This window comes from Castor canadensis, chromosome 2, assembly GCF_047511655.1.
Source record: "Castor canadensis chromosome 2, mCasCan1.hap1v2, whole genome shotgun sequence".
In the NCBI taxonomy this organism is placed as follows: Eukaryota; Metazoa; Chordata; class Mammalia; order Rodentia; family Castoridae; genus Castor; species Castor canadensis.
The window spans coordinates 105128768-105268427 of NC_133387.1; the positions used below are offsets into that span (position 1 = coordinate 105128768).

At 50.4% G+C, this 139660-nt stretch overlaps 4 protein-coding genes, 6 non-coding genes and 1 pseudogene across 17 annotated transcripts; 10 read left to right on the plus strand and 1 right to left on the minus strand.

Moving 5' to 3' along the window:
• The first annotated feature begins 3986 nt into the window (after positions 1 to 3986).
• Positions 3987 to 14772, plus strand: Tbrg4 (transforming growth factor beta regulator 4). Its single transcript, XM_020163983.2, has 11 exons — positions 3987 to 4132; positions 6437 to 6901; positions 9020 to 9340; positions 10071 to 10242; positions 10498 to 10655; positions 11199 to 11309; positions 12005 to 12149; positions 12424 to 12666; positions 12830 to 12941; positions 13091 to 13205; positions 13701 to 14772. Exons 2-11 carry the CDS (start codon positions 6488 to 6490, stop codon positions 13800 to 13802), a joined length of 1893 nt encoding a protein of 630 aa, XP_020019572.1. The 5' UTR covers positions 3987 to 4132; positions 6437 to 6487; the 3' UTR covers positions 13803 to 14772.
• Positions 9752 to 9887, plus strand: LOC141421102 (small nucleolar RNA SNORA5). Its single transcript, XR_012445781.1, has one exon. It is a non-coding gene; the product is annotated as a small nucleolar RNA SNORA5 (small nucleolar RNA).
• On the plus strand, positions 10275 to 10408 carry LOC141421101 (small nucleolar RNA SNORA5). Its single transcript, XR_012445780.1, has one exon. It is a non-coding gene; the product is annotated as a small nucleolar RNA SNORA5 (small nucleolar RNA).
• Positions 14773 to 21383: 6611 nt separating the features above from the next.
• Nacad (NAC alpha domain containing) lies at positions 21384 to 30887 on the plus strand. 3 transcript variants are annotated; one of them, XM_074065420.1, is made up of 9 exons: positions 21384 to 21642; positions 21872 to 22037; positions 24280 to 29448; positions 29550 to 29662; positions 29758 to 29829; positions 30075 to 30221; positions 30310 to 30462; positions 30559 to 30681; positions 30799 to 30887. In XM_074065420.1, exons 2-9 carry the CDS (start codon positions 21971 to 21973, stop codon positions 30811 to 30813), a joined length of 5859 nt encoding a protein of 1952 aa, XP_073921521.1. In that variant the 5' UTR covers positions 21384 to 21642; positions 21872 to 21970; the 3' UTR covers positions 30814 to 30887. The 3 variants fall into 3 exon arrangements, with proteins under 3 accessions (XP_073921521.1, XP_073921522.1, XP_073921520.1); XM_074065421.1 differs by having other exon boundaries at positions 21384 to 21624; XM_074065419.1 differs by lacking the exons at positions 21384 to 21642; positions 21872 to 22037 and having other exon boundaries at positions 23578 to 29448.
• Positions 30888 to 32120: 1233 nt separating this feature from the next.
• Positions 32121 to 80507, minus strand: Ccm2 (CCM2 scaffold protein). 5 transcript variants are annotated; one of them, XM_074065425.1, is made up of 12 exons: positions 80372 to 80470; positions 55461 to 55573; positions 54816 to 54989; positions 51539 to 51740; positions 43189 to 43272; positions 42351 to 42534; positions 38626 to 38762; positions 37680 to 37815; positions 35502 to 35559; positions 34842 to 34980; positions 34171 to 34309; positions 32121 to 32749 (listed from the first exon to the last, which is right to left on the minus strand). In XM_074065425.1, exons 5-12 carry the CDS (start codon positions 43249 to 43251, stop codon positions 32469 to 32471), a joined length of 1137 nt encoding a protein of 378 aa, XP_073921526.1. In that variant the 5' UTR covers positions 43252 to 43272; positions 51539 to 51740; positions 54816 to 54989; positions 55461 to 55573; positions 80372 to 80470; the 3' UTR covers positions 32121 to 32468. The 5 variants fall into 5 exon arrangements, with proteins under 5 accessions (XP_073921526.1, XP_073921525.1, XP_073921523.1 ...); XM_074065424.1 differs by lacking the exon at positions 51539 to 51740 and having other exon boundaries at positions 80372 to 80469; XM_074065422.1 differs by lacking the exons at positions 51539 to 51740; positions 55461 to 55573 and having other exon boundaries at positions 80372 to 80507.
• Trnaa-agc (transfer RNA alanine (anticodon AGC)) lies at positions 40337 to 40408 on the plus strand. The gene has a single exon. It is a non-coding gene; the product is annotated as a tRNA-Ala (tRNA).
• LOC109686588 (EEF1A lysine methyltransferase 2-like) lies at positions 44701 to 51430 on the plus strand (annotated as a pseudogene).
• Trnav-aac (transfer RNA valine (anticodon AAC)) lies at positions 71267 to 71336 on the plus strand. Its single transcript has one exon. It is a non-coding gene; the product is annotated as a tRNA-Val (tRNA).
• On the plus strand, positions 76519 to 76622 carry LOC141421009 (U6 spliceosomal RNA). The gene has a single exon (XR_012445717.1). It is a non-coding gene; the product is annotated as a U6 spliceosomal RNA (small nuclear RNA).
• Positions 80508 to 92842: 12335 nt separating the features above from the next.
• LOC141421116 (small nucleolar RNA SNORA9) lies at positions 92843 to 92974 on the plus strand. Its single transcript, XR_012445791.1, has one exon. It is a non-coding gene; the product is annotated as a small nucleolar RNA SNORA9 (small nucleolar RNA).
• Positions 92975 to 99637: 6663 nt separating this feature from the next.
• Myo1g (myosin IG) lies at positions 99638 to 113759 on the plus strand. 2 transcript variants are annotated; one of them, XM_020163969.2, is made up of 22 exons: positions 99638 to 99844; positions 101321 to 101529; positions 101658 to 101751; positions 102752 to 102917; positions 103135 to 103188; positions 103662 to 103772; positions 104014 to 104130; positions 104585 to 104809; positions 104907 to 105052; positions 105607 to 105721; positions 105840 to 106010; positions 106236 to 106306; positions 107135 to 107209; positions 107380 to 107512; positions 108427 to 108593; positions 108677 to 108884; positions 109921 to 110144; positions 110660 to 110804; positions 111391 to 111495; positions 111726 to 111839; positions 113248 to 113402; positions 113498 to 113759. In XM_020163969.2, the coding sequence occupies exons 1-22, from the start codon at positions 99750 to 99752 to the stop codon at positions 113652 to 113654; spliced, it is 3057 nt and encodes a 1018-aa protein (XP_020019558.1). In that variant the 5' UTR covers positions 99638 to 99749; the 3' UTR covers positions 113655 to 113759. The 2 variants fall into 2 exon arrangements, with proteins under 2 accessions (XP_020019558.1, XP_020019559.1); XM_020163970.2 differs by lacking the exon at positions 103135 to 103188.
• The last annotated feature ends 25901 nt before the right edge of the window (positions 113760 to 139660 follow it).

Consider the following 139660-nt stretch of genomic DNA (forward strand, 5'->3'; position numbering starts at 1 on the left):
GGGAGGAGGGATAAAGGAGAATGATGGAGGGGGTGAATTCAACTAAGATATAGTGTAAGAACTTTTGTAAATGTCACAGTATACAACTATAATAATAAAGACACTACTGAGTCATACATCTGACAAAAGGCCTATTGAGTCTCCAAAAAGGCTGACTACATCTCAAAGAAAGGAAGCACACCAGACACACGCTCTGAGGGATGGGAGAACTCGAGTCCCTTTCACCAGGGACACTGCCTCTGATTTTTGGCTTGTTTTGTCCTTACAGACTCACACCCTACTCAAGTTCCACTTCCTGCCAACTGGGGGCCCAGGGGCCCTCTGGTTGGTGTTTTTCCTTTGGATCTGTATGCCTCTGCCCCACTAGGAAGGATGGATGAATGTCCCCAAGCAGGGGACGGATGCCAATAGGTAGAGACCAGGTCATGCCCATTCTTGGGCTCCTTCCATCAGAGCTGGGGGCCTCGGGATGGATATGCCCATCTTAAGGCACCAGGACTTAGGTGTCAGGAACAGCACGTTGTAGCTTTGATCTCTGTACTGGAATTTGCCAGAGGACCCATCGGGTTTTGCTGTGCCTGGCCAGCCCACCCACAGAGGGGGATGTGGCTCTGCCGGTCACTTAAGGCCACTGGCATGAGGATATTGGCTGTGTGGGAGTTGTCACCTGGCCAGTCCCGGTGATTCCAGGAACTGCAACTGGGAGTGGGCCTCGAAGCTCTGTGGAACCTCAGAGCTCAGGTGCTCTGTCTTCAAGGCTCCAACCCTCATGGGCTACATGGAGCCCCTCTGCCACCCACCCTCTACCTGGAAGAAACATGGCTGGAGCTGCTCTTTGATTTAAGCCTGTGCCTTCTGAGTTGAAGCCCCATCTGGCTCACCCGCTCAGCACAAATGGTATAGAGATGACTCCTACCAGCAGGCTGGATAGGATGAAGGTCACCCCAAGATATGGTCAACCTGCTTCCATCCTTGCTGTGGGGAAAAGGCCCTTTTCAGATCTTGCAAGGAAGGGAAATGGGCTATTCATACTGAACCCCAGGGGCCCACATACACAGGGAACTCTCAATCCCGGAGAGCATGTAACCCAAGCTCACAGGTTACATGACCTTGTGAAATCACCTTCTGAAGTGATGGAAACACCTGTCCATCCCTTACCCAGTCAGTGAACACAGACAGAAGGTGTTTTGTTTGTTTTGGTTTCAGACAGGATCCCACTATGTAGCTCAGGCTGGCCTTGAACTCATGTCTCCTGCCTCAGCTCACCAAGCGCTGGGGTCACAGGCCTGTACTACCATGCTTGCAGGAAGCCACTCTGTGAACTGATGCATGAGCAATACATAGGCCTTCTCTGGGCGTGGCACATAGAGAGATCAGGCTGTGTCAGGCTGCTGGCCTTGGGGCACACAGGTCTTCCAGAGAAATAGCACCCCAGAGCCATGTGCAGGATAAGAAGGGGTCCCCAAAGAGCTGTGTGAAGGCTCTCCCAAAACAGTGTTCCAAAGCTGTGTACAGAAAAAAATTCTCCCCCAAGTGAGAGCTCCCCAGAGCCACGAGCAGGAGGCTACAATTTGGGTGTGGTTGGTCCACCGTGGTTCTGTGTTAGAGGCCTGATCTCCAGGACTGAAGTACTTTAAGAAATAGGTGCAGGGGGTGTCTGGTGAGAGGTAATTAGAGTCTGAGGCACCACCCCTGGAAGGGATTAACTTTCTTTGCACCATTCCTCCATTCTCACACACACTTCCACTACTGTGACGCCATCTTCACCACCACTGAATGCCAGCACCAGGCTCTCCTTTTGAGACAGGGTCTCCCTATATAGCTCAGGCTGGCCTTGAACTCAAGATCCTCATGCCACAGTCTCCAAGTGCTGGGATCATAGGTGTGCACCAGCACACTCAGCAACTTTTCACTTTTTTTTTTTTTGTGGCAGTGGGGTTTGAACTCAGGGCCTCATGCTTGTTAAGCAGGTGCTCTACCAGTTGAGCCACTCCATCAAGCATCTTTGAAAGCACAAGTTTTTAATTTTGAAGAAGTCCAACTTATCTAATTTTTTTCTTTTGTCATTTTGCTTTTGGTATCCTAAGAAACCATTACCTAATCCAAGGTCATGAAACTTTACTCTTATGTTTCCTTTTAAGAGTTTGATAGCTTTGCACTGACAGCTCTGATCCAATTTGAGTTAATATACAGTGGGAGAATCTTAGTCAATGCAACAAGTTGAACCATGGTAAGCCAAGCATCATGGTGTAAACCTATAGTCTGAGCTACTTGGACTGCTAAGGCAGGAGGATCTCAAGTTGGAGGCCAGCTTGGGCAACACAGCCATACCTGTCTTTTTTTTTTTTTTTTTTTGTGGTACTGGGGTTTGAACCAAGGACCTATACCTTGAGCCACTCTACTAGCCCATTTTTGTGATTTTTTTTTTTTTTCAAAATAAAGTGTCTCACCAACTATTTGCCCCAGCTGGTTTCAAACCATGATCCTCCTGATTTCTGCCTCCTGGGTAGCTAGGATTACAACTGTAAGCCACCAACGCCTGGCTGACCCTGTCTCTTCTTAAACTACACTTGATTCTAGCCAAAAGGCCAGGAAGCGAGGCCCTGTCTCTTATAAATAAAAATTTAGCCAGGCTCCAGTGGCTCACACCTGTAACCCTCACTCAGGACACAGAGATCAGGAGGATCAACATTTGAGGTCAGTCCGGGGAAACAGTTTTCGAGACCCATCACAAAAAAGGGTTGGTGGAGTGGCTCAAGGTGTAGGCCCTGAGTTCAAGCATCAGTACTGAAAATAAATAAATAAACAAACAAAATTGTAAAAGAGGGCTGGAGGTGTGACTCAAGTGGTAGAGCACCTGCCTAGCAAGCACAAGGGCCTGAGTTCAAAACCTGGTACTACCAAAAAAAATTTTTTTAGGAAATAGTAAGAAGATCAAAGTACATTACACACATACAAAGACAACATAATAAAATCCACCAAACGCTGTTTTTTGGGATTTTGGGGTTTGAACTCAGTGCTTTGCATTTGCAAAGCAGGCAGTCTACCGCTTGAGCCTCACATCTAGTCCATTGTGGTCTGGTTATTTTTGGAGATAGGGCCTCTCAAACTATCTCCCCAGGGCTCAAACCTCAATCCTCCTGATCTCAGCCTCCCAAGAAGCTGGGATTACATCCCGGAGCTACCGGTACCCTGTGACCAAATGCTGTTTTAAGAAAAGAAATATAACAGTTGGGTTTGAACTTGTTCAAAGTACACAGCATAAATCTGTAGCATTATCACAATGAAATCCCCTTATACTACTAATGTGTTCTAATAAACAAGTTTTTTTTTAAGAAATTATTAATTCCTTGCAACATAAAGTGCAGTACAGGAAGATGAATCAAGTTCACACGTAGACTTCAGATATGTTTTGTTTTGCCTATTCCACAATTTGTTTGTCTGATATTTTCTCGAGACAGGGTCTCGCTATGTAGCCCAGGCTGGCCTCGAACTGGCGATCCTCCTACCGCAGCCTCCGCAGTGCTGGGATTACAGACGTGCACCACCACACCGGGTCTGGACTCCTGTTGCTGTTGTCAGGTGTGGACAAATTTCCTCGGAGGATCTCCAGCTGGGGCTGTCACCAGCTCTCTGGCATTCTCATCCCCTAGAGTCCCCAGCGTCGCCCATCCCCTAGAGTCCCCAGCGTCGCCCAACCCACCCCATAATCACACCGCCCTCGAGCTCTCCTACCGTTCCTACGATAGACCCACATGGACGGGCATCACCGACTGACAACAGAGGTCGTCTCCCGAACTCCGTACAAGTATGAGGACCAGACAGAGGGACCCCAAGCCTCCCAGCCGTCTTTATTTCCGCTAAATTTTCTTCTTCAGGGTCCCCTAATCCGTCGGTCACTGCAAGTCCCTGGGTTGCATCTGCCCTCAACAAATATGGCGCTGACCCAGAACCGGGTGGTGGGCGTGGCTTCCGGTCAGGCGGTGCGCGGCGCCCTCGCTTCCGATGGCGCTCTGATTACGTAGGTCAACGCGACGCGCCGCGTGGTTCCGCGGACAGTGCGGGCGGATGGAGGTCAGTGTGGCCGCTTGCGGTGTACATCCCGTGCCGCGGGGAAAACGGGCCACTTAGCGTGAGTATCAGGGCACGAAGGTGTGACTGGGAAGGGGAAGAGGGCGGTAGGGGATAGGGGAGGGCGTTGTACGCGGCGGGCCGGGGCGAGGGGTCAGAGGGGGGCCGCTGAACGCAACCGGCTCTGACTGCTGCCTCTTAAGCGCCAGCGCCCCGCTCCCGCCCCCCGCCTCAGCCAGTGTGCACGCGTCTCCACGTCCCGCCAGGTCCATGCGGCCCGGTCTGGAAAGCGCTGGCTCTTGCTGTCACAGCGAGTTCGGTTCTTGCTCTCTGCAAACTTCCGGGTCGACATTTGCCTAACTCCAAGGCCGGCCTCTGAACTTGACTTATTTGAACTTCTCTTAGAGCTGTCCTAAAATAGGAAAGATTGGGCTGGGGATGTGGTTCAGAGGTAGAGCGCCTGCCTGGTACGCACAAGGCCCTGGATTCAGTCCGCTCCGAAAAAAACTTTTTAAAAAGAAAAAAAAAGAGGAAAAGATTTCCAGCGCTTTGTCACTGTGCCTAGGTTCAGGAAATGAGAGATGATGCTGGGCTTGGGCATGTCCCTTCTCTCTGAGCCTGTTTTGTGTTTTGTTTGGTTTGGTTTGGTTTTTTCCCGTTATGTGGAGTTTAACTTTTTTCTTTGGGTGGGACTGAGGTTTGATCTTAGGGCTTCACACTTGAAAAGCAGGCGCTCTACCACTTGAGCCACACCTCCAGCCCATTTTGCTTAAGTTATTTTGGAGACGTGGGCTCAAACTGTTTGCCCAGGCTGGCCTTGAACCTAAATCTTCCTGATCTGAACCTCCTAAGTAGTTAGGATTACAGGTGTGAGCGTGACCTGCCAGGCGCTGAACTAAACTAACCTTTTTACAGCGGTAATCTGCTCACATGGCAGTAAGATATATGTGTCATATACTAAATTTACAGAAGTACAAGAAATTTAAAAGTGCTTTCTACTTTGGCCTAAGCCAGTCTCCATCACTTGTCTGGTGCGGGTCATTTAATCATTTTAGAGGGCAAGACTAGCAGATGAAATTGTTAAAAACAACAGCATAGAGGTCGGGTGCCAGTGGCTCACACCTGTAATCCTAGCTACTTGGGAGGATTGAGGTTCAAGACTAGCCCAGGAAAATAGTTCATGAGACCCCATCTCCAAAATAACCAGAGCAAAATGAACTGGAGTTGTGGCTCAAGTAGTAGAGCACCTGCTTTGCAAGCGCAAAGCCCTGAGTTCAAACCCTAGACCCACCTACAAAAAAAAAAAAAGAGCTACTGCATAGAAATACATGACATGTTTGTAAAGTAGGTGACATTTTGTGGGGCCCTATAATTCAGTGGTGGGGCAGCAAGCCTGCAAAGTGGGATGGAATGTAAAGCCTGATTAGAAGAGGACTGTGTCTTGGGAAGGGAGAGGAGATGAACTGGGAAGATGATTCTAGCCCCTATAACCTTATTTTGATTGATTCAGGAATTTGGGGGTGGTACTGGGTTTTTTTTTCAAGTAGTTTGCTGATGTAGTCTACCTTGGTTTGGGGAAACTCACTCCTATATTATATGTACTGTGTTAAAATATTTCCACAGAAACTTTAGAAGTATGAGTTGTGCATCCTGGGTTTCCCAGGATCATCTGATTTAGAATAACCTGTCATGTTGTCTCTAAGTCAGTAATTCTTAAACCTGGGTACCCTTGAAATTTAAAAAAAAAAAACCAATTAGGTGCCATAGTTCAAGCCTGGAATCCTAGCTCTGGGAGGTGGAGGGGGTGGAGATCGGGAGGATCACAGTTTGAGGGAAGGGTGAGGAGTTAGCAAGACTCCCATTTCAACTATTGACTGTGTTGGTGCATGCCTGTTATCTCAGCTGCACAAATAGGAGGATTGCTGTCCATGCAAGCTAGGCAAAAAGCAAGACCCCATATGAAAACCAGCATAAAGGGCTGGTGGAGTCACTCAAGTGGTACAGTGCCTGCCTAGCAACTACAAGGCCCTGAGTGCAACCTCCCAGTACTGCCAAAATAATAGCAAAAATAGTCATAAAAATCAAATGCTGTGCAAGCCTTCCATGCATAGATGCCTGCTGGGGCTGCAGACCTCCCACAGCAGGGCGCTTCGAGTTTTGATGTTTAGTGGCAGCATTGTGTACTGAAACAAAAGATCCCTGAGAAGTTTTGCTTCAGAAAATACTGCCTCAGGGACTTTCAAAAAGGGGAAAGGTTGAGGTTGGTTTAAAGGTTGGCTGTGACTTTGTGTCATTCCTCATGGTTTTTTTCCAGTTTGTGGATTAGGAGGTACCCTCTCATGTCCCTCTCTTTTTTTCTCCTCAGGGCTTTAGGGTTGCTTGCTAGGAGCATACCTCCCTGCTCCTGCGGGCCAACATGGCAGCCCGCCTGGTGAAGCGATGCATGTGCCTGTGGCAAGAAGCTACTCGCCTGGTCCCTGCTGTGGCTCCAGTTGGCCAACTGAGACTTGCTGGAGTGCCCCATAAGACTGTGACCTTTTCAGCCACTTCCCACAGTTCCCACTCCCCAGGTTCCTTGACAGAGCTAGTAGAGAGGGAGCAGGTCTTTACTCCTTACCCAGAGAAACAAGAGCTGGACGACCTCATCGAGAAGGCCGCTGGGCCAGAGGAGCTCCTGGAGCTACTGCATGGTGGTCACAGCCTGCATCACAACCACGCAGCCCTCATACTCATCAGGCTCTCTCGCCTGCTGTCTGATAAGCCAAGAGAAAAGGCCCTGCTCGTGCAGGATGCCCGCTTCCAGCAACTTCTCCATTTGGTCAACAGCCAGGTAGGTGAGAAGAGAATAGCCAAAGTCACCAGCTGTGAGCAGGGACCCCCACTGTCTTCTGCCTTTTCTAAGTCCTTTCATGTGCTTCTCCATTTGTCCTTATGGAAGCCCCTTTAGGTAAATACTGCTGCCCTCACCTTACAGGCAACCAAAACACTGACGTACAAGAGATGAGACTGGTTTTAGGGGGTGGTACTAGGGCAGGGTTGAACTCAGGGTCTTGTGCTTGCCAGGCATTCGCTGTACCACTTGAGCCACACCCAAGCCCAAGCCTGGTTCTCTCAGTTCCTTCAGTGCTTTCCCACCAAACCCCTCAGGACCTGGCTGCCATTTAGGCACCGCTCTTGAAGCTGGAGCCGATGCATTGTGACCAGTGGCGGGTCCCTGGAGCTTCAGTTGCGAGTGGGTGTAATCTCACTATGTTCTCGCACATTCAGCATCTCAAAGAATGTGTGGGAGAAGAGAAAAGGCCTGTTTGTGGCTCTGGAGGGCAGCACTCAGCTCAGAAGCAAGTTCCTTCCCAGTGTAAGGAAAGACCCTTTCACTCGGTGCTTCTCTGGGCTCTGGCAAAAGGAAATATAGCTCCTGCCCTGGCCAAACTAGCCTCGGTCCTAATCTGTGTTGGAAGAGAGGTGCCCAGGTATAGGAACATTGGTCCCAGTTGTCAGGTGTAATGAGAAAGGGGTTGTACTTAGTGAGTGTTTTTTAAGCTGCAGGTTTTACAGTCTCTAATGGGACATTTTTGTTTTTAATGAGGTACAGCAGTATTAAAAGTACACATATTAAGGGGAACTTTTGTTAAGTATGGACACTTCTGACACTGGAGGTACTGGAGTCAGGTGCACATTCATTTCTTGCTAAGCATATACTTCATACAGTGAGCTTAATAGGCTCTTCTTGTCCTCTGAGGCTGTAATTCTAGTTCCTATTGTTGAATGTTTTATGCACAATTGAATCAAGTCTTAGGATACAAGAGTAAACATGGGGATGTAAGGCAGTAGCAATGGCAGCAGCCTCTGCAGTGTAAATGGTGAAGGGCCTTTCTTCCCAAGGGTTTTCCTGCTGTCCAGGAAACGAAGCCTAAGCAGCTTCTCTGTTCCCAGCTCACCCCCTGTGGTGCAGAGGACATACTTAGTTCACCATCCACTGTCTTCAGCTCAGGGTGAGGTCTGAGCCAGGTTGACTTTGTGGCCACTCATGGAGACACTGCACAGACGAGTTGGCCTCTTCAGAAAAGAGGCAGCCTTGGCAGCAGGAGGACTGGGGTGCAGGTCCTGGAACATAGTTGCTTCAAAACTTGGACCTGTGTGTGCCATGAGCCTAGTGACAGAATCTTGCAAGTTGTTGGCTTTTCGTATTGGGAGTATGGAGAAGGTTCTATGGCACTGCAAGAGCCTGCTAGGGCTCTTGGGGTCTTCCCAAGAGACCTTGGCATTTGGGGGCAGGCAGGGTTCAGAGGTGCCAGGGATGTTTGTATTCAGGTGTCAAAAGGTTTCCTAGAGGCTCCTGGCTTGGGTCACATGCCACTGGGGGGTGGGGGAGCAGCATTGTACTTGGACCCTGTCTCTGGTCTGCAGGACACCATTTTTTTTTTTCTGTTTATTGTAATAGTCACGTTCCTAAGAAACCTCACATCACCAGAGACTTACAGTTGTTTTGTTGGAGAAAAGTTGAGGTTAGCAGGTGTTTTCCCAAAGAAAAGTCAGGATTTTAATAGCTAAAACTTTGCCATTGCAAGTTAAAGTAATGAGCTGGTGAGACAACAGGCCTTAGACAGCCTCAGTGCCTCCACCTGTGCTGGGGGTCACCCTAGAGTCCCTTCCCCCTGCGGTCTAGACTTGCTCTTGCTTTGCTGAGGCTCAGGTGTGTGTACTGCACAGCTGTGCTGGGGCCACATGACAGGGTGTGGTCTCTGTTAAATGAGCTAGATCAGTCTGTGTTAGAGGATTTTTCTTAGCGGTCAGAGTTCTTACTTGCAAGCGATAGCAGCTGTCCTGGCCATCTTGAGCAAAACACTGGATTCATGGGAGTGAAGTGGGGTTCATAGAGGCGGCGGCAGCTCAGGCACATGATTAACAGGGACCACATGTGACCCTGCCTTTGTCTTTTTCTATTCAGATAACCTCAGTCTGGCATGGGACCCTTGTGAAACTGCTGAGGAGCCTGTACACACTGGCGCTCCCCAAGACCTCCAAGGAACTGCAGTCAGTGGAGCAGGAGGTTCGCTGGCGCCTGCGGAGGCTCAGGTACAAGCACTTGGCCCTCCTGGCCGAGTCCTGTGCCTCCATGCAGGAGCAGCACTCCCAGGAACTGCTGGCTGAGCTGCTGGTGCACCTGGAGAGGCGCTGGACAGAGATTGAAGACGGCCGCACAGTGGTGGCTGTCATGATGAAGGCAGGGCACCTCTCAGAGCCACTGATGAACCGCCTGGAAGATAAGGTATGGGTTTGAGAACAGGCAGCACCAAGACAGGAGCCCTGGAAGTTTCTGTCCAGAATCTTAGGCATCACACACAGAGGGACCAGAAGGCTCCGAGGGGAAGCAAGTGATGACTCTGGCCACATTAGTCCAGTACCACCTGCCCACTTGCTCCTAACACAGCTATTTTCCTCAGTTACACCTGTTTTCCTCCTGAGTCTGCCACCTAGGAGCTGGGGGTATAGCTCAGTGGTTGAGCACTTGCCCAGTATGTACAAGGCCCTGCACTGCAAGAAAACTAATGCTGTCACTTACATGATCTTGAGAAGTAGGTGTGACAGGCAGCTTCTAGACTTGGACAGCCCCTGCTTCTAGCTAGAACCCTCCTGGAGGTGCTGTGTCCTGTCCCCCTCCATCCCTTAGTACTGTCCCTGCAGTCAAGTCAAATTCAGCCCCTGTCCTGTCGTGGTGGGGGCTGGCCTAGATGGCTGCCATAGCAAGCTCTGCTGCTCATGGGCCTTGGGTCCCCTGCTCTGGGACCTGGGGATAAGTTTGGCTGCAGACACCATATTCTAGGTCCAGGGTTCCTGGGGCAAGTGAGGAGGCAGGTCCTGCACAGAGGGGCCTGTGTGGAGTTAGCTCAGGCCCAGTTGCTGTCTCGCAGGGGCTGCACTGGATGGGACCCCTTCCCCCAGCTTGTCCCCACCACCTCAGGCCATCAAGCTGACCCCTGCACGGCTGTGGTTAACAGTGTCTGGAGCTGGTGGAACAGTTTGGCCCTGACGAGCTGCGGAAGGTGCTGGTGACACTGGCAGCTCAGAGCCGGCGGTCGGTGCCACTTTTGCGGGCCATCTCCTACCACCTGGTACAGAAGCCCTTCCTGCTGACGAAAGGCATGCTCCTGGACCTGGCCTACGCTTATGGTGAGAAGAGGGCACCCGGCTGGGCAGGTGCCTGCAGCTGTGTCAAATTCAGTGTCTGCCCTGTCCATGGCAGGCACTGGCCCAGAAGGCTGCCACAGAAACACTGTGACTCATGGGCCCTGTTCCCTTCACCTGGGCTCAGGGATAAATTTGATCACAGACACTAAGCCTCTAGAGTTCAAGGCAAGGTGGTTTGGGGCCGTGGGTGACTGCTGACCTCTCCAGCTAAGATCTGTGGTCTGCTTTGTCCCAAAGGCAAACTCAGCTTTCACCAAACCCAGGTGTCCCAGCGCCTGGCTGCTGACCTGCTGTCCCTCATACACAGCCTGACACCCAGCGAGGTGGCCCGCTGTGCCAAGTCCTTTGCCTTCCTCAAGTGGCTCAACTTACCCCTGTTTGAAGCCTTTGCCCAGGTGAGCCAGGGCCGGCTCTAGGGCTCTCTGTCCCCAACTCAGAAGGTGGCTGCATAGGTCTGTGGCGGGAACTGTTGCTTTAAACGGGGAAGTGAAGGCAGTCTGAAAAGATTTGCTGGAGGGTGATAAATATTGTTCCTTTCTTTTTCACTTATTTGGAAGGAGGTGTTATGGTTCAGTAGTGGGAAACATACCTGAGACTTGTTTCTTCTGTTCCCAAATGCTGTGTTTCCATTCATCTTGGAGCAGCCATGGGGGGAGGTGCAGTGAAGTCAAGGATCCCTTTGGAATTCTCCCAGCTGCTGGCTGCCCCAGTGGAGTTGCAGGAGGGACATAACTGTCTTCTGTGGCCTGCAGCTGGTCTAAACCAAGCGTGCTGCTTGGACGGAACTTCCACAGCTTCTGTCAGGGAAGCAGCTTCTGGGTTTCTCTCCAGGGGGTGCATCCTACAGCTGTCCCCTGCCACCCAGTCTCCCCTCAGGTTTGGGGCTGGGTGGGAGGACAGCTGCTTGCAGGACACTCATGCTTCCTTTGGTGGCCCAGCACCTCCTGAACAGAGCCCAAGATGCCACCCTGGCTCACGTGTGCAGCATGCTTCTGGCCTTTGCCCGTCTGAACTTCCGTCCAGAACATGAGGATCAGTTCTTCAGCTTGGTATGGGCGCTGGACTGGGTGGAAGAGGGGGAGGGGCCACAGCACCTGGCGTGAGGGAGTGGGGCATACAAAAACTCCATCATGCTGTCCTATGGTGATCCCTCCCTGGGAAGGCCCTGCTCTTAACTTCCCAGTGCTGCTTTTCATGCCTAGTGGGTGCTGAGAGGCCATGGTCCACTGCAGAGACTCCAGGGAGACTTCAGTGCCAAGTGAATGCCCACCAGTTACAGGGGTGGGCATTTAGGAAGAACTGGCACGTCAAGAAGCCACAAACCAGGCACCACTGGGGACTTCTGGTACAATCTTGAGAGTGCCAGTCAGGGATACCACCTCTCAGGTGGTGCTCTGATTCTGTCAGAGGACAGGAATGCCACCTTCCTTATCTCAGTGCCCATGGGTGGGGGAGGGGGAGCATTATTGGAGAAGGGATTTGGGGGCCTTAGGTCCCTGCAAGTGGAGGGGTGAGCGGGGCAAGCCAGCATTTGGTAGTGCTTTTCAGGCATGAGGAGGGAAGGTCCCTTGGACCCTTGGCCTCACCTGGCCAGGGTCCTGCTCATGCTCCCTGGCAACATCCTCTGGCTGCAATGTGACAGGTGTAGAATGGCTGATTAGCTGCAGGCTGTTCTTGGATATCACAATCCCCGGGCACAAGGACAGGGTGTGGGCTTTTTCCACCACACCCTGTCCTTGCCCAGGTGCACGAGCGGCTAGAGCCAGCACTGGAGAGCCTGGAGCCAGCCCTTCAGGTGGACCTGGTGTGGGCACTGTGTGTGCTGCAGCAGGTACGGGAGGCAGAGCTGCAAGCCGTCCTCCACCCTGGATTTCACATGCGATTTCTAGGTGAGACACTCCTTACACACACACACACACACACACACACACACACACACACACACACACACACACACACACACACACACACACACACACCACCCACCCACCCACCCACCACAAAACACACACACACAACACAACCCCAGGGCTGCCAGTTGACCCTTAACTCTGCCTCCCCTGACCCTGACTGACCCTGAGCATGTTCCCGTCCAGACCTCTTCCAACCACCATCTCTTCTCCTCCTGGCTCTCTTCCCACCTGTTCTCTTGCCGTCCTCCAGGACTGTCTCCAAAGGACCAGAGCACCTTCCAGAAGCTGCTCCATATCAACACCACCGCCCAGCTGGAGCACCCTGAATACAAGGGCCCCCTCTTGCCATCCCCAGCTGTGGCCCCCAGTCCCCTCGCCCCTGACAGGAAGGCAACCCCCCTGCAAAAGGACCTACAAGAGGCGCTGAAGGCACTGCTCGGGGGTTCTGACCGGGGCCGGCTCGAGGTGGCCACGCAGTACGGCTGGGTGCTGGGTGAGGGCTCCCTCAGTGGGGAGGTCCTGATTCTGCCTGAGCCTTGATAGTTAAGACCATTCTGATCCTGCCTGCTACACTCTTGCCCACTCCCCCACTCTGTCCATCCTGGGGGTCTCCAAGGGACCATCCTTACAAGTTCTCATCCCGCACCTCCCCCCAGATGCAGAGGTGCTGCTGGACGCTGATGGCCAGTTTCTGCCCCTGAGGAACTTTGTTGCACCTCACCTTGTCCAGCCAGTTGGGAGCCAGCCACTGCCTCCAGGGGCTAAGAGGTAAGTGGCAGGGACCCCCCTGGTTGTGGCCCTGGCAAAGGTCCTGAAGTGTCACTGCTCTTAGGCCATGCACACTGGGCTGTCTTTTCTGCCCTGTCTCTCGGGGCTGAGAGAGCAGACAGACTTTGTCAGCCCTTTTCTCCCACCAGGGTTGCCTTCCTGCGCTGGGAGTTCCCCAACTTCAACAGCCGAAGCAAGGACTTGTTGGGCCACTTTGTCCTTGCCCGGCGTCACATTCTGGCTGCTGGCTTCCTGGTGGTGGATGTGAGTACCTGTTGGGCAGGCAGTCATTCCCTCTCCCCTGTTCCTCTTCTAGCCCCACAGAGGAGCAGGGCATGACCCCTGTGAGTGCGTCTCCCCCGAGCCTCCCATCACAAACCCAGAGGCTGCAGGGCAGCTGCTCTACCTCCCTAGTAAGAAAAGAACTGGCTAGCACCCCGAGGGCTGGGAAACCTTGGCTGAGACCACAGGGCATTAACTGTCCTGAAAACCGTAGAGCTGCATAAGGGTTACATCACGTTTTCTTTTTCTTTTTAATACCCCTGCTGGGCCCTGTGTAGGGTGCAGGACTCCCCCAGCACTGGCAGAGTCAGGGCTTCTCCACTGACTGACTCCATGGGCTCTTCCCTGAGGACTTGGAGGCCAAGGCATGGGTGTGCAGAGCTGTCAGCTCATAAGAGGGTGAGAGGTCAGCGTGCAGGCAGTGGAAGGAGCAGGAAAGGTTCCCCCACCAGTGAGACCCATACCTACCACCTCCAGGTCCCGTACTACGAGTGGCTGGATCTCAAGTCTGAATGGCAGAAGGGGGCCTACCTCAAGGATAAGCTGCGCAAGGTGGTGGCCGAGGAGCTGGCCAAGTGACTGCAGCAGTGTAGGCTGCAGGCAAGTGGTGTTCCCCCCTGAGGAGCACCAGGCAGCTTCCAGGCTTGGTCACCCTCATACCTCCCCATCTGCTTTAGAAGGCAGAGCTCTTTGGGGCTCTGTCCTGTGAGTCCCAACCCCCACCAAAGGACAGTTGTGGCAAGAGCTGTCTTGTGCCTGTCTGTCCCAGCTTTTCCTAGGGACGCTTTCTGTCATGTGCACATCCCTACTCACTTCCCTATTGCCACAGGCTTGTGACAGCCTCTATAGACAAGTGGAGTCCTGCGATTTTAGTCTCCAGGGAAGCGGACCGCGCTCTGAGTACATGGCCAGGTTCTGATCCAGCTGTGGTTACTCAGTCCCATCTTGGAAGGCCCCTTCTTCCTTGTCTCACAACAAGTTAACTGTAGGGTCCCTGATGGCCTCTTGTGGCAGGTGGTGTAGGGCTGCCTAGGCACTTGGAAGGCCCTGGCTCTGGGAGAAGACTCACTCGGCTGACACCAGAGGGTCCAGAGCAGACTGCTACTGTCAAGACCACCATGACCAGAGCCTTGTGCTGCTGTCTCAAAAACTGCTCACATGGGGCTCTGGGCCTGCTCGGTGCACTGCCTCCCAGCCTGAGAGACCACCTCCCCACCCCACCTGCCTCAGAGTCCAGGAGGTGGGGGCAGAGGAAGCTGCTTCCCTCTTACCTGGGCTCAGGCCGAATCTACTCCTCTGCCTGAAGCCTGGCACCCTCCAGTCCCTGCCTAGCACTGGGCCAGGGGCGCAGGGGGCTGGTTACCACAGAGTGGTCCCTAGCCCTGTGGAGGGGACAACGGCTAGTGCCTTCCAGGGGAGGGCAGAGCATTCCAAACAGAAGCAGTTGCCAAGTGCCTGACGTGGTACATGGTGCGGGCAGCACAAAGGCTGAGCTGCTGGGGCCCGCTGGGCTGTTTGCCTCTAAGTGAATAAAGGTTTGTCCTGTTCACCTGGGACCGCTGACTTTTATTTTAAATAACGGGTCACCATGCGGTAAAATATGCAGCACTCTCAATGGTAAAACTGCCCTCAGTGCTAATGGGAGGGCAGGACATTCCCATCACCCACCAGCACCAGTCCCCATTGCTCTTGTCACCCTAGGAATGCATCTAAAGAAATGAGTTCTCAAGACCTTTAATCTAGTGGCATGGCTTTGGCCCCATGTGTACTCAGCCATCTAAACCATCTGCTGCTTCCCAACTTGGGGCCATTCCACATACAAAGTCTGTCCAGACTTGGAAGTTTCACTTACCTGGAATTAATGAGCAGGGTAGGATGATGTCAGGAATTGGAGTGTTCAGTGTCCGTAGCATAGGTGCATTCCTGCCACCAATCCAGTCAGTCCATCTTCACTGCTGCACTTCGTTGCTGCTGCTTTTTCTTCATTTCAGTAAATCTTAGGTGTGTAGGAATGTAGTGGGTTTGGTTTTTTTTTTTTTTTCCTTGTACTGCGGTTTGAACTCAGGGTCTACACCTTGAACCACTCCACTGGCCCTATTTTTGTGAATGGTTTTTTTTGTTTTGCTTTTTTGTGATAGGGTCTTGCAGAACTATTTTGCCAGGGCTGGCTTTGATCCTTGATCCTCGATCCTAATCTCTGCCCCCTGAGTAGGGGTGAGCCACTGATACTCAGAGGGGTGCAGTGGTTTTAAGTTTCATTTCCCTAGTGACTACTGATGCTGGACATCTTTTCACTTCCAATAAATTGATAAACATTTGCCATCCATTCCCTTTTGAAATGTCTTCTCAGTTCCTGAGTTCTAAGGAACTTTTATTAGTGGGTTTGAACTCAGGGCCTCACACTTGCTATGCAGGTACTCCACTTGAGCCACTCCACCAGCCCTTTGTGTGTGTTGGATATTTTTCAAGAACTGGCTTCAAACTGATCCTCCAAATCTGTTTCCCAAGTAACTAGGATTGCAAGTGTGAGCCTGTTTTGAGTGGGGTTTCTTTGTCAAGTTTTGCTTTTTTTTGTTTTCTCCTGTGCTGGGCCTATGTTACATCCCAGCCTAGAGAGTGTGTGGGGGTTTTTTTGTTTATTCTCTCTAGATCTTGATCCTGCGGTAGGTATAACTTGCAAATTTTACCATGTACAGATGAGGTAGAGAACTGTCATGTTTTTGTCCTAAAGTCTTCTGGAACACATCTGAGGTTTTCCTGAACTCTAGTTACTGGTTCTTTGTTTTGTGAGCCATGCTTTTGGGGCCCAGGCTAAGTCCTGAGATTTCTGGTCTTCTCCCAGGGCGGTTGGCAGTGTCACACGTAAGTCTCAGGTCTGTTTAGGGGCACTTGTTCACATGACGTTGGTGAGACTTAAAGACTCCAGGTTTGGTTTTTTGCCCACAGTTGTCCAGTCACTCCAGACTGTTGAAGCAGTCTGTTGCCGCTGACTTGCTTCTGCATTTCTGTAAAGCCAGTTGGGCAGATGTGTGGGAGCCGTTTCTGATCTGTTTTCTGTACATCTCATTCTTTATTACTGTAGCTACAAAATGAGACAAAAGCTGGGCATGGAAGTGTAATCCCAGCACTTGGGCTCAGGCAGGAGGATCACAGGTTGGAGGCTGTGCTGATTTGGGCTACACAGTGAGATGCCATTGGGCATTGAGCTCAGGGCTTCCCTCTTGCTAAGCAGGTGCTCTACCTCTTAAGGCACCCCACCAGCCTGTGAGGTGCCATCTTTAAAAAAATAAAAAGCCTTAATATTGAGCAGGATGAATGAGTCTTACTTCGTTTTAGAAGGTTGTTACAGCCATTGTGTAGTTCCTTTACCCATCCATCAAATTTTTGAGTAAGTTTGTCTACAAAAAGTCTTTGAGAACAGCAATTTGCAATTTTAATAGAAATTGCATTAAATGTATGGCTCATACTGGGGAGTGTCAACTTGAGCTCAGGACCCTGAGCATGCTAAGCAGGTGCCCTGCCACATGAGGCAGGCCTCCAGCCAGACTCAGCATTGTAACTGTTGAATCATCCCAACCTAGTCTGTCTTAAGGTCTTTGCCTGATTTCATCAGTGGTTTGTAGTTCTTTGGTGTTTTGTTTTGGTTTTATTTTGGGTGGGGGGGCATTCACTGGGGTTGATCTCAGGGCCTCATGCTTGCTAGGCAGGTTACTCTACCACTTGATCCAGTTCCCCAGCCCTTTTTTCCGGTGGGTTTTTTTCAAGATAGGGACTCCCAGCTATTTGCCCAGGGCTGGCTTTGAATTGTGATCCTCCTGATCTTTGCCTCCTGAGTAGCTAGGATTACAGGCATGAGGCACTGGCCCCTGGCTCCATTTCTTTCTTTATCATTTCTGAATCTTTATTGGTGTTCTGTGTTTGGTGCCTCACCATCCCATCGTAGACCCTAAGTTACATTTGAAATGTTTTTCTGTTACATCAGCATCTGGTTATTCACATGGACAGTTTCTGTTGCCTGCATTTCTGGTGTGTGCATCCTAGTTTCCTGTTTCTTTGTGTGTCTGGAACATTTATTTGTTGGGAAGTGGACATTTTAATAGCACTGTGGCAACTGTAGGTCTTCTGGACTTGTTACTGCAGTTTGATGACCTGTTCGGTGACTAGCGTATTATTGTGAAGTCTGTCCCCACCCCCAGTGCTGAGCCTCTAATCCTGCCCCTTAGGGAAGAGTCCTCCAGATACCATAGTCACCCTGAGATGACAGCTACTGTAGGGTAGGGCTCTCCCTCCCTGCTCAGACCCAGCTGCTAAACTGCACTGTTGCCTCTAATGTCCTAAGCAGTCCTCTGGACCCTACATCCATAACAATCCACAAGACAGTTTCTGAGGGCGGGGTTTGATATTCTCTCTAAACCTGGGAAGACCCCTCAGACCCAGTGGTGGCACTGGGATCTGAATTCAGGGCCTCATGCTTACTATGCAAGTACTCTTACCACTTGAGACATGCCTAGGCACCCATTTTGCTTTATATATTTTTCTAATAAGGTCTTGAGTTTATGCCCAGACCTGCCTGCACTGCGATCTTATTTGCCCTTCCCGTTCCCGTGTGGCTGGGATGACCACACACCACCACACCCAGCTGTTATTGATTGAAACGAGGTCTCTAGAGGTTTTTGCCCACGATGGCCTCCCGAGTAGCTAGATTACAAGTGTGAGTCACCACACCTGGCGCCAGCTGTCTCAGTCCGAGGTTTTCTCCTGTATAGTAGCCACCTGTGTTCTCATAAGATCACAATCACTAATGGCCTTTACTGCAGCCTGCCTTGCTCCTCACAATACTGCTGTCAACTCAGTTTGTTGAGAAGAGATCAAGGTGAAACTTCAGCTCAGTGGCCAGCTTCAGCACAACACCCATGCCAGTAGCTGAGTCCTCAGTGTGGAGAGACAGCAGCCTCTCCTGGCATGGACCCCCACACAGACACTAGATGAGAGAAGGGCTGCCAGTACACCATGCCCTAAGGGAGGTCCCCCACGAGCAGGGGTGAGTGCAGAAAGGAGCCCTTTTAACCACACTCACCCTGCATCTGGGAAGAAGGCCCTCCAGGTGGGAGCAGGGTGGGGCACATGCCCTGTGTTCTGGGCTGTACAGGTCTGGAATGGAGTCCTCCTCCCTTAGCTCGGAAGCAGTAGTCTTGGTTCAAGTGCCATGGATTCACCCTACTAAATGTTTTAGATTTTCTTGGGTAGATAGATGCCTCTTCATTTGCTGTTTGCCCTCTGGTCCGTTTCCAGACTGATTTTATTTTACTTGCTGATACTATTTTGCAGACCTGGCACTCAATCCCAGACCTTGTGCAAGCTCTGCCACTGAGCTCCACCCCAGACCCACTTTTTCTCATTTAACACATTAGCTGTGGGGCTGGTGGAGTGGCTGAAATGGTAGAGCGCCTGCTTAGCAACTGTGAGGCTCTGAGTTTAAACCCCAGTGCTGCCAAAAAAAAAAAAAAAAAAATTAGCTGTGGATTGCATTGATTGATTTTCAAGTGTTTAACTGGCCTTCCAACTTAGAATAAATTCCACTTGGTCATGCTATATATTCTTTTTAGACATGGTTAACCTTGCTTTGCTAATATTGAGAATTTCTGTCCTAAATTCATGAGAGAGATTGCTCTATAGTTTTGGGAGTTTTTCAGTACTATCTATGTTGGTTCCATTACTTGCCTTGTAAAATGAGTCAGAAAGTGCTCCCCGTCCTCTTCTGTTCCCTGGAGGAGATTACTGAAATTCATTTTACTTCCACTTTAAATTCTCAATAGAATGTTCCAGTGAAACAATTTGGGCCTGAAGATTTCTTTCTCTTTCTTCCTGCTATCTTTCTGTTGTTGATTCTTACTGAGTTCATTGTGGTGTGAGAGTGTATGCTGCAGGATTCCAGCTGTTTTAATTGTTACCATTTGTTCTACAGCCCAGGATTCCTTCTGTTCATTCTATTTTGAGGCGTGATACAATAGCATTTTTATGTGTTTATTTTGGCGGCCCTGGGGTTTGAACTGAGGACCTCACACTTGCTAGGCAGGCGTTCTACCACCTGAGCCACTCTGCCAGTCCCTGTGATTTTTTTTTTTTTTCCGAGAGGGTCTCCCAAACTATGCCCTGGGCTGGCTTTGAATCTCAATCCCCCTGATCTCAACCTCCCAAATAGCTAGGAGTATAGGTGTGAGCCACCAGTGAGTGCCCACCCCCAAGGTCAGAAATATGCTAGGTCTGGAGGTGTGGCCCTGAATTCAAACCTCAGAACTGCAAACATAAGTCAATAATGTATGTGTTCTGCTTTTGTTGAGTCGAATACATACAACAATTGGACATTGCTTGCCGATGGCATAGTGTAGACTTTCCATGCTGTGCTGAGTTTCTGTCTACTAGCTTCATCTACCAGGTGCTGGCAGGAGTGGACCAAGTCTTTAGCTGTCATGGCTGATTTCGTCTGTTTCTTTCAGTATCCTTTGTTTGGAGGCTGCCTGGGTAGGACTATTACACCTTCCTACTGGGCTAATTCCTACCATGTCATTGCATAACAACCCTCCTTGAATCTAGTACTTATTCTGTAAAGTCTGCTTTCTCAGCTATTAACAATTTCTACTATTTTTTTCTGCTTTTTGCTTATGTTTGCATGGTTTATCTCTTTCTTGTTTTTACTTCCAATGTTTCTATATTGTTAAATTTGAAGTCTCTTTTTTTTCTTTGGCGGCACTGGGGTTTGAACTCAGGGCCTCAAGCTTGCTAGGTAGGCACTTATCACTTGAGTCACTTCGTCAGGCCTTTTGTGTGGTGGATTTTTTTCAAGATAGGGTCTTTCGTACTATTTGCCTGAGGCTGGCTTTGAACCATGATCCTCCTGATCTCTGCCTCCTGAGTAGCTAGGATTACAGGTGTGAGCCACCAGTGTGGCTTGAGTGATGTTTCTTTTTGTTGTGGGACCCTCTTGCCAGCATGCCACTCCCAGGAGCCTCTGGGTGGGGAGGGGGGGTTGGGAAGGAAAGGGCATGCTTCCTGTCAGGCTGCCTTGCCAGTCCTGCCAGGGTCTACGGATGGTGTCCTCAGGCCTCCCTCCCACATGGTGATGAAGAAATCTCCTTGGTCTTCCTGCTGGTAGGTTGGGGTCAGGAAACACCAGGCCTTTCTGCTGAATGGGGTTTTCTAAGATGCCTGCTGCTAAGCTGTCACCTGGCCCCTCACCAGCCCGCTGCTTGCTTTTTCTTCCTCTCCCTCTGTCAGGCAGGGTCTTGCTATGTAGCCCAGGCAGGCATGCACCATCACGCCCAGTTTTGGTTTTCTCTCATTTCCTGGATTTACAGTTGTACGTTAGTAGGGAGAGACAAAGAGAAACCCCATGCTGTCTGCTCTGCATCAGAAGCCCCTCAGGCACCATAAAGAATATTTGGTTCTGAAAAATCCATGGTATTGCCAAGATGATATAGACAGCTGATGGCAGTGGGGTGAGAATTCAGTGAAGAGAATAGAAAGCTCCCAGGAGGAAGCAACTTAGATGCCTGGGAGGTGAGCTGAGTCAAGGGGCCTAGCAGAGAGTAGGAGAGGAGGAAGACAGTCCTGTGAAGGCTGGAACTGGGGTGACTGCCAGCGCCTAGGGGTGCAACTTGAGCTGCACTAGGTTTGGGTGTAGCACCATGATGCCTGGGACACAGCGGGAGGGGCCTTGAGGCAGGTCCGGGGAGGTGGGAGACAGCCTCTGGCTTCCTGAGCGCTTAGGCGGTCCCTTCCCTGCCTGCGTGCCACAATGGCTGCTCTGCTCTGACTTCCCGACCCCAGTTCAGAGATGACAATGCGCCATTCATCCCCCTCCTGGTGCGGTGCCTGGCACGGGCGGGGACGCCCTGTGAGTCTGGCGGCTCGGAGGCCAGCGTGGAAGCACTAGCTCATTTCAAGAGGGGCAGGGCGGGCATCTTCTCTGGGGATGAAGCCGGAGGCGCGTTTCCTCCCGCTTCCCTCTCTGCCTTGAGAATTGAGTGAAGGGGGTGGACCGAGACCCCAGCTCAACCCAGGCGCGCGCTCACTGGTCTGGTCTGGTCTGGGGCTGCCTTCCCCAGTGCTCGCTCCCTCCTTGCTTTCTCCCTATCTCTGGTTGCCACAGAGACAGGAGGCGGTTGCTATGGAGACCGACGACTGCCAAGGACCAGCCAATCACTCCAGAGCTGCAGCTCCAGCTCATCTTCTAATCAACCCATGGGGTGTGTGTGTGGTGATGGGGGGTGGCTCCCTATGTCCTCTGCTGTCACTGAGGGGTAGGCTGCGCCATCGTCCACACCCCCAGGATACCCGACTATCTCCCCAGACCTCTGCACCCCTGATTCTGGTGACACCTCTGCCTCTTTCCAGCTAAGAGGTGATGCCACCTAGGGAGGTACTCAGATTCCAAATGGTCCCCGTAAAGCGGGGGAGGGATGCTGCAGGGAAGGTGGGGCACATGGGAAGGAACGGATGGGGGTGGGGAGGGAGCCCTCCTCTCCCCTCCCCCCCTACGCTCCGCTCCGCAATGCTTGGCGCGCCGGCGCACGCTCGCTCGCTCGCTCGCTCGGGCCGAGGGGCGGGCGGGGCGGCGCTGACGTCACCCACGCTCCCCCCCACACCAGCTGAGGGGCGGTGGCCGCGCAGGCCACTCCGGGCGGCGGCACTGACAGACGGACTGACAGAGGGACAGACGGAGGGCCTGGCGGGCGCACGTCCAGGCCATGCCCGGGGAGGCCGCCCGCGCCGAGCTGCCGCTGCCCGAGGCCGGCGCGCCCGGGCCGCGAACAGGTGAGGCTCCCGCCCCGCGCTCACTGGCTTTCCTTTCCTCTTCCATCCTCGGCTCCTTGTCCCCTCGATCCCTCCAGGACATTCCGGGTAAGGGCGGGCGGGAGGGGCGCCTGGGGTCTCGGGGCTCCGCGCACTCTGGGCCGCGTCCTCCAGCTCCGGTCCTGCCGCCCCATTGTCCGCGGAGCTGCGGGCCACAGGGCCGAAGGAAGCAGGCTCAGGGCAGGAGCCCCGCGGGTCCTGCAGGCCTACCCCATCCCCTCCCACTCCACCCCATCCCCTCCCATCCCATGGGCTCCTCCTGGAGGGTCCTTCCTTGGCTGCACTTCGTCCGCTCTACCCAGGCCCAGGAAGGAGGAGTGGGACTGGCCACTCCCGGGAGTCCAGCTGGGTCCAGAGGTGGGAGGCACTGGAGGGGGTGTCCTTGGAGAGGCTGGTGGAGGCTTACTACCCCCTTGGCCCCAGGATATTTAGAGCCTGGATGGCCCCTGTTGGAAGTCAGCCATGTGTGGTTTGGGCAGGGCCAAGGGCACCTTGCTGTGGGTGAGAAGTCACCTGGGGATGGGACTACTTCAGGGCCAGGAACCTGGCAGAGAAGTGACATAGCTCCCACCTCCTGTCTTTGTGGGAGACAGGCAGACCAGGCTAGGTGGGACTCCCCAGACCCAGGGTCCTGTTCTGGCTCACTTGGTGTCCTGGGATGAACACAAAACCTTTGGCCTTTCAATTTCCTTCCATCTTAACCTTGTCCCAGTTTCACCCTTCCCCTGCCCTGGGGGCCATGCTAAGGGTCAGTACAGTGCCAAGATCCTGGCTGTGGGGCACCCAGAGATGCCCAGTAGCCACACCCACTCTCAGTGAGTATCTAGCATGCCTTAAGGGACCTGAAGGATCTCCCCTTTCTCTCAGGCCCTCCACTGGCTACCTCAGTTGATGCCCTGGTCCAGCTCATGACCAAGGGCCCTGACGCTGCCAAGGAAAGATGCCTTGGCAGCCCAGGCCTCACCGCTCATCCTGGCTTATCTTTATTTGCAGATAAGAAAGAGAAAGCTGAGGTGCCTTGGATATTGACCTGTCACCAAGTGAGCAGTCATCATTGGGCAGGGCCCCTAGGCATGGCCCCGCCCCCTTGGGCAGGACTTGGCCTGGGCTCTGGGGGCAGTAGGAGGGCCTTCAGCAGATGCTTCAAATAGATGTGTCTTTGGCTTTGGTCCAGTTGAAGGAGAGGATGTTTTAGAGCCATTAAAAACAAGGCTTGTAGCAGGGCGCCAATAGCTTATGCCTGTAATCCTAAACCATTTAAGAGGCTGAGATCAGGAGAAACTAAGTTTGAGGTCAGTCCAGGCAAATAGTTCTCAAGACCGCCATCTCCAAAATACCCACAGCAAAATGGACTGGAGGTGTGGCTCAAGCAGTAGAGCACCTGCTTTACAACAAGCACAGAGCCGAGTTCAAACCCCAGTCCCACAAAAAAAAAAAAAGGCTTTGTGGGCTGGAGCATAGCACCTGTCTAGGGAGCTCAAGGTCCTGAGTTCAAACCCCAGGACTAACAGAAAAAGTCCCACAAAAAAAAAAAAAGGCTTTGTGGGCTGGAGCATAGCACCTGTCTAGGGAGCTCAAGGTCCTGAGTTCAAACCCCAGGACTAACAGAAAAATAAAAATTTGTTAGCACTTAGCGCACACTGGGTGAAAAACCCAAGACTGAAACGTGTTATGTGCAGAATGACCTCAGTGGTGAGGAAACATGGGCTAGCCAGAAACGAGGCAGCAAAGCAGCCAGGTGTAGTGCCATCTTGGAGGGTTTTCTTCCACCTTCCTGAGTACCCTTAGAACCTGTATGTGCATGTGGAATGGCTTGTCAGCTGGAGATGTGTGGAGATTTCCTGAGTACCTGCACCCTCCTCACAAGGTCACCTTGCGACCAGAGAAGGTCCCCAGGGCAGGCCAGGAACTCCAGCTCAGCCTCCATGGGATGTGTCTGTCACCATTCTCCAGAAATGTGGCTGTAGCCTGGTCCCTGCTCCCATCTCCCCGGCACAACCTCCCTTTCCCCAAAGCCACTGTCAGCGGCTCTCTGCTCTGTGGACACCTGGGTATTCTCTTCAAATAAAGCCTCCACTGCCTTCCCCAACCAACCCTCCCATGGGCTCTTCCTGTGGAAATCTGTCATGCCACACATGCCAAGCTTCTGGCCTGGCCTGGAGGCACGTTCAGGGGTGCCTTATGTTCTTCCTTGTCTCTACAGATCTCTCCTATGATGCAGCTTCTGCTACCATCCTGAAAGTGGGCCAACAGGAGCCCTGTGTGCTGACCCCAGGGCCCAACCCCCTGGCCCTCACGTTCCTGTCCAGCAAGCCGGGTGCCCGGCCCCAGCCTGAGGGGGCCAGTTGGGATGCAGGACCCGGTGGGGCCCCCTCAGCATGGGCGGACCCTGCAGAAGGGAGCCCAAACCCAGCACTTCTCCCAGAGGGCCTGCCTCTCCAGGCTCTATCTGAGGAGGGTCGGCCCACCGAGGCCCTGCCCACGGAGGTCCCTCTGCCCGCCACCTTGGAGCCTCGGATTGTGATGGGCGAGGAGACGTGCAAGGCCCCCCCATCACCCAGGGTGGCCTGGCCAGTGCTCAGGGACTGGGATGGTGGGCACGCCAACCTGCACCCACCCCCCGAGCTGTGTTCTCAGGGTGATCCTCCTGTGCCTTCCCCTCCCCCAGACCCTGATTCCTACTTCACACCTCCCTCCACCCCTATCAGGACCACCTATGTCCTGCTCCCCTGCCATGGGCCCCATAGGGACACCTGGGACCCAGAGGCTGAGTTGCTGGATGAGCTACTGGACTCAGTGCCCACCTCACCCTCGGGCTCCTATGTCACAGCCGATGGAGACAGCTGGACCTCTTCACCGTCCTGTTCCCTCAGCCTGTTGGCCCCAACTGAAGGGCTGGACTTCCCCTCGGGCTTGGGCCTTTCCCCACCAGAGTCCTTGGCGGATGAGCAAGAGCTGCCGTCCTCTGAGTGCAGCCCCTCAGCAGGCAGTGGCTCTTCCTGGGGCCAGGAGGGCCACTTCTTTGACCTGGATTTCCTGGCAAATGACCCCATGATCCCCGCAGCCCTCCTACCCTTCCAGGGTAGCCTCATCTTCCAGGTGGAATCTGTGGAGGTGACACCACTGTCCCCAGAACAGGAGGAGGAGGAGGAGGAAGAGGTGGTGGCTGATGCTCCAACCCCAGGAGGGGACCTGGCCGGGGAGGGTGAGGAAGATAGCACATCTGCGTCCTTCCTGCAGTCACTGTCTGACCTGTCCATCATTGAGGGCATGGATGAGACTTTTGCCTTCCGGGATGACACCTCAGCCACCTCCTCTGATTCAGACTCGGCTTCCTATGCAGGGGCAGATGACGATAGGCTGTACAGTGGGGAGCTCCATGCCCAGCCCAGCACCCTGCTGCAGGACACTGCCCAGAAGGCAGAGCAAGAGCACAGAGGCAGGGCCACCTTCTGGGGCCCAGAAGACTTGGGGACAGTGACCACCCTGCAGGTCTCAGAGGGAGGGGCCCATCCCACCCACAGTAAGGAATCTGCTGCAGAAAAGACAGAAGGCAGATTTGCTTTAGGCCAGGAGTCCGAGGCTGCTGTGATCCCTTGCAATATGCAAGCAGCCCAAGGCCTCCAGGTGGAGGTGGCTACCAGACTGACTCCTGAGACTGAGGACAAAGAAGTTGGCTCCACCACAACAGGAGCACCTGCCACCAGTCTGCCTCAGCCCTCCCAGGAGGGGATGAGCGCTGCCTTCAGCCTGGAGTCCATTGCTACAGACTCACTCTCAGCTCTGGAGGGAAAAGAAGGTCCCACCTTGTGTGTAGACCTTCCTGAGAACTCGAAGGAAGGAGGCCTGGGGTTCCCCTCAGAAATGGAGCCTGTGACCATGGCTACACCTGGGCCCCAGCAGGCTGAAGGGGGTACTGTGTTACCTCCTGATGCAGCACCCCCACCCCTGCAAGACACAGATCCCACCTCAGGCCCAGAGTCCATGGCTGTGGCCACACCGGGACCCCAGCAGGCTGAAGCAGATGTCACATTGTCCGAAGACCCTCCCGTGGCAGCACTTCCACTCCTGGAAGACACAGATGGCACCTCAGGCCCAGAGACCATGGCTGTGGCCACACCGGGACCCCAGCAGGCTGAAGCAGATGTCACATTGTCCGACGACCCTCCTGTGGCAGCACATCCACCTCTGGAAGACACAGATGGTATCTCAGGCCCAGAGGCCATGGCTGTGGCCACACCAGGACTCCAGCAGGCTGAAGCAGATGTCACATTGTCTGAGGACCCTCCTGTGGAAGCACTTCCACTCCTGGAAGACACAGATGGCACCTCAGGCCCAGAGGCCACGGCTGTGGCCACACCGGGACCCCAGCAGGCTGAAGCAGATGTCACATTGTCCAAGGACCCTCCTGTGGCAGCACTTCCACTCCTGGAAGACACAGATGGCACTTCAGGCCCAGAGGCCATGGCTGTGGCCACAGCGGGACCCCAGCAGGCTGAAGCAGATGTCACATTGTCCGAGGACCCTCCTGTGGCAGCTCTTCCACTCCTGGAAGACACAGATAGCACCTCAGGCCCAGAGGCCACGGCTGTGGCCACACCGGGACCCCAGCAGGCTGAAGCAGATGTCACATTGTCTGAGGACCCTCCTGTGGAAGCACTTCCACTCCTGGAAGACACAGATGGCACTTCAGGCCCAGAGGCCATGGCTGTGGCCACACCGGGACCCCAGCAGGCTGAAGCAATTGTCACATTGTCCGAGGACCCTCCTGTGGAAGCACTTCCACTCCTGAAAGACACAGATGGCACCTCAGGCCCAGAGGCCATGGCTGTGGCCACACCGGGACCCCAGCAGGCTGAAGCAGATGTCACATTGTCCGAGGACCCTCCTGTGGCAGCACATCCACCTCTGGAAAACACAGATGGCACCTCAGGCCCAGAGGCCACGGCTGTGGCCACACCGGGACCCCAGCAGGCTGAAGCAGATGTTACATTGTCCGAGGACCCTCCTGTGGCAGCTCTTCCACTCCTGGAAGACACAGATGGCACCTCAGGCCCAGAGGCCATGGCTGTGGCCACAGCGGGACCCCAGCAGGCTGAAGCAGATGTCACATTGTCCGAGGACCCTCCTGTAGCAGCTCTTCTACTCCTGGAAGACACAGATGGCACCTCAGGCCCAGAGACCATGGCTGTGGCCACACCGGGACCCCAGCAGGCTGAAGCAGATGTCACATTGTCCGAGGACCCTCCTGTGGAAGCACTTCCACTCCTGGAAGACACAGATGGCACCTCAGGCCCAGAGGCCATGGCTGTGGCCACACTGGGACCCCAGCAGGCTGAAGCAGATGTCACATTGTCCGACGACCCTCCTGTGGCACCACATCCACTTCTGGAAGACACAGATGGCACCTCAGGCCCAGAGGCCATGGCTGTGGCCACACCGGGACCCCAGCAGGCTGAAGCAGATGTCACATTGTCCGACGACCCTCCTGTGGCACCACATCCACTTCTGGAAGACACAGATGGCACCTCAGGCCCAGAGGCCATGGCTGTGGCCACACTGGGACCCCAGCAGGCTGAAGCAGTTGTCACATTGTCCGAGGACCCTCCTGTGGCAGCACTTCCACTCCTGGAAGACACAGATGGCACCTCAGGCCCAGAGGCCATGGCTGTGGCCACACCGGGACCCCAGCAGGCTGAAGCAGATGTTACATTGTCCGAGGACCCTCCTGTGGCAGCTCTTCCACTCCTGGAAGACACAGATGGCACCTCAGGCCCAGAGGCCATGGCTGTGGCCACAGCGGGACCCCAGCAGGCTGAAGCAGATGTCACATTGTCCGAGGACCCTCCTGTAGCAGCTCTTCCACTCCTGGAAGACACAGATGGCACCTCAGGCCCAGAGGCCATGGCTGTGGCCACAGCGGGACCCCAGCAGGCTGAAGCAGATGTTACATTGTCCAAGGACCCTCCTGTGGCAGCACATCCACCCCTGGAAGACACAGATGGCACCTCAGGCCCAGAGCCCATGGCTGTGGCCGCAACAGGACCCCAGCAGGCTGAAGCAATTGTCACATTGTCCGAGGACCCTCCCGTGGCAGTACCCCCACCCTTGCAAGACACAGATGGCACCTCAGGCCCAGAGCCCATGACTCCGGATACTACGCATGACCTGCAGGCGGAAGTAGGCTGCACCCCAGGCACTAATCCCAGGGCTTCTGTGGCCCAGCAGGAGTTAGGTGTGGTCTTAGGACCAAGACCAGTCTCTGAGAAGCAGAATGCAGCACCCTCTGAAGATACACAGCCTTTAGTCTTGAACCAGGCACAACCAAATGGCCCAGAGCTGGCTACAGAAGCTGGGACTCTTTGGGTGTCAGGAGAAGAGGCAGGTCCCACCTTGGGCAGGAAGACCCCCAAGGCCCCTGAGCCTGCCTCTGGCACTGGGGAGGAAGTACCTGAAGGCCTGTCTGCACCTGAGCAGAAAGCAAGTCTTGAAGCCCACAATGGGGCTGAGACCCACTTGCCTCCAAAGGAAGCTCTGGGCGTTAAGAACCAGGGAGTTAGAGGCCGAAAGCCACCAGTGCAGGGACATGGACCCAAGTCAGAGCTCCAAGGTACAGAGAAGGCTCCCAAGGCACCTTCTGCTGCCTCCCTGGAGGTTGACCAGGCACGGAGCCTGAACAGTAAGGTTACCCAGGGATCCAGGCTTCCCATAGCTGGAGCCACAGAGGCCAGACTGGACTCCTGCCCAAGGGCTCCAGCACAGGTGGCATGCCAGCTGGACACGGACTGCCCTGAAGAGCCTGCCCTGCCTGTACCACCCTCCCAGCAGCGGGAGCCTGTGCTGGGCCTGGGCAGTGGACAACAGCCTCAGACGACCCCCAGTGTGCTCAGCCCCACCTCACCACGGCCCCCAGAAAACCCTACCAGGGGCCTGCCCAGTGCACCCCAGAATAGGCTTCTGGACCCTGACCAGTCTGTTCCTGGGGTCCTTGCCAGGGCAGCCCCACCACCCCTGACACCTCCTGCCCCTTGCCTGTGCCTGAGCTCCCAGGAAAACTCCATGGAGAACAAGGAGTCCCCAGCCTCTGGGGTCCACCTGCCGCCTCGGGCAGGAGCCCAGCAGGCTGCTGGTTCCACCGCTGCCTCAGGAACCACAAAGCCCCTAGGAGCCCGGCAGCGGGTCAGCCTCTCGCCCCACTCCCCCCTCAGCCCTAAGGTGGTCCCTAAGGATGCCAAAGACCTGGTCAAAGATCTGGCCTCCCGGATCTCGAGCTCCTCTCAAGTGCCTCCTCCCTCAGGGACCCGGAGCCCATCTGGCTCAAGGAGGCTCCCAACCTCCGAGCAGCAAGAGGACGAAGACAGCCTAGAGGAAGGTGAGGAGGGACTCTCTGGGGAGGGCACTGATGTCCTGAGGCTGGAGGCCTTCTGTGGTGGTGGCCAGAGAGGCCATCCTCACACAGCTCCCCTTCCTCAGACTCACTGCGAGCCACAGGCTCAGGCCAGCACTCGGACAGCCATGGGGAGTCATCGGCAGAACTTGATGAGCAGGACATCTCAGCACCTCAGAAAGAGCAGAGCCCAGCCCAGGTGCTTGGTCTGGGGGAGGGGGCAGGCCTCTGGGTGGGCACCAACCCCCTACCAACCCCTACCAACATAAACACTCAGCTCCTGCCTTTCCACAGGCCCCCACAGGTAGCAGCGAGGAGGCCATGGCCAAAGCCAAGCAGAGTCGCAGTGAGAAGAAGGCACGAAAGGTAGGTGGGAGTCTCCCTGGGGACCCTAGGACTGAGACTGACTACACAGGGAAGACATCCTTTCCAAACTCCTGACACCCCATGGCCAGTGAAATCCCATCCACAGGGGCACCCTGTGTGGGTCAAATCCAGTGACAGCACACCTCCCCCTGAACAGCTAAAGCTGCAGTGTACTGGGTGGCCACGGTGCCAGCCCATGACACACACAGGGAAGGCGGTGTGAGCCCCTCTGCCCTCTCCCCCAGGCAATGTCAAAGCTGGGCCTGCGGCAGATCCAGGGAGTCACCAGGATCACCATTCAGAAATCCAAGAACATACTGTTTGTCATCGCCAAGCCAGATGTCTTCAAGAGCCCTGCCTCCGACACCTATGTGGTCTTTGGCGAGGCTAAGGTCTGTCCCGGCTGTGGCTGCAGCTGCGGGGGTGGGCAGTGGACAGGGAGTGGACAGGCTCTGCTGACACAGCTGTCTCGTGCTGCAGATAGAGGACCTATCGCAGCAAGTTCACAAGGCTGCTGCAGAAAAGTTCAAGGTGCCCTCAGAGTCCTCGGCCCTGGTCCCCGAGTCAGCACCCAGGCCCCGGGTGAGGCCAGAGTGCGAGGAGGAGGAGGAGGAGGAGGAAGACGAGGAGGAGGTGAGGCTAGGAGGCTCCAGACCTTGCTTAGGGGGTTGCAGGGTTCCACCCCAGGGGCCTCAAACAGCTCCAGACACCTCCCTGCTCCCCAACCAGGTGGATGAGGCTGGACTGGAGCTGCGTGACATTGAGCTGGTGATGGCCCAGGCCAACGTGTCCAGGGCCAAGGCTGTGCGGGCCTTAAGGGACAACCACAGTGACATTGTCAACGCCATTATGGTGAGCAAATGCTGGCCCTTCCCTACCTTCCAGAGGTCCCCAGAGAGGTCCTGTGGTCAGCTGTGCCCGGGACAGGCCCTCCCTCAGTGTGACCTCACTGTCCACATTTTCCTGCAGGAACTGACAATGTAGCTGCTGACCGGAAGCTGGCCCATCTTGTCCTTTGCCCCAGCTGTGCTGCCCAATAAACCGGTGTCCCACCATCACCCTCTGGCATCCCCTCATCTCTCTCCAGTGTTACTCTCTGGCGTCCCCTCACTAGTCCCTGGCGTCCCCTCAGGCCCAGCTAAGGCTGAGAGTGGCCGTCTATTCCATGTCCTTGCTCTGTTGGCAGAGACCAGCGACCCTCAGTGCCGGCCATGTCTAGGATGGGCACCCCAGATCCCTTAACTCCACTAGCGTGCCCTACAAGGTTGTGCTCAGTGGGTGCATGGGAGCACTGAGACCCACTTAGGCACAGCATGAGCTGAGGTAAGGGGACAGGAGCTGAGGGGACGGTGTGTGGCTTGTCTTCAGCCCTTCATCAGGACACAGTCATTTACATATAAATCTAGAGACAGTGTCTCGGCTTTACCTGGCCTGAGGTTCCATGACCAGCTCCCGGACAGTCCACGATGGAAAAATTCTCCCCGTAAAGCACTGCCCAGGGCTGTCCTACAGCTATGACACCAGGTAGACCTGCTCAGGAAGGCACCTGTGAGACCCTCCATACCCTCTGGCTTGTCCTGGCCAGACACAACTGGGGTGCCCATAGAGTCCCAGCTGAACAGAGCACCCATGCCTGACATGCAAGTTTCCTTGTACAGGGGTAACAGGCCCTCAGCAAGGATAGGAGCGGGTGTGATTGGGCTCTTCAGCCCAGCTTTCTGAATGTGCCCTAGCAAGCCTGGGTCATCCTGACCCCAAGTCACCTCACTTCCCTGTGTCCTACAGAGGGTTGAAAGTGCCTAAAGGACAGAGGCAAAAATGAAGCCAGCAGTGCTTGGGGGAGGAGCTCACTGGGGCTGGGGGCGGGGCTGGGACAGGACATGGGGAGGGCTGTCTGGCCCTCGTGCCCCTCTTCTGAACCCAGGTTCTGGGCTCTGAGATGAAGAGGACTTTGCAGACCTCACTCCTGACCCAACAGGCCAAGCAAGGGGCCAGAACACATCATGGTCCCTGGGGCAGTCTGTGCACAGGATGTAGTGATCAAGGCCTTCTAGACACTGACATGCCACACACTGTCCCTACAACCTACGAGAGACCCTAGGGCACTTGCCCTGCCCTGTTATCTACAAAGCCAATGCCCCAGTCACTGATACCTCTGCCCCAAAGTGTCCAAGACCATCATGCCCAGCCCTGGATACCATGGGCAGACATGGCCTCAGGGACAGAGGGCAGAGTGGACACCCCTTGTGGCAACATGGCTCTCACCCAACTGGATCAGAAACAAGCTTGGCAACTGGAGATTAAATTATTCACATTGTAGTAAACAACTTTTTAAGGTCTCTGAGAGTTACAAGAGGAACGTCGTGTGCAAATTTAACAGCTGTCCAGGGCCAGGCAGACAGCACTGGCTCTCCCTGCGGCTTGGCATGGCCCTCCCCGAGCAGAGATGTGGTGTAGGGCAGGGCTGAGCCCCACAGACAAGGCAGAGCCTTCCGCCCTGCACTGGGACGCATATCCTCTGGTGGCTCCCTACTCCTTCACAGTAGAGGCCCAGCCTCCTGGGGCCATGTGCCTGCAGCCCTTCCCCCGCCCCAGCCAGCGGGACGGCGCGGCGGATGTAGATGTTCCATGGCAGTCCGTCACGCCGAGTCCTGGTCCATGCTGCAGCCCAGTGCCTCGATGTCACTGCTGATGTCTGAGATCATGCGGTCCCACTCGTCCCCCTCAGAGGGTGCTGACTGGTCATCGGGGCTGCCCGCGGCCCTGTTCCCGTTGGTGGTGGAGGTGGACGTGGTGCTCAGGGCCCGCCGGTGCCTGCCGAAGCTGTCAGTGATGATACCACGGCCATCCTTCACACCGATGGTCTCCAGGAAGTTCTCAAAGTGCTGGCTGTCCTTCTCAGGGATGAAGGGCCTCAGGCCTGCCAACACACACCCCAACAAGGCCCACCAGGGGCTCAGGCTCCACGCAGGACAATGGCTGCTCCTGGGGCACAGCCCCAAGACCCCAACAACACGAGCAGAAGGTTTGGCCAAGCCCCAACTCAGACTGCATGCTGTTGACTGATCTCACTCTCCTGGGCCTCAAGGCAGCACAGGCCAGGGGCCCGTAACCTCCTCTCCTTCCATTTTGCATACAGGAAAACCAAAGCTTTGAGCAGTCCTCAAAGCCACACACTGGCCTCAGCCGCTACTGTCCTCAGAGCCAGCGCCCAGCCCAGCAAGCTGCCCCCTCCAGAGGACATGAGGGCCCTATGCATGTATGCAAGGGGTGGGTGCCGCTGTATAGCCAACAGCCCTCACCCCCGACTGGCCCGTCTGGCCTCAATATGACATGCAAGGCCCTGCAGGGCTTTCGAATGAAGGGAGGTGGTGGAGAGTAGTGAGTTCCCTGGGGGCCGGGTGACTGCCCGTCTGCCAAAGCCATCAGGGCTCTGAGCAGTGGGTACCCCACCTCACACTCTCCACCCACTCTTGAAAAGAAGCTCCTGAGAGCAAGATGGAAGGACGGGGGCCACTAAAGGCCCACCCTGAGCTGGCACTAGGGCCTAAATCCAAGCCCTAAGCTCAGGCTGGTCTCTACCAGGCCTAGCCTCCAGTCCTCATGTCCCCACCAGCCAGACTCACCACCAGGTAGCCCTCAACTAGCTGCTGCCAACTCGCTGTGTCTGAGTGTTGGCAGAGAGAAAAACCACAGCCGCTAGTGCCACCATCCCCTCGAGGGGTGGGGCAGACCCGGCAGTCTGTGGCAGGCATGACCCCCCGCCTGCCAGGCACTTGGACCTAACATGCTCAACTCTTCAGGGGTCTTGGCAAAAGCTGGTCCTTCCCCCTAAGATGCTGGTCTTCACCTCCCCACCCTGCAAACTCCTACACACTAACCAAAACCCACTCAAGTGTCACCTTTTTTTTTTTTTTGTGGGACTGGGTTTGAACTTAGGACTTCGTACTTGCAAAGTAGGCACTCTACCTTTTGAGCCATCCCCCCACACCCTCAACTACCACCACCACCAAGTCCATTTTTCTCTGGTTATTTTGGAGATACATCTTGAGAACTATTTTCCCTGGCTGCTCTTGAACTTCAGTCCTCCGGATCTTACGCTCCCAAGTAGTAGGATGACAAGTGTGAGCCACCGGCGCTCTGTTGAGTGTCACCTCCTTGAAGAGCCCCCGAACTCCTCTCCAGCACTCTCTTCCTCAGTTGCAGGGTTCTGCTCAGGTCCAGTCCTAGGGCCCCTCTCCTGCTCCCTGGCAGGGTCCACCCAGCTCAGTTCAGGGGTCTCAGGAGAATGAGTACCTACTGGTGGGTCCCACAGCCCAGCCTCCCTCCGGCCCTGCTCACCGAGCAGCAGGAATTTGCGGCTGTCTCCATAGAGCTGTCGCAGACTGATGCAGAACTCGTGGACGGAGGCCCCGTTGCGGTACTCATGCAGCAGTGCCGCGAACTGCTGGATCTCCTGCGAGGACAGCTTGGTGCGCAGCTGTGGGAAAGAGCAGAGCAGGGCAGGGGGCTGGGCACAGTGTGGCTGGGTCCTCACCCCGCCATGGCCCGGGCAGCGCTTGTGCAGTGGGCTTGGATGAACACACATGTCAGCAAGTGCTGAGAGCACACCGCCATGTTTGGCTTTGCATCTGCACCCACTGCAGGGTCAGAATGCTACAGTGCATCCCTGTCCTCGGGCCCAGCCTGGAGCCACCCAGAGGAGGAAAATGAGAGACCAAAGCAGCTCATTCTCCCTGAACCTGAATGCTCTTCAAAGGGCAGGAGGGAGGGGAGAGCTGGCTCTGCACTGAGGCGGCCCCTGGAGGCCAAGGTCAACGCTCTCGGGGTGCACACGGGGATGAGGAAGGACAGGGCTAGGCACCAGATGAGGAAAGCATCAGCTCATGGGATGGCAGGAGGCACTGTTTCCCCCAGAACCTGGCACCACTCTGGTCCAGCCCCGATGGCCCAGCACTCCCAACGCAGCCTCGCATGTTTCTGAACCAGCAGAAAGGGCAGCCACCTCCTACCGTCAGCATGTAGTCCTGCAGCAGCTCCGTGGCACTGGTGCTGAGCTCGCTCTCGCTCACTGTCTTGCCATGGGGTGATGTCTGCATGCAGAAGGACAAGGATGGCAGGCCCCCGGCATCCACAGAGTCAGGGAAGCAGCTGCAAAGGAATGTGGTAGGTGGGCAGATCCCACATGCACTGCAGGTGCCCATCCATAAGCAGGGAGATGTCAGAAAGGACCACGCCAGGAGGGCCAGCCCTGCCATGTGTGGCCAGGTGGAGGGAGCCCAGGAGCGGGCAGCTCAGGCTGGTCCTGGGCTCCCCAAAGAAGTGGCCTCAGACAGGCTCTTAAGAAAGAGGGGCTCCTGGGACAGGGGCTGTGAGCAGTCTGCTAGCGCAGCCCAGAGCTGACAGGATGCAGGTGGGGACAGTGTGTGGGGAGCTGCCACAGTGGTCCAGGTGGTGGCAGGGAAGGTGCCAAATACCCCCATCCACTGTGCCTCTTACAAGGCCACTCTCCAGAGGCCGTGGTTGGTGGACAGGGGCAGGAGAGAATAGAGGGGTGGCAACAGCTCTAGAAGTGGACACAGGAGGCACAGTGTGGAACATGGGGACCTGGGCCCACCAGGGCTGAGGTGAGCCTGGAAGCCGACTAGCACCGTAGGGCCGGGCTCACTCACAAGGTGCTGGCCTCTGCGTCGTAGGGCTCCTTCATGTCCACTTTCGTGGAAGAATCATCTGCAAGAAAGATGCAGAAGGCAAAGATGACTTCAGATGGAGAGCAGCATCCTGGACGCAGCCGCCCAGCTGGAACTGAAGTGAGCGCTCGGAGGTCGGCCAACCCTAATGCTGTGTCAACAAGACACAGAGCCAGCCTGGCCTCTGCTTCATCCTAGGCAGCTGTCTGGATTGTGTTCTGTGCCCAACACACAGCTCCCTCCTGCTGCAGGGTGTGATAGAGTCCAGACAACCGGCACACAGGGCCTCGGTAACAACAGCTGTCTTTGGGGTGTCAGAGACGTCATACCACTTATCCTAGGTCACAAAGCAGAAGCCACAAAGCTAGTCAGCCTGATTCCAGCCTGGACCCAGCTGAGACCCTCAGTCCAACAAACGGTCCATCTGGCACCAGAGCAGCTGCCTGGGTAACATCCAATAGATGACCCTCTCTGTGACTGTAGCTCACTGTTCCAAATCCAAGGAAAGTGACAGTGCGACAGCAGGACAGGCAGCAGAGAGGCAGGGGCCCTCGGGAAAGAGCAGGAGAGATGATGGGAAAGAAAAGGCCCATCATGGCAATGGGAACCAGTAAATACTGTAGGCAGAAAACGGTTCCGATGTCCACACCCCAAGCCCTGAACTACGACTGTTCCACTACATGGCAAAGGGGAAGTGAGGCTGTTGGCCAGCTGGCCTCCGAGTAGGAAGATGCCTGGACTATGTGGATGAACTGCAGGAGTCAGTTATGGCTTGGATGTGAAGTATCCCTGCAAAAGCTTTGTGCACTGAAGGCTTGGTCCCCAGCTGGTAGCACTGTTTTGAGAGGCTCTGGAAATTTGAGGAGCCAGGGCCTAACGTAGGAAGTAGGCCACTGTGGGGGGTGTCCTTGGGACCGTATCTAGTATGTGGGGGGTCTCTCTCTCTCTCTCTCTCTCCTTCCTGGCTGTGATTAAGGCAAGCAACTTTGCTCCTCCACACCCTCACCTCCCCACCATAATGCTTCTGCCTCACCATGGTGGAGCCAGCTGACCTGGACTAAAACTTCTGAAACCATGAGCCAAGAGAAACTGCTGAGCCACTCTGTCAGCTGTTTTGTGATGAGTATTTTTCCAGATAGGGTCTTGCAAACTATTTGCCTGGGGCTAGCTTCAAACCATGACCCTCCAGATCTCTGCCTCCCAACTAGCTAGGATTACAGGAGTGAGTCACCAGTGCCTGACATTCTTCTTCCTTTTTAAGTGTTTCTCCCAGGGATTTGTCAGTGACAAGACTGACTAATGCAGGTTCTAAAGGTTGCAGGGGTGCTGAAGCAGAGTTGCATGGCTCCAGGGAAGACAGAGCCTTAGAAGCTGGAAAGGCAAAGAAACGGACTCTTTAGCGCTTGCACAATGACTCAGCTTTGCGGCCCAACTGCCACCCAGGACGTTCATGTCAGACTCTAGTGTAAGGAGTTCAGGACATATTTGTGCTGTTTAAGCTGCTAGCTCTGCTGATCTGTCCTGGCACAAAAGTATAAACTCAGCAAGCAAAGGCCCTGAGACAGAATGAGCAGGAAGCAGCAGCCACATGCACATGTGTATGCAACATGAGTGTGAGGTTCCCGTGTGCGCATATGCGTGAATGTGGAGCTCCCGTGTGCACCCATGAGTGTGAGGGTCCCGTGTTTGTTGCATGGGATTTCTACAAATCATTGATCCTCAATAAAGGACCTATTTGAACATAGATGCTGCTGGTGCTGAGACCCGGCTCCAGTGAGCCTGTCCACACAGGGAGTGTTTTGGGACTGGCAGGCACCGCATGCTCCCTCTGCAGCTCACCAGCCACAGTGCAGTGTGCAGAGGTGCTGGCTCCCATGCATCAGGACCATCACAGAAGCTCCTAGCCGCCTCTGCTTTTTCCAGCCACCACCCCGACCCCCAACCTTAGCCTCAGGGGCAGCCTGAGCAACCAAGCCTGGGTGTACTGAAGGGAGATTCCCAGACACTGCTCAGCCTCCTGGTCTCATAGTAGGCACCTCCTGGGAACCTGTGCATCCAGAAAGTGTTCACGGCCCCCGAATTGTCGCTGCCCTCCTCCACTCGATGTACAGAAAGGGTCCACGGCCTCTGAACTGTCAACACCCCCTCTACTGGACGTACCGCTGTGCAGGGACAGGTGGTGGGTGGGGGTGGAGGCCCCATCAAATATGGCCCGGTCCAGGAAGTCGATGGTGGACTCCGTGTACACAATCTGGAAGACCTGGCTGAGCAGGGAGCACAGTTCCTCGGCAGCAGCCTGTAGTGGGCAGAGAGCAGCAGTGCTGCTACGTGGCTGGCCACACACTGGGCTTTGCTGGGCACCTCCAGGGCACCAGGGCATCTCAGAGGCTCCGTAACATGAATGGGGAGCAAACAGCAGAGTCAAAGGCCCACTGCCTTTCATGACCCACAGGGGTGTCCAAAGGACTATCTTTTGGACAGATGTGGCCAGGTAGCATGCTCCTAGCTCCTCCCCAAGCCTCAGGAGAGGGCAGAGAGGACACCATTGGTGTTACACCCAGAGGCACTTCTAGCAGCAGTAAGACAGTTTCCTAACAGTGTACTATCCATAGCATTGAGGCTCAGAAATGCAAACTGGAGGGTGTTCAGGGTAGGCACCACTTTACGGAGGCAGAAACTAAACAGAAAGGTGTTAAATGACTTCCTGAGGCCCTGTGGCTATTGGGTGGCTGAGGGGAACCTAAATCCTAACCCACAATCCCCCCACTCAGACCTTCCTGCCTCCCCACAGAGAAATCCACAAGCACAGTCCATAGCACCAGGCAACCTGGAGTGTGGGTGGCCCAGGCCACTGCCTACCCACCAGTGAGCCAGAGGGAGGCATCCTGAAGGGAACAATGGGCAAAAGCTCAGGTGACTACTAGGGACAGGGCTGCAAGGATAAGAAGCTGAGCATGGGGTCTGGTCAGGGATGGGCCAGGATAGGGGGCAGTGCCTAGGGCAGGGCTGGATGAAGGGACCAGCATGGGGCAGGGCCAGGCTGAGGAATGGGCAGGGCTGGCTGGGCTGTCAATGGGTGGTGCTGGTGGTAGGGCGGGGGTCTCACCTTGCTCTCTGTGGCCAGAATGACCAGGCAGCAGGCCTCCACTGGCCCCACTGCACTCTCAGACAGGGAGCCCACACTGAGGCCTCTGGAACCGTCTGCACACAGACTCTGGCTTGGGGAGATCCCTGGGTCCTGGGCTAAGAAGGGAAACCAAGTCAGGTAAGCACAGCAGATGGAGCAGGCATGAGGACATGGGGTGCTGGCTGGGCCGCTCTCAAAGCACAGCTCAGGAGGTCTTCACTTGACTCAGTCTTCCACCAGATGACCGAGTAACTGGCCTGTGACAGGAGTATCTGTTTGACCCCAAACAAGGGCAGAAAGAGATAAGCCCTGAGCTCCAGGGTACCAGTAGAACCCCCATCTTCACACACCAGTGTGTCATCCCACTCAGAACTGAGTGCACAGAGGTGTCACCCACATGACCTCCTTGATAAAGATGGAGGAAACATGAGACAGATGTAACATGAGACAGATGTAATCAACTGCCTCTGACCTACTCACAGCAGAACGTCACACAGCTCAACACAAGAGACCCCAGGCGCCCCCTTCAGGAAGTTTGCTTGAGCTCTGGCCCAAGGTACTCTCTCTCACAGATGGGTAAACCAAGGCTCAGGGACCTCAGAGTGTGTGAATGGCAGAGTGCAGGTGCCAATCCAGACAGCCCCAGTGCCATGTTCCTAACACTCCACCACCACCTCCCCAGACAATGGTGGTGTGATTCCAGGGCTGCCTGGGACATGGGCACACTAGACATCAGGACTAAATATGCTGCAGGTGTCTCTGCTGCCAGGACATCAGGGGACAAGTGGCCTCAGGAGGGAGAAGGCAAGACTGCCTTGGAGATGAGCCCGGCACAGGCAAGTGCAGATGGTGAGCACCCAGGACCACACTGTCCCTACGGCAGCAACTAGCCATAGGGCTACTGTTCGCAGACCGTAAGGTCACCATGAGATGTGCACAAGGAGAAACCACTGTTCCAGGGTGGCAGCCAAGGTGGAGTAAAGAGGGGACACTAACTGGCTCTACAGGTTTTACGCTGATCACACGCCATCGTCATAATAGTCTGGATTCAAGGGCTAAATAAACAGTTGCCAGAAGTAGCTGCGCTCATTTCTCTTTTCTTGTGTTAACATTTTGAATTGTCCCTGGCTTGCAAGTGATGCGGCTCCTAAGGAAGCAGCAGGCAGATGTGAGGAGTGGATGTGTGTATCCGAGGACATCATGCCCACTGTCCATCACAGCCAGGCTGTGGCCACACAGGCTGCCACCACCTGCCTCTCCTGTCACATAAGCATTACTGTGGACTCACAGGTGCCCTCCTCCACCCGGACCCAATGCAAGTCACTCCCTTCAAGCACATCTGGCCCCTGGTCCCCATCCTACACTGTCCCAAAGGCACTGATGGGCGGGTTGGGAAAGGTACAGAGCTGCACATGGCAGGCACCGAGTGAACATTAACCACTCATCTGTCCAGCCCTCTGTGGGGCCTCTGTGTTCCCAGGCCTCAGCCCGGCAAGCCACATGTGCCACAGGAGCCTCCAAGTCAGCAGGAATGAAGAACACTCCTCCCAAAACAAGGACAGTCCTGGATGCAGGGACTCCCTTCCTTCCTGTATGCAAGTTCTCTAGAAGACCTGAGTTCAGCTCCTCATCTGTTTTTGGAAAAGTTTCTCCCATGGAGTGCTCACTCTCAAAAAACTGGATTTTGGCTAGGGGTGTAGCTCAGTGGGAGAGCACTTGCCTAGCATGCAAGAGGCCCTGGGTTCAATCCCTAGCACTGCAAAAACAAAAACAAACAACAACAAAAAAATCAGTTACGCATTTTTCTATAACAATTTATCCTAATGATTCAAGTTGAGAGATTGTCCTGCTAAGCCAGGCATGGTGGTACATGCCTGTTATCCTAGCACTCCAAAGCCTGAGTCAAGAGGACTGAAAGTTTGAGGCCAGCATGGGCTACACAGCACAAGAAACAAGGGGCTACCTCCTCTCCCTATCAATTTAAAACACACAGGAATCTGGTGTGAAGCAAGTCTCTTGTCCCTTAAGGACAAAACCTTCAGGGGCTCAAGGCAGAGACACAGAGGGGCACCAAGGTGCTGGACAGAACTGTCTGTGGCCACCAACATCATGGCCTCCTATTACTCCTCTTTGGTTTATAATTCATGTGCAATGATTTGTTCTAGCTTTAGCCACACTACATTGCTATTATTATAGAGTAAGATGGTTAGTGACAGCAAGAAACTGTTAACAATGTCCATTCAGCACTTGAAGGAGACAATGGCCACCCATCCTCCGAAGGCCCAGGTGGCAAAATTTTGGTCCTAGGTTGGTGCTGTGGGAGGACGTGGAGCCTTTAGGGGGTGGGGCCTGGTGAAGAGGTCCTCAGGTCCCAGAGGCACGCCCTCCCAGGGGACCGTTGGACCCTGGCCTTCTTCCGCTGTTTCCTGGCCATGAGACGGACAGTTGGGCTCTGTTGCACGTACCCTGCAACTGCCATCTGGGCAGTCCCGTCAGTGGCCCATAAGCAATGGATCTGCTGAACAAGGACAGGAACCATGAGCTAAATGAACCTTTTTCCTCTGTAAGTTGATTATCTTGGGAGTTCTGTAACAGCCACGAGAAGCTGACTAACTCATGAGACAAGAGGCCAGAGAGGACCTCACTTAGACATGACAGTGCAGAAGGTGAGCGCCTAAGGTGCTTGTGCATGCGAGTATGTGTGTTTGTGTGTGGGAGGGTGAGAGTACAGCAGGTGTATGCGTGTGAGTGTATGACTGAAAAGGAGTGTGTGGCGGGTCTGTATGTGTGTGTGTGTGAGCGTGACTGAGGAGTGTGTGGCGAGTGTGTGTGTGTGTGTGTGTGAGCATGACTGAGGATGAGTGTGTGGTGTGTGTGAGGTGTGAGGCGTCTGTTTGCTGGGGAGGCGTTGTGAGCTGTCGCACAGATGAGCTACAGCAGATCCGTCTCCTAGCAGCCACCTCATAATCCTCCAGGTGCCCAAGTAGGTTTTGACCTCAGCAATCCAGGTCAGCATCACAGGCCGACAACCTTCCTAGGCCATGACTTCACAACTCATGACGACAAGCTTTTCCCCAGATTCAGGACTGACTGACATCAGGTGAAGGCATAGCCTTCCCCCTGCACTACAAAATGGGCCAGACTGTCCTGACTCCTCGTGCCCTGACACCAGTTCTGCGAACTGAAGAGCTTTAGGATGAACTGGCTGCCCACAGTGACAGGGAGCACCGACCAGCATCCTGGGACAAGGCAAGCCTCAGGGCTCGCAATGAGGCTAGCACAGGCAGGGGGGCACTGGTGTCTGGGAAGGCAGGCACTGCGGGTGAATGGCAAACACCGCACTGAGCAGACACCTGCACGTGAATGCAGCACTGAGGGTCCCCGGGGCAGTGCTGTCCTGACTGTCCCAGCTCCAGGAATACTGCAGGGCTCAAAACGTGGGCTGGACTCGGGAGGTCCTGGCCCCAGGCTGCAGTACTGTCCCTCTCCCTGGGGCTCCACTATGCCTGGGCAGTGGGTGACACCAGTTATGGGAGACTGGAGACTGGAGAAGGGACAGGAGAACCAGTATACTGGTCTCAAATATCATAACCCTCAAATCCCCAGAGGCTATGAGCATGACAGGGACCCTGGGAGCACAGCAGCTGGGCACAAGGCCTCCTCTGTGGACCTCAGGGACAGGAAGGCTCCAACACAGTCCATACCTGTCTTGAGCACCACCAGGTGCGCAGCGTCATCACGGACGTAGGAGACAGCGGCGATGTCGTGAATGGGCACCCGGAGGATAATGTCCTCACCGTCCCTCCAGGCCAGCTTGACGTTGTAGGCAGACAGGCTGAGCACAGCATCATGCTCCGGGGTCAGGTGTCCCGGAAGCTGGTGGGCTCGCTGAAAAGAAGTACAGGCATCAGAAATGGCGAGCCCGCTGCATCGGGATCTCCTCGAGGCACTGGGCAGGCCAGGGCTGGACACGTGACAAGCTGAGTGACAGAGGAATGTGCAGCAGTGTTCACCCCAGGGGCGTGCTCAAACCACCTCGGGAACTCTTCTGGAGTCTCTTATTTATTTATTTGTTTTGGGGAGTGGTACTGGGGTTTGAACTCAGGGTCTTCACCTTGAACTCAGGGTCTTCACCTTAAGCCATTCCACCAGCCCTTTGTTGTGATGGATTTTTTTCAAGATAGGGTCTCACGAACTGTTTGCCTGGGCTGGCCCTCAATTACGATCCTTCTGATCGTTGCCTCCCAAGTAGCTAGGATGACAGGCATGAGCCACCAGCAACCCGGCTAGAACCTTTTAGATTGAGACTTAATAGAACTAGGTTTGGAATACCTTTAAACTCTTTAAATTGTGAATTTGGGAAACAGCCCAAAACCATGTAGAGCATCCAGAGGGTACCATTCAGACTGAGGGACAGGCTTCACGGCAGAGAGCCAGGTATATCCAGAATGTGACAGGACAGGACCTCCTCTTAACCTTGAGGTCCAAGTGAGGAGCAGGGGGCTGGGGGTCCATGGCAGAACACATGGGGAGAACAGTTACCTTTGCATTGTCTATGAAATGCAGGATCTCAGTCCTCCTGGAGGGGTCTAGGTGCCCTGGCATGGACGTCAGCCGACCTAAGTACTGAAAGGGAGAAAAGTGCCATAAGAAACAGGAGGGTGTAGGGACCACATCTGCCAACTTGCCTCAGAGCACAGGCCAAGTGCCTTGTCTTCAGGCCCCAGGGCCCACACAGCTCCAGCCCAGCTGAATGAGTTCTAAATTCTGACAGAAGTCTCCCAGGCTGAGGACAATCCTTGAAGGTCACCACCGGAAGTCCTGCAAGGGTATCTCAAAACTAGATTTGAAGAGTCTGGACAGGGTGGCAGGTGTGTCCCAGTCACTGTTGGGAGGGCTGAAAACCAGGACACCACACACAGCCCCACCAAAACTAAACTACGACTTGCTAGGGTCAACATGGCTGAGGAATGCACACAAAAGAGAAATGAGGAGCTGTGGTTTGAACATGTTCAGTTCCTGTGCAGGACAGGGAACTGAACCCCCAACGTAGCAGTGTCAGGAGGCAAGACGCTGCCCCTCAGGAATGGACTAACGCTAGGATGGCAGCAGTGGGTTCCTTATAAAGGGATGATGCTGACCGCCTTGTTGCTCTCTCTTTTTTTTTTTTTTTTTTGAGACAGCATCTTGCTGTGTAGTCCAGGCTAGCCTCCAAGTTGAGGTCCTCCTGCCTCAGTATCCCCAGTCCTGGGATGACAGGCCCATGTCAGCACACTGGACTTCTCTCAGCCCCTCTCGCTCTTCCTCCTTCCACCATGGATGACACAAGGCCCTCACTGGGTGCCAGCCACTCATCTTAGACCTCTCAGCCTCCAAACCACCGGGCATAGATTCCCGTTCCTTATAAATTATCCGGCTGTGGCATTCTTTCAGAGCAGCACAAAGTGGACTAAGACACAATGTCTGTAGGTTTTGTTTATAACACATGGTGGCCATGAGGCCCCGGCTCAGCAGAAGCCCTTCTGTCACAAAGGGCCTTGAACATGGAAGGCTGTGAGTGGCAGCTCCATCTCCATCTGCTGTGATCACGTCTAGGTCTTCAAACCAGTACAGTGTTTAGTGGTTGGGGCTGTTCTGTTTTTTGGGCATTACTGATTTCTTCCCAAGCACATTCTTGCTTGTTCTGGGGTGGGAAGAGGTTGAGACAGGCCCAGCCTCCAGAGTGCTGGGATAAGAATGGACATGTCCTCGTTTGTCAGTCATCCCTTAGCTAACATAACTAAGTTCTCTATTGCAAGGATAAAGTGGGACTCTGCTCTAGCACGTAAAGAGCTTGGCAGCTGTCACTCCATGCTCACCAGGAGAAAGGTGACAGCTGAAGGCCAGCAACTGCTTTTCTACCCATCAGATAATGGAAGATGAAGGGAAGACAGGGAGAGGCTGAGAATCACAGTTCATGGGCAGAATCCCTGGAGCCGCACTTAAGAACAGGTATCAGACGGACACTGACCGTGGATAAGCTGGTCCATGAGATAAGGACTCCTGGGGCCAGTCATGGGGCTCTGGCACTGCCATGAGCTTTCCCAGGTATCCCACTGGGTTGGCAGAATAAAGATGAGAAAAATGTACCTCTGGCAAGGAGAGGAGAAAAGAAACCAACAAAATACTGACGGATAAAAAGTATTAAAAAGAACTGGGCGCCAGTGGCTCACACCTGTCTAGCTACTTGGGAGGCCTGGATTGGGAGGATCATGGTTCAAGGCTAGCCTGGGAAAACAGTTCACAAGACCTCCCCCGCCCCCCAATCTCCAAAATAACCAGAGCGAAATGGACTAAAGTCCATTTTGGCTCAATTGATAGGAGAGCCTGCTTTGCAAGTGTGAAGCCCCGAGTTCAAATCCCAGTCCCACCAAAAAAAAAAAAGTAGTAAAATATTAAAATACTACCAGAGCATTCAGTTACCCCTAATCTAGGACTTTCCTCAAAGAAAACTTCTTAGCCAGAGCCTGAAACATCTAGAACCCAACTCATCCCCTCTACCTTTCTATCTCTCCTAAAAACAAACTCAAAATGAAAAGTCTCTGTGGAAGGTCACAGCAAGGGCACAGGCTCACTGAGACACTGAGGCCCAGTCACAGGACTGCAGATCATCCCCCCAACCCCACACCAACAAAGCTCAGATTTCAAAGAAAGGAACTGCAAGCCTCCACCCTGTTTAAAAGGACTCTCAAGGAAAGACAGCACAAGACAAAAACCAGGACACCAAAGCAACTTCTAGCCAGGCACGCAAACGTTAACGCCACACCATAGGCCTCAATTCCCTCAACCCAGCACCTCCCATCTAAATCTCCACAGCAGGTTACAAGGCAGACTGAAAGGCAGAGGACAGTTGAGAATGACAGCGCACACAGCAGCATGTCACGTATGTCAGGGATATAATTGTCACACAACAGCCTAAGAGAGCAAACGGTGAGAGGAGATGCAAGGCAAGCAGAGAGAAAGATCGGTACTGTAAGAGCAAGGAAGAAGGAAAAGTCTTGGGTGGTCTGACTAGCAGACTGGACATGGCCAGGGAAAAGTCAAAGCGCTGGAGGACTCGTGTTGGTGCCCCTACATTCACCAACTTCAAGAACACACCTTCCATGTGACAGAGTAAAACCACACGTCACCTGCTGCCAGGCCACAGGAGTGCCTTGAAAGACACCAACATCCCCACGAGGGAGACAGACAATCTGAAGCCCGACGGACAATGTGAAGCCCGACGACCCACGGGGGAGACTCCATCAGTAAGTACTAACACTGAACACACCAGGCCCAGGTGGGCTTGCCAGTGACGTCTACCAAACATCCAACAAAAGAAATCAGGGACTGGAGAGTGGCTCAAGTGGGAGAGTGCCTGCCCAGCAGGGGTGAGGCCCTGAGTTCAAACCCCAGTACTGACCACACAAAAAGAAAAAAAGAAGAAAAGGAAGAAATGATAGCAATTCTCTTTAATCATTTCTAGAAGGCAGGCAGGAAGAAGGAAAACCCCTGCTAACTTGTCCTACGAGGCCAGCGTTGCTATTTTATTCAAACTAACAAACATATTCAAAGAAAGGAAGACTACAGATCAGTATCCCTCATAAAAAAACATATTTTTGTAAATTTTTTTTAAAAATAAAATATTAGCACGTGCAACCCAACACCATGTGTGAAAAGAACTGAACACACGCTAAGGCCCTGGGTTCAATCCCCAGCACCACAAAAAAGAAAATGGAGAGGTATGGTGGTAACCCCATCACATGGAAGGAGAATGTCAAGTCTGAGGCCAGCCTGGGCTACACCAAAGCATTAGCCTATATGGAGCTGATGGCCCAGACACTCCATTTTTTGGGAACACACAGAAGAAGTGAGGAGGGAGGGGACAAGAAAGAGCAAAGGCAAATTCCATTGAAGTACATCATGTGCATGTATGGGACCGCACAAGGAAACCCTTTTGTATAGTTATTATACGCTAACAAAAAAAATGGAAGCAGGGCAGCACTATTCACAACTGACAAGGGCAGAAACAACCCAACCCACAGATGGAGAAAATGTGCCATATCCACACAGTGGAATAGTACTCAGCCTTGAAAAGGAAGGAAAGTTCTGACATGGATGGATGGGGAGTACACTGTCCTCCTAAATGAAAGTCAAAGAAACACGGTACAACTCCACCCACCAGATCTCTTGACCAGTCATACTCAGAGACTGAAAGCAAGATGGTGGCTAAGGGACCTGGGGGACGGGGATGGGAACGGAGACTGGTACTCATTGCCTAATGGACATAGAGTTTCAGTCTAGGCAATGAAAAGTTCTGGGGTAGAGGGTGGCCGAGGCTGTACAGCAGGATGAAGGGACTTCCTGCTAGTTAAGCACCCACTTGAAAATGGTTAAAATGACAAATTTTAAGTGAGGTACTTTTTTTTTCCTTCACTACTGGAGTATGATCTCAGAGCCTACACCTTGAGCCACTCTACCAGCCCTTTTTTTGTGAAGGGTTTTTTGAGATCAGGTCTCATGAACTATTTGCCCAGGCTGGTTTTGAACCACCATCCTCCTGATCTCTGCCTCCTGAGTAGCTGAGTTTACAGGTGTGAGCCATTGTTGTCTGGCTTGTGAGATACATTTCATCACAGTAAGAAATTTTCTCTTAAAGCAGGGCACAGCAGTGCACACATATGATCCCAGCACTCAGGAGGCAAAGGCAGGAGGACTGCAAGTTCTACGGTAGCCTAGGTTACATAGCGAGACCTTGTCTTAAAAAACAAAAACAAATGAACAAAAATTCACTTCATTAGCTTTATTCAATAATTTCATTTGCTAAAAACTTTTTCAATGACCAATATTCTGATATTATCAGCTATCCCTCCTTCCTTTGTACCACCTGTGCTTTCACTCAGATGAGTGATAACAAAGCATTAGCCAGGAGGCTGGGTATCCACGTGTGAAGACTGGAAGTAGGTGCCAGAACCAACACCAATCCAAAGTGTATTGAATACCTTACTGTAAGACCTTAAACTCTGAACCTAATGCAGGAAAAGAGCAGGGAATGCACAGGAACTAACAGACATCGGCAATGGCCTCCTAAATAGAACTCCAGTGGCTCAGCAACTTAGACATATCAGCCAGGTATGGTGGCTCACGCCTGTAATCCCAGCTACTTGGGAGGCTGAGATCAGGAAGATTGCAGTTTGAGACCAGTCTGGGCAAATAGTTCAGGAGACCCCGTCTCCAAAATAACCAGAGTGAAATGGACTGGAGGTGTGGCTCAAGTGGTAGAGCACCTGCTTTGCAAGTGCAATGCCCTGAGTTCAAACTCTACTCCAACAAAAAAAAAGAGAAAAAAGAGAGAAAGAATTGACCCATGGACCTATATCTAATTAAAAAGCAGTCACTAGACTGAAGAGAAATGGAATAAAATTCCATGTGCCCACAGAATGGGAGAAAATCTTTGCCAGCTATACATCTGACAAGGGATTAATACCAGAATATACAAGGGTCCTAGTACACTGGGACCCTTCAGCCCTGCAGCACGAGGCCCCATTCTTAGCAAGGACTGGCCTGAACCCCACATATGGCTTGGTGTCCTGCCTGCAGTGTCAGCCAGTCCCCAGGGGCTCATGGAATGTCTAGTTTCTGATGTCACCTGGGCCAGGGTCTCACTTTGTATCTGAGGTGCAAAAGCAAGCACATGCCTCTGGGGTCTAGGAGACACCTGGTCACCGGGAGCACAGCCTGACATACTTATGGGATGGCCTCTTGGGAGCACAACTGAGGGGATACCTGGTAGGGGGGAACACACTCCCAAAGACACTCTCTCCTTCAGGATGCAATGTGTCAGAGGGGAGAGTGAGGGGCTGGTGAATGGTTTGGATCACAGCAACCCCGGTGACGCTTAGCAGAACACATGCATGTGATACCCTCCCTTAGCTGTGCAAGTTCTGAGGGCCTTGTCCTAGGGCACAATGCTCCATCAGGAGACACACACAGTCAGGAACACAGCCAGAAGACATGGTCAGGAGGCAGAACATAGACACGGTCAGGGGACATGGCTAGGAGACACAGTCAGGGGCAGAAACGGTCAGGAGATGCAGTCAGGACACAGACACAGGGGACATGGCCAGGCAACAGGGCCAGGAGACAGTCAGGGAACATGGTCAGGAGCCACAGTTAGGGGACATAGACAGGAGACAGTCAGGGGACATGGCTGGGTGACAGGGACAGGAGACACAGTCAGGGAATGTGGTCAGGAAACACAGTCAGGAGCCATGATCAGGAGACACAATCAGGGGACAGACATGATATAGAGACACAGTTAGGACACAGAAATAATCAGGTGACAGGGCCAGGAGACACAGTCAGAGGACATGGTCAGGAGACCCTGTCAGGACACAGACATGGTTAGGGACTCGGCCAGGAGACACAGGGAACATAGTCAGGAAACACTGCCAGGAGCCACAGTCAGGGGACATGGTCAGGGTGGCAGCTAGCTGGTGACTCTGGGCTCCTTGGCTCACAGACAAGCACGCAAAGGAAGCAGCTACTGCTCTGCAGGGCGCTGGCCTACACCCCATAAGGATGACATTCCCATTTCGTCAGGGGCAAACTGGCAACATGACCTGTGAAGCAAGTGCTACTTAAATAGAAACGGCCACCTGCTAAGGGCAGGACGACCAGGCTCACACTATAGGGCCAACATCTGAGGCAGGTAGAATCATCTGGCAGGGCCACCTCTCAAACAGGCAGCAGCAGAGGGACAAGAAGAGGACCAGGGTGGCCTCAGACCGCTGACAGGCAGGCTGTACCTGGGAAGGTTCTGGCAATTCCTGACTCCAGAGAAGCCGGATGTGGATGGAGGGAAGCCAGGTGAGTACAACTTTGGAAGTGGGGGCAGAGGGTGGCACATGTGGCAGGTGTCCCACCAGGTGCCCACCACTCTGGGTGTGGGTAAAGTATCACAGAGGTGACAGCAGGGTCTAAGTCCATGATCCTCATCCCTTCTTCCTCTGCTCCTCTCCAGCTCCAGTCTCTGCATGGAGAACCAACTGCAAATGATCACCAACACAGACAAGTGACAAATGGGGAGAGACTTTGACACTAACGCAGCAGACAGTGAACCTACCGGACACACCAAGAGAAGCCAGTGACACCCAAGGAAGGAAGGATGGCAGATGTGCAGAGGCAGTCAAGAGAGATCTGACTCGACCACATGACAGGACCCTCAACCTGACTTCTAAAGAAAACTTCAATCCTTGGGAGGTGGAGACTGGGAGGATCACAGTTTGAGGCAACCCTGGCAAAAAATTAGCGAGACCCCCATCTCAATAAACCAGGCAGTGGTGGTGCTTACTCGTGACCCCTGATACACAGGAGGCATAGACAAGAGGATCCCAGTCTGAGGACGACCCCAGGCAAAAACATTGAGGCACTATCCAAAAAAATAAAGTAACTAGGTGCCCATGGCTCACGCCTGTAATCCCAGCTACTTGGGAGGCAGAGACCAGGAGGATCATGGTTCAAAGTCAGCCCGGGTACATAGTTCTCAAGACTCTTATCTCGGCGGGTGCCGACACCGGCAGTGGCACTGTGGCCATGGAGTGGTCCTGAGAAGGGAGTCCCGCTGAGGATGGCTTTGTCCCTTTGGTTCTGGGGACCCAAGAGCATTGGAATGCTGTCTGTGAGAGAGAGCTGCAGACTTTCCAAGAATGTGGAGATATGGGAGAGATCTGGCAAAATTTGGTTTCTCTAATATTATGGAATTGCTTATTCTCCTTCTGCAATTCAGCTTTCTGGAAGCATTACAGAGAAAGAAGAACTATCAAACACGAAGGTAAAGATAGAAGACTTTTTGAATCTCTCCACAAAGCTGTCTGGATTTCGTATTTGTATTGACAAAGGGACTTTTGATGCCATCAGCCCTAATCCTGACAATGCACTTGAGAAGAGGAGGCAATAGATGAAATCTCTCTCCAGGGTGTTGGTAGCAAAATCTTCTTCCTAATACACTCATGTAATTGGGCCAAGGAAGAGTTTCTAAATGAATTCAGTGAAGGATTTGAACTTTTCAAAGAGCTGTCAACACCCAAGTTCAGCTTTGGAGGTAGATCTGGAAACAGTGTAGCGCCATTGGTTTTCCAAAAAACTTGGGACTCCTTGGACAAATTCAAGTAGCTTTCTAAAAGAGGCTAATTAGAGAGTAAACCTAACAGAGAAAATACAAGTGCAAATAAATGCTTAGTAAGTGCACAGGTACATGTGCTGAATACTTACAATGAATTGGTAATGAAGTCGTGAGCATGTGAGGAGTGGCTTTTAGATATTGACCAAGAGTAATTTTAAATATTTTGTATTTGAAATGCACATATTTTTCTTTTTGGCCTAGTATTATTTCCTGTAACTGCTAAATAGTTAAAGCTTTAAAGTAGTAAATGAACTTACAAAAAGCAAAAAAAAAAAAGACCCTATCTTGAAAATACCCATTACCAAAAAGGGCTGGTGGAGTGGTTCAAGTGGTGGAGCACTTGCCTAGCCAGTGTGAGGCCCTGAGTTCAAATCCCAACGTTGCCAAAAAAAAATTCTAAAAAAATAAAAAAGCAAGGAGCACACAACCTACACCATGAAGTAACTGTGGAAGTCAACGCATGTGTGTGCTTGTGTAGTTTTTGGACACACCAAAAACTAGTGTCAAGGACTCCTTCCAGAGGGGCCATACTCAATTTTAAATTTTTAAATAAACCAGGGCGTGCTGGCCCAGTCCCTGCAATCCCAGCCTTCAGGAGGTGGAGGCAGGAAGATGGAGGATTGAGGACTCCAGGCCAGCCAGGGCTGCATTGGAGACCCTGTCTCAAAAAAGAAAAATTTTAACACTAACCAAAAGCTGCTTGAGTTTCACATCACAGACAGGAGTCTGAGTCCTCTCTCAGAATTAAAGCCACACAGCAGACTTGGTCATGGTGTCTGCTGACGGTCACCAGGCTCCAGTCGGCTACCGTTGGCTGGCCCCACCAAACCTCCTGAGCCAACTCTGGCTGGTGATGGAAAACGGGAGGGCCAGTGTCCACTTCACTCAGGCTCTGTGGGGATCAAACAGCATTCTAATTACCAATGTTCATCCCAAACACAAAACTTCCCAGGAAGAACCACTGGAGTGGGGGGAGTAGACACTGTCCCCTCACCGGGAGATTTCCTGTTGTCACTATTTTTATTTTACCAAAAGGCAAACAGGGGCGGGGCTCAAGTGGTAGAGCGCCTGCCTGGAAAGCACAGAGCCAAGTTCAAATCCCATACTGCCCAAAAAAAAAAAAAGGCAAATGGTCCAATCCTATGAACCCCTTCCCACAGATGGTCACATCAAGGCCTGTTCCTTCTGGCATCCAGGGCACTCTTTTAAATAATGTGTTTGTGTTACTGTTACCCAACATATCATTTTAAAACTTTACCTCCCAACTTTTAGTTACATCACTACTCCCACAGCCCCTTTTTCCTTACAATATAATTTTCCGTTACTCACTACTTACTACCTACTGTTTTGTCTCAGATATTCTACTTCACTGCATTGCCAAGTCATCATGAAACTGCAGTCTTGTCATGAACAGCTTTCTTTGTTTTTTGCAGTATTGGGCTTGTATTCAGGGCCTACACCTGGAGCCACTCCACCAGCCATTTTCTGTGATGGGTATTTTTGAGATAGGGTCTCCTGAACTATTTGCCTGGGCTGGCTTCGAACCGCAATCCTCCTGATCTCTGCCTCCTAAGTGGCTAGGATTACAGGCGTGAGCCACCAGTACCTGGCTATGAACAGCTCTTTCTTAAGACAGGATCTCCTTACATTGCTCAGACTGTCCTCACACTCCAGGGCTCAAGTGACTCTTCTGCCAGTCTCCTGAGTAGCTGAGACTACAGGCACGGGCCACTTTTCTGTCATCGCGGGTATTACCTGCCCTCATTTCTCTGTTAGAGCCCAGTGCTGTGAACCCATGTCTTCCTCCTTCTTTGCATGCCCTTTATTTTGAACTTAGAATAGCCTCCTGCACACTCGGGTTCAAAAAGGTGACTGATTTAGTCTCTGTGACAGGATCCTGTCAGCGTAGAACCGTGTCTGTCAGTCCCTCCTGCAGACTCATTTTTTTCTACTTTCACACATGCTAGACAAGTGCCTACCACTGAGCCACACCCCAGCCGTTTTTGCTTTACTGTTTTAACAGTTTCCTCCTGAGTGAGACGTGCAGTCATCTCAGTTGAGCCTCTCATTGTTTCTTCCTTTTTTTTTTAATGGTTCAGTCTGTCTTTTGGTTATTCTTTCTGGGAGATTTTTTGTTGTTGTTGATTTTTATGTTTTCAAGCCCTCTACTAAATTTTTTAAGAGAATGAGCAAGTCTGCTCTTCCCTTCGCCTTTTCTTTTCTCTATGTGGTACTGGGGATTGAACCCAAGGTCCTCATGCTCACCACATGCTTTACCACTGAGCTCCACCTCCAGCCACCCCCATTTTTTTATTTATTTAAAAGTAGAATCCTACTGGGTATTGGTGGCTCACATCTGTAATCTTCTTAGGAAGCTGAGATTGGAATGATCGAGGTTCAAGGTCAGTCCAGGAAAGTAGTTCTCGAGACCTCATCTCCAAAATAACCAGAGCAAAATAAGGACTGGAAGTGTGGCTCAAGTGGTAGAGCACCTACTTTGTAAGTGAGAAGCCCTGAGTTCAAATCCCAGTCCCCCCCAACCAAAAAAAGAAGGAATCCTCTGATTTCATTAATAACACCTTTATCTCTTTGAGATATCATATACACACTGCATAGAGGTGATTTGGTCAAAGACAGACCACACGTCCCACTGCAGCCCATGAGACTGGGATGGGGATGAAAACTCCCATTGCCTCGTGACTCTGCGGCCGACCTAACCTCACAGGGCACTGCCTGTGTGAAGAAGCCTCCAGCACTGCCAGCCGTATAAGCACAGCACACAACATCACATACACCGAGTTACAACACTCAGTAACCTTGGTAAATGACGGGTACTGACTGTGTACACTGTGCTACTCTGCCACATTTCCATCACTAAAACAACACAGCCTTGCCCACCTGTGTTACTGGTTGACACCACTAGGTTTGCGAGCTATGTGCTGTGGTTCACAGCCACAGAGTTGCCAGGCAACACATTCCTCAGAGCACAATTGCAGTGCTAAGGGAGCATGACTGTGTTGTCATACCTTCTCCCTGTGTTCTGCACTGTGGCTGTTGCACTCACATTTGTGGGGTTTCTGTTCGTTTTTCTTGAGCTGTGTCTTTGAGTTAAACATCTTTCTCAAACGTATTGTATCCTTAACTCTGACAAGCTGGCAAAGCTGTGTGGGCAGTGTCACTGACTGCTGGGCCTCAGTCACACTGGATGAGTGGGAGCCTCGGAGCCCCTTAGCTTCTGCACTGAGCAGCCCTCCACAGAACCCTTGGGGGAGAGGCCCAGCTGCAGGTCTCAGAAGCCTCATGGAGAAAATGGCCAGGCGTCCTCATGACGCATAATGACTTAGCTTCCTGATTTCACCCAGGGTCACTCACACACTTCCTGGGCCAGGCCCATGAGCCAGTGGGGACAAGGTGGGAGAGTCCCTGCCATAGGTACTTAGACAGCCCCCACTCCTCCTGATTCGTGGACTGTCTTCTGTGGTGTATACTAACTCAGTTCCCTTATCCTACTCAGCTTCCTTCTTCCTGCTTATGTCCCTCAAGACCTGTCTCCTGTCCCCTACGTTTTGACCACATGGCTTATACACAGTCTCTTGGGTACAGGCCTTTGAGACTCAAAGCCCTTGGTCCGAGAACCCAGGTCTGGGACAGTGACCATGGCACACATAATGGCCCCAGGACCTCAACCAAGCTGTCATCTGCAAGCTGCTGGAGGAGATGTGGATTTTCCTCCAGCTCTGTGACTCTCTTCTGGTGAGCAGGACACGCTACCCATGATTAGGCCTTTGAGGGAGAGACAGGAGGTGGCACGCTACTGCAGGAAGAACCAGAAGCTGGGATGAGGGACAAGAGCCTGGGTCTGGGGTCTCAGGTTATCACGAGATTTATGAGCAGAGGCAAGGTATTTCCATGCAGGTGCTTCACAAACCACGTTGGACAGGCAACCCTGCAGCCTGGGACCACTTACCTTCACCTCCTTTTCAATATAGTCGCTCAGCAGTCTGTCGGGCTCAACGCGCTCAGGCAGTGACAGCACCACAGTGTGCAGGGGGCGCCTCTCTGTCACCTTCTCCTGGGCTTTCTTATCTCTACCCTTTTCACCTTTTTGGAATACTCGTTTAAATGGTGACACGATTCCAGGCTGCAGGCAGAAAGGGCAATGATTGGAGTTCATTATACACACATAAAAAGCAGCCAAGGCCACCACCATGGTCCCCATGCAAACAGGCTTGGTGACACCAGACTGTGAGCAAGGACCAAGAACACACAAGCCTGACCGACGGGGCTCGACAGCCAAGGTGGGCTGGATGGCCAAAGTGATCTGTGCACAGAGAACAAGGGACCTGTTCACCTACTACTGCAACAGTTAGAAAACCTTAGCTGGCAGGAGTGAGGAGAAAGAGTCCCGCAGAGGACAGAACAGCATGACTCCAACCAGGAACTCCTCAGCAGCCAAGGTTGAGCATGCTCCATGGAAGCTGATGGCTTCGTGGGGCAATTCCTTCCCTGACAGGCCTCCAGGCTCCAGTGTACCCCACCACACACAGGCCTCTAACTCGCAGCCCCACGCCCGGCTCAGCACCTCACAAGGTTCTGCAGCTCCTCCTCTTACCAAAGTGAACTGAAGAGCGCCAGAGCAGGGACAGAAGCAAACCTCACTGTGAAACCCCAGGACAGGTCCGGTGCTGCCTGGTCACCGCCACTGTGAGGAAGCACTCCCAAGTCCTGCCGAGAGAGGGCGCTGTGGTCCCTGCTTTGTCACCAGGAGGAACCAAACCCACACTGAACAAGATGCTGAGGTGGGTTCAGCAGCGACACGTCACAAGCCTGAGGCTCACCTAACGGATGGGGTGGCCCAGCACCCAGACAGCAGCTGGGACCCCACACAAACAATGCAAATGAGAAGCCACCAGATGCTCGGTAAGGGCTGTCACTTCTGTCTCTCCCCACATTACCCCCAACACAAAATAGCATTGCAGGGCCATGGTTCCAGAGGATGCCTTGCCCACCCTGCCAATTTCATAGGTGGGCGGTCACAGCCAAGGGTCACAGCGTGCTCCTGACTTTGGGAGGGATTCAGTGGCCCAGTGGCTCCCAGCTCTGTGGGGCTGGGCTCGGCTCTGCGTGGGCTCCTCCTCCCCCTCCACCAACACACTCAGCACCAGGGGAGAAGTCCATGGGCAGATAAAACCCACACCTCCTTACAAAACCACCCCGATATCATCCCTGCAGCCTGCTGCCTCCTATCCACAGCTTCCCTGTGACTGTGACCCTTCAGACCTGTGACAGCTCACAGGATCCAGTAAAACAAGACACAGAATCGGAATGGAACAGCACAGTACAACAGAAGTCTTGGCTCTGGAGCTGTGCACACACACTGCCACCAAGCCAGTCCCTTTCCTCTACCATGGGACTCTGCTGGGCTCACAAGAGAAGCTGCCCAGGCTCAAGGCCTGACTTCAGTTCTGGCGTGCTCTGGCAGCAGCACTTCCTAAGCAAACTGGTCAGCTGAGCTCTCTTGGTCTCTAAAATGGGCCCGTGACCCTTGCAGGTTGGCAGCTCTGAGCACAGAGCAGTTGTTTGTTATGAGGAAGCAACAGACGTGCCCACGTTATTTCCAGGTCTGTTTTTATTCTTGGCAACATATTATAAACTCACTTCTTCTTCAACTGCAGGGAAACCCCAGGCCGTCTTCTACATACACCCCATGACCAGACTGGGAAATAAAGCCGGGCAGTACCAGCCTGACTTCTGCCTCCACACCACCACCGTGGCACCAGCCCATGGACAGGCTTAGGGTCCTGTCATCCGTCAAAATGCGTCCCCTTGTCTGGGCTGATGGGATCCTGTCTACCTGCCTCCTGACGTTGAGGTCCCCCCCAAAAGGCAGCCCCTCAGCATTTTTTTTTCATTTTTCTTTTATTATTCATATGTGCATACAAGGCTTGGTTCATTTCTCCCCCCTGCCCCCACCCCCTCCCTTACCACCCACTCCGCCCCCTCCCTTTCCCCTCCCCCAATACCCAGCAGAAACTATTTTGCCCTTATTTCTAATTTTGTTGTAGAGAGAGTATAAGCAATAATAGGAAGGAACAAGGGTTTTTGCTGGTTGAGATAAGGATAGCTATACAGGGCATTGACTCACATTGATTTCCTGTGCATGGGTGTTACCTTCTAGGTTAATTCTTTTTGATCTAACCTTTTCTCTAGTACCTGTTCCCCTTTTCCTATTTGGCCTCAGTTGCTTTAAGGTATCTGCTTTAGTTTCTCTGCGTTAAGGGCAACAAATGCTAGCTAGTTTTTTAGGTGTCTTACCTATCCTCACCCCTCCCTTGTGTGCTCTCGCTTTTATCATGTGCTCATAGTCCAATCCCCTTGTTGTGTTTGCCCTTGATCTAATGTCCACATATGAGGGAGAACATACGATTTTTGGTTTTTTGAGCCAGGCTAACCTCACTCAGAATGATGTTCTCCAATTCCATCCATTTACCAGCGAATGATAACATTTCATTCTTCTTCATGGCTGCATAAAATTCCATTGTGTATAGATACCACATTTTCTTAATCCATTCGTCAGCCCCTCAGCATTTCTTGCTGGTGTTGGGGGCCGGGATGAGAGGACTCAAGATCCTTAGCGCCAGTGACAGCTGGGCTGATGACGGCCACAAACAAGAAGCATCATTCAATTTCTTGTCTTTATTTGTTTTTTTTATTTTTTGCAGTACTGGGGTTTGAATTCAGGGCCTTCACCTTGAGCCATATTTTTATGCAGCGTTTTGTCAAGGTAGAGTCTCGCGGAACTATTTGCCTGGGCTGGCTTCAAACCTTGATCCTCCTGATCTCTGTCTCCTGAGCAGCTGGAATTACAGGCATGAGCCATCAGCCCCCAGCCCTGTCTACCTTTTTATATTTAAATATCTCCATACTTGAAGAAAAGGATGAATATGTAATTGCTGCCTCTCACTGCCTATACTTAAACTGGGACAAGATATAAGAACCTGAAAAGTTGGACTGGAGACATGGCTCAAGTGGCAGTGTCTGCCTAGCAGGCACAGGCCCCGAGTTCAAACCCCCGCACCACATGAAAAGCTAAGAGAATTGATGTCCTTACAAGATGACCCTCTAGAGGATGAGTAGCAGGAAGGACAAACACTTCCACTTCCGGGAGAACTGACGGGCAGTGGCCCTGGGCTGCCAGGCCCTGCTCCAAGACAGGCGAGGACCGACCATCATGGAGGCACCTTTCAGGATTCACCCTCTTCAATCCCCCAAGCTTTACAGGTTTTACCACAGGATGAGTGGCAAGAGAAGGAACAGATGGGGCCGGGGGCAACTGGACCAAGTGGACCAGGTCTTTGCACCAGGACTGGAGCAGAATGACGGGAAATGGTCACCTGGCATTTATGAGACACCCACTGAGAGTAAACTGTAAGCTGGAGAGGACTCCCACACTTGGTGACATAATTTTAGCAATAAAAAATGTTTCAGCTGGGTGCCAGTGGCTCACACCTATAATCCCAGCTACTCAGGACACAGAGATCAGGAGGATCACGGTTCAAAGCCAGCCCAGACAAACAGGTCGAGAGACCCTATCTTGAAAAACCCCATCACAAAAAATTGGGCTGGTGGAGTGCCTCAAGGTGAAGGCCCTGAGTTCAAGCCCACGTACCACAAAAAAATTTTTTTTAAAAATCATGTCTCATCAGCCCCACTGAAGACAACTGCAATTTCCTTGCACTACCACCACCCTCGGTGACGAGATGGTACATGAATTAGCTCTTCAAATGTGTTACACTTGATCACTTGATTCTCCTCCTACCTCTTAAGATATGGAAGGCCCAGCCCTGGGGGTTATGAGGTACAAAGTCCCACAGCCCTCAAGAAGTTTCTTCTCTATAGACATTAATGACCTCCCACTGTCCCCCACCACTCCTCCTGCAGCCCCAAAGGGCCCCTCCTCTCAGCAGGAACGTGATATGTGTGGACAGTGCCAGCACTGGCTCCAATGTGTGTCTGGCCTTCCAGAAGCCACCTGTTAGCCAAACTCGTTACTAATCTACACATGGAAGCAACGGGAAACCAATCCTGAGACCAGAGATTTGCCAAGATCAACCTCTAACCAAGAAGCCCTTGCCAAATTAACAGGCCCACAAAACGCAGGCAATTCACGCTGTTACTATAACAGTGACACACGGCTCGTAAAATGTCAGTCCACACACACAATTACAGTCTATGCTGGGAAGGACCCCGGGCCTTTCCTATGACCGACCCCTTTAGGGTCTGAACAGAGACCCTCTGCACTTAGGTAGTGAGGCACAGTTAGAAGACACCTGCTGGAACCCTTACAAGCCAAGGAATCAGGACAGCCCTGCACTCCCTTAGGGGTGCCTCTCACTGCCCGAGGGCCGGGTCCTCCCAGCTCCATCTCTGCCTTTGGCTCTGTGTGTGTGAGTGTGTATGTGTGCGTGTGAGGGTGTTTTGCTGGGGATTGAACCCAGGGTCTTGGGCATGCCAGGTAAGCATTCTACCACTGAGCTACACTGCGGGCCCTGGGTAACCCTAGCACTCAGGATGGACCCTGCATGGGGCCAGGGGCAATAAATGCTGGTACCAATCTTTCCTTTAGTGTACACACAGGCCTGGCATCCAGGATGGAGGAGAGGCAAGTGTCCCAGTCAAACAGGAGAAATAAGACCAAGCGCAGTAACAGGAATTAAATCCATGGTGAAAACAGGCAGCCAGTGCTGAAGACGTGCACCGTGATGCTAAGTTACCTGTCTGTGTGACACCTAAGAAAGAAGGGGGTGATGGATTCCTGTGACACTCACACCAGAACACCAAGCACAGGTCACGTGGAGGAACTTCAGGGAACTGGCCTTAAACTGGTATTTAAGAAGTGCAGGAGCCTGGCCTGTGCAACCTCCCTATCTGTCGAGGCTCCAGCCATCCACTGTCGACTTTACCAGAGAAAACTGCGGTAACTGCTCTGTTGTAATTACAGCATTACTGCCTTCTGGTGCCTCATCTGTACACTCCGTCACAGGTAAGTGTGCAGAGGAAGAACACCATCCTATTTCAGATGCCCGCTGAGGGACCTGGACTGGGAAGGGGACACTACTGGACTTGGAGGCAGGTGTCTCTCTGGCCCTAGTTTTTGGCCTTGAACACACTTTCAGTTGCCAATGAGTCTTTCCAGAAGCACATCCACATGCCACCCTGCAACTTCACTACCTTCAGCACAGAACAAGGCAAGACTGATGCTCTAGCCTAGGACGACTAACACTTTGGTGTCAGCTCAGCTCTCAGCCATGGGGGACAGGCGGGAGGGACATCAGGCACTGGGGGGTAGTGCTCAGCCACTCCAGAAACAAAATGGAACAAGAGGGCATCTCAGATCTGGAGTTGCTTTTCACATGAAAAATTTAAAGGAAACTCCAGTTAAAAAGTAAATTGGGCTGGGCATGGGTGGCTCCCACCTATAATCCTACCTAGCTACTCAGGAGGCAGAGATCGGGAAGATCACAGGTCAAAGCCAGCCCAGGAAAATAGTTCACAAGACCCCATTTCGAAAAAATCCATCACAAAAAAGGGCTGGTGGAGTGGTTCAAGGTGTAGGCACTGAGTTCAAGCCCCAGTACTGAAAATCAAAAGTGAATTGGCACAGCAGACACAGTGGCTGGAATCCCAGCTACATGGGAGGCAGAGATCAGAAGGATGGCCATTCAAGGCCAGCCTAGGCAAAAAGCTAGGAAGATCTCAAGTCAACCAATAAAAGTTGGGCATGGTGGTGTGTACCTGTCACCCCAGCTACAGGGGAGGTTGAACAGGAGGATCAAGGTCCAAGCCAGCCAGGGCAAAAATGGAGTTCCTATGTGAAAAATAACTAAGCAAAAAGGGCTAGGGGTACGGTTCAAGTGGTAGAGCGCCTGTCTGGCAAGCCAAACTTCAAACCCCAGTACTACCTAAAATAGTAAACTGACAAATAAGAGTACCTTGAAATGCAAAAGCAAGATTTTGGTAACTTATCTTAGGTTATTGAACTTGCTGGAATGTTCTACAGGTTGATGCCCAGAGATTTAAAGGTAGGTTAGCAGCCACTGTTGACTGCACAAGGGTTTTACTGAGTGTGCATCTTCCTCACCAACAAAATGATCTGTGACCTTGAGAGAACCAAGGACCAATCTGGCCCCGAGAAGGGCAGCAGTGGTGTCTCTTTCCTGAATGGAGTCTCAACACGGACCTTCCTGAAGAAACTGAAGCTTTATGGTTGACAGGGCCATCAGCCAGGGTCCAAGGCAAAGAACGAGCTGGGAGGAGCAGAGGCAGAACTCTGTGTAGAATTTCCAGGGCTCACTCTGAAAAGGCTCCAGGTCCCTACATTGTTCTCCCACTACTTGCCATCTGAAGCCCAAAATAGCTCTTGAAAGTTGGAAACAGCCAGGAGCCAGTGGCTCACACCTATAATCCTGGCTACTCAGGAGGCAGAGATCAAGAGGATCATGGTCTGAAGCCAGCCTCAGGCAAATAGTTCACGAGACCCTATCTCGAGAAAAACTCCTTGACAAAAAATGGACTGGCAGAGTGGCTCATGGTATAGGCACTGAGTTCAAGCTCCAGTACTCCCCCACTCCCCCTGCAAAAAAGTTAGAATTGTAGGGCTGAGGACATGGCTCAACTGGTACATCACCTGCTCAGCATGTGAAAGGAAGATGAACAGGTACCCCATACCTCAGCCTTTTCTCAGGTGCCCCTGGTTTAAACCTCCCAGTAAACTAATGGGAGGCTTTTCTTTTGCAGTACCAGGGCTTGAACTCAGGGCCTTCACCTTGAGCCACTCCACCAACCCTACTTTTGTGAAGGGTTTTTCAAGATAGGGTCTCGTGGAACTATGTGCCCAGGCTGGCTTCGAACTGCAATCCTTCTGATTTCTGCCTCCTGAGTATCTAGGATTACAGGCATGAGCCACAGGCACCCGACTCAGGGAGCTCTTACCTTGTTAATAAAGTAAGACTGTCTCTGAACAAAGATATACAGAGCAAAGCCCCGGATGTGCATGAGTTCAACTGCCAACAGATGTCTCTTGAGTACTCATCACCTGCCAGACACTGCAGCTGTGACAGCGGGGACACAACCCTGCCCCCAGTGTGCCCCAGTCTAAGGGGAAGACAAATGGCAACTGCACATCGTGGCGGGGTGAGGGAGAGCAACTGGAAAAGGTGCCAAGCACAGGGTGAGGATCTGGGAAGACAGCTCAGAGCAGCCTGGCTTCAGGGGAACCTGACAGTGAGAGGTTTCCCTTCTCCACTCCATGCCTGCCACCTCTCATCCATCAAACCCACAGGTTCTCCTGGGCAGCCTTGGCCACAAAGATACCTCCCTCTGTTCATCCTTCACTATCACACCACCAGCCACAGGGCACCAGTCTTCCTCCAAAACAAGACAGAACTGCTGTCTTGTTTTAAAGGAAAGTAGTCCAGGGTAGTGGAGTGGCTCAAGTGGTAGAGCACCTGCCCAGCAAGCATGAGGGCCTGAGTTAAAACCCCAACACCACTAAATAAAGAAACCTACTCCAGTGCCTACAAAGGAAAAAGGCCTTCTTCTGGGCACCATGGAGTCCCAGGTAAGAAGCAAAGCACAGCCATGTGCCCCATCTCAGGACCTGTCAAGAGAAGTGATCTCTGCCCACTGCTGACTGATGCTCTGGTGACAAACGCACAGGGGACTTTGGGCCCACAGTGGCCATGCCGAGGGTGGGACAGGCTCTGCTGTGGGTTCATGGACAAAACCCCAGATGAGAGGATCTCCAGCTTTGGGTGCCCTCCTCAATTTCTTGACCTTTTTTCTTCAACTTAGATTGACTACAAATCCACAGGGAAGTTATTTTTCCCTGGAAGACAAAACCTGGTTAGTCCTTGAGTTAAGATAGACAAGTACAGCCACCTCTCCACCAGCTGGATAGGAGGGCTCCTCTCTTCCCTTGTGCCTTGCCCACTCCTCCCTCCAGCACACTGGCCTCCATTCCCAGTGAATGAGCCCTCCTCCCCTCATCCAAAAGTGGGAGTCAGGGCGGGCCACCCCAGTGCACAGTGAGCCCTGGGAAGCGGGACAAATGCCACCACAAGGGCCCCACACAATCCATCGATTGTCCTCAGTGACTCTCTCCACACTGGATCTGAACCTACCTCGTTCTCCATGGAGCAGCCGGGTGGACACCCCAGTGGCGGAGGAATCTCTTTGGAGGAATGGCAGTTCCTCCCCCTCTGCCAACAGTTGCTGTGCAGCCTCTATTCTCTCCTGAATGTGTTGAGAAACATGGGCAGCTGCTGGCCCTCCCTCTAAAGACAACATGAGCGAACAGGAAGACCAGAAACCACAGCTTCCTTCTGCAAGGCTGCCTGACGTTGTTTACAGTGTTTAGAAAGCTTAAAATACCCAGAACCTACTGGCAAAATCCAAGCAGGCTGCACACACAGAAAGACACCAAGTAAACCTGTAAACATTTTCCCACTAACAGCACACGAACCCCACAGGCAGCCTCGCTGAATTTCTGTCCTATCCTGTGCAGACAACTGCAGGACAGTATTGTGGAAGTCTGACCATCTGCAAGTTCAAATGCCAAAGCTGAACAAGCAGAGAGCAAGCCCTGCTAGAGCCTACAGGTGAGACCCAGGGCCCTCAATTATGGAGGGCGCGGTGGAGGGGTGGGAAGTGGAGGGAACAAGGCTGTTTCAGAAACACTGTTTCTCCACTTGCTCTAAGGCAGTCAGGGACGGATGCATTTCCAGGTGGGGCTTGCACAAGGCACACCTGTCTCACGGGTCCTCAGCCTATAGCAGCCTCTGCCTAACAGCAGAACCCTTGAGTCTGAGTCACCAAGTTCACACAAGCGCCTTTGAATTCTTCCCAGTTAAATGTCCTAATCCAGCAAAGAGAAGCTAGATTTGTTACTGGTAAGGGCTCTCAGGACTCCAAATATTCCAGAATGCTTGCAAACAGGAACTAGAAAAGGCTACTTAATTAATGTTCTGACTAATTACAGTGATTACCTTTACCCACAAGTCAAAAAACAATTAAAATACAGACATTCCTCAACCTCTGATTGGGGTTGAATGCCAATAAACCCATCTCAGATTGAGGATACCTCTGGGCTGGTGGAGTGTCTCAAGAGGTGGAGTGCCTGCCTAGCAAGCATGAGGCCATGAATTCAAATCCCAGTGCCACCAAAACAAAAAAAATGCTCAAACTTAGGATACCTCAAAGGGAAAATGTATTTAATACTCCTAACCTACCCATACCTTGGCTTCACCTACCTTAAACATGCTCACAGCAAGGCCTAAATGGTCACACCACACTTGGGCGAAACTTATTTTATAATAAAGAGTGAACAGTCCATGTAATTTATTGAAAATGAAACAGAATGGTTGCATGGGAATACTTCCACCCCAAAACAAAGTCAAAACCGTCAAGTGAAACCATTGTGAGGAATTGAGGTTTGAACCAGGTCGAAGGACTGACTTTCAACAGTGCTATCCCTAGGAAAATGGCAGTTTCATGTGGTGGACGTCACTGACCTGTAACAATGTAGAATAGTTCTCGGTTCTGAAAAGACTGATTGCTTCAGAGTAATTTTGTGCTTCAATTACTCTCTTGGATGCCACAAACTTGGAAAGCAGAGCAAAGCAGGAAAAGCAGTCCTAAAGTAGATGGGCACCAGGGGTAAGTCAATACCTGGCCACGGGTACTAATCTTACCCTTTAAGCCCAGAGCAGAGTCATAGCCTTGGAGCCGTTGTTGGGCATTACTAGCTGGGCACATGTGAGTTTTCCTTTCTAAATGCTGCCCTACAAAATGGAAACAGGTCCCTGACCTCTAGGACAGGCTTGAAGGGAAAAAGGAAACCTGGCAAGAGACAGAGAAAGACACCAAGAGGCAGAGCAGTGCCACCCTACTTTGGCTACTACAGGGACCTCCTCCTCCCAGGGAAACAGACACAACTAAAAAGGAAATCCAAACCCTAATCCACTAATGGACACCGTCCTTCCTTTCCCATAACCCGCATGAAAGAGAAAGGTCAATGTGAAAACAGGGAGACAGGCCAGAAAGTAACCACTACATCCATAAAACAAGAACAGATAGCTATGAAAAGAGAGCAGAGAGCAAGTAAGGAATCTCAAAATGGTAAACTTGATGTGAGAACAGAAAGTTCAATACAATAATAAAATGATGTAGCTAAGAGCCAAGTGAGTGACCATGATCTGGACCTGAACCAACGCCTGCCTGACACCCACAGCTGCAGGTTCTCTTCGTGTCTACGTGTGTGTGCATATTGCTGGGGACAGAACCCGGGCCTTGCACATGCCAGGCAAGCATTCTACAACAGAGCTATAATCCTGGCCCCACTGTCAACATTTTTACAAACGGACATTTGCAATCCATTTGATAAGTTCTATTTGGAAACCTTAAACAAAATGTTAGTCCCCAAAAAGAATTGCATTCAAAGTAATGGAACTATATTACAAAAAAAAAATTTTTTAAATAAATACTGAACTTTTATTATACTTTGAACTTTGTCAATGACAACGTTGTGGAAACTTTTCTCTTATTACATAAGAGCCTGCATTCTGAATGACCTTGATTTTACCTCTTGGCCCAGAAAGCCTAAAATATTTTCTACCTGGTCCTTTACATGAAGTCTGACAACCCTGTCCTAGAACATAAAGCAAAAATATGAAAAGTAAGAAAAATTCCAGGCCACAGTGCCACACCCCTAAATCTAACAGTGGCCAGGGGAGTAATTCAAGTGGCACAGCACCTGCCTAAGGAGCACAATGTCCTGAGTACAACTCCCAGACCACCAAAAAAACAAAACAAAAAACGTATCTCCTTAAGTCTAACAGTCACCTACGAGAGGAGAGCAGGTAGAGTCAAAGCAGAGACAAGAGGCTAAGGCAGGATGATGGCAAGTTCAAGGCTAGCCTGGGGTAAAGAATGAGACCCTGTCTCAGTAACCAAAAAAAAAAAAAAATTACAAAATTTCAAGACACCTCTGAAACTTTCGTGTATGAAAAAACAGGGCTGGTGAAGTAGCTCAAGTGGTAAGTCTGCTTGCCTAGCACTCATTTGTGAGGCCCTGAGTTCAAACCCCAGTGCTGTCAAAAAAAAAAAAAAAGAAAAAAGAAAGAAAAATGGTTATCTATAAAGGAACAAGAGTAACCAGTTCTGTTTGGTTTTGGGGGGGGAACAGTACTGGGGTTTGAACTCAGGTCCTCATGCTTGCTAGGCAGGTACTCAACCACTTGAGCCACTCCCAGCCCTTTTTTGTGATGGGTTTTTTTTTGATTCAGGGTCTTGCAAACTATTTTCCAGGGCTGGCTTCGAACCTCAATCCTCCCGATCTCTGCCTCCTGAGTAGCTAGGATTACAGGCATGAGCCTTCCCTAGAGGGCAATGTAGTATCCCCTTGAAGTTTCTGAGGGAATCACAGCCATGTGTCACCTAATGACGTTTGTCAAGGACAGACCACAAACACAACAGTGGTTCCGTGAGATCATAGCACCTAGTGACATCGCAGTCATCTTAGCTGGTGGAAGTATACCACTTTTTTTTTTGTTTGTTTCAGTGTGTTCTTTATTAATTTTTAAAAGATATTAAATTAAATGAAAAGCACTATTGAAACTTCTATGGGTATTTTATGTAATGTAGAAATTAATTTGGGGAGAACTGGTATTTTTATGATAATTGGGTGTGCCTTCTGCATTGGGTGTGGCTTCTTTAAAGCATTTTTATTTATTTTTTTCATTGTTTTATTATTCATATGTGCATACAATGCTTGGGTCATTTCTCACCCCTGCCCCCACCCTCTCCCTTACCACCCACTCTGTCCCCTTCCTCTCCCCCCCACCCCCTCAATACCCAGCAGAAGCTATTTTGCCCTTATCTCTAATTTTGTTGTAGAGAGAGTATAAGCAGTAATAGGAAGGAACAAGGGTTTTTGCTAGTTGAGATAAGGATAGCTATACAGGGAGTTGACTCACATTGATTTCCTGTGCATGTGTGTTACCTTCTAGGTTAATTCTTTCTGATCTAACCTTTTCTCTAGTACCTGGTCCCCTTCTTCTATTGGCCTCAGTTGCTTTTAAGGTATCTGCTTTAGTTTCTCTGCATTGAGGGCAACAAATACTAGAGTATACCACTCTTAAGATGTAACACAACCCTGAAATAAACCCGGCCCTCGAGCACACTAGGCAAGTGCTCTACCATTGAGCTGCACCCCTAGCCTAAACCTGTAAATTAACCTAAAAGCAAATTGTCAATCAAGCTAAAAGCAAAGCCAGGTGCTGGTGGCTCACACTACTCAGGAGGCAGAGATCAGGAAGACTGTGGTTCAAGGCCAGCCGAGGTAAATAGTTCATAAGACCCTATCTCAAAAATACCCAAAACAAAAAGGGCTGGTGCAGTGGTTCAAGGTGTAGGCTCTGAGTTCAAAACCCCAGTATCCCAAAAAAGATAAAAGTAAAATAGTAATTTTCATACCTGCAGTGCCTGGGGGTCTTTATAGTAGAGAAACTCCTTTGAAAAACAGGACTGGGGACACAGTTCAGTGGTAGAGCACTAGGATGTGCAAGAGCCTGGGTTCAACCCTCAGCACCACAAAAAAAAAAAAAAAAAAACCCTCAGGCAATCTAACTTCCTCTAACATCTTGTATTACTGGGCGCGCTGGCACATACTTGTAATCTCGGCCCTCAGAAGGCTAAAGCAGGAAGATAGTGAGTTACGGACCAGCCAGGGCTACACAGCAAGGCTCTGCCTTAAACTAACAATGAAAAAATCACAATCCACCTGCCAGACACCAGTGTCTACACACCTGTAATCCTGGCTACTCAGGAGGCCGAGATCAGGATGACCTAGGTTCGAAGCCAGTCTGGGCAAATAGTTTGCAAGATCCTATCTCGAAAAAACCCATCACAAAAAAGGGCTGGTGGAGTGGCTCAAGGTGTAGACCCTAAGTTCAAGCCCCAGTACCTCAAAAAAAAAAAAAAAAAAAAACAACAGTCCCCATGTGAAATACACTACAGTGTGCTCCAATTCTGAACCCAAGGGGGAGTACAGACCAACAACTTCCATTTGATCTACTTCCCTGACACATTCTCCCTCCAAAGCACAAGTTTTGTGACAAAACTGTACTCTCAGTGTAACCATGCTACCTGAAACACAATTAAGACTACAGGAGCCAGATGGCAGAGTTGTTCAAGTGGTAGAGCGCCTGCCTAGCAAGCATGAGGCCAAGTTCAAATCCCAGTACTGCCAAAAAAAAAAAAAAAACCACCCCTACATGGTATAACAGTGGATTCAGTAAATCTATAAATTGTCTCCTCCATGAAAGACTATGGGAATCAGGCATAGTGTTGCAGTCCAGTAATCCCAACTGCTCAGGAGGCTGAGACAGGAGGCTCTCGAGTCTGAGGCCACCCTGAGCTATACAGTGAAGCAGAAACAACAACAACAAAAAAAAACAGACTAAGGAGGCTAAGTGTACAGCTTGCCTAGAATTTAGACTTTCATACAGTACAACGGGTCCTCATTGCTTCCGGGAGTTTTCAGTTACAGATAACCTAAAAATACAATGGTTTTCAAAAGAAAAGTCATGAGTTCAAATCAAAGCTCTAATTAAAAATCAGTCTTGGTGGAATGGCTCAAGTGGTAGTGCCTGCCTAGTAAGTGTGAGGCCCTGAGTTCAAACCCCAGTACCACCGAAAAAAAAAAAATCAGTCTATAGGATTTTTCCTTAAATTCTTTATCTGTGTGTGTATGTGTGTGTGTGTGGTGCTGGGGCCAAAAGGCAGGCCCCTGCACATGCTAAGCAAGTGCTCTTTCACTGGGCTCCAAGCTCAGCCCTTGGTTTTTTGAGACAGGGTCTGGCTATGTAGCTCTGGCTGGGCTGGAACTCGTTGTTGTAAGTCTACACTGGCCTTGAACTAAACATCCTGCCTTCACCTTCTGAGGGCTAAGATTACAGGTGTGTGCTTTTAATTGTTAGCCTAATAATGGTTATCTACACAGTTGACGTCATGGTCCTCTAATGAGCTTCAGCTGCTGTTCTTCAGTACCTTGCAAAGGCCACTGTTCGTAGGGACCACTGGAAAAGGCACCCACCATCTTCCTCAGGCCCCCTTCCCTATCTTCCTCTGCTCCTCCTCTGCCTCCTCCCTTCTTCTGCAGTCCAAGCTGGCAAAGGCCCAGGGCACAGGGCAGTTTAAACCTACCTGGCCCATGCCCTCTGCCCCAGTACTCAGTGCCCCCCAGCTTCATGGGCACTAGAGCCCTGTAGGTAGGGCTAGCAATTCAGGGGGGCAGCCACAGCGCCCCAGAAAGCACATTATACAGGCGTCACTAAACAAGTGTCTGAAGCAAATGCTACCAAGGTAAGAAGGTCACTTGTGATGAGAGCAATGACTACCTAGGAAAGCATTCTGAAAAACTTGTTTATAGTGGATAGGATTTGGTTCACTACTTCCCACTGAATAGATTTTGCTATTTTTCTGAGATATAGGGTTTTATTTATTTATTTATTTATTTAATTGTTTGGTAAGAAAATAACTTAAGCCAAGCACCAGTGGCTTACGCCTGTAATCCTAGCTATTCAGGAGGCAGAGATCAGGAGGATCATGGTTCAAAGCCAGCCTGGGCAAATGGTTCACAAGACCCTATCTTGAAAAACCCTTCACAAAAACAGGGCTGGTGGAGTGGCTCAAGGTGAAGGCCCTGAATACAAGCCCCAGTACCACTAAAAAAAGAGGGGGGGAATTAAAAAAAACTCAAAAGGAAAAGGCATTTCAATAGTTTAAATACAACAGAATGGCAGGTAACTTCTTAAGAGAAACTCTGGATGCCACCATGAATGGAGTCACATCTTTAAAGTCGTGGACTGGCCAGACAGGGTGGAACACACTTGCGATCCCACTCAGGTGGCTGGGGCAGGAGGATGCACTGGGCTATCTAACAAAACTATGTCTCAAAAAACAAAACAAGTTGGGGACATGGCTCAAGTGGCACAGCGCCTGCCTAGCAAGTAAAAGGCCCAGCCTGAGCATAAAACCCAGTACTGCCAAAAAGAAAGAAAAGTACATCAAATTGTGGCTTTCCCTTTGTCCACTGGTGAGGGCTAAGAAGGTGAGGGTCAATGTGGAAGGCTGGAGAGGGGCCAGCCCTTGGTGAGCATGCATGGCAGGCAGGAAGAAAACTCCAGAGCTGGGTTACCTGGCTGCTGCCCTGCTTCTTCCAATGCCCCCGCTATTCTCCAGAGCTGCAATTTTGATGACCAGGGTGCCAAGGGCCGGCTCTGGGCTGGCACACAGTGGTGGGAATGGGGAAGGCATGGGGAAGGGGCAGCATCAGGGCTCTTCTGGTCGAGCGAGCAAACGAGCAAGCTTGGCAGAGGTCAGGACAACATGCCTAGGACTGAGATTCGTGCTGCCCTTCCTGCTTCCCTTTCCTCTAGTGAGGAAGGAGGGGAAGGAGGATCTGTGTTCAGCCTCAGGAGCACATGCCCAGTTGCATGCTGGGGGAAGGAAGGGCAGTAGCTCTCCAGCCACAGGAGACAACAAGACCTGGGCTGCTTCTTTTTTTTTTTTTTCCTCTTTTTTGGCAGTACTGGGACTTGAACTCAGGGTCTACCCTGAGGGTCTACCTTGAGCCACTTGGGATGGATTTTTTTTTTTTCAAGATAGGGTCTCTAGAACTATTGCCCAGGCTGGCTTCAAACCTCGATCCTCATGATCCATCTGCTTCCTGAGCCACAGGCACCCAGTGGACCCGGGCTTCTCGCTGCTGGAAAAGCAGGTATAAAGGTGGAAAAAGGAAATTAATTTATCCCAATAAATCCTGTGGCGATGAGCTAGAGATAACAACATCAGCTCTAGTTTTAATATATGAGCAGGCAAAAAAACAAGGGGCTGTATGTGTATGTGCATGTGTGTGAAATTCCCTACTTGTTGTCTGAGAGGACATTCAAGTAATTCCACCCCAGTGGCAATGAGCATTCCTACTAACCAGCTCTTAAGTCTAAATCCATTTCCACTAAAAGCATGCAGAGTTCCTTGGACAAAAGTCTGGCTCCAGGGCTGGGAAGCCTAACTTTAGTTTGGAACATTTGATTTTTGCAAATGTAATCTTAGCACTCGGGAGGCTGACATAGGAACATCTCCAGATCGAGGCCAGCCTTAAGAAGAAACAGTGTAATCTGTGGTCCTGAAACTGAAATCCATGGAACCGGATCTATACTGTACAGGTACAGCACCAATTGGCAAGTCTGGATGGGGTCAGTGAAGGAGGTGTGAACACTGAATGGACGTCAATTTCCTGGTGATACTGGTGTCTGTGAGGTGACAAATGTTCACATTAAGTGGAAGGGGACTAGGGGCATGGCTCAAGTGGTAGAGCACTTGCCTAACAAGCAGGAGACCCTGAGTTCAAACCCCAGTATCACCAAAAAACCAACAAAAAAAGGGTCATGGGGCAGCATGTCTGCAACTTACTGTTTTGTTATTCTCTGTTTTCCATGGTTTTATAGCTTATTTATCCCCAAATGATTCAGAAATGTTAACTGGGGACTCTAGGTGGAAGGTGTATAGCTGTTCTGTATATGATGCAACTTTTATGTAATTTAAAATTATTTCAAAACCAGGCATATGGTGGTGCACACCAATAATCCCAGCACTTGGGAGGCTGAGACAGAAGAATTTAGAGTGAGTTCAAGGCCAGCCCAGGCTACATTAAAAAAAAAAATTTTTTTTTTTGGTGTCTCACACCTGTAATCCTAGCTACTCAGGAGGTAGAGATCAGCAGAATCATGGTTCAAAGCCAGCCTGGACAAATAGTTCTTGAGACATTATCTCGAAAAAAAAAAAAAAGAAAGAAAGAAAGAAAGAAAGCCAGACATGTAATCCCAGGTAATAGGAGGGTGGAAGTACAAGGATAGAGGTTCAAGAGCAGCCGAGACAAAGTTGGCTAGAGATCCTATCTGAAAAACAAACTAAATGCAAAAGGACAGGGGGCGTGGTGCAAGTGCCTATCAAGCACCAGGCCCTGATTTCAATCCCCAGCAACACACAGGCACAAAAGAAAAAATAAGTCATGTTTAACTTGTGACATGTGTAGAACAGCAAAGGTATAAGGGAATGACACTGCTGACAAGCTATTACCCTGTACAAGAAAGGAAGTCTGCAGCTTTCATTTATAATAGTCTATAACAAGCTATGGATGAGTACTGGAGACATTCCTAAAAGGCCGACAGCAATAGAACAGAACACTGACTAAAGACACTCAACCCCAAAAGAAGCCAGAAAACAAGGAATGAACCACAATGAGGACAAACAGAAAATCAGCAAGATCCCAACCTTAGGCAGAATTGTTACATTCAATTTAGATGATTAAATCATTAAAATTATTATATTAAATTTAAATGCCAGAGACTGGGGATGTAGCTCAGTGGGTTAGTGTTTGTCCTACATGCATGAGGCCATGGGTTTGATTCTTCATACCACAAAAAGAAAAACAAGAAAAAATTAAATTAAACGGCAGAAGCTGTCAGATTATAAAAAAGATAAACTAGATTTAAAAAGCAAGCTCTAGTAAAATGGCAGTTTAAATATGAAGCTCTATTTTCCTGTAATAATACCTTCCTTCTGGAAACCCATTACCACCTTTATCCACTTGTAATGAGATGAGGGCATGAACTTGCTACAGGGGAGACAGTATTTACAAAGAATGCATCTTAACTATAAAGATGTACAATTGTGGGCATAAACTCAAATTTTTTATTTGAAGGCTTTAAGTGGTTCCATCATTCCTTGTGGTCTGTTTTGAGAGTAATACATACAGAAATACAAGGTGTTAAAATTTCATAAATAAATAACTAAATAAGCTCTAGCATGTCAAAAGACACACAAAGTAACCATGAAGCATAAGAAAGTGTGGTTATGTTTACGTAAGACAAAAGAGGTTAAGACAAAGAAGATTATTAGAAATATGGGCCACGTCAGAAAGAAACAGATTCATTCTGACAAGACAGGATGCTAAATATAGACTGGGCGCCTGTAATCCTAGCTACTCAGGAGGCAGTCATCAGGAGGCTCACAGTTCAAGGCCAGTTCAGGAAAATAGTTGGTGAGACCCTATCTCAAAAATACTCAACACAAAAAAAAGGGCTGGTGGAGTGACTGAATTGGTAGAGCACCTGCTTAGCAAGTATGAGGTCCTGAGTTCAAACCCCAGTACTGCAAAAAAAAGAAAAAGAAAAAGGATCCTAAATATGGATGTACTTAACAGAGCTTCAAAAATACATTAAGTCAAAACTGACAGAAGGGGAAAAAAGCAAATTACTGGAGAATTTAACACCTCCTCTCTCATTAAGTAACAGAATCTGTAGACAAAAAAATCAGTTGGAGTCAGGTGTGGTGATGTACGCCTGTAAGCCCTGCACACGGGAGGCTTGGATAGGAAGACTGTTGAGTTAGAGGCTACATAGCAAGATCCTGTCTCAAAAGGAAAAAAAAATCAGTTTGACAATATCTGGCAATATTTTATAGAGATAAATATATAGTTGCCTTATAATTGGGTAATCCCATGATTAGGTATGTATCCAAGAGAAACAGAAGAATGTTCTCAAAATGACTTGTTCGCACATGTTCACAGCAGGGCTGGAGATGTAGCTCAATGACATAGTGCTTGCCTAGTGTGCACCCAAGGCCCTGGGTCCCATCCCCAGCACTGCACAGCTGTAATCCCAGCACCTGAGAGGCTGAGGCAGGAGGACTGAGAGTTAAGAGACCAGGCAGCCTGGGCTACATTGCAAGTTTTAGGCCAGCCAAAAAAAAAAAAAAAAAAAATACAGTAACAGCGTGGCTGAAAGCTGATCAGTTTGCTACCTTCTGGAATTTAACTATCCTTTCCACCTTCCTGGGTTACCACCTTAAGCTGCAAACAAAAGCCAAATCCCACCTTCCTACTGTGCTTATTAAAGAGGATTTATTCTCATGGTACACATTTAATGCCTGTGATCAAATGCCCTAATTTTTAACACAACTGCAGCAAAAAACTGTTATCACTCAGGCACACTTGGGAGGGAAAAAAAGTGTCACGTTTTTGGCACAGGCATAAAGCTAAGGAAAAAAATTTCCTATTTCTACTGTGGGAAGAAAAAGATCCTGGGCTGGGCAGAGCACTACCTGGCACTCATGAGGCCTGTGGTTCCATTCTCAGTACCAAAAAAGCCCACAAAAACAAACACCTGCTGGTTCCGTTGACAAATCCAATCATAAAATGTTCATGCCCGTAGTCATCTGCAGAACTGCAGTTTCTCTCAGATTGAGGGCCAAGACAGCCAGGCAGTAGCAGCATGCTGACACACAGCTACCTTCAGATAGTGACACCAGGACTGCAGAGGACAAAGCTTGGCCCACTTCTCCTACTGCACAGCCCTGAGGACAAAGCTCTACATCCCTCTCTTCCTCTCTCCCTCCCTTCCTCCCTCCTGGTGCCTGGACCTGAAATGCCCAGGGCATTTTCCTCATCACACAGCTGTAATTTATGGTCCCCACAGAGTACAGTGTGGCCTTGTCCAGTGCCACAGCACAGACCCAGTCCTCAGAACCTGCCCCAAGACCACAGCACCCTCATCTACAGACAGACAGACTGCTCATAGGCCTCAACCTGCTAGGGCCATCAGAGTGAACTAGCACAGAGCAATGATGAAAGCCCATGGTTTCAGCTATAGAACCTTATTCTCTCTCAGTCCTGGGGACCGGACATCCAAGATCAAGGTGTGGGCAGTGCTGGTTTTTCCTGAGACCCCTTCTTGGCTGTGCCCTCACGTGGCCATCCTCTGTGGGTCTGTGTCCTCATCTCCTCTTCTTATAAGGTGAGTCAGACTGGCTTAAGGTATACCCCAATGATGTCATTTAAATTTAAGCACCTCTTTAAAACTCCCATTTCCAAATACAGTCATCTCCTGAGGTCCTAGGGGTTGAAACTTCAGCACATGAACTTGGGGGCAGGGAGCAGGGATGAGGAGGAATTGCACACAAAACTGCTCACACATCAACACCGAAGTTGGGCCTAGGGCTGCTTTTGTACTTTTACTTTCCACACTGCAAGGGTTCTCACTTCTTCCACCTGTCCTTGGCTCTACTTTCTGCTCAAAGGCTGCAGGCTGGTCCCATGCATCTTGGTCCCCCCAGTATCTATACCTGGGACCATAGGTGCTGACCAGTACTTGGCTATTGGAGAAATGAGTAGACAGATACAGGGCACCTCTGGTGGATTCAAGTGCACCAGGCCCAAGCCAGGTTCACCATAGTGAGGCTGTCTCCATCTCTTCTCTGCTCTGCTTCTGAACTCCAGTAGGAAGTCCCTGGTCTTCCACCTAGAAGTGGCTGATGCCTATTCTATCTTTCCTGACACACTGGAACATCAGCTCTCTTACATTCTCTAACTTAACCAATAAGTGGATAACTTTCAAAAGAGCAATGTCATCCGGGCTCTGTAATCCCAGCTACTCAGGAGGCAGAAATCAGGAGGATCGCAGTTTGAGGGCAGCCTGGGAAAGTAGTTTATAAGACCCTATCTCGAGAATACCCAAAACAAAACATGGCTGGCAGAGTGGCTCAAGTGGTAGAGCCCCTGCCTAGCAACCATAAGACCCCAAGTTCAAACCCCAGAACTAGCAAAAAAAAAGAAAGTGTAATATCCCTAAACCCTCTTCTTACTGGGCTAAGTATGCCATAGGCACTACAGTAAATAGATTTTTTAAATGCTAAACAGGTAGATTTACAGGACTTACTCTTGGCTGTTTAATTATAGTGTGAAGTGAGGCAGTTACCAAACTTTACAAGGCATGGTCCAATTCAAGCTCCCAACTCTTCACAGACACTAGCCTAAGGGTGATGAGGCAGGAACACACACCGACAGTCCAGGGAACCTAGAGGATCTTTTTTCTTATGGGAACTCTCAAAAATATCCCAGCATAGACAGAAGAATGCACAACCCATTACCAAAGTGCATGTGTTAGAAACTGATGCAACAATGTTGGAAGGTGGGATCTTTTAAAAGGTGATTAGGGCTGGGCACTGGTGGCTCATGCCTGTAATCCTAGCTAGGAAGGATGAGATGGGGAGGATCTAGGCCAGTCCAACCAAACAGTTCAAGAGACCCTAGCTCAACCAAAAGCTGGGCATGGTAGTGCATGCCTGTTATCCCAAGTTATTCAGGAGGCTGAGATCAGGAGGATTACATTTCCAGGCCAGCCCAGGCAAAAAAGCTTGGAGACCTGGTCTTTACAGCAAAAAGATGGGTGTGGTGGCATGCATACCTGTCATCCCAGTGACAGTGAGAAACATGAAATAGGATAGTGGTACAGGCCAGCCTGGGCAACAAGTGAAACCTGTCCTCCAAAATCATCAGAGCAAAAAGGGCTGGGGGCGTGGCTCAAGTGCTAGAGCCCCTGCCTAGCAAGCATGAAGCCCTGAGTTCAAACCCCAGTACTGCCAAACTGTAAAAAAAAGAAAAAAAAAAAAAAAAAAAAGGGGGTGTGATTAGGTCATGAGAGCCAAGCACTGCAGATTAATGTCTTTCTCAGGAGTGGGTCCATTATGGTGAGAGTGGGTTGTTATAAAAGCAAGTTCAGTGCTTGTTTCAGCAGCTAGAATGATACAGAGAAGATTAGCATGGCTCCTGCGCAAGGATGACATGCAAATTCGTGAAGCGTTCCATATTATTAAAAAAAAAAAAAAAAAAAAAAGCAAGGGATGTAGTTCAGAGCTAGAGCTCATGCTTACCATGTTCAAGGTCCTGAGTTTGAGCCCCATGACCAAAACAAAAGTGAGATTCTCAGGCTGCTCTCACCCTCTCTTGCCCTTCCAGCTCCCTCTGGGGGATGATGCAGCCAAAAGCCCTTGATCTGGGACTTCCCGCCTCCAGAACCGTTAGGAAATAAATCTGCTTTTATCAATTACCCAGTCTCAGGTGTTCTCTTATAGCAGCTAAAACCCAAAACATGCAGCTATCCCCTCTCTGTTCTTTCTTCTAGTTTGAATAAAGCAATCCCAGAGATAAAACCTATAAAAACTTCAGAATACATCTGTTTATAAGATCAGAACTTAGCAAAACATAATACAAATATCATACCCACACAGTGGTGGGGAGGGCTGGCCTGAAAGGACTCTTTGTGACATGTGGAAAAGGACACCCAAAGGGCCTCAAGATACTCCACTCTAGTCTAGGTTCCTTCCAGCCAGGCGCGTAACAAGTGTGGACTTCACAGGACAGTCGCACTCTCCTGAAATTCCAGCTATGTGGGAGGCTGAAGTGGGAGGACCACATGAGCCTAAGGGTCTGAAGCCAGCCTGAGAAAACAGCAAGATCCTGTTTCAAAAAGTATTAAATAAAATAAAATAAAACTCAGGCGCCAGTGGCTCATGCCTGTAATCCTAGCCACTCAGGAGGCAGAGATCAGGAGGATCCGGCTTCAAAAGCCAGCTCTGGGCAAATAGTTCCTGAGACCCTATTTCGAAAAAAACCTTCACAAAACAGGGTTAGCCTAGTAGCTCAAGGTGTAGGCCCTGAGTTCAAACCCCAGTACCACAAAAATAAATAAACAAACAAATAAACAAAATATCCTGGGGGCTGAGGGTGTACCTCAGTGGAAGAGTGTTTGCTTAGCATGCGTAAGGACCTGGGGGTTCAATCCCCAGTACCAAAGATAATTTTTTAAAAATCATACCAACAAAATTAGTAATAATTCCTTACTATTACAATATCCAGCCCCACATACCATACCCTCTTGTAAAAAACCTCATGCCCTTTTGTAAAATTTAAGCAGTGCAAATAAATTAGGTCACGACAAATAAACTCTGTTCGGGTGGAATGATGGCCATTGGTTATTGCCACCTGAGACCTGGGGCAGAGGCAGAGAAAGCATAAGCAACAGAGCTAAGGCTGAATGGCGACTTCCTTGGGCTGTGATCCTTGCCAGCCAAATATAAAAACAGACACATCCCAATGCAACTGTACACCTGTTTTTACAAAAAGGAATTGCATCTTGATAGAACACCGCCATAGCGCACAGCCCGAATCCATTCTAGAAGAGAATTATTTTCCAAATTCCAAACTGGGACTTTCAGTCTAAAAAGTACCAGTCAGTCTGCAAACATCAGGGCAGAACAGCCCCCAAGTGGGGTGGCTTCTACCTCCCCCATCCCCTACCCCCATGGCAGAAAGTTAGCTGCCAGTCAACACACTCAGCAATCCAGCCATCTTCAGGATGGACCCATCATCTTCCAACCCGTGCCTTTGGGTCTGCAGCTCTTCCTGCATCCCCATCATCCTGGGGCTTTGTGGGACACAGGGGACCTAACAGATGTTTGTGGAAGGAACTATGGCCCTTCCACACTGGAGGTGTACAGCCACCATAACCACATGTGCTGGGGTAGCTCAAGAAAGGGCAGGGCTATACCTGGGGCCACTTACATGAAATCCACTTGCTCTATCAGCTCTCTGGCAGCTCACTGATTCCTGGGTCCCAAGAAGAACAGGCCATAGTAGAACAAGCCTCCATCACTGCTTGACAAAAATATAAGGCAAGGCAAGTATCGCGAGAAAGCCTGCCAAACTACATTTTTAAAGGTCTAAAACTGCTATTTTTTTTTTTTCTAGTACTTGGGTTTAAACTCAGGGCCTACACCTTAAGCCACTCCGCAAACCCTTTTTTGTGATTTTTTTTTCTTGAGATAGGTTCTCAAGAACTGCATGGAACCTTGATCCTTCTGATCTCTGCCTCCTGAGTAGCTAGGATTACAGGTGTGAGTCACCAGTGCCCGGCTTAAAACTGTATTTTTTGAAGTATCTAAATTTAAAAACAGAATTTAAATGCCCAACCTGGTATTTTGTAAAAGTTCCTAAGCTTTAATTTGTGAAAAAGTTTTAAACAGGTATCTGGCTAACTGAGCCAAGTTTGTAAGGTGGAGGTGACATCATGCTGAATGAAGGAACAGAAAGTTCTGCCTGCCTGAGGTGAACAGAGGATACCAGGTGTACTGGGTTAGGTCATGGCCAGGATAGGAATCCAAGCTCCAAAGCCCAGTGTCTCCCCTCCTTACAGGGAATGAGGTAAGGCAGTGGCAGAGTATAGAGAAAACATACAGCCCCTGGCTTAGGTTAGGACAGAACAACTGATTATCCCCTCTACCAGACACAAGGAAACTAATCACCAACCTCTTGTTTATCCTAATTTTTTTCTATTACCCCCAACTATACTAGCTTTTCACTTCTATTCAAAGAGCTCAGGAATGTCTCATTGCTTCTCTCCCCTCTCTCAATATTGGTGCTGTTGCTTTCCACCAAAATTGGGAGAACGCTCCAAAAGCAATCCAGCCAATTCCATCCCAGCCTGTCACAGACAGCTAAGTGGGGACTGGTCCCAGCACTGGAGGCTGCTGGCTGAAGAGCTCAGATCCACCTGGGCGCAGCATTATCCACTCTGGCCAGGTCGTTGCCCAGCAGTCTCTGGGTCAGCCCCTCTGCTTTGCAGCTACCTCCTTTTACACCGCTTTGCTCCCCCCTTTTCTGCAGTCTTAACACAGAGTAAAATCACTAACTTGGGCTTTTTTTCAGTCTTAAGCCATCTCTGTAAGTAACTGGCAATTGTTACCGCATCTAAATTAGACTTGTGTGCTTAACACAAAAAAATAAGAAAGTAGAAAAGTTGCACAGCAGGACTCCCTGAAGGTCACCTGGCTACATTCCCTTTCAAGTAAGCCTTTTTTAAAACTGGGGCCCCTCACAAATCAAGGTGATGAGCAGGAGTGGTGGATTACAGGTCGGCTCTGCAGAGTGCTGGCTGGTACCATAGTTAGGGCATCACGGGCTGTTTTAAACTTGTCCATCAGAGTGAACACACGTTTATCCCAGTTAAAATGATAGGCAAGACATCAAGATTACAAAGCATTTATTTGAGAAGGATACATTTTATTAAAACCCACTTTCAATGGAAGCTTGTCCTACATGGGTTTCCCAGCCTCCTTAAAACGTTATCAAACTACTGAAGTCTGTAATTAAAGCCACATTTTAAAACTACATAAACTAAAGAACCTCCTGAACTGTGTCCTCAATCCTACTGCCAAATATAACGTCACCGCACTCCCTCGATGGGCATTAGGTACGATCGCTCTCCATCTATGCCTTTACCGGACATCCCAGGACGGGACCAAGCAGGCTCGGGCTCGGTCCGGTCCGGTTTTAAGAAGGCCCACCCACTGGCCGTCAGACCCGGACCCCGGGAAGGCGCGGCGCTTCCTGCTAGCCCACCTGACCATTGTCCCGGAGCTCGCCCTGCGCGCCCCAGCCGCCGCGCGCGCGCGCGCCCGTCTGCCACCGCCGCCCAGCCCCGCGGGACCCTCGCCCGCTCCGGACCCCCCGAGACTCCGGCCGCCCCCCGATTCTCCCGACGGGACGCGCCCGCGAACGCTCACCTTCTTGCCCTTCCTGCCTTCCTCCTCCATATCGCCGCGTGCGGCCCCCGCGGCCCGCCCCGGGAGCCCCGCCGCCAACAGCCGCTACATGCTCGCCCCAGGCCCGCCACCCCCGCGCTCCCGGCACCGCCCGCTCCGCCCGCAGTCCCCGCCCCCGCCGCGCCCCGCACCCGCACTTCCGGGCCCGAGGGAGCCGCCCCGCCTCATTCAGGCCCCGCCCCTTCACGCAGGCCCCGCCCCCTAACTGCCGCGCACCCGCACTCCCGTGCGCGGGGCAGGCTGGCCAGCTCTGCGAACGGATCCCGAAGCTTCAAGGGGGCGGGGCGTGCAAGTCCCGCTCTCCGAGAAGGCCCCACCCACTATCCGCCGGCGGTGGAAATTCCTCGAGACGGTTCGGAACACTCTTGACCCTATTCCCCCCACCCCTCGCTTTCAGGGCCTCAGGAACGTGCCTTCAGTCCGCCCCGCCCCCTGGGGAGGGTGTCACCCTGCCTCCGGCTCGCCCCGCGCTCTTCAGGTCCGCGAGAGCGCGCCCGGGAGTGGCTCCCAACTTTTCAATTCTGCCGCCATCTTTAAGGCGGCCGATTTCCCAGCGTGCCTCGCGCTCAAGGAGACCGGGCTTGGGGAGGGGAGTGTCCCTGGGAAGGGGCGGGGCCAAGCGAAGGGGGCGTTAGCATGGGAGGAGCCACAAGGGGCTGGGCGTCCTGCAGAAGAGCTAACACTTTTTCTCCTTTCTTTTAGTACCGGGGTTTGAACTAAGGGCCTACACCTTGAGTCACTCCACCAGCCCTTTTTTTGTGATGGGTTTTTTTCAAGATGGTCTCGCGAACTATTTTTCTGGGCTGGATTTGAATCTCGATCCTCCTCTGCCTTCTGAGTAGCTAGGATTACAGATGTGAGCCACTGGCACCCAGCTCCGTTAATTTTTTTTTAATTAGGATATATTCGTTGTACAGAAGGGAGTGAACCTTTTTTTTTCTTTTATTGGTTTATTACCATGTTATAGTTGTACTGGGGTACACCGTGACATTTACAAAAGTGCTTATAATATGTCTTAGCTAGCTTCGCCCCCTGGGATGCATTTTTCTAATGCTTTCTCTCTGTTCTGCTTGCCTTATACAAACACATCGGGAAGAAGTTCAACACTGAGGATGCTAGGGCCCTACCCGGATAAAGCCGTAGAACCATAGCAGAAATCCTGTATAATTGCAACATTTCACAGTATAGGTCCACAGGGAATCAGGTGATTTGTCCGAAAGTACACTGCAAATTGGGGTCGCCAGCATTAAACCAAGCTCCAGTAAGGACTCTGCAGTACGACTGAAGATAAACTAACACCAAAGGAAACAAATATTAAAGTGTTTGACACTGCGCCAGTTGTCAGTATATTGTCTCTCAGTACAACACTCACTTCTCACTCCCTATTCTCATTCCCAAGAACAGGGAGCTGGTCCTTTAAGCATTTCTCCTTTGCCAGAGGCAACACTCAGCAAGTCACAGACAGGGGGCTTTACCTCCCGGTGGGCTCTCTTGGCAGGCACCTGCAGAACCAGTGACTCCCCAGCATGGTGGGCAGCTTCCCCAGCAACCCAGCCCCTGCAGTGCCAGACTGCCACAGCACCCAGCTGCCCACAGTTTCCGCCAGCATCCCTCCAGGAAAGTTTTATATCCATCCAAGAAAGTACTCTGCCAAGACACCTGCCCATGAGCAGCCTTCCCTAGCACCATAAAGGTGGATTTCCAAGGGGTTCTGCCAGCTCTTCTAAGCTATTCATTCAGTGAGTTGTGGCTGTGCCCTCTCCAACAAGGTCTAGGTCTTTGCCCTGAGAAGGAGATGGAGGTGGGAAGGGGGTCCCTCTTGAGAGCGTCATCTCAGCCCCCAGGAGAGTAGCTGCTCCTGGGTTACCCTAAATAATCTGTTAATTTTCTTTTTTGAGATAGCATCTCACTATTGTAGCCCAGGGTATGTAGCCCAGGATGGCCTCCAACTCTCCATTCTTCCCCTTCAGCCTTTAGATTATAGGCATGCACCACCATGCCTGGTCTTATAGTTAATAATTCCATAATACTTATAGTTAATAATCCAACCTGGCCTGATGAAGCACACCTGTAATCCAAGCTACTCAGGAGGCAGAAGCTAAAGGATCTTAAGTTTGAGATCCAGGCAAAATTAGGGAAATCCTATCTCAAGAACAAAAACAAAAAACCTATCAGTCTGGCACTTGTGACTCACACCTGTAATCCCAGCTACTCAGCCTGGGCAAATAGTGCTGCCAGACCCTATCTTGAGAAAAACTCATCACTAAAAAAGGGCTGGTGGATTGGCTCAAAGTATAGGCCTTGAGTTCAAACCTCAGTACTGCAAAATAATAATACAATCCTGTCTCAGAAACAAAATACAAAAAGAAGGGCTGGGGACATGATTCAAGTGGTAGAGCCCTTGCCTAGCATGTGTGAGTTCCTGGGTTCAAGACCCAGCACTGCAAAAACAAAACACCTTCTGTACTGTGTTTCTGTCTCCAATTAGATCTCTCCAATCAAAGAACCAAGAATGGGTAAAGAGGAGCAGAGTGGAGAGGGGCAGTGCTAAAGACACCACTGAGAATGAAACAGATGAAGGAAGATCTGTGAAGGACCAGGTAAGTTTCACCAACTGCAGGGGCCTTCTGTTCAAGGTGCAGACTTGTCCAATGCAGGCTGGGGTGGCAGGCCACTTTCAGGGGGCTGTATGTCATAGTCAGAGGAAACTAGCTGGAGCCCAGGAACAGAGGCAGAGGTCCTTCAGTTTGGCAACTTTCCTAGATCAGGCTTGTGACTGGTGATCAGGTGACAGATCAGTGTGCCTGCCATGTCTCAGTCTTGGTGTGCTCCTCCTTTTATAGTCCCCAGGTGAGGGGTTACATCTGGTGTTTCTGATGTAATTCAATATATTTACAGATGTAATTTTTTTGTGGTATTAGGGTTTGAACTCAGGACCTCACACTTGTTAGGCAGGTGTTCTACCACTTGAGCCACTCCATCAGCCCTTATTTTGTGATGGTTTTTGTATTGTTTTGTTTTATTTATTTATTTATTTATTTTTTGAGATAGGGTCTTTCAAACTATTTGCCTGGGCTAGCATCAAACTGCAATCCTCCTGATCTCTGCCTCCTGAGTAGCTAGGATTACGGGTGTGAGCCATGGACACCCAGCTTACAGATGTAATTTTTTTATTGGCACAAATAAATTATCAACTTGGGTGTCATGGTGTCTCAGATGTTAGTTGTTTGTGTATAAACTAGATGTAGAGTCATTCTGTTCTTGTGTGTGTGTGTGTGTGTGAGTAAAGCAGGAGAGCTTATTGAGATAGAAAAGTATGAACTGGGAGAATAGAGCCCCCAGAGTTGGGGGGGGTCCCAAGAGAGGGTGCCCCAAGTCATTCTATTTGGGCACTTACACTCAAAATGGAGTAGCTGAGGTCAAAACTGTTGCTTCATAAACTGAAGTCAAGGCTAGGCCCAGCCCTAAAGCTGCTGTTCTACACAATACAGAGTAACCTGGAGCAGGCCCAGCTTGCTCTCCTCATCCTCACAGCCAAACCCCAGACACTACAGCAACTACCTCCTCTTTACATGTAAACTTTCTGGACTACTGACTCAAAGGAACCCAGAACAGCTGGATTGCACCTTATGAACTGCCCTGCAATGCTAAAACTTTCACACTTTGTGTGATCCCTTCTTATCCATAGATGAGTCAATGTGAACAGTTTATGCTTTCCTTCCCTGACTTCTCATTTCAAAATGCTCTTGGAACTGGGGCTGGGCACATAGTTCAGTGGTAGAGCAGTTGCCTAGCATGTATGGGGCCCTGTGTTTGATCCCCAACATGGCCAAAAAAAAGATGCTCTTAGACATATTTCTAACTTCTGTCTAGCTCTGCTGCTGGGAGTTGTAGAAATTATCCCTGAGCCTGGTTCTTTTCTGTATCAACTGTAACAACTCAATAAACTGTTTTTGTTGTTGTTGCTAGGGGGCAGGGTAGAACTGGGGTTTGAACTCAGGACTTCATACTTGCAAAGCAGGCACTCTACTGATTAAGCTGCACCTCCAGTATATTTTGCTGTGGTTATTTTTGGAAATGGGGGGGTTCTCAAGAACTATTTGTAGCCTCAAACTACAATCCTCCCGATCTCAGCCTCCCAAGGAACTAGGATTACAGGCATGAGCCACCCGGCAGTGCCCAGCTTCAGTAAGCCCTCTTATTTAAAAGAAACCTCAGTGTTTCCCACACACAAACCTTTGGCAGTTCTGGGGTTTGAGTCACGGCCTCACATTTGTTAGGCAGGTGCTCTACCACTTAAGTCACTCAGCCAGACCCTTTTTGTGTTGGATATTTTCTTCTTCTTTTCTTGTGGTACTGGAGCTTGAACTCAGGGCCTACACCTTGAGCCACTCCACCAATCCTTTTATGTGATGGGGTATTTTTTGGGTTTTTTTGTTTTTTTTTTTTTAGATAGGGTCTCATGAACTATTCACCTGGGCTGGCTATGAACTGCAATCCTCCTGATCTCTGCCTCCTGAGTAGCTGGGATTACATGTGTGAGCCACTGGCACCCAGCACTATTTTCTAAAAAACAGTCATTATTTTATGTTGACACAACCACAAAAGCCACACGTTTGACATCTCCTTGGCTAGCACTGTTCTTCCAGGGCCAAATTGTTCATTTTCTTTCAGGCATACATCTGTAGGGCCAATTATTTTCAGAAATGGCAGAAGCTGTGAAAATGGTATAAGCTCCCCTTTTGGAAGGGAACTTGACATTTATAATTCTCCATCAGTTAGAGTGTCTTTACTCTGCACCAGGAAAAGGATGACTCAATCACTAGAGATTCTTATCCGCCAAGAAGGCAAGGATTTAAGTTGCATAACAAACCTACACTCCTAGGGTTGGTGAGTGGCTCAAGTGGTAGCACACCTGCCCTACAAGTGTGAGACCCTCAGTTCAAAGCCCAGTGCCACCAAAAAAACAAATCTCTCTTTACAGTGCTTTTTCCTTTTCCAAGTCACTTTTCCATAGCTAACTACACACACACACACACACACACACACACACACCCTTCTTTAAAAGGGTTTTTTTTTTTTTCATTTTTTTTTTTATTCATATGTGCATACAGTGATTGGGTCATTGCTCCTCCCTTCCCCCCACCTCCTCCCTTACCCCCCCCCACCCGCTTACCCCTCCATACCTGGCAGAAACTATTTTACCCTTATCTCTAATTTTGTTGAAGAGAGAGTATAAGCAATAATAGGAAGAAACAAGGGTTTTTGCTAGTTGAGATAAGGATAGCTATACAGGGAGTTGACTCGCATTGATTTCCTCTGCATGTGTGTTACCTTCTAAGTTTTTTCTTCTTGAACTAACCTTTTCTCTAGTTCCTGGTCCCCTTCTCCTATTGGCCTCAGTTGCTTTAGTTTCTCTGCTTTGAGGGCAACAAATAAATGCTATCTAGTTTTTAGGTATTTTACCTATCCTCATACCTCCCTTGTGTGCTCTCGCTTTATCATGTAATCAAAATCCAATCCCCTTGTTGTGTTTGCCCTTGATCTAATGTCCGCATATGAGGGAGAACATACAATTTTTAGTCTTTTGGGCCAGGCTAACCTCACTCAGAATGATGTTCTCCAATTCAATCTATTTAGCAGCGAATGATAACATTTCGTTCTTCTTCATGGCTGCATACAATTCCATTGTGTATAAATACCACAATCCATTCGTCAGTGGTGGGGCATCTTGGCTGTTTCCATAATTGGCTATTGTGAATAGTGCTGCAATAAACATGGGTGTGCAGTTGCCGCTGGAGTAACCTGTGTCACATTCTAACAAAAGGGTTTTTAAGCCTGAATTGTAAGTCACCTCTATTAAGACTTATTCATTTTCTTCAGTGTTTCTCATGTATATGAAGTATATACATGAAAGTCTGCTTTTTTCTCTTTAATGTCTTTTAAGAGCCTTTAATGTCTTTAAGGTAGAGAAAAGGCCAGGCACTGGTGGTTCACGCCTATAATCCTAGCTACTCAGGAGGCAGAGAGCAGGAAGATCTCAGTTCAAAGCCAGCCAAGGCAAATAGTCCAAGACCCTACCTGGAAAAAACCCATCACATAAAAAGGTCTGGTAGAGTGGCTCAAGGTGTAGGCCCTGAGTTCAAACCCCAGTACCACAAAAAAAAAAAAAAAGAGAAAACTTTTTCCTCCCCTGTGTATGGCCCTTGGCCTAGAAGAGCAATGCAGCTATTCATTTGAGATGTGGTTTTGGAAGTTCTTCTCAGTATATGGATAAGTGTTTAAAATACTGCTGACATAGACTGACATGTTAACAGCAAATGGTGTTTTCAGAAGACCTTAGTTCTTGCATTCCAGCATGGAAGAATCCAAGCAGAATGCGTGGGTGTAAATGGGGTTTATTAAAAGTTAGGGAAGGGAAGTACAAAGGGAGCATGGGAGTGCAGGTAGAATCTGCCTGCTTTTAAATCCTATAACGTATGAGAAGGGAGGAGCCAGGTGATTCCCATCCAATAATGAATGAGTGGGGAGGGCATGGATGGTTCCCAGCAAGGAACAAATGGTCTGGGCCATCCCTGGGCAACCTACATGAGCCCCAAACTTTTCCTACTTCTAGCCTGCCTCAGACCAGGGCTCAGGTGGCTTCCCAGTACCACTGCAGTGGAACCTTTACATTTTATTGTCATTTCTTACTACTTGGACAATAAGCAAGCATCTTCCCTTCTCTGCTGAATTTTTTGGTTCTCATTTTATTTGAAAGCTCAGTTCCTTAGGAGAGCCCACCTTAGGACTAGTGGAGTGGCTCAAGTGGTAGATCGCCTTCCTAGAAGAGCCCAACTTTTTTGGGTCACACACATACCCTAGTCTCCACAACTATTGATCTGCCTGTTTCTCTTCCCTCATCTAATAACAGAGAACCTTGCACTAGGAGAACCTGCCTCAGCAGTTAAGATCTAAGAGATCTTAAGCAAACCACTCCCCTTGGGTGAGTGTTAGTTCCCATACCAGTAATCTGGAATTACCTTTCTTTTCCCCACCAATACAGGGTCTCACTGCTCTGCCTAGGCTGATCTCAAACTCCTAGACTCAAAGGATTCATCCTCAGTCTCCAGAGTAGATGGGATCATAGGAATGTCACACAACAACCAGCTGGTAATCTGGAATTCATAGCCCTGTCCTATCTGTCTCTTGGCATTTATGCATTTAATGAAAAAAGGGATTTATATACTGTAATATGATCGAATGTATTAATTAGGCACTGTACATAAAACATGAGTTGCAGCCAGGCGCCAGTGCCTACACCTGTAATCCTAGCTACTCAGGAGGCAGAGATCAGGAGGATCGAGGTTCAAAACCAACTCAGGCAAATAGTTCATGAAACCCTATCTTGAAAAAACCCATCATAAAAAAAAAGGGCTGATGGAGTGGCTTAAGGTGTAAGCCCTCAGTTCAAACCCCAGTACTGCAAAAAAAAAAAGTTACACTGGTCCGCTTCTACTTACAGAACCAATGTGTCACCTTTTGAGCCTGATATCCAAGACCCTTGTTAAGTCAGTCATTGTCTACCTCTCCTAATCTAACCCCCTTCAGAACACTATGGTCCTGTAAAGCTTAGCAATGTCTCTAAGAGAGCACACCCTTCTCAGTCTCAGGAGATTCCACTACCCTGAATATAATTAAAATCAAAAATCTTTCCCAACCCCAAAAAACCTATCCACACAGGTAGAAGATGAAACTATTTTGTAACTGAGTAAACATTAAATTCTAATGGGGTGGGCATTAGAAATGCCGCTCCCAAACTATGATCAAAGGAAGCACTCAGAGTCACTCAGCAAGGCAAAAAGAAAAGTTTACTTCTGCAGAAGGGTGCAGCTACAGACCAGAGTCTGATAGGCAGAACACACCTGGGTGGGAAGTCCACCCAGATTATATCCTGACACAATTCCCTGTCCCTCACGAGGATTGGGCCACACTTGAACTCACAACACTTGCAGCTAGCTATTGTTTGGGGTAAGCATAAGGTTTTCCAATGAAGTGACATTTTTATAATGAAGGTCCCCTGAAAATAGGGGATGGGACTGGGGGGGGCGGGCTGACATTTTACTCACTAAGAAGTTTAATATTAGGGTTGGGGAGATTAGCTGGCATCTACACATTAACTCCTTTGACAGAAAAGACCTAACTTTACTCACAGATGGAATTGTGGGCAACCCACTAAAGGAGTTACAAGAGGGAAACCCATTTCTTCCCAAAGCCAGTAGACACCACCCATCACATTATGTAGTGTTCTGGTTTGACATGAAGTGTCCCCCAGGGCTCCGTGCTGAAGGCTTTGTACACAGCTGGTTGCATTACTGAAAGGTGACTGGAATACAAGGGTGATACTGGAGCTTGTTTCTGAGCTCGTGTTTTGGTGTAGTTGATGACTAAAGACGTCGGACCAGGAGTTAAGAGTTAAAGTAAGCACAAAGTTTACTGAGAGGCTAGCAAAGGTAAGGGAGAGTAATGGAATGGTTTGAATGGACCAAGGTAATGTGTGGACACACATTGAGAAACCCTTTTAAACATCAACTTAAATAGGCACAGTGTGTGGGGTACCTGCGGAAGGGGGAGGTGAATGAGCGAGACGAAGGTGAGGGAATATGGGACAGACTTCATACACTTACATGAAATAAAACAAAGAAACCTCTTGCAATTGCTTTAAGTGGGTGCGGAGGGAGTTGAGGGGGACAGACGATGAGGACGATATAACGAATGTATAATACAGAATTGTCATTATATCCTAATAAAAAATTTTTTAAAAAATAGCAAAGCACCCTCACAGGTGGGACTTAGTGAAAGAGCTAAACCAAAGGATGGCTGAAGCCCACGAGATCCCTAATTTAGCAGTCCAATTAACCCTATCCTTATCAAACTGAACATTCCTAGAAGGCCTTGTTAGTCCATCCGGTCCCTGAAACCTGCTTTAAGGGGTTTATATTTTATCTCTTTAGATTCTAGTTTTGTCTTTAAGAATGCTCCTCTATCTTTCCTTTTTTTTTTTTTTTTAAAGAAACTGAGCCTCTCTCTTTTTTATTTTTTTGGTGGTACTAGGGTTTGAACTCAGGGCCTCATGCCTGGTAGGGCAGGTGCTTTACCACTTGAGTCACACCACCAGCCCAAGAATGCTCCTTTATCTAAGACAAAGTTACTTGTGCCATTAGTTTCCTTTACATTCCCAAAGCCATTTATGCCATTTATCCTTCCTTGTTGTCTGTTCCCCTCACAAGGGTACTAGCTAGCTTCATTCATGGAACTCACTGGTGAGTTCATAGCTGACTGTATAACAGGTACTTAAAAACTACTCTTGCTGAAAAGCACTGACTGCATACTAGGGCCTGCTAATGTCCAAAGGGTAAAAAGCAGGATAAAAAGTTAACATCTCTGCTTCCATTTTGTATCTGTGCCATTCTCTCCTACAGTCACCTTGCAACCACCTTGGAAGGCAGGCCTATTTATGAACATCTTGTGATGGGGGGGTTGAAGCTCCTCCAGGCGACAGACTTTCTTATGTGGCCAGGCCCTGCCTGACCAGTCCTGACATTAATAATGAGCAAGCAGATCTCGCTTTTGACCAACAATCACACTTCGACCAGGACTGTTTAATTACACACACCTTTCGCCCTACTGCCCCAGTTCTTTCTCTATTTAAACCTAAAGCTCATGTCTGTATCCCCAAAATGGGCTGACATGCTTACTTTGTTGTGTGTGTGTGTGTGTGTTTTGGTGGTACTGGGGTTTGAACTCAGGGTTTCATGTTTACTAGGCAGATGCTCTACCACTTGAGTCATTCCACCAGCCATGTTTTGTATTGGGTATTTTCGAGACAGGGTCTCCGAACTATTTGCCCAGGCTGGCTTCAAACCAGGATCCTCCCTATCTCTGCCTCTAGTAGCTACGATTATAGGCTTGAGCCATGGCACCAAGCCTCCCACGACACACTCATACCTAATCATCTCTGCCCTTAACCACTATTTGCCTCCTTATTTTGCAAAGTGGGGAGAGTGGCCAGACCTGACACATAGGAAGCCCCAGAGTTGGGTCTCTTGCCTAGGACCCAGTTACAAATGAACTATTAGAGCCTCGTGCTGGTGGGCTCATCCCTGAAATCCCAGCTACTCAAGAGGCAGAGATCAAGAGGAGGGAGGCTTGAAGCCAGCCTGGGCAAACAGTTCCCAAGACCCTATCTCAGAAAAAACCCAAAACAAAAAAAGGGCTGGAGGAGTAGCTCAAGTGGTAGAGCACCTGCCTAGCAAGTATGAAGCAGTGAGTTCAAGCCACAATACTGACAAAAACAAACAAAAACAACAACAAATGAACAATTAGGAGATGAGACCTAATTGAGGGAAGTAGGTCATTGGGCCATGCCTTTGAAGGGTGTTATCACACACACACACAGCTGACATGAGGTGAGTAGCTTTAGTCCACCACACTCTCCACCTCTTCAGGCCCAGAAGCCACGTGTGCATAAGGGTAAGCTGACACAAGCTTTTCCTCCTTTAAATAGTTTTCTCAGGCATTTTGTCACAGCAAGGAAAAGTGACAAACACAGGTAGCTTTTGCAACCTGGGAGTCAATTGACAAGTTAGGCCTTTGTCCTCCCAGGAAACTGAAAGACTGGACTTTAAGTCTCTTGACAAATAACATTGGAAAGAGATGGCCTCCAGGCAACATTCCGGACTTGTGTGTGGCCATAAGCTTATTTAGCCATTAAAAGGCCTTGAATGAGCGCTAGAGGTGTAGCTCTAGCAGTAGAGCACCTGTTAGCAAGCATGAAGCCCAGGGTTCAAACCCCAGAACCACCAAAAAACAAACCTTGGTGCCAGTGCCTCACACTTGCAATCCTAGTTACTCAGGAGATAGAGATCAGGAGGATCGCGGTTCCTGCCAGCCCAGGTAAATAGTCCGGGAGATCCTATCTCGAAAAAACCCATTAAGAAAAAAAAGGGCTTGTGGTGTAGGCCCTGAGTTCAAACCCCAGTATTGCAAGAAAAAAAAAACCAAACCTTGAATGTATTTAAAAGGGGAGAAGAGAAATTCTCAAAGAAATGTTTGCCCAAGAAACACTCAAGCCCTACCTCTAACTTGTACTTTTTTTTCCATCTGAATCCCTTGTCCCTCAAGCTAGTCCCACAGGTAGACTGTCCATTCTTAAATCCATGACATCCGGGTCACCCCAAGTCTGTGCACCGGCCCCCCGCAAGCCCCACCCCTCGGGACGCAACCCGCCCCTTAGTCCTTTACGGGACTCCGGTCGGGCGGAAGAGATAACTCCAGCCTCCGGGTCAATAAGGAGACGCAAATGGCTGTGCACACTCCACTTAGGACAGGCAGAGGTCTGAGTCTCTAGCTCCCACCTCCAGTACCTATGGCGCTGGCCGGAGAGATCACGTGGCGCCGGCGCGCGGTTCGGGGGCGGAGTCTGCGCGGTGACGTCGCGATGCGCAGCGGCGTGAGCAACGTGCGTGCTTCGTATCTGTGGCTGGTGGGTTTCTCTTGGCTATTTTCATTATCCGCTGCCATCGAGGATTCCAGGGGTGCCGGTCCTGTCTTTAGATCGGGTGGAGATTGTAAGGTTCGGAGGTCGGTGGCGGATGGCACGAGAGGCCATGCTGTCGGGGGTTAGGGCGCCAGCGGCGCTAGAGCCCAGGCAGCCGCGCGTGTTCGGAATGTAGACTCATGGGCTACGTACGGGGAAACACGCCGTGCTTCTGAGGGTCTCCTTCCGGAGAGAAGTGGGGTGCATGGTGCGTCAGAGCACTGTGGGTGACCTGGAGGGATGGGACCTGTGACCTTGTGGGAGACCTGCAACAAGACATTCTTAGCACCGGTGCCTCACGCCTGTTAATCCAAGCTGCTCGGGAGGATCGAGGTTCAAGGCCAGCTTCAGGCAAATAGTTTAGGAGACACCCCCCCCACACACACACCCCCGCCCATCTCCAAAATAACTAGAGCAAAATAGACTGGATGTGTGACTCAAGTGTTAGAGCACCTGCTTTGCAAGCAGGAGGCCCTGTGGTCAAACCCCAACCAAAAAAAACCTAAGGAATTCAGGCTGGGTTTATTTTGGGGGGGCATGCTAGAACTGGTTGATAAATCAGAGGCCTAGGCTGGAGCTGATTACATTTGTTATCCTCTAGGTGGGAGTCATGGCCAGGTGGACTGACCCACAGCAGCTACTCTGGAAGAAGAATAGGTAAGTCACCTTGTGAAGGCATTTTTTTTTTTTTTTAAGTGAACCCATATTTCTCTGAACCATTCCTAATGAAAAGAGTCCTGTAGCCATGGGCTCCTGGAACCAGGCTCATTGTGTCTAGTTCAGCCCCCCAAGGTCCTGAGGTGGGTGCCAGGGGAGAACATGTGCTAGGGTGTGGGGGATTGGGTGAATGTGGGTAGCAAGCCTCCAGCGTGCTAGGGTCTGCCGTGACCTGTGCATTCCTACAGTGCTTGCCAGAACAGTTTTGAGATGGTTTGAGGCCTTGCCCTGCTTCCTCCAGAGCAAGGTTATAGAAATTTCAGACAGTTCATTGCCTGCTCCTTTATTGTAAAGATCTTTGATGTGGCAGCCATTTGACACATAAAGTAAAATTAAAAGTAAATTTGAAATTCACTTTCTTCACAGTAGCCTCATTTCATGAGCACAATAGCCACAAGTGGCAAGAAGAGTTTATTTATTTATTTTTGCAGTACTGCAGTTAGAACTCAGGGCCTCCACCTTGAGCCACTCCACAAGCTCTTTTTTTTGTGTGTGTGTCTGTGTGTGTGATGGGTTTTTTCGAGAGAGGGTCTCTTGAACTATTTTCCCAGGCTGGCTTTGAACCTCAGTCCTTCTGATGTCTGCCTCCTGAGTAGCTGGGATTACAGGCATGAGCCACGGGCGCCCAATGTGGCAAGAAGTTTTGAACAGAGCTAGTATAAGGCAAAGGAAGCTACTGAATGCTTGCTATGCTGCAGGCTCAGTACTAATTTTATTATGCCCTTAAAATCATTACAACCAGGCCCCAGTGGCTCATGCCTGTAATCCTAGCTACTCTGGGGCAGAGATCAGGAGGATCACCATTTGAACCCAGTGCAGGCAAATAGTTCACAAGACCCTATCTCAAAAAAAAAAACCCATCACAAAAAAGGGCTTGCAAAGTGGCTCAAGTGGTAGTGTGTGGGGTCCTGAGTTCAAATCCCAGTACTGGAAAAAAAAATGCTTTACAAAAGTTGGAAATGAAGCCCAGAGGAGTGATGGTGGTAGGAGTGCCAGAGCAGAAAGAGTAACAAGGAAGAGCCCTGCACTGAGAGACTGGCCGGAAAGAGTATTTGCAGTTAGAAGGCAAACCCAAGAAAGTCAAGGGTTCAGCTCCGCAGAGGGTCCAAGTGCCTGGAGCTGATAGAGGGCAAGGTGAGTGTGTCCTAATCCTACAGGACTGCCTCAAGACAGTAAAGGTGCTGTTGCTGGTGAGAGACCTGACTTGTACCAGAATCCCCCTGCCATACACACTGGGGGTTAAACCCAGGGCCTCATGCAGGGAAAGCAAGTGCTCTACCACCGGTACCATACCCCTAGCCTTTTTGTTTGTGTTTTAGGTTTGAGATAAGTCTTGGTAACTTTTTGACAAAGTTGGCCTCTAACTTGTGCTCCTCCCACTTCCGGAGTACCTGGGGTTAGAGGCGATTACCCACCGCCCCTGGCCATGCCAGATCTTAGTTTTTCACCTGCATTAAACGTTGAGCATCATGATGGGTGGTTTTAGGTCAAGTGCGGATGGGGCCATGAGTTATGTGCCTGCACTTGCCCAACTAGAAACTGGCAGGTTGAGATGTGATGCCTGACTTCTCTAGCACTACCCTATACTCTGCGGCAGATATGGGAGGCTGAATGGAATCCAAAAGAGGGTAGGAAGTTCGGGTGGAGGAAAATGCCCCCATTTCTTGTGGTGTCAGGTTCACTGGGAACAGAAGGTGGCATGGGAAGTTGCCATTGTACTGAGGGCACCAACAGCACAGCTCTGTGTTCCTCTGGGCTGAGCGGCACCTTTTCTCTTGGAGGTCAAGAGTTGCAGCTGAGTGACTTTTGAGCGCAGGAACAGTTGGTGAGCACCCCGGCCTTGGCATCAGGAAGCCTCTGGTCTTGTGCTTCTGCAGTCTGGTGAGTGGACATTGGCTGCCCTTTCTCCCAGATGTTTTTTCAGAAATGTTTGCAGCAGTCCTAGAATGTAAGAGCTGGTGTCTTTCTCCCAAGAAAAGAGCAGGTGTGCTTCCTTGTCCACTTGGGATTGGCACCCCCTGCGTGTGCCTGTGACTTCAGACTGCCCTGTGTTACCCTGCAGGGACTGGGGATTGAGAGTAGTGGGAAAGGCTGATCCTCTGGCTACTGCTTTTCCTGTGAATCACTGTCCTTTGTTTCTAATGGAGTTTTTTGGGTTCTTTGTTTGAGACAGGGTCTTGAGACGGATGGCCTTGAACTTGCAGTCCCACCTAAGCATCCCAAGTGCAGGGAGTATGGGCATGCACCACCACACCTGGCACGTTTTGTATTTTCTGCTGGCATCTGAGGACTTGGCAGGTTACCTACCTTATTATGTACAAGGGGCATTTCAGGCCTTCTAGTTCTGACATCCGCCTCCCCAGTGGGTGCACCCAGTGTTCCTGTCTGAGCACAGGGCAAGGTGAACCCTTCGTGGCTGGCTGGCTGCCCTGAGAAGCCAGTGCAGGAGTAAGTGAGTGTGCGGGGAGCTCTACCAGTAGCTCACTTCTGGCTTAATGTTTATTTGGTTTTTTGGTTTGGGTGGTATTAGGGTTTGAACTCAGGGCTGCAAGCCTCCTAGGGGTGCACTCTACCACTTGAGCCACTCTGCCAGCCCTGGCTTATGTTCATTTTCCCTACTCTGACCTTGCTGTGTCAGAAGTTAGGTGATGAGCCCTGGGAAGTTTGTCTTTAGGCTCACAGACTCTTTGGAGGTGGTTGTCTCATATCTGGGCTCATGGGACCCTAGTTCTTGGGGATATTTGACTGCCTTTGTGGTCTGGATTGAACCTACAGGAGGTCAGTGTGTCTGCTGGGGTGGGCATGGATGCTGGGCAAAATGCAAGCCCAGGCCTTGGGTCACTGAGGGTGGGGTCAGGAGGGATCTTGGTTTGTGGTGGTTGTGTTGTGTCAGTTTTTAACAGCGTACCTGGTGTTTCTAATTTCGTTTTTACAGATGATGGATACTGAAAAAGCAGGCTTGACCACACTGACACCTGTTAAGTGGAATAAGGGAGTTTGAAGCCTCCCTCAGCCTTCTAGATGTCAGCAGCTCTGGTTGTGGCCCAGGCTGATGTGTTTCAGACAGACTTCTGTGATCAGGTTTGGGTCCCAAACCTGAGGTTCTCTGCTTTTGGAATAAAGAGTCTGGCTGCCTTCGGCCCTGGTATCCTCTGAGTGAAAAATGAGATATTTAATAAACACGGCTTTAAATACAATTCATCCCGGATTCTTTTTGTGCCAGGTGTAGAGGTTATGAAACCTCTTGAGGGCATGATGAGTCCCCAGGGAGCCCACCTGTTGCCATTCTCTCCTGCCTCGAAAATGGCCACTTGGGATTTATAGACCACCTTATGTGTGCTCCACCTGACTGAGCTTGACTAGGCACATTGGGGTGGTGGACACCACAGAGCAGTGACTACCAGCCAATCTTGTGGTGGGAGTGATGGGGTACACAGAGGAACTGGGGTGGGGAATCACTTAGGCTGATGGGATCTGTCTTTTCAGATACACTGGTATTCAACTGAGGTCAGAAAGTACAAGAAACCCCAGGTAGCTTGCTCTTAGTGGAAAGTAGGCATAGACCCTCACAGGTTGCACCCACAGGGCAATTCATCCAGCTTGATGACACTGCTTCCTGTCATCAGACAAGGCCACGGTCTCAGCTGCAGCTGTGGGGTTGTGACTCCCTACATTTCTTGGTCAGGTCTAGGTTGGGAGCAGCACCTTACTAGCTCTGTGGTCTGTAGGTACAATGCAGAGCTTCAGAGCACTTCGAAGCCATTCCTCTACAACTGATCCCACAGTATATCCTCAAATGAGGTCAGATCAGTTTTATAGTTTTTTTGTTCATTTGGGTTTTTTTTTTTTTTTTTTTTAATTAACGCCTTACAAAGCAGGTGTTTGAGCCACACACCTCTAGTCTGTTTTGCCCTGGTTATTCTGTAGGTGGGGTTTCTGAACTATTTGCCTAGTCTGGCCTTCAACATGGATCCTCTTGACCTCAGCCTCCTAAGTAGCTATGATTACAGGTGTGAGCCACCATGCCTGACTCAAATAAGTGTTTTGTTTTGGTGGTAATAGGGTTTGAACCCAGGGCCTCACACTAGGCAAGCACTCTACCACTTGAGCCACTCTGCCAGTCCTTTTTATGTTTGTTTTTGAGAGAAGGTCTCGATACTTTGGCTTCAAACCACAATCTTCCTGATCACTGCCTCTCAACTAGCCAGAATTACAGGCACGAGCCACTGGCACATCCTTCAAATAAACTTAATGCAGATCCGAAATTGAGATTCAGTTGTGTAGGATTGTTCCAAGGGAGTGCCCTACCTGGCACCAGGGAGTGCTACTGAGGGCAGCTGCAGAGCTAGCAGGCTGTGGCAAAAGGGGCAAGGGCACAGGGAGGTATCCTGTAAGTGATCTAGATGAGATAGTAAGAGTGCCTGGCCGCCAGGGTTCCCCAACACGCCTGAGTGGGTGGTGGCCCCCACCCTGTTGCCTTGCCCTCATTCCTGCCATGTTTGCTGAGCCCTGCTAGTCTGACCATATAAGGAACATGGCCAAGGAATGTCCCAAACAAGCCTACCACTTGTACTGCCTGCTGAGGACCAGGCTGAGAGTGACCATCTGGCCATTCCCTTGAATCAGAACAGGAGCCACTGAACTGCTGGAAAGACTCAGCAGTTGGTCCAGCCCAGTAAAGAGCTTCCCTCCTGTGACGTCATCTCTGGGCCCAGGCTTCAATAGATGAGGAATGAGAATGGCAGTAACTCTTGAGTGGGTCATGGGAATCCAGTGAGGCAACAGGAGGTGAACAATTGTGCAAAACCCTGGGGTGGAGGAGGTTCAGTCATGATTAGGGCTCCACCCAGGGTCGCCCAGCAACCAGTGTCTGTAGCTCCACCCACAGGCCAATCTCTGAACTAAAAAAGGAGCTTGACATTTTTTAAGTGGTTAGAGGAAGAAAACCCCAAAAGTACTATTTCATGACAGATGAAAAATTTTATGAAGCTCAAATTTCAGTGTTGCTAAGGTTTTCCTGGAACTCAGCCATGTCAGTTCTTTTAAAATCAGTAATATAAACCCCAGGTCTGGTTGACTCCCTCAGGGTTGGGGAAGTGAAACTGAAAAGGGAGCTGAAGGTGGGAACCCCCAGACTGCCGCTTAGGTTTGGAAAACCCTTCAAAAGCACCACCCAAGAGGCTGGGGGTGCAGAGGGGGCCTCCCTAGTCAGAGCTTCGAAGGATCAAACAACCCTGAACTTGTCTAAGAAGAGTGTCAGGCCGGACCCAGCCCTATTTTTTTTAGTTGGTGGGGGGTCAGTTCTGGAGTTTGAACTCAGGGCCTCATGCTTGCTAGGCAGGCACTGTTATCACTTGAGCCACTCCACCAGCCTTTTTTTGTGATTTTTTTTTTTTTTTTTTTTTTTTTGGATAGGGTCTTGAGAACTATTTGTCCAGGCTGGCTTCGAGCCAGAGATCATATCTCTGCCTCCTGAGTAGCTAGGATTACAGGTGTGAGCCACCTACACCTCAGAGTCCTGTTTTTGGATCTGGAGAATTTTCAGGGCCATGACTCCTTATTGCTCGTGGTACCTAGTTTGACCAGGTTGTTAGATAAGCGCTTGCAATTTTATTAGATATATTTCCTTTTAAGGCATTTTAGAGAAAAAAAATTGCTTTATCAATTTAAAGCCTAAAAAATGAAATAATTGCCAGGTACCAGTGGCAAATAATTGGTGGGAGACCCTATCTCAAAACAACCCATCACAGAAAAGGGATGGTGACGTGGGTCAAGGTGTAGGCCTTGAGTTCAAGCCCCAGTACTGCAAAAAAATAAAAAACAAGGAAATTAAATGATTGAAGCACGATTGTTAAACAAGTGTCTGTGAATACAAATCTCAAAGGTGCCACATGAGTGACTCAAGTTTGGGAACACGGAATTCTACCATCTAGCCTCCCTGCCATCTAGCCTTCCTGAAGGAGAGGAGAGATGATAGGCCCATCCAGGCCCACCCTGGCGGGGAGGACTGGCCTACTGCATAAGAGCAGACCCCTGCAGTCAGGAGTACTGCTTGGGAGACCAACCTGAACCTTGACAAGGTGGACTGCTTCCTAAATATGTTGCTATATCTACAAACTCCATGATGACAGGCTAAGATCCCTAGGAGGTGTGGCCTTGTCTTCATAAGGCTGGATGGAGAGAGAAAGCCAAGGATGGGCACAGGGATCCCATCACAGGCCAGGCCCACCAGAGGAATCCACAGAGTCCTCTGCCCCTGCCTGGTCACTGGGGTGGGGAATTGTGTGTGGCAAGTCCCCACTACTGGCCCCTCTGAGGGTTAGACAAGAAGCCTCTAGTTTACTCCTCACTGTGGCCCCCAGTCCCAAAGACCTGGGAATCAGTACCCTTTTCCATTTTTTGTTAAGGTATAATGTTCACTTGATAAAATTCAACTACTGTTGACTTCTAATATGACAGACACCTCCAGCTGGGTAACCAGACCAAGTCAAGAAATCTTTCTTTAGCCAGGCGCTGATGGCTCCTGCCTGTAATCCCAGCTACTCAGGAAGCAGAGATCAGGAATATTATAGTTTGAAGTCAGCCTCAACAAATAGTTTGCAAGACCCTAGGACAATAAAAGGTCTAGTGGAATAGCTCAAGGTGGAGGCCCTGAGTTCAAACTCCAGTTCCAAAAATAAACAAACAAACAAACAAACAAATAAATACTAAAAAAGTTCCACGGGTGACTCTGGTGTCTGCCCTGCATGAGGGTGGCCTAGCTCTTTTGAGAAGGCCAGCAAGGGTCCCTCCAGAGCAGGGAGGACCCTTCTGCACAGGCTCTCTTGGGTTCAGGCAGCAGGAAGCAGCAAGCGAGCACCCCTGGGGAGGGAGCAGCAAAGGCGCAGGGCTGCCCTCCCAGGGCCAGAACCCACTTCCTACTTCACCGCAGAGCTGCAGGAGGAGTCTGGCTGGGGCTGGGCCTCCCCTGGCCTCCCCTCCCCTCTGCTTCTTGTACAGAAAGAAAGGTCAGGGCTCCTGGCCTGGGTGTTTGCAGTGGGCAGGATGGAGGATGAGGAAGGCCCCGAGTATGGCAAGCCTGACTTTGTGCTCTTAGACCAAGTGACCATGGAGGAATTCATGAAGAACCTTCGGCTCAGGTAGGCTCGGGAATGGAAGGGGACACTGAGCGTCTTTCCTCCCGCACCTCCACCTCTCCTGCTCACTAACCTGAGGCACATTGGTCCCCATCATGAAGAGGACAGGGGCAAACACAAAGCATGCCCCAGGAGGTAGATAGTGGCCACCCAGAAAGTGATCCCCCTTCAGGGCTGGAGCTGCCCTCTTCCACCTCCCAAACCACTCAAATGCTCATTGCCCTTTCCAGTGATAGAACTGGAGCATGAGTCTCCTGGGACAGACAAGCAAAGGCACTAGGGCCAGGAGCTGTGCTCTCCTGCCCCTGTCCTTGTCCCTGATCTCTCCCTTGCATCTCATGTGGGGACCATGAAGTGGGCAAGCCAAACAATTTTAACACAGTGAGATGATGCTCCTCGGGGATTCGTGAGGTGTCACAGGACTTGACTGGTAGAGTTGACATTGGAGCCCACGTTGCTGCTGAGGAGGGTAGACAAAAGGCAGGAAGGAGCACCAGAGCTGGGGGGCACAGCACACCAGGTGGCCTTGTATACAGCTGTCTCAATGCCTGCCTGCCAAGCAGGTTTGCTCTGTGCTGGGAAACTCCCTGGGGGAGTCTTGGGGACCAGGAGCCCCACTAAACACAGAGGCAAAGAGGCTATGATCCTGACTCCAGGAGAGGGCTAGGCAGGACATGAGTTCACTGCTTTGGGCTCCTTTTGTCTGCCTGTAACACTGAGTCTGGAGAGGACCGTAAGGCCCAGGCCACACGGCTTGCAGGCTTGCAGGAGGGTGAGAGTTGAGCCCCAGGGAGCGCCCATGTCAGAGGTGGCAGAGGAAGAGGAACCCCGACAGGGCTGCCTGGGGAAGGGCGGGTCCCACACACCAAGGGGAATTGAGCAAAGGAGCAGGTGGGCCACTTCTCCTCCCAAGGGTAGACAAGCCAAGAGAGGTTCAGGCTCCCACTGGTGACTTCATATATGAAGGGCAGGGTAGGGAAGTTGGGAGAGGGGCATGGCCATGGCTGGGGACAGAGAGACAGCAAACAGCAGGCGCAGGCACTGAGGCTCCAGCCCCTCCCTAAGGTCTGGGTGGGGTAGGGCGGATCCCCTTCCGTCTCTAGTTCCCGCCCTGGGCCCTGACACAGGAAACAGCTGAGGCACCACCCTCCCCTCCTATGGAGCCCCTTCCTCTCAACAGCATTAACCCAACTGCCCTGCAAGAGCCAGTTTTGACCCTGCTGTGCCTGGCACAAGTTGGTTCCCTTTGCAGGATGAATGGTCACTGGCTCCTGGGACCCCAGCACCCCTGTAGAGAGCAGTACAGGACCCTACACTCTACACCATGGCAGGGCACAGCTTTGCATGACTCAGCTCACCCGGGATGGCCCCAGAGGGACTCAAACCACAACCCCCCTCTCCCTTCCCTATGCTCAGCCCTTCCTGGTGGGGACACTGGCTATACATGGCCGTAAAGCTGAGACCTTGCCCTGTGTCCAGGTTTGAAAAGGACCGTATCTACACCTACATTGGCGAAGTGCTAGTGTCCGTGAACCCGTACCAGGAGCTCCCCTTATACGGTCCCGAGGCCATCGCCAGGTATCAAGGTCGTGAGCTCTATGAGCGGCCACCCCACCTCTATGCTGTGGCCAATGCCGCCTACAATGCCATGAAGCGTAGAGCCAGGGACACCTGCATTGTCATCTCAGGTAACTCCCTAAACCATGACTCATTTACAAGTGAGTTTCTCCCATGATCCGGGGTGCGGGTGGAGACGAGCGCTGGGCTAAGGGTACAGCCTGCAGATTCTGCTATCTCCTGTCCGTCTTCCCCGCAGGGGAGAGTGGCGCGGGGAAAACAGAAGCCAGCAAGCACATCATGCAGTACATCGCAGCGGTCACCAATCCTAGCCAGAGGGCAGAGGTGGAGAGGTGAGCACCTTTGGGTTCCATCAGGGCAGGTACCTTTATGCTGAGGGGAAGCAAGATATGGGAGCTGGAGCCAAGCTCGGGCCAAGTTCAGTCAGGAAGATCCCAGGTCACTTCTCACATCCTGAGGCATAGCTGGGACAAGGTCCTCTCAAATGTGGGTTGGAAGGTGGGGTCAGGCACCTGTGGCTCACACCTGTAATCCTAGCTATTTAGGAGGCAGCAGGTGGATCATGGTTCAAAGCCAGCCAGGGCAAACATTTTGTGAGACCCTATCTCAAAAAAAACCATCACCAAAAAAAGGGCTGGTGGAATGGCTAAGTACCACCAAAAAAAAAAAAAAAGGTGGGGGGGAAGGGGGGGCAAGACCCAACCAAGCTGTGTAAGCTGTTAGCTGCAAAGGTGGTGGGGTTAACAGTTGAGTGTGGAGAGTTATAGAAGATACCAGAAATGGCTCAGGACAAGGCAAGGATATCCCCAGAAGCCTGGAGAATTTGGCAGCCTTGTCAGTCTGGGTTACAGCCCACCTGCAGCTCTGCCTCCCCTCAGAGGTGTTCCACAAGCACCTTCCTGTATCTGAGGCCGACTCTTCCTATAGTGATGCTGAGGGATGGGGTCAGAGGGACCCCAGTAATGTTAGTTCCCCAGCAAATGTGGCCAGCACCACTGCCTACCTTGTAGGACCTGGGCAGACCAGCTCTGCCTCCACCTCCCCCAGACTGCACTGAGTGGATGGGGTAGGGGAGGGCACAAGAAACAAAGAATAGTGTTTGCTGAGCACCTGTCCTGAGCTCTGAGCTGCACAGACAGTGTGCAGCACCAGCAAGACTGGCCAGAAGCCAAGCGATTGTCAGCAGCACTGGCAAGGTGGTATCCTTGGTCCCCCTCAGCCAGCTCCCTGGCCCATCTTGAGATGCTATGACTCCTGTAGGGAAGACTCAGGCAGGGTGCTGTTCACAGATGGGAGGGTCTTTGCCTTCAGCCCCAACCTGTCTGTCCACAGGGTCAAGGATGTTCTACTCAAGTCCACCTGTGTACTGGAGGCCTTCGGCAATGCCCGCACCAACCGTAATCACAACTCGAGCCGCTTCGGCAAGTACATGGACATCAACTTTGACTTCAAGGGGGATCCTGTTGGAGGGCACATCCACAGCTACCTGCTGGAGAAGGTGGGCAAGTGGGCTGAGGGGATCCTTCTTTCCCAGGCCTGGGGGCCCAAGGGGCTGGGAACATACTGACCGTGACATTGCAAGTTAGGAAAGCCGGGTCCTCTCTGTGGCCCTTCTTAGTGTCCCCATGGGCCCGGGCACTCCAAACCCCAGCCTCCCCTGTACTTGGGAATACTCAGATGGCCAGGCTGGAGTCCAGCTGCCTCTCTTACCTCAGTCTAGGGTCCTCAAGCAGCATGTGGGTGAGAGGAACTTCCATGCCTTCTACCAGGTAAGCCTCTGTAGGTAGGAAGGTGACTGGAGGGAGAGAATGAACAGGGAAGGGGAGGGGAGGGGAGCAGGCTGAGCCCACCTTCCACCCCTCCCTTGTTATTGTATTCTACTCTAACTGTCCCTAGCCAGTGTCCTCACCCCCCACCCACCAACCCATCCCAACCATCAGGCAGGCCTAGCCCCACACACCATTCCTGGAGAATGGAGGCAGGGTGTCCCCAACATCTCATACCCCAAGAATGTCAGAGCACTGTGGGATATGTGCAGTGTCTCCATGGGCTCTGAGCTCCACCTCCCTCCTGGCACATGGGAACTGTTCATACACCCCTGAATTTCCTCTGTGTCTGTTGGTTCAAGGCTGGAAGGAACAATATGTCTGTGTGTCCTCTGTGCCTCTGTGAAGGGTAGGGAGGGATAAAGGAGGGTCCTTGGAGCTCAGTGGCCTAACTAAGGAACATTTGTGTCTTGCAGTTGCTTAGGGGCAGTGAGGACCAGGAGCTGCAAGGACTGCACCTGGAGAGAAACCCTGCTCTGTATAATTTCACACGCCAAGGAGCTGGGCTCAATATGGGTGTGCACAACGTGAGTGCAAGGAGCTCAGGGCTCAAGCGGGCTTAGCTCCAGGGTCCTGGGATTGGGGGCAGGGAATGGGCAGCAATTGGTTCAGGCCAGAGAGGTGTCAACAGCTCAGGTGAGTACAGAGAGTAGAGGGAAAATAGCTCAGGAAGGAGCAGGGTGAGCCTGGGATGGAGGACTCTGTGTCTAGGGAGGCCAGGTGTCCTGGGCCCACACTGGTGAGGATGGTGAACTCCCTCTCCTCCAGTCCATGGACAGTGATGAGAAGAGCCATCGGGCAGTGACCGAGGCCATGAAGGTCATCGGCTTCAGTCCTGAGGAGGTGGATTCTGTACATCGCATCCTGGCTGCTATATTGCACCTGGTGAGCCTGGTTGGGAGGGCCACCTCCCCACAAGGGTGTCCCGCTAGGAGCAGCCAGGGATGAGGACTGGACTTCTGAGCTATCCCAGCAAAGTCAAAGCTGTGGTTCCCCCATGACTGAGGCTGAGGGGCTGGCAATAAGTTCAGTGGGTACCTGGTCAAGAGCCAGGATCCCAATCTGCAGTGCCATGAGTGACAGCCGAGCATGGAACACACATGGAGTACACTTGGTGCCGTGGTGGTGGAGCTGTTCCTTGGCGCCTATCCTCCCTTGAGAGGCACGGGAAGTAAGTCCCAGGGTGAGAGTCCTTACAGAAGGCTTTAGAATGCTATGGCTGTGTCTGTGGTCTAGTGACATGCTTTCTAGGTCCCCGCATCCACATCCCCTGCCTCCCTTCCTTCTCCCTTCCTTGAGAAGATGGAGCCTGCACTGTTCATTATCCCCTTGTTGCCAGGGAAACATTGAGTTTGTAGAAACAGAGGAAGATGGGCCACAGAAGGGAGGCATAGCTGTGGCCGAGGAGACGCTGGTGGGCCACGTGGCAGAGCTGACAGCCACGCCTCAGGACCTCGTGCTCCGTTCCCTGCTGGCCCGCACTGTGGCCTCAGGTGGCCGAGAGCTCATAGAGAAAGGCCACACTGTGGCCGAGGCCAGCTATGCCAGGGATGCCTGTGCCAAGGTATTCCTGTTGTGGTTGGAGAGGGATCCCAGGGAGCCTCTATAGGGGAGGCCAAACTGGTAGCAGCAAGAAAGTGACAATGTCATGTCCATTCCAGGCAGTGTACCAGCGGCTGTTTGAGTGGGTAGTGGACAGAATCAATGGTATCATGGAAGCCAGGGACCGAGACCCTCGGCGCGACGGCAAGGACACAGTCATTGGTGTGCTGGACATCTATGGCTTTGAGGTGTTCCCTGTCAATAGGTGGGCAGCCCAGCCAATTGCATTCCCCCTCTGATCCTCGCCTCCAACCAGTGTGGTCACTGCAACTCTGATCTGGATTCTCACACTGGGCACTGGTGACTTGTGTTTGTAATCCTAGCTACTCAGATGTCAGGGATCAGGAGGAGTGTGGTTCAAAGCCAGCCCAAGCAAATAGCCAGACCCTATCTTGAAGATACCCAACATACACACATACAAAGAAACCAGCCCTTTGGCTGGTGGAGTGGCTCAAACCCCAGTAACTGCAAAAAGAAAAAGCTCTGGATTCTCTGACTGGTCCCCAGGCCCCAAAGCTCATACCCATCCAGTCAGCCTTGTCTGTGCACCCTGTGTAGAAGGCAACATTTTGGGGTTCACTTCTCCCAGTGGTGAATCCTAAGTTCACCCCAGAACGTATACATGGGGTGGGAGCACAGAACCCACAGCAAAGCCCCAAGGTGTCCTAGTGCAGAGAGAGGTGTTGGGGGAAGGGCAGCCACTCATCCCCATTCCCCTCCTGGGAGCGAGAGCTCCTCTGAAGGCCCCATCACCCCCAGCTTCGAACAGTTCTGCATCAACTATTGCAACGAGAAACTGCAGCAGCTCTTCATCCGACTCATCCTGAAACAGGAGCAGGAGGAGTACGAACGAGAGGGCATCACCTGGCAGAGCGTAAGCACCCTGATACTGCTGGGGGGTGGCAGGGGACAGGCCTGGCCAGCACTGAGCAGGGGAGGTGGCTGCCGCTGCCAGGATGGTTTCAGGAGCCTCCCTGCTGGCTGCCTCCCAGGTCGAATACTTCAACAATGCGGCTATCGTAGAGCTGGTGGAGCGGCCCCACCGAGGTATCCTGGCTATACTGGACGAGGCCTGCAGCACCGCGGGCCCCATCACTGACCGCATCTTCCTGCAGACCCTGGACACGCACCACCGCCACCACCCGCACTACTCCAGCCGCCAGGTGCTCCACCTGTTCCTCTGTAGGCACAAAGGCTGCTTGCTAGGATATGGCACAGAGGTGTCTCAAAGCCTGTGCCTCTTGGGGCTTTGGTGGGACCTAGCTTGGTGCCATTGAGGTCACTGGGGAAGTCCCTCTGCCCAGGTAGGGTGGCTGCAGGATGGTCCCCTCACAGAGATCACAGTCCTTCCCCCATCTTCTGTGTTTTGATCTTGGCCTCTCCCATAGCTCTGCCCTACTGACAAGACCATGGAGTTTGGACGGGACTTCAGGATCAAGCACTATGCAGGAGATGTCACGTAAGGCCCAAACCTCATCCCCACAACCAATCCTGGGTTCCCACATGGGCACCTTTGCACATGTCACAGGGCAGGAGTGCTCTGAAGGAACAGCCAGGTCCCTTGCCCCTCACCAGAAGCACAGGTGCAGGCCAGTGGCTCCATTCCTAGAGGCATTCATATGGGAGCTTTCAAAAATACCCATGTCAAAGCCAGGCGCCAATGGCTCATGCCTGTAATCCTAGCTACTCAGGAGGCAGAGGTCAGGAGGATTATGGTTCAAAGCCAACCCAGGCAAATAGTTTCTGAGATCCTATCTCAAAAACCCTTCACAAAAATAGGGCTGGTGCAGTGGCTTAAGGTGAAGGCCCTGAGTTCAAGCCCCAGTACTGCCAAAAAAACCCCACCCGTGTCAGAGCAGGGTGCCAGTGGTTCATGCCTATAATCCTAGCTACCCAGGAGGCTGAGATCAGGAAGGTCAAGGTTCAAGGCCAGCCTGAGCAAATTGTTTTTAAGACCCTCATCTCCAGCTGGTCGCGGGTGGCTCATGCCTGTAATCCTAGCTATTCAGGAGCCAGAGATCAGGAGGATCAAAGTTTGAAGCCAGCTCAGGCAAATAGTTCGCAAGACCTTTTCACATAGCATGCTTCACCCAGCTCCCAGGACAGAAGGACGCAAAAGAATGACGAGGAAAGAGAATGAGATGAAAGGAGGGCAGGAGGGAGGAAGAGTCTGACCTATGAGAACATAGACAGGTGGGAGGAAGCAAGACCTTCCTAGGAGCTGTCAGTGTTTGAGAAGACCTGCAGCCCAGCCCCTGGTCCCCTCACTGGCCCCAACCCTGGGCAGGTACTCTGTAGAGGGCTTCATTGACAAGAACAGAGACTCCCTCTTTCAGGACTTCAAACGACTGCTATACAACAGGTGAGTGTGGATGCTGGAGGGCCAGAGCTGGGGCCTTTGGGGACTCTTGACCCCTGACTGAAAGATGGATAGCCTGAGGTTCAAGACCAAAGCCATGTAGCTCCTGGGCTACCCTGGGTAGGTGGGCTGCATCCCCACAGGACAGCTGGGTATACAGTCTGTGTCTGCAGCAAGGATCCCACCTTGCAAGCGATGTGGCCAGATGGGCAGCAGGACATCACTGAGGTGACCAAGCGCCCCCTGACAGCTGGTACACTCTTCAAGAACTCCATGGTGGCCCTGGTGGAAAACCTGGCTTCCAAGGTACACCCCCCCGCCCCGACCCTGGCCTTCTAAATCTTTCTCTCTGTGCCCTGGAAGGGGCACATAATGGAGGGGCATTCTCGTCCTGTTTGCTTGAACCCCATCTGTCCCAGTGGGTGCGCCACTCACTGCAGAGTTTAGCTGTGGGGGATCCAGAGCCAGGCTCCATCAGTCACCGAGCACAGGGTAGAATTTGAACCCAGCCCTTCCCTGGTGGGAGAGGCTGGGAAGTCCTGTGGAGGGCTTGAGTTGTCCCTAGTTGATAGTCACATGGGCAGGAAACTGACACTAGTTTTCTTGGAGAGCTTCAGGTTCAAAGTTAGAGAGGGAATCAGGGGGACATGGCTGGGTTTAACAACAGAATATCCAGAAAGCAGTTGCCAGTGGTTCATGCCTGTAATCCTAGCTACTCAGGAGGCAGAAATCAGGAGGATTGTGGTTTGAAGCCTGTCCGGGGAAATAGTTCGAGAGACCCTATCTCAAAAAAACCCATCACAAAAAGAGGGCTGGCGAAGTGGCTCAAGGTGCAAGCCTGAGTTCAAACCCCAGCACTGCAAGAGAAAAAAAAATACCCAACACAAAAAAGGGCTGGCCAAGTGGCTCAAGTGGTAGAGTGCCTGCGTACCAAGCATGAGGCTCTGACTTCAAACCCCTATACCACCAAAAAAAAAAAAAAAAAAAAAAAACCAGAACATCCAGAGATGTCAGCCCCTCTCCAAAGAAAGAGGAAGGGTGGAGGTGGGTGTCTGTCCTTTCTCTCCTGGGCTATAACCTGGTTCGGTCACCAGAGCCTTCGTTCTGCAATGACTTCCCTTAGTCCAACTCTCAGAACCTGGGCTTTTGGGGGCCTGGAAAAGAGGTCACACAGCAGCCACGGGCTTGGGTCCCTGAGCCCCATCTGTCTCTCCCTACAGGAGCCCTTCTACGTCCGCTGCATCAAGCCCAACGAGGACAAGGAGGCCGGACGGCTGGAGGAAGGCCACTGTCGCCACCAGGTGTCATACCTGGGGCTGCTGGAGAATGTGAGAGTTCGCAGGGCTGGCTTTGCCTCTCGCCAGCCCTACCCTCGGTTCTTGCTCAGGTACAGGCAGTGGGCCATCACTCTGTGGGCCTCCCCACCCCCTCCTGAGGGCAGGTCCCCACTGCCCTCTCCTGTGCTGGCAGGTACAAAATGACCTGTGAGTACACGTGGCCCAACCACCTGCTGGGCTCTGACAAGGCAGCCGTGAGCGCCCTCCTGGAGCAGCACGGGCTGCAGGGGGACGTGGCCTTTGGCCACAGCAAGCTGTTCATCCGCTCGCCCCGGACGCTGGTCGCGCTGGAGCAGAGTCGAGCCCGCCTCATCCCCATCATTGTGCTGCTGCTGCAGAAGGTGCAGGGTGGGGAGGGGAAGGGAGGATGGGGTACCCAGCAGGGTGGTGAGGATAAGCATCAACATAGATCCCACTTGGGGTGTCCATCCCGCCATGTGCCAGTGACTCATGATTATAATCTTAGCTACTTGGGAGGCTGAGATCAGGAGTTTAAGGCCAGCCTGGACAAATAGTTCTTTTTTTAATTTATTTTTTCTATTTTTTAATTTTTGGACAAATAGTTCTCGAGATCCCATCTCCAAAATAACCAGAGCAAAATGGACTGGAGGTGTGGCTCAAGCGGTAGAGCACCTGCTTTGCAAGTGTGGAGCCCTGAGTTCAAATCCCAGTCCCAACCACCCCTCAAAAAAAGTCCATGGACCTTACATTGCTATAAGACTTACCCTTTGTACACATGTACCTTTTAATCTGGGAGTCCCTGGTTACCATCTTGGTAGGCTATCTAGTTTGTGTCCTGGCAGTCACATTCTGGGGTGGTCCTCTGATTTCTCTGTCTTAGGGTCACCAAGGAGTGGTCAGGTGCCCTTTTAGGGGAGAAGGCACCTCTATTTTTTCCACCCCTCTTCTCACACAGTCTTGAGGCTCTGCCAGGCTTTTTTTTTTTTTTTTTTTTTTCCAATACTGGGGCTTGAACTCGAGACCTACACCTCAAACTACTCCACCAGCCCTTTTTTGTGGTGGATTTTTTGAGGTGGGGGCTCAAAGACTATTTGCCTGGGCTGGCTTTGAACCTCAATCCTCTTGATCTCTGCCTCAGAAGTAGCTAGAATTACAGGCGTGAGCCACCGGCACCCGGCTTGCAGCGCCAGTTTTAGAAGCCTCTCACAGGCGGGCTCTTCTTATTTGAGAGCCTACCGAGCCTTGAGCAGGGCTCGCCCCACCTAGCTAGCCATAAGGCCCCCAGCCTACGGCTGGTCATGGCCCCTGGGAGCCTGGGGATGGGTTGGCCTCCCTGGAGACAAGACAGAGTGCTCAGGAAAGACTTAGGGCTGAGCTGAACCTGACCCTACGTCTCATCGCACCTGGCCTGCCCAGGCATGGCGCGGCACCCTAGCCAGGTGGCACTGCCGGAGGCTGCGAGCCATCTACACCATCATGCGCTGGTTCCGGAGGCACAAGGTGCGAGCCCACCTGGCTGAGCTGCAACGACGGTTCCAGGCTGCACGCCAGCCCCCCCTCTATGGCCGTGACCTCGAGTGGCCACCGCCCCCTGCTGTGCTGCAGCCCTTCCAGGACACCTGCCACATGCTCTTCTGCAGGTACTGTCCTCCATCCACTATGCCGTTCCTCACTCAGCCAGCGTCCTCTGAACACCCAAAACCATCATCCCAGCCCCGTGAGGACTTTGATAAGCAGGAAGATGGGACTGAGTCACATTAGATGACTGTCACATCCCATGGTTAGCAGCAGAGCCCTGATTGTCCCAGCACTGTGCTGGATATTCGAGTGCTAGCTATGACCTGCAGAGGGAAGAATGGCTAGTCAAGGCTGGGGAGTAGGAGTCTCTGCATTGGATTGGGGCCTTGAAGGCTGAGTAGGAATTCTCCAAGAGGAGGAACTCAGAATGTGTATGTTCACAGTGGGGAGGTACTGAGTGGCCAGGGGTGTCAGAGACAAGCATGGGCACCTAGGGCTGAGGCTAGGGAGGCTGGCAGAAGCTGGGACTCCAGGGACAGCCAGTATCAGATTGAGGACCAGGTTTCCTGGGGAAGGAGCTGGGGAGAGCACAGACACATGGGTCAGAATCCTCTGACTTACCGCTGTCCTCTTCTAGGTGGCGGGCCTGGCAGCTAGTGAAGAACATCCCTCCTTCAGACATGGTCCAGATCAAGGCTAAGGTGGCTGCCATGGGGGCCCTGCAGGGGCTGCGCCAGGACTGGGGCTGCCAGCGAGCCTGGGCCCGAGATTATCTGTCCTCTGTGAGTGTTGGGCAGGCCCATGTGGTAGTGGTGGTAGGAGGTGCTCATGGCTGACACTGTCCTCATCAGCTGTCCTGTCCAATCTTGAGGTGGCTGGCTTTTTGTCTGAGTCCTTGGAGGCTTAAGGGTTTCATCTGTCAAGCAGCCCCTAACCCTAAGAATCCCATGTTCTTGCAGTTACTGTCACCCTCATGTGTTCAGTACAGTCAGGGACATGTGTGCACCCCCCCACACCCACTTATACACACATACACTATCTCTGCATGGCTCCTTTAGCCCTCTCCTGGGCCTGGTGTAAAGGGTATGAGTCTGGGGACTTGAGGTTGTACCAGTCCATAGGTTCTGTGCACAGGGGCCAGGCCCCTAACCCATTCATTGCTGACTTCTGGAGACTTCTCTGCAGAGGTACACACAGTCAGGCCTGGGATAGAGCAGCAGAGGCTGAGAATAAATTGAGAGAGAAACTGAGAGTGACTCAGTTTCCCCAAGGTGAAGGATAGCTGTGGCAAGTTGCTGGGAGCTGCCATCAGTCACATGTGACCCTAGACCCCATCCCAAGAGAGCCCTCCCCTCCATCTGTTCTTAGGAAACTGACAACTCCACAGCTTCAGTCCTGTTTGCTGAGCGACTCAAGGCACTTCGGGAGAAGGATGGCTTTGAGGCTGTGCTCTTCTCTGGCCATGTCCGCAAGGTTAGCACCTGCTCTGGAGGCTGTGGAGGGCATGGGTTGGAGGGGCTCAGGAGAGACCTGATATAATCCCAGCCAAGGCCCAACTCTGCCTCTGAGACCCTGGAAACTGTCAGCATAGGCCTAGGCCAGTCAGTAAGGAGAAGGACCCAGGGAAGGGAGGAAATAGGGACTGTTGGGACCAGGAAGGGGGACAAATGTTACGGATCTGGATGCAGTCACCTCTCCTGCAGGTGAACCGCTTTCGAAAGAGCCGGGACCGGGCCCTCCTGCTCACAGACCGGTTTCTCTACAAGCTGGAGCCTGGCCGGCAGTACCGGGTGATGCGGGCTGTGCCCCTGGAAGCGGTGAGTACCACGTGTGGGGGATGGGAACCCGCCTCAGGGTGTTGGGGGGCCCACACACACTGCCTACCTGTGATGTCCCAGAGCATCCTAAAACCCAGGCAATGGATGGCGGCATCCCTCTGAAAACCATGGGGCAGAAGGTCTGTCCTCATCAGCAACATGGGCACAGCTACCTTGTCATCCACACATGCACATACGCGTATGCACACGCACACACACCATGCTCTTACACTGTGCCCAAGCCAAATGGGGTGCCCCCAACTTGAGCCTTTTTTGTGCTGGGTTTTTTCAAGATAGGATCTCTCAAACTATTTACTCTTTCTGGCTTTGAATCTTGATCCTCCTGATCTCTGCCTCCTGAGTAGTGAGGATTACAGGTGTGAGCCACTGGCCCTGGTCCCATGAGTTCTTTAGTTTGTTCTTTTTTTTTTTTTTTGTGGGATGGGATTTTGAATTCAGGGCTTCATGCTTGCAAGGCAGGCTTTCTTCCACTCGAGCCACACCTCCAGTCTAATTTTGCTTGATTATTTTTGAGATGGGGGTTTCATAAACTATTTGCCCAGGGTGGCCTCAAACCTCAATCCTCCTGATCTCAGTCTCCCACATAGCTAGGATTACAGGTGTGAGCCACTGGTGTCCAGCTCCCAGGAATTCTTTCCCACAGTTTGAGTAGAAACCTGAGGCAGGGATCAAGGCTGAGTTACCTCTAAGTCTCTCATGCTTTTGGGGGGTCCTGGCCTGTCAGGATAGAAGGGCTGCTAACAGTAGCTGAATGTCAGTGAAGTGACTTAAATATTGTCAAAGTGAAATTAGAAAAACGAAAAATTCTCCGGGCGGGCTCACACCTATAATCCTAGCTACTCAGGAGGCAGAGATCAGGAGGATCTCAGTTTGAATCCAGGCAGAGCAAATAGTTCTCAAGACCTGTCTCCAAAAAGCCCATCACACAATAAAAGGGCTGATGGAGTGGCGCAAGGTGTAGGCTCTGAGATCAAGCCCCAGTACCAGAAAAAAAAAAGTCCAAACAGAACTGGTAGAGTGGCTCAAGTGGTAAAGCATCTGCCTAGCAAGTGTGAGGTCCTGAGTTCAAACCACAGTGCCGCCACAAATAAATAAATATTATCAAAGTGAAATAAAAAATCTAAAACCTCAGCTCTTTGCTCACCAAAGCATATTCCAGTGAGCAGGGGCTGCTGCATCAGATGGCAAGGGTCTAGAATTTTCCATCACAGCGGAAACTCCAAAGGCATGATGCCCTGCCCTCCACTCCCCCACTGTCAGCAGAGACCAAAGCGGGAAGGCAGAGTTGGAAGGGGGGAGTCTGGATGTTGGAGCTGACCCACTACCAAGGGCAGAGCTCACTAGGAGATGGCCTGCTGTGCCCTTGACTCCAGCTCCCCCTACTCAGGTGACTGGGCTGAGTGTGACCAGTGGACTGGACCAGCTGGTGGTGCTGCACGCCCGGGGCCAGGATGACCTGGTGGTGTGTCTACACCGCTCCCAGCCGCCACTGGACAATCGTATCGGCGAATTGGTGGGCATGCTGGCTGCACACTTCCAAGGGTGAGTCTGTCTGAGGCTGGTTGGGGACACATGGATGTGGAACCCTGCCATCCTGATCCCCCCACCCCAACCATCTCCTACTCCTCTTACTCCAGGGAGGGTCGAACCCTGCAGGTCCGTGTCTCCGACTGCATCCAGCTGAGCCAGCGTGGTACCCGCCGCCTTGTCTCCGTGGAGCCCAGGCCGGAGCAGCCCGAACCCGATTTCCGCTGCAACCGAGGTGCCTTCACCCTCCTATGGCCGAGCCACTGAGCCAGCCTGTTCTGGCTCCATGCACTTCTGCATACCTGGCTGGCCCTGGGCACATGGATGGCCGGGGCAGCACACAATAAAGATACTTGTCTGTGCCTGCTGTAACTAGTGGCCATCTAGCCCATCTAGAGGAAGCACTAGACCACCCAAGCAGGTGTCACCTGCTGTCTTGGTCTATGTCCTCTGCTCACCCACTGTTGGGTTATATGAACTGGAGGTGAAGTCTGGGAGGAGGGGGCGAGACCAGGGCCATAGGGTCCCTGCCCAGGGACAGACTGGACATGAAGCTCATAGTCTGAGGGGAAGAGTTGCCCCAGGTTGCCTATCATGGGCTCCCAATGGTCTCATACCCAAAATGGACCCTGTCTCTGACCTTCCCTACCCACAGTTTTTGCCATGTTCCTACCGCTCTGGGGAAGTCTTAGAATCCCAGAGGCAGGCCGTGGGGAGCCCGCCTGGGGCACAGCCCAGCCCAGCATGCTGACATAGGATGTGTGCATGACAGCCATGGCACAGCCACTAGTTGTCCAAGTGGGAGGCTGGGTGTGGTCATCTGAGCGTAGGACTTCCCCTGGAGGGAGCCCTGAGCCAATGGAGCCGGGTAGTCAGGTTCACCAGCAAAGGAAGGCCAGGGTGGACATCCATCTGAATGCCTCTAGCCAGCCAACTTCTCCAAACTGTTCGTACTCCTGCCAGCAGCTTGGTGACCATCAGTCCCCACTAAGCCCCAAGCCCCCTCAACTTCTCAGTCTCTCAGCCCCAGACCCCAAGCATGTCAGTCCCTCACCCCTCTCATCCCTTTTACTCCCTCGGCCCCTCAGTCTCTTACCCCCTCACCCCTCAGTCCCTCACCCCTCACCCCTCAGTCTCTTACCCCCTCACCCCCACCCCTCATTCCCTCACCCCCTCAGTCCTTCACCCCCTCAGCCCCTCGCCTCTCAGTCCCTCGTCCCTCTCCCCTCATCCCCTCAGTCCCTCACCCCTCATCCCCTCACCTCTCACCTGTCAGTCCCTCACCCCTCATCCCTTCACCTCTCACCCCTCAGTCCATCACCCCTCACCTGTCAGTCCCTTACCCCCTCAGCCCCTTTTATTATTTTATTTTGATCCAGGGTCTTTCTCTGTAGCCCATGCTGGCCTCCAACTTGTGATCCTTCTGCCTCAGCCTCTGAGTAGCTGGAATTATAGGCATATACAATATGCTGGGTTTGTTCACTTCCCCTTTTTGTGGACATTCATTAAGAGGGTATCCTTGCTTTTTGTTCGGAGGCTGACGTCAGTCACTATGACCTTTGGTCATGAGCTTAGAAAGGCTCAAGACTGTCTGGGCTCTTGACTGACATGTCCAGGCATTGCAAGTGCTGACAGTCACCACCCCCCACCACCATCTTCTACGGCACCTCTGGAAACTTCCACGTAACCAAACCCCTAGAGTCTTTGGCAGCTTCTGGACTGGGCTGTGCACATCCCTCCCAAAGCAATCATATGCAAAGGGTCTTTTTCACTTGTGTGGTCATGAATGAACAGTTTCAGACATTAGGTGTGTCCCCTGTGCTGTGTGAGTCATCCCAAGGTTGGCAGCATCTGCCACTTTCTGTTCAAGTCCCCTCCCTTATGCCCTGGGTGGCAGGGGGGTAGAAGGGCTGGAGTACCCAAACTATACTTGTCAAAGCTTTTCTACATCTTTTCTTTGCACTGGGGTTTGAACTCAGGACCTCACACCACTTGAGCCGTTCGACCAGGCTGCTTTGATGGGTATCTTTGAGATAGAGTCTCAGGAACTACTTGCCCAGGGCTGGCTTCAAACCATGATCTCCTGATCTCAGCCTCCTGAGTAGTACTACAGGTGTGTGCCAAAGGTGCCTGGCTTCAATAATCTTTAGTGGGTTTCATTATGCTAGTCTCACACATCCATACAACGTATTTTAATCGTATTTACCTCCATCATCTTCTACTTTCTCCCTCCCCACTCCCACTGGTTCCTCCACACACACCATAAAATTTGCCACTTGAAAATGTGCTATTCAGTCACTTTTAGTATGTTCACAAGGTTGTATAACCAACCAACATTGCTATCTGATTTTAGAACATTTTCATCATCCTACAGAGAAACTTGTACCCATTAGTAGTTACTCCCTAACTCTTACCCCCAATCTTGGACACAGAAACCATTCATGTACTTTCTCTCTCTAGAATCATGTTTTGTTGTTGTTGTTTTGGTGGGACTGGGGCTTGAACTCAGGGCTTCATGCTTTCCAGGCAGGCACTCTACCACTTGAGCCACTCCTCCAGCCCTGTTTTGAGATAGATTTTTTTGAGATTGGGTCTTGTGAACTATTTGCCTGGGCTGGCTTTGAACCATGATCCTTCAGATCGCTGCCTCCTGAGTAGCTGGGATTACAGAGTGAGCCACTAGCTCCCACCTGGCCCCAAAACACCCCTCATGAAATGGGGGCATGTGCACAAGGGTCCCTAATTATAGCTCATTGAATTCACATGCATAGTCAGTCAATCCGTCAATCACCAAAAGCCACTCCTAATACCAAGCAGATCCCCCTCTGCTCACCCCTTGTAGGGCATAAACACCAAGACCAAGCCCCCAGAGCTCTTGAGCTTCAGGTGCTGCACTAAAGCCACCTCGCTCAGAGCCCGTCACCCCTTTCTTAGGAAGAGTACTTTCATGCTTTCATTCTCAATAAAACTTTGCTATGACTTTGCAATCTGTGGTCTCAGCTCAATTCTTTGTTCAAGACACCAAGGACTTGAGATCTTCTTGACCAGGGTCTTCTGAGATCACCACTGGTAACACTGTGACACTCACTGGTCCCCACACTGGCTCTCATGAATGGCAGTCATGACTGTTCCAACCACAGAAAGCGTACGACTCCACAAAAGACAACCCTGTAGATGAATAAACAATTTGATTTATAATTTATCTGTTTGATTTGGGTTAGTATTAGTCAGTCCCTAGAAGTCTGACCAACTCTGCCATGCACTGTGGATGAGGTTCCAGGAAAGACAAGGATTTGGGAATGAGACCAAGGTGTCAGAGAAAGGGTCTTTCTGGAATGGCTCCCAACTACCTGCTCTGAAGACCATCACGTACTTCTCTTCAGAATCTCAAGGAATACAACAGATGAAGGGAAAATGTGTCTGTCAGATGACATAGTTCTCTTCCTTCCTTTCCTTTTTTTCCTTTTCTCTCTCTTTTTTTTTTCAGTACTGGAGCTCAAACTCAGGGCCTACACCTTGAGTCACTCCACCAGCCCTATTTTTGTGAAGGGTTTTTCTTTTTTTTTTTAATTACTCATATGTGCATACAAGGCTTGGTTCATTTCTCCCCCCTGCCCCCACCCCCTCCCTTACCACCCACTCCGCCCCCTCCCTCTCCCCCCACTCCCTCAATACCCAGCAGAAACTATTTTGCCCTTATTTCTAATTTTGTTGTAGAGAGAGTATAAGCAATAATAGGAAGTGACAAGGGTTTTTGCTGGCTGAGATAAGGATAGCTATACAGGGCATTGACTCACATTGATTTCCTGTGCGTGTGTGTTACCTTCTAGGTTAATTCTTTTTGATCTAACCTTTTCTCTAGTTCCTGGTCCCCTTTTCCTATTGGCCTCAGTTGCTTTTAAGGTATCTGCTTTAGTTCCTCTGCGTTAAGGACGACAAATGCTAGCTAGTTTTTTAGGTGTCTTACCTATCCTCACCCCTCCCTTGTGTGCTCTCGCTTTTATCATATGCTCAAAGTCCAATCCCATTGTTGTGTTTGCCCTTGATCTAATGTCCACATATAAGGGAGAATATACGATTTTTTGTCTTTTGGGCCAGGCTAACCTCACTCAGAATGATGTTCTCCAATTCCATCCATTTACCAGCGAATGATAACATTTCGTTCTTCTTCATGGCTGCATAAAATTCCATTGTGTATAGATACCACATTTTCTTAATCCATTCGTCAGTGGTGGGGCATCTTGGCTGTTTCCATAACTTGGCTATTGTGAATAGTGCCGCAATAAACATGGGTGTGCAGGTGCCTCTGGAGTAACCTGTGTCACAGTCTTTTGGGTACATCCCCAAGAGTGGTATTGCTGGATCAAATGGTAGATCAATGTCTAGCTTTTTACGTAGCCTCCAAATTTTTTTCCAGAGTGGTTGTAGTAGTTTACATTCCCACCAACAGTGTAAGAGGGTTCCTTTTTCCCCGCATCCTCACCAACACCTGTTGTTGGTGGTGTTGCTGATGATGGCTATTCTAACAGGGGTGAGGTGGAATCTTAGCGTGGTTTTAATTTGTAGTTCCTTTATTGCTAGAGATGGTGAGCATTTTTTCATGTGTTTTTTGACCATTTGAATTTCTTCTTTTGAGAAAGTTCTGTTTAGTTCACTTGCCCATTTCTTTATTGGTTCATTAGTTTTGGGAGAATTTAGTTTTTTAAGTTCCCTATATATTCTGGTTATCAGTCCTTTGTCTGATGTATAGTTGGCAAATATTTTCTCCCACTCTGTGGGTGTTCTCTTCAGTTTAGAGACCATTTCTTTTGATGAACAGAAGCTTTTTAGTTTTATGAGGTCCCATTTATCTATGCTATCTCTTAGTTGCTGTGCTGCTGGAGTTTCATTGAGAAAGTTCTTACCTATACCTACTAACTCCAGAGTATTTCCTACTCTTTCTTGTATCAACTTAAGAGTTTGGGGTCTGATATTAAGATCCTTGATCCATTTTGAGTTAATCTTGGTATAGGGTGATATACATGGATCTAGTTTCAGTTTTTTGCAGACTGCTAACCAGTTTTCCCAGCAGTTTTTGTTGAAGAGGCTGCTATTTCTCCATCATATATTTTTAGCTCCTTTGTCAAAGATAAGTTGCTTATACTTGTGTGGCTTCATATCTGGGTCCTCTATCTGTTCCACTGGTCTTCATGTCTGTTTTTGTGCCAGTACCATGCTGTTTTTATTGTTATTGCTTTGTAATATAGTTTGAAGTCAGGTATTGTGATACCTCCTGCATTGTTCTTCTGACTGAGTATTGCCTTGGCTATTCGTGGCCTCTTGTGTTTCCATATAAATTTAACAGTAGATTTCTCAATCTCTTTAATGAATGTCATTGGAATTTTGATGGGAATTGCATTAAACATGTAGATTACTTTGGGGAGTATCGACATTTTTACTATGTTGATTCTACCAATCCATGAGCATGGGAGATCTCTCCACTTTCTATAGTCTTCCTCAATCTCTTTCTTCAGAAGTGTATAGTTTTCCTTGTAGAGGTCTTTCACATCTTTTGTTAGGTTTACACCTAGGTATTTGATTTTTTTTGAGGCTATTGTAAATGGAATTATTTTGTGAAGGGTTTTTCGAGATAGGGTCTCACAGACTATTTGCCTGGGCTGGCTTCGAACCTCAATCCTTCTGATCTCTGCCCCCTGAGTAGCGAGGATTACAGGTGTGAGCCACCAGCACCTGGCTCCTTTTCTCTTTCTTTTTTTCCCTATCCTTGTTTTTTGTATTGTTTTATGTAGTTTTATTATCATATTGTTGTAATGGGGGTACATCGTGACATTTTCAAAAGTTCTTACACTGTATCATAGTTGAATTCACCCCTCCATCATTCTCCTTTACCCTCTCTTCCCCATTCCTGGAATAGTCTCAATAGGTCTCATTTTTCCATTTTCATACACGAGTACATAATATTCCACCATATTCACCTCCTCCACCCTTTCCTTATGTCCTCCCCCTCCCACTGGTGCCAACCCCCAGACAGGACCTGTTTTACCTTCCTGTCCTCCGTTTTTGAAAAAAGACATTTTTGTTTGCTTAAGATAGCTGTACAGGGAGTTTCCTTGTGACATTTCCAAGTATATATACATGTATATATATATAATATTCTCTTTCTCTTGTTCTCCACTGAGCTACATCCCCCAGCCCCACACAACTTTTAAACTATGACAGTTCCAATAGTCAGTAATCAGTCAATATCAACAGTCAATGCATACAACGCATAAAACAGACTGCAAGATGCAGTAAAGCCCAGTGTGCCCAGAGAACCCAACCTCTGGCGATAAATGCAAGACTGAGCTGTAGTTCCACAGCCTGCTGCCTCCTGACCATGAGCTGGTCAAATCAAAGGCTGCTGTGTCTCCCTGCATTGCTTCTCAATTCCTAGAATCCCTGCCAGGCTGGTGCAGCTGTGGAAGTGTTGGGGTCATGATGCTCTGTCCCTGTAGTTGCATGGGACCCCAGATCACTCAGAAGGTTGCCAGCCCTAAGGACGGGGACTGAGGGGTCCGGCTGTCTGCAGGGCTCCTGATTCAGCATCCCACCTGAAGAGGCTTGGAAGCTACAAAGAGGGCTTGGACTCACAAGGAAAATGACTTCTTTCCCAAAATGCCTCCCATTACACCAAATGGAAGGCCATTACATCAAAAGAACCCATTTCTACAGAATCACCCTGGGAGAATGATGTCATGGTGAAGCCAGAGTTTTAGGCTACAAGCTCCACTCTCTGAGGGTCCACACATCAGGTCTGTCCACTCACACCAATATGCCAAATAAAACGACCAGTTGCGGGCTCTCGTGGCTCACGCCTGTAACCCTAGCTACTCATAAGGCAGAGATCAGGAGGATCAAGGTTCAAAGCCAGTCTGGGCAAATAGTTTGTGGGACCCTATCTTGAAAAAACTCATCATAAAAAAGGGCTGGTGAGGTGGCTCAAGGTGAAGTCCCCAAGTTCAATCCCTGCTATTGAAAAAAAAAAAAGAGGCCAGTAATGGTGAAGGGCAGAGAAAGGAAACTTAACATGACACAGATCACTGAGGGAAGAGGCAAAGTCTGCATTTCAGCCCGTCTTTGGGGTACAGACATGAGCTTCAGGGGTTTTGTTTGGTTTTTTGGGGGTACTGGGCTTTGAACTCAGGGCCTCATACTTGCTAGGCAGGTGCTCTACCACTTGAGCCACTTCTCAGCCCTTTTTGCTGAGGTTATTTTTTTTTCCAGTACTGGGAATCGAACCCAGGGCCTCATGCATGCCAGGCAAACACTTAACCACTGAGCCATATCCCCAGCTGCTGTGGTTATTTTGGAGATAGGGTCTCACTCTTTGCCCAGGCCGGCCTGGACCTTGATCCTTCTATTTTATGCTTCCTGCCATTGCTAGGATAACAGGCTTGCCTCACCACACCCAGGCTTTTTTTCTGTCTGGCACACTGTTTGTCCAGGCTGGCCTTGAACTGCACTCCTGCTGATCTCAGCCTCCCAAGTAGCCAGGATTACAACATGAGCCACCGGCATAGGCTAAAATTATAAAATTATTACTATTATACTTTACATTTTTTTAAACTTAGTCTCTGCCATCCAATGTGCTGCACATCTGAATCAACACCACAATGCTCAGATCAGACCTCAGCCCAGCTGCCATGTGGATGGCACAGCTCCAGAGCCCTGGAGGTCCTCAGGGACACAGTGCATATTTCAGGAACGAATGAATGAATGAATGAATGAACGTCTGAATTGAATGGGAGGCATTGCAGCAAGTTCTTGCTGGGAGGGTGGATCCTATGCCAGCCTCCTCAGACATGGCCACCAGGGGGTGCAAGAGTGCAGGCAGACAGCCTCCCTGGGTCATCCTTGCCTGGCATACCCTGAGCAAAGGTGGGACGTCCAGGTGGAGGCCCCAGGCCCCAGGACTCAGCCACCCAGGACTCTGGATTGAGCCCCAACCATCCCTCCCATCTTTCATTTCCCATGCTCCAGCCATTCCCCTGGTGAGGAGGGAGGGAGAGTCAGTGCTGGCCCAGAAGGAACAGGTACTCTGAGATGGTCTCCCCTTACCTCTCAGCAACATACAAGTCCCTTGACTAACCCAGCCTGAGGCTGCTCTGCATCTAGCCAGACAGGACAGCTGAGACTCAAGTAACCCAAGATCCAGACCAGAGGTCCAACTTCAGGGGTGGTCCCACGTGTCAGCTGGGGTCACTCACCTTAAGCTGAGCATTTCAGCTTTGGGATAAAGACAAGAGCTTTAAGTTTTAGTGGAGGAAGAACGGGGGCAGGGCAAAGATGTGATGGGATCCATCAAAGCCTGGCCAGGATAAGAAAGTCATTTTCACTGGAGGATGGCCTTGTCTAAACTTGTCACAAGATAATATCATCGGTCCTGTCCTTCCTGGATTCCAAGGTGACTACAGGAGAGAATGACTCAGAACAAAGACAGCTACCACATGGAGGCAGGGATGCCAAGGTTTTCTCTTTGGCGGTACTGGGATTTGAACTCAGGGCCTCAAACGTGCTAGGCAGATGTTCTACCACTTGAGCCACTCCACCAGCCCCCAAGCCAAGTTTTTATACAAAGCAGTTTCTAAGTATCTGTTACAAAAGTGGACCCACAGGGGTGCCCACCCGCCACGTGGTTCTGGCTTTAACAGTGGGAGAAAGCCCACCCCCACCCCCTTCCCAGGCAGATCTCCAGGGTGGACTTGGGCTGCAGAGGGCACAAGGAGTGCCTGCCCTCCCTCACTGCTGCCTCCACAACCAGGATCGCAGCTGGCCTGTCTTGCCCTATCTCTCTTCCAGGCTGTCACACCCCGATCCTCCAGGATACCCTACCCTAACTCTTCCCACCATACAATACCTTCTGCTCTTCCCAAAAAAGGATCTGAGTGCTTTTCCACTCCAAGGAACATTCTGTTAATTGCTTCTGGTTTCTCTGTTTTCTACTCAAATTTGGATTTTTTTTTCTTTTTTGTGGTACTGGGGTTTGAACACAGGGCCTACACCTTGAGCTACTCCACCAGCCCTTTTCTGTGAAGGGTTTTTTTGAGATAGGATCTCTTAAACTATTTGCCTGGGATGGCTTTAAACTGTGATCCTCCTGATCTCTGCCTCCTGAGTAGCTGGGATTACAGGCGTGAGCCACCATTGTCCAGCTTGTAGATTCATCTTCCTGAGGCAAAGTTCTAATGGAGATTGGGGGGGGGGGGAGGTGGGGGGGTGGTTGTTCTCATGCAAATACTTAAAATTCCTCCAGGGCCATCTCCATCCAAACAAATCTGCCCTCTGAACGTTCAGGAATCTTGTGAACCTATCTCTTGTCCCCTACTGCAGGCCAGTTCACTTTTCCAGAATGTCACACTTCACAAGTGGGCAATAAATATCCATGACCTAACAGAATGTCACACGCAGTGGGATGATAAATGGATTCATGGGATGGATGAGTGATTTTCAAGTTGTCCTCTTCTGAATCTGAATCCAAGTGCAAAGCTTATCCAATGACAAGTTTAGGATTGATTCCACACACAGCTTGGTTCATCACTGCAGCTAACCTACAAGGAGGTACTACAGCCTCATTTCTCAAGGGAGGGGGTACCCAGGCACCCAAACCAGCACACAGCCCACCCAGCTCTGAGATCTGGGTATGCCTGAAATCACTCATCTTGATACTCTGATCGTATTTAGATACAGTTTAGATGCTATGCAGGTGACTTAAACTTTTTTCAAGGAAGTCATTAAGAGTGCACTTGTAGCTGGTAGCTGGGTGCCGTGGCTCACATTTGTAATCCCAGCTATTCAGGAGGCAGAGATCAGGAGGATCACAGTTTAAAGCCAGCCTGGGGCAAATAGTTTACAAGATCCTACCTTGAAAATACCAAACACAAAGCAAGGCTGGAGGAGTGGCTCAAGTGGTAGAGTCCCTGCCTAGCAAGTGTGAGGCCATGAGTTCAAACCCCAGTACAAAGAAAAAAGGAATTTCAATAATTTTTCTAAAGATCTACTACATTAGGCATTGAAGTGGTTGTTGTTGTTTGCTTGTTTTTTCTGTTTGTTTCTGTTTATTGAGCCAGGGTCTTGCTATGTAGTCCAGGTTGGTCTGGACCTTGGGATCCTCCTGCCTCTGTCCTCTGAGTGCTGGGATTATACAAAAGAACCTCCATGCCCAGTTGTTGAAGTGTTTATGTTGTCTGATTATGTGTGTGTGTATGTGAGGCACTGGGGCTTGAACTCAGGGCCTGCACTTGAGCCACTCCACCAGCCCTATTTTTATGTTAGGTTTTTTCAAGATAGGGTCTCGTGAACCATTTCCTGAGCTGGCCTTGAACTGTGATCCTCCTGATCTCTGCCTGCTGAGTAGCTAGGATTACAGGCATGAGCTACTGACACCTGGCTCTGATTTTTTTTTTAATTGACCTATCCTACTAAGTTTACAAAATGTATTTACTAGTAAAGATTTCTATTTGGGAACTGGAGGAATGGCTCTAGTGGTAGAGCACCTGCCTAGCAAGTGTGAGGCCCTGAGTTTCAAACCCTAGTGTGTCAAAGAAAGAACATTTTCTATTTGGAACAGCCTGGGGTTGTGATGCTCTGGAGCCCTAGGGGTGGGGGGTTAGGAGGTAGTTTAGACATGGTCAGCCTGTGCCTTTGCATGGGTTCCTTTTCTATGATGCAGAGAAGAAGCCTTATCTAAACTGCGTAACTAGCCTCAAAGGTCTGTTCTGTCGGTTTCTTCCCCAGAACAAAATCACACAAACTTCGCCCAGACACACGCACACACACAAGGAGCACACTTCCTGGAAGGGTCCCAACCCTGTGCTCATGTGTCAGGTCTGAAATGTGGGCCAGGGAAAAACCACATCCACAACGTGAAGGTCACCAGCTGCCGCCTTTCCGAAGAGACCAGAAGTGCAGGCGTGTTTTCACCCAGCCTCACATCCTGAAGCCTTTGAAACTTTTTCATTCTGTTAATCTTTATCAAGTGATTAGAAATTGTACCAGAAAAGAAGTCTCAAAATATAGGCTGCTCAGATGCCAGAGTCTGAATAAATTAAAGCTAGAGGTCTAAAACTAAAATTAAAAGGAAATTAGAATTCGGGTTTTTTTTTCTGTTGTTTTAAAGTGCGAAGTCAGGCTCACACCTGTAATCCTGACTACTTGGGAGACTGAAAAGAAGTCTCAAAATATAGGCTGCTCAGATGCCAGAGTCTGAATAAATTAAAGCTAGAGGTCTAAAACTAAAATTAAAAGGAAATTAGAATTCGGGTTTTTTTTTCTGTTGTTTTAAAGTGCGAAGTCAGGCTCACACCTGTAATCCTGACTACTTGGGAGACTGAGGTAGGGAGGACTGTGGTTTGAGGCCAGCCTGGGGAAATAGTTCTCAAGACCCCATCTCCAAAATAACCAAGGCAAAATGGATTGGAGGTGTGGCTCAACTGGTAAGGCACCTGCTTTGCAAATGTGAAGCCCTGAGTTCAAATCCCAGTCCCACTAAAATAAAAAAGTACAAAATTGTGAGTGCCCACAAAAGGGCTTCAACTTGGAGCTATCCCCAGAGGGTCCTGGCGACTCTGCTGATGTGGCAGTGACTGTTCACTCATCGAGGCCATCGAAGGCCAGACAGCTCTGCCTGGCTGTCCTCCTTTGATGCTCAACCTTGGAAGCTGCCACCATGGTAGGAGGAAGCCCAGGCCCCCTGGAGCAGCTCCAGATGTGTTTGGCCAGGGGTCCCAGCTGGAGTCTCACTGTGGCTGGTATGTGAGTGACAGACATGTCCAATGGCTCCAACCCCAGCCTTAGCCATGCCTGCTGATATTGAGTGACACCCATGAGCTGTCCCCACTGAACCCTGACAAACTGCAGATTCGTGAGCCAAATCAATGTGGCATTGCTTTTAACCACTAAGTTTTGGAAGGGACCTGGGGTCCTGGAAGAGCTGATGTCCCTGGGGACACCCAGGAGGAGGGAGAAGGTTGGGGAGGACACAACAGGTACAAGACCTGGGACAAGGCATCAAGCGGAGAAGAAGCAACCACCTCGCCACCCAGGTCAGAGGCAGAATCCTATGGAGGGAGCACATGGAGGCCATCCGAGACGGGGCTCACGTCTCTCTCAGGGCTTCTGAGTCAGTCACAAACTCATGTTTGCATTGCCCTTTCAGCTCAGAGGGCACCTGGTCACAGAAATAATATGAATATAGTGTGTGTCACCGCACTGGCCACACATGGTAAGACAGTGACTACAGGGCTCCATCAGCTGGCTCTGCTTTGACTGCCAGTCTCTCTCGGCCAAGATCAGGTTTAACTAACCCTGAATCCAGCAACTAGTAGGCACTCAAACACAGGGGTGATTTCCAAGTAGATCTACATCTGCGTGTACCCACACTGAACATGTGACAGTTGGATGCCCATGTCCCAGAATGCATCAGGGGAAGCTCTATTAGACTGCATTTTTTTTGTGTGGTACTGGATTTTAAACTCAGAGCCTTCACCTTGAGCCACTCCACCAGCTCTTTGTGTGTGTGTGTGTGTGTGTGTGTGTGTGTGTGTGTGTGTGCGCGAGGTGTAGTTTCCAGATAGGGTCCCCTGAACTATTTGCCTGGGCTGGCTTTGAACCATGATCCTCCTGATCTCTGCCTCCTGAGTAACAAGGATGACAGGCGTCAGCCTCCAGCACCTGGGTGGACTGCATTTTGAAGCAAGGCTGGGGATAAGAACCACTCTGAGAGTCCAGGTCGGGGGCAGAAGTCAGTGATCTCCCCCAGAAGGAAAGGGGCTTCTGGTAGATGGCTGACTTGAGGGCAGGGGCTGCCTGGAGAAGAGTCCTGGTTACAGCACCATTCACACTCTGCCCAGAGAAACACTCCCATTTTCCCTCTTCTTGCCTAAAAGCAGGCGTGGGTCCTTCTGGTGCCCAGACCTGAGTCCTTGGGGACGAATGGGAGGACATTAGCATGTTCTGAGGATGAGATAAGCTAAAATCAAGTTAGTTCGGGACTCACAGAAAAATATCACATCTCAGATTGACCATGTTCTGGCTCAGGAATCATCCTCACCTGGCTGGGAACCGCCCATGCCCCGCCCCACTCACTGATCATTGGATGGGAATCACCTGGCTCCTCCCTTCCCATAGGTGAGTAGTTTTAAAAGCACCTGGGGAAGAGAAGCATTCTCTCTCTGCCTGCAGAGTCCACCTGTATCCATCATGCTCCCTTCCCTAACTTTTAATAAACTCCATTTCCACCCATGTGTCCTGCCATGGGTTCTTCCCGAGGGACACAAAGAATTCGGAAGTCTTCTGATCACAGACTGCACCAGCGTCGTTAGCAAGGAGACAGGCCTTCCACCAAGTCCGCCATCACCTCTGAGAACCCATTGCCTAGTAGGGTGTCAGGTGAACGCAGGTCTTGCTCCCTTTCAATCTCGGATGAGCCGAGACTAATGTTTACCCATGGAACTTTGGTTTGCTGAATCCAGCAAAACCGTGCTGAAGGCCACACAGCCCGTGGGACAGAGACCAATGCCTCCAGACACCAGTGTCCCTCAGCGACCAGAGCTAAGAGAACAAATGAAAGAAAATGCCAGGACTTGAGGTATGGCTCAAGAGGTAAAGCACCTGCTTTGCAAGCACAAATCCCTAAATTCAAATCCCAGTCCCACCAAAAAAAAAAGAACGAAAGAAAGAAAATGCCAGAGGGAAAGTAAGGAAAGGAAGGCACTGAGAAGACTGAGTTAAGCGTGGACTCCTGTCATCTGCAGCACCAGGAACACAGCGAGGCCCTTTTACAATTGAGATTTTATTTTGAAAAAAAAAATCATTTATTTATTCCTTTTTTTGTTTTTTTGTGGGACTGGGGCTTGAACTCAGGGCTTTGTACTTGCAAAGCAGGTGCTCTACTGCTGAGCCATGCACCCAGCCCTTTTTGTTTTAGTCATTTTTCAGATAGAGGGTCTCACGTTTTTGACCTGGGCCAGCCTCTGACAGATATCCTCCTACATAGCTGGGACTACAGGTGTGTACCTGCATACCTGACTTAATGATTCAGATGGAGGCATAACTAACTTCTTGCCCAGACTGGCCTTGAACAGTGATCCTCCCAATCTCTGCCTCCCAAGTAGCTAGCTGGGATTACAGACGTGAGCCACCACATTTGGCCCTGGACTCAGTCCTTCTGCCCTGCCTTCTGTCTGTCTCCTCTCTCTCTCTCTCTCTCTCTTTCTCTCTCTCTCTCTCTCTCTTCCTTCTCAGTGCTGGGCATGGAACCCAGGGCCTCACAAATGCTATCCACCCCCCAGCCCTATACTGCCACATCTGAACTGCTATTGAGCACCTTGTCTATCATAAGGAAATCCTTCATTGTTAGCATTTGCAAAGCAACTACACTGGAAAACATGGGAATTTTAAATAAAAGGAAAAAAATCACCTGTAATTCTACCAGACCCACAAATAAAATTGCTCACTTTCTCTGTTCCTTCAAGCCTGTCTATATCCACAAGTGAACTTGAACCAGGGCAGTGCTCTGCCACACAAGAGGGAGTTACTGTGGTCTTTCTTGTGTTCTTTTCAAATCCTGACTTAGCTTATCTTTTGTTAACCTTTCTCACTGGTGTTAGCTCTGTACTCTTTTTTTTTTTTGGCAGCACTGGGGTTTGAACTCAGAGCCTCATGTTTGCTGGGCAGGTGCTCTACCACTTGAACCACTCCACCAGCCCTTTTTGTGTGCATGTGTTGGGGATTTTTTTTTTTTTTTTTTTTTTTTTTTGGTGCGTTGGCCGGTAATCGAACCTGGTATGTTGGGTATTTTTTAGATAGAGTGGATCTCCTGAACTATTTGACTATTTGCCTGAGCTGGTTTTGAACCATGATCCTCCTGATCTCTGCCTCCTGAGTAGCTAGGATTACAGGTGTGAGCCACCAGCGCCTGGTTTAGTAAATTTTTAATAATAGATAGTTTAAAAATATTTCTTGCTTCACTTGAGTTAAGAAGAGAAGCAATTCAAGTGAGGAGAACAAAGATGGGGCAGGAGATACACCCTGGCTCCAGCAGGCAGGAAAACACCACGGGGCCAATTTATGTAAAGGGATGAGAGTATGGGCCTTGCCCTCAGAAGCTCTGGAGAGAGGGGCTCTGCCCTTTGGGTGGCCGGCTCCATTTCTGATCCTGGGCAAATCCAGACAGCTGCTGCTGGAGAGCAGATGGCCTGGCTGGGCCTCTGATGGTGGAGACAGTAGGGTGAGTGAGGCCCTGGAAGAAGTCCAGCCACATGGAGCCCAAGATGGACTCAGAAACTGCAGGCACAGGGAGTGGGGACCAACATTGACAGAAAGACCAGGATTGGTGGTCTAGAGATGGTTCCCACTGCAAAAGCAATTAAAGCTCAAGGGACAGGGGGAAGCCCCAGGGGCAGCAGGGCAGAAGCCAGCAGTAGGTGGTGATTACAGCAGGCACACAAGATGACACTGGGTGTAGGAACAGATCCATGAGGACCCCATGTGGGGAAGGCCCAGGTGGATGTCAGCATGAAGGTGGTGGCTCCTGGGAGGGTGGAGAGGATCACTGTTTATAGCCAGCCTGGGCAAATAATTTGAGAGACCCTATCTCGAAAAAACTCATCACAAAAAATTGACCAACAAGTAGTAGAGCGCCTGCCTAGCGAGTGTGAGGCTGAGTTCAAAACTCAGTGCCACCACAAATAAAATAAATAAATTGGTAAATAAACATAACCTACATTTTTAGTAGCACATATTAATCATGAAAAGTGGGGGACATTTGCATACATGCATAGAACATACTAGAATCATATTTGCTCCTATTACTCTTTCTTATGCTTTTTCTTTTCTTTTGGTGGTACTGGGGTTTGAACTCAGGGCTTCCTGCTTGTGAGGCAGGTGTTCTACCAGTTGAGCCATGCCTCCAGCCCTACAGTCTTTTAATCTTTCTTGAAATTAAAAAAAAAAAATTGAGTTTGGCCAGGTGACTCACACTTGTAAGCCTAGATACACAGGAGGCAGAGATCAGAAGGATAGAAGTTCAAAGCCAGCCCAGGCAAATAGTTCTCGAGACCCTATCTCAAAAAAACCCTTCATAAAAAACGGCTGGTGGAGTGGCTCAAGGTGTAAACCCCTAGGTCAAACCCCAGTATTGCCAAAAAACAAAACAAAAAATAAAAAAAAAGCTCAAAACAGCACATCCCTTAATTCTCCTTTCATCTTTAGCAGGTCTTCAGTTTTTGCCTTTCAGGACATTGACAGTTTTGCAGGGGTGTTTCATAGCCTGCCATCTTGTAGCATTTCACCTGGTGTGAGTGTGTCTTTTGTTTCCTAAGGATTAGAGGTAGGCTTGCATTTTTGGTAGGAACACCTCAGGACTGAGGCTCTGTCCTTGGTGACTGAATGAGGCTGTTCACCATGTCCATTGTCCCATTCCTGCTGATTGTTAATGTGTTCACTGCCACATTTACCACTCAGAGTTGCTACTTTGTAATTCATACACATTGCTGCTGAAAAGCTTTGAAACTGTAAACATCCAGGCTACCCTGAGAACTTTCACCCACTGCCTCCAATTCCTTCCTTTCTTCCTTCCTTCCTTCCCTCTCTTTCTCTTTTCTTACCCTCCAACCCTCTCCTTTCCCTCCCTTCCCCATCCCCTCCACCTTTATGGATCTTTTCTTTTTGTATGTGGAACTCAGGACTTCACACTTGCAAAGCAGGTGATCTACCACTTGGGCCACACATCCAGTCCATTTTGCTCTGGTTATTTTGGAGATGGGGGTCTTGTGAACTCTTTGTCGAAGCTGGCCTCAAACCATGATCCTCCTACTCCAGCCTCTCAAGTAACCAGGTGTAAACCACCTGCAGCTGGCTCTGGCTTTCATTTATCTATTTATGTCAGCACTATATGTTGGCCAACATTCTGCAGCTCATAAGCCGCTACTGTCATTATTTGATGCTTAAGTGGTCTCAGATTAGCTAACAGGAGCATCCCTTTGACATGTCCTCTCATTTTCCTGTGCACTTTCTTCCTGAGACAGGGTAGTCTGGCTCAACTTGTACTTTCTCCAACAAAGTCTGGTTCCTTTCAACAGAAAATTTGATTAAGAGACCAAGATCCGGACTGGTGGAGTAGCTCAAATGGTAGAGTGCCTGCCTAGCAAGCATGAGGCCCTGAGTTCAAACCCCAGTACCACAAAAAAAAAAAAAAAAAAAAAAAAGAGAGACCAAGATCTGCTGGCGGAGTGGCTCAATTGGTTAGAGCTCCTGCCTTACAAGCACAAAGCTCTGAGTTAAAATCCCAGTGCCCTGCACCCCATGGAAAAAAGAAAAAGAATCCAAGAAAAAAATAAAAAGAATCCAAGACCTGATGTTGGATGTACTCGTTCCCAGCAGGGCACTGTGGCTTCCAGGAAATAAATATGTATAAATACATAACCCACACCTCTGTGTCCATCTGTGTGTATTTCTGTATCTATCTGTGTATATATGCATGCATGTCTTTCCATCTGGGTGTGTACATGTATGTGTGTGCATTTCTATACCTGAGTGTAGATATGTATGTGTGCGTATTTCTCTATATATGAGTAATCATTTGTATATTTCTTTCTTTGTTTAATTTGATGGTACTGGGGTTTGAATTCACGCCCTCATACTTGCTAGGCAGGGGCTCTACCACTTAAGCCCCTCCACTAGCCCTTGTTTGTGTGGTATTTTGGAGATAGGGTCTTGAGAACTACTTGCCTGGGGCTGGATTCGAAGTGAGATCCTCCTGATCACTGCCTCCTGAGTAGCTGGGATTACAGGTGTGAACCAAAGGCTACGGGCTCTTTTGTATATTTCTATACCTATGGCATGTTTGTGTGTGTAATGAAACCATGTGTTCACACCAATGTCTCTGACTCTAATCCAGTCTCATAGGGTTTGTTCTCATCTCTGTTCCTATATTTGTAACTTCCTTCAGTCAACCAAATTTTAAAGGCTGTGAATCCCATTCGGGCCATGATCCTCAACAACAGCCCCAGAAAGCTGGTCTCTCATCGCATGGCCTTGCTTTGTGCTCGGCTCAGTCTTGGGCACCATCCAGCCTGTGTGAGACCCTTGCTGTAGTCATGCAGAAGGGCAGCCGGAGTACACGCAGGAGCCTGGTTCTGAGCCAGAAGGCCCTTCTGGAAGGTTCAGGGAGGCAGAAATAGGATCCCCAGGAAGTGGGGGTGCTGGTGGGCAGGGGAGCATGGGGATTTTCTGAGTGAGTGAGAAGCCAGAACAGATGGGCTGCTGGCCGGCTCTGCAGAAAGACCACAAGTGACCTACAGGGTGTTTGGAAAGGGCAAACCTGTTCTCCGTAGCAGCTGGGACAGAGCCCTAACTGGAGGCTTTGTGGCATAACAGCTGGCTCCAGATGGGACTGGGGCAGCTGAGAGTCTGGGAGGAGGCTCTGTACACTCAGCTGTTGGCGAGTGAGCCTCCCCCATCAGAGGCTTTGTGTGCAACCTTGCCCGGACAGTTGAGTGCATAGAAGAGGGCATTCGATACAACACCACGGGCCCTGGCCATGACCTCAAACCTGTCTGTTCACCACTGGCTGATATTCCCTCCCATTGCCTTGTACTAGGCCCCTTGAAGGCCATTGAATTTGGAGGATTCAACTTTTTTTTTTTTTTTGGTAATTCTGGGGTTTGAGCTCATGGTCTTTTGCTTGCAAAGCAGGCATTCTACTAGTTCATCCATGCCTCCATCCAGTCCTTTTTGCTTTAATTTTTTTCTATCTTCCTTTTTTTTTCAGATAGACTCTTGCATTTTTGCCCCCACTGGCCTTGGGCATCAATCCTCCCCACTACTCCTTCCTTGTAGCTGGGATTACAGGCATGAGCCACCACACTCAGTTCAACTTTCTTGTACAACAAATACACTTCCCAAAGAATGACAAAAGTCCTAGCAACTCATGGTTGGCTAAAAACAGTAGGTCTTTTTAGACTATGGAGCCAGCCAGGAGATTTGTGGAGGAAGTTCAGCCACCCTCATGAATAACATTAACAAAGGCAGAGACATTTCTGGGTATTACCCGGCCACTGAGCTGTCTGCATATGGTGTTCCCTGTCAGTCAGGGCAGCTCTGGGAGGTGCAGATGGCTCTTGGAATGAAGGAACTCACCCCCGGTGCTAGGCAGGGGCCAGGCTTATCCCAAGGCTCCATTCTGCTGCCTATGCAGGTCGAGCAGAGCAGGGAAGCCGGGCTGAGAGCCTCCTAGTCTCTGGAATGCCCAGAAACAAAGCTGAATGTGTGTGTGTGTGTGTGTGTGTGTGTGTGTGTGTGTGTGTGTGTGTGTGTATGTGACAAACTTGACTCCCTAGGAACCAGCACTCATGCCAACATTGATTTTTCACCTCACAGAATAAATAGCAGGTGCAGCTTCTGCCCAGAACCAGAGTAAGGCAATCGCTTCAGAGTGTGCAAGAAGCACCAACTTGTTTTCAGCCACACAAAGCTGAGAATTGTCAGTGGAGACCCGAGTGGGATATTTGGCTCAGAAGTGTCACGCTGTCATGTATTTGCAGTGTGATGGGAGGTGGGGGACTGGCCTGGGGTTCTTGAGTTGCCCGGCTGGAGTGGTGGCTCACCACACTAACTCCTTAAAAGCCATTGCCTTGGTGCTTCACTCCAGTTCACTTTTTTTTTGGCAGTACTGGGGTTTGAACTCAGGGCCTGCAGCTTGAGCCCCTTCATCAATCCTTTTTTGTAATAGTTGTTTTCGAGATAGGGTCTTGTGCCTTGAACCTCAATCTTCCTGATCATTGCCTCCTGAGTAGCTAGGATTACAGGCATGAGCTCCTGGAGCCCAGCTCTAGTTCATTTTCATCCTGAATGAGAAAGGGCAGAAAAGACCCCAGCTTCCAGCCAGTGCCGGTGGTTCATGCTGTAATCCTAGCCACTTAGGAGGCAGTGATCAGGAGGATTGCAGTTCAAAGCCAGCCCAGGCAAATAGTTCACAAGACCTTATCTCAAAAATATCAACACAAAATAGGACTGGTGGAGTGCCTAAGTGATAGAGCGCATGCCTAGTAGCCATGAGGCCTTAAGTTCAAACCCCAGTACTGCCAAAAAAATTAAAAAGATCCCAGCTTCCAACAACTCAAAGCCTCAAAGCAAGAGAGGATGACTTCGACTACAGATCTGGTCACAAACCCTTTCGGTGGTCCTCAGGCCCTTGCCTTCCCTGACCTGCCCTGCTTACCCTGGACCTTAAACCACCTCTCCCCCTCCTCCTGGTGGGCACACGGGCAGCCTTGCCCTTGCTGTGGGGAATTGGAATAAATAAAATGGCAGACGGGGCCAGAGTGTGATCAAGAAACACCTCCAAACTCAAAGTAAGGCAGATCACAAAATAACCAGCCTTCCTGCTTCAAAATGTCTCTGATGTGGAAGATGGAGACACCGGCCAAGCTCCACACTCTGAACGCTCTGGGGTCCTCCATGCTCAGAGGATACCATTAGGACACTTTGCCTAAAACCTGCAGATTGGGAAACAGCAGCATGTCTGCGCAAGTGTCTCTGCTGCCATTGTGGTGCTCCAGTTAGATAAGAAAATGTCCTGGTTTTGAGAAAGACACACAGAAGTGTTTGTTGGCAAGAGGCCTCATGCCTACACTTGACTTCCAGACAGTGAAGGAGGGAATACATCATAGAGATAGACACAGGGACAGGGAGGCTGACAGAGAGACAAAGAGACAAAGACTGATAGTGACAAAGAAACTGACAAGGAGAGACTGATAGAGAAACAGTGACAAAGAGATTGACACAGAGAGAGAAAGAGAGAGAAAGAGCCTGACAGAGAGAGAAAGACTGACAGAGAGATAGTGACAAAGAGAATGAGAGACAAAGACACACACACACACAGAGAGAGAAAGACTGACAGAGAGACTGACTGACACAGAGAGAGACAGAGACTGACATAGAGAGAGACTGACAGAGACAGTGACAAAGAGACTGACAGACAGGGAAAAACTGACAGAGAGACAAAGAGATTGACACACAGAGAGAGAAAGATCGACAGAGAGAGAGAGACAAAGGGACTGACAGAGAGAGTGACAAAGGGATTGACAGAGAGAGACAGGGACAGAGAGAAAAGCAAATATGGTCACATGTTAGTATTTGAGTGATTTGTGAAAGAGTACAGCTTGCAACTGTTCTTTGTTTTTTTGTTGGTTGGTTGTTTTGTTTGGTGGTACTGGGGTTTGAACTCAGGGCTTCACACTTGCTAGGCAGGTGCTCTACCACTTGAGCCACTTCTCCAGCCCTCTTGCAAATGTTCTTGAAGTTTGAATTTCAAGTTGACAAGAAAAAAAATAACAGGAAAAAAGGCAAAAGATGTATGCTCCCTACAATACGTGAGCCTTTCCTCATTCCCCTGGGCCCGTTCCCTTCAGTGCCTGCTTGGCCCTGCCAAGGCTGGCCATCTGAGGCCACTGGCCCCGCACTGGCCCCTCCCCCTTGCTGCCTCTCAGCCTGGCAAGGCCTCTGTCATCTGCCACCCGTGCCTGGCCTCCGTGATCCACCAAGGCATGTGCATTTGGGCCACCTTGCCTCTGCTCCTGCTCTGTGGCTCTCAGTACGGCCTCCTCTGCACATGGCCTCACTCTTAGACTCTTTCTGGGGTAAATGGTTCCAACTTTTCTCTCTCCTCTCATTTTCCAGGGCTGTGTCCTTTTCCCAAGTGCCCATCTGCCATGCCTGCTCCCGGCCTCTCTCCAGGGCTTGTCATGACTCCTTGGTGCTCTCCTGCCCTTCCTCAGCCTTGGAGCCCCTTGGGACTCTGCAACAGGACAACCTGTGCCCTGCTTCCATCCTTTTCTCGGGTCCCAGATTCACTGTAAGTGCTTTGAAGTCTCTTTTCCATCCCCTCCCCCAGCCCCAAAGTGGAAAAGTGTTAGAGAGACACAGCACTTAGAATGGGAAGCCCTGAGCTCCAGTCTCTGCTCCATCTCCTACAAACTGTGTGAATCCTGGTGCATTTCCAAGGCACTCATGTGCAGCTCTGTACAACTGTCCCCTGTGACCTCCAGTCATGGGTGCAATGGCCTCTCTCTCCTCGTCCTGTTCACTTGTCCTTGACTTCACAAGCCCCTCAAGGAGCCTAAGGCCCAAATTACCTGACTGCTGCCAAGTCCCCAAACCCACATCTCCATCACTTACTCCATGTGGACTCCGCCTGGGGTCCCACAGCCACTGGGATATCTCCCCTCCGGCATCCAGCCAGCTCCAACAGTTGGATCCATTCTCTCTCACACTCAAGTTGCTGAAAGGCAGGGCTTAAGTCTACTGAGAAGGAATAAACTGAAGAAAAGATGTATCATGACAGCACATTCTAGAAGGCGGGTGCCGGTGGCTCAGGCCTGTAATCCTAGCTATTCAGGAGGCAGAGATCAGGAGGATCACAGTTTGAAGCCAGCCTGGGCAAATAGTTCATGAGACCCTATCTAGAAAAAAACCCTTCACAAAAACCAGATGGTGGAGTGGCTCAAGGTGTAGGCCTGTGTTCAAATCCCAGTATTGCAAAAAAAGAAGAAGAAGAAGATTCTGGTGCACTCTAGGTACTGTGCATCACATGAGGGAGGAGGAACTAGCACTTGCAGCTCAGTTCTAGACCTCACCTTCATTCACGGAGCTCACACCCTGACCTGCCTTGTCTGCTGAGGTCAGCAGTCTCTAGGCACCAGAGTATTCACCTCAAAATCATCCTCCACTCCTCTTTGATGTCTTTGTGGAGTTTTTAAGTCCTGGTCCAAAAGGTTCCCTCCTTCCCCACAGCTCTGTCCAGCCACTGCCAGCCCTCATCTGCCTGTTTCACAACATGCTTATTAATTCAGGGACTTTTCTGTGTCCCACTCCACTCCACCCATGCTCACCTCTACCCTGGACCACTTTCTTGATGCAACAGATCTGGGATATCATTCTCCTGTTTATACAGCTCTGGTGTCCCCCTGTTCCCCTGTTCCCTCTTTTTTTTTTGTAAGACTGGGTTTTGAAGTCAGGCTTTGCAGTTGCAAAGCAGGTGTGCTACCATTTGAGTCACACCTCCAGTCCATCTTACTGTGGTTATTTTGGACATGGGTCTTGAGAACTTTTTCCCAGGGCTGGCTTTGAACCTCAATCCCCATCTCTGCCTCCTAAGTAGGAAGGATTTCAGGTGTGAACCACTGGTGGTACCCAGCTCCTGTTCACTCTTTTTTTTTTTTGCAGTACTGGGCTTGAACTCAGGACCTACACCTTGAGCCACTCTACCACCACTTTTTGTGTTAGGTATTTTCGAGATAGGGTCTTTCTTCGAACCACAATCCTCCTGATCTCTGCCTTCTGAGTAGCTAGGATTACAGGTGTGAGCCACTGGCCCCTGGCTTCCCATTCACTCTTAAACTGAGCCTATCCTCCCTGCTCACAAGTCAAGGGCCTCCCCAACATCTCCCCGGTTCCATTGTTCACCACTCACTCCTCACAGATGCTGGCCTCCAGCCAAACTGCATTTCTCACCATCTGGGGACATATGTTCCCTCTGTCCAAAATAACTTGCCCCTATCTCCACCTGTGGAGATCCATCCTTGGAGGATTATTCAATAAATAGTACTGGGACAATTGTTTCCCCATTTGAAGGAAATTTTTCAGATTCTTCACTTCATGCTACACATCAAAATACATTCCAGATAAACTGGAGTGAAACATAAAAATGTATAAAAAAAAAAACCCAAACCACAGAGACTCTCAGAAATATGTGATAATTGAAAATTTGAAAGGGGAGAAGATACTAAGCTTATACACAAAGAATGAAATTTCAAAGAAAATAAGCAATTGATCAGACCCATTAAATAGAATTTGAGCTGGGCATGGTGGGGCACATATGTGATCACCTACTCAGGAGACAGAGACAGAAGCACTGTGAGATCAAGACTTGCCCAGGCAAAGTTAGCAAGATCCTATCTCAAAATCAAAATAATAATTTTTTTAAAAAGCAACAGGGGAGGGGCTCAAGGGGTGGAGCACTCGCCTAGCAAGCAAGAGGCCCTGGATTCAGTTCCCAGTACTGCTAAACAAACAAACAAACAAACAAACTCATTAATGACTCATTAGAACCAAACTGATACTGGGTGTGGTGGCACATGCCTGTGCTGTGTTCCTTGCACTTAGGCTCAAGGCCAGACTGGGCTATATAGTGAGAGAGTGTCTCAAACAAAAACAAAACAAACAAACAAACAAATAAAAAACCAAACAAGGAGTGGAGTCATTTGTGTGAACTGAATGTTGGGGGTCCCCTAACATGAAAGGAAGTTGCATTAGGGTTAGTGTTATGGTCTGGATATGACTTGCCCCCCAGAAGGCACATGTGTTGAAGACTTGGTATATCCAATCATCAGGAAGAAATTGGATCCTGAGGGCTCTACCCTAATCAATGTCATTCTTTTTTTGGAGGGACTAGGGTTTGAAGTCAGGGTTTCGTGCTTGCAAAGCAGATGCTCTACCACTTCAGTCCACCTCCAGTCCATACCCTACTCATTGCATTAAGTCCTTGATGGGTACATATTCTGATAGCATTACTGGGAGGTGGAGAAGTTGGAAGAAACCAACTCCCCTCACCCTGTTTTCTAGCAGCCCTGAGGTGAGCAGCTCTGCTCTTCCACATGCTCCCTGCCATATTCTGCCTCATGACAGACCGGGAGCAATGGAGCCGAATGTTAGACTGAAAAAAGTCATGGAAGGATGGGCAGGAGATGGCTCAATGTTAGCACAGGCTTTAATGGGGAAAAGGAGCCTGTGGGGGGTGGTCTCCAGTAAGAGAGCTAGAGCCCACAGCCCCTTACAGGCTAGAGGTAGTTATAAGAGGGTAATGGGAGAAGTCCCAGGAAGGTCACTGGGCAGGAAAATCCTTAATGGCCCTCTGACCCTCCCAGGACAATAGCTTAAGGGAGGGTCAATCTTTGAGTCTAGGTGGGGGGTTTCTAGTAAGTCATCTGTGAGGAGGAGGGAGGTCTTGTCCTAATGTGGCTGCCCTATATTTGCCCCAACACTCCTGCCTGGATGATGAAATTTCACTTAACTGCCTCTTGCTGAAGTAGGGCGTTGAGGTCTCTTAAGGGGAGGGGGAATTGTCAGGGTCCTCTTTCTCTCAATGGCTGTAGTGGGCCATTGCAGAAACAGGATCGAGTTAATCTGCTTTCTTTTGGGTAGCGTCTTGGAGCCTCTGGGAAAGCAAGAAATGGTTTGGAAAAGACAAGGTCACAATGAGGAAAAAATAAGGGGTCCCAGCAGAGGGAGGACACATAACATTCACATAATCCAGGAAGACCACTGTTGCCAGCTGTCCATTGTTGTTGTCAGAGTTGGTAGCACATTCCTGAAGTCCCTTAATAGTATCACAAATGATCCTGGACTGGTTGACACAAAAACAGCATTCTTTTGACAAGGTTTTGAGTGGTGATCTCTGTAAAGGAATGTAAGTTTTGGAAGATAAAGAGGAACATGGAGTTAAATACACAGGTATCTCCAATGGTTATCAGCATAAGGAAAACCAAAGGATCTTGGGATACAGACATGAGCTATAGGTTTAAGTAGACAAAAGAACTAGGGGCAGGGCACCCAGTTAAATAGTCCCAGCCCCAGATCATCAGGTATGGTCTGGTTGATCATTATTTCAGTTCTTGTTCTAAGAGAGGTTCGGAGTTGTTATCTGGAACCAGGCAGGTGGCCCATTCTGAGGAGGGCCTACTGTTGGGGGTAGTTTCAGTCCCTTGTCATGAAGATATTATTAATTATTTCTGTCCTTCCTTGATTCCAAGATGGTTGCAAGGTGACTGGAGAGAAAATGGCTCAGAGCAAAGACAGATACAAAATGCTTTTTCCTTCTTTTATTAATTTACAGGCCCAAGCAAGGAGTCAGTGCTTTTCAGCAAAAGCAGTTGAAGTACTTCTTATAATTTTTACATGTGAACATTTTTTAACCTTGAGGGAATTAGGGTCTTTTGGCCAGTGATAAATCAGTATAGAAGGGGACAGGCAGCTGACAGCTAAGTCAAAAGTACTTGTTTAAGTCTAAAACTATTAACATTTCATAAGGCAGAATACAGAGGGAGTAAAAGTCAGAAGATACCCAGTTAAATAAACTGTGTAGGAAAACACAGCATAGACTACTGAAAAGAAAAAAAAGGGAGGTATTTCAGCCAGTTTGTGGGGTCGTGGGTAAAATCAATCTGCCAGTCCTGTCC

Coding starts and splice junctions, on each gene's coding strand:
- Tbrg4 (XM_020163983.2), top strand. CDS start 6,488: ATGGCAGCCCGCCTGGTGAAGCGATGCATGTGCCTGTGGCAAGAAGCT. Junction 10,243..10,497: donor GGACCTGGCCTACGCTTATG/GTGAGAAGAGGG, acceptor TTTGTCCCAAAG/GCAAACTCAGCTTTCACCAA. Junction 11,310..12,004: donor AGGATCAGTTCTTCAGCTTG/GTATGGGCGCTG, acceptor GTCCTTGCCCAG/GTGCACGAGCGGCTAGAGCC.
- Nacad (XM_074065419.1), top strand. CDS start 24,177: ATGGGCTCTTCCTGTGGAAATCTGTCATGCCACACATGCCAAGCTTCT. Junction 29,449..29,549: donor CGAAGACAGCCTAGAGGAAG/GTGAGGAGGGAC, acceptor CCCCTTCCTCAG/ACTCACTGCGAGCCACAGGC. Junction 30,463..30,558: donor AGGAGGAAGACGAGGAGGAG/GTGAGGCTAGGA, acceptor CTCCCCAACCAG/GTGGATGAGGCTGGACTGGA.
- Ccm2 (XM_074065422.1), bottom strand. CDS start 80,401: ATGGAGGAGGAAGGCAGGAAGGGCAAGAAG. Junction 54,990..80,371: donor AAGGCAGGAAGGGCAAGAAG/GTGAGCGTTCGC, acceptor TTCTGCCTGCAG/CCTGGAATCGTGTCACCATT. Junction 38,763..42,350: donor CCTGGTGGTGCTCAAGACAG/GTATGGACTGTG, acceptor TTCCCTTCTTAG/CCCAGGACCCAGGGATCTCC.
- Myo1g (XM_020163969.2), top strand. CDS start 99,750: ATGGAGGATGAGGAAGGCCCCGAGTATGGCAAGCCTGACTTTGTGCTC. Junction 105,722..105,839: donor AGGGCATCACCTGGCAGAGC/GTAAGCACCCTG, acceptor GCTGCCTCCCAG/GTCGAATACTTCAACAATGC. Junction 111,840..113,247: donor GGGCTGTGCCCCTGGAAGCG/GTGAGTACCACG, acceptor CCCCCTACTCAG/GTGACTGGGCTGAGTGTGAC.